This window comes from Miscanthus floridulus, chromosome 11 (assembly GCF_019320115.1).
Source record: "Miscanthus floridulus cultivar M001 chromosome 11, ASM1932011v1, whole genome shotgun sequence".
NCBI classification, from domain to species: Eukaryota; Viridiplantae; Streptophyta; class Magnoliopsida; order Poales; family Poaceae; genus Miscanthus; species Miscanthus floridulus.
Genome location: NC_089590.1, coordinates 34,166,797 through 34,310,975, shown reverse-complemented (window position 1 = coordinate 34,310,975; position 144,179 = coordinate 34,166,797). Strand labels below are relative to the sequence as shown.

Sequence of the window (144,179 nt, the reverse complement as noted above, 5' to 3'; positions counted from 1 at the left end):
TAGTGTTTGTAAATAAAACATGATTTGCTTTTTAAGTTAAATTATGTTTTGACTAATCTGGTCTTAATAACTTTTCACATGATTTTGCTCAATTAAAATAAATCAAGCATATAGGCCTTTTGTTTTACACAATATAAAAGTCTCGGTAGTAGTTTCTTTTCAACCGTAGCTTCGTTTTCGGCGTTTTTCTTGCGTTCTCGTGATCGTAGCAACGAGCCCTCTTTTTACCACGTTGTTTATAAAGCTTTTACTATGATTGGTGTAATGTGTTTAGCTATCCTTGATTTGCCTGTTTGTATGTGTGGTGCTTGCTACAAGTAGAATGAGAACCATACGTAAGCGCTGGAGGTCGAAAGCTACAGAAGAGAAGACAGAAGAATTTCTATGAGCAGTTTTCTTGAGTGGAAAACAAGCGTATAAGGCAAGTATAGCATGTGATCATTCTTGTTACCTATTTACCGTTAATTACTTAAATCATACTGCATGTGTACTACTAAGGATTTCCTAGCTTTGTACTCGTACCTTGTCACCTATGGGATCATGCATTGGGTAGTATTTCTACTAGTGCTCAATTAAATGACCATGATCTGTATATTGACTAATGGTATATGCAATAAACATTAAAATATGCTTTTTAACAACATGGAAAGAAAAGAGTGCTGGAGTATTTGGCTACTTTCCAAATGCTTCAGTTTCTCTCCCTAAGGACTTATCTTTTAGTTACAACTCAGGACTTACAGTATAACCATGAGTGCTATATGGCTTTGACTTTAGTCAAGTATGAGGACATTTTCTACCTTGTTAGTGGTTACCGAAAGACGCAAAAGGAGCATGACACGATGGGTATAGTGCAGTCTCTGTTTCTATGAGTATTTCTGCGTGAGTGTGCCATTCGAAAGGGGGGCTCCACATCTACTTGCCTCGGAAACCTAGCGGCTACTAGCTTGTTAGACGAACCTTTGAAAAGCTTCATAGTGAACCCTACTGGCCTTCCTTGATAGTGGGTCAAGAGGTTGGCCGCCTCGGGCGAAAGGGTAAATCACAGTTCATGATGAAAGTGTACAACCTCTACAGAGTATAAAATGGGTATATCGATCGTGCTCACGAACACGAGCAGCCTTGGGATCCTTATGGAATAGAAGAACACATGTGATTAATTTTTTTATGGTATGCATTATTCTTGTTTACATGATCATGTGGTCATATGGGCTTATGCTAAACTCATTGCTACTCAATTGCTAAAATTATGATTCACTAAAAGCTAACCACAGTAAACCAGTGTCAGCCTTTTGAGCCTCATGAACCCCATGTTATATTTGTTGACTACGTCATGTACTAATGCTTGTTTTATATTTAAATTTTGGAAAAAATCCTGGATGGGTAACAGAAGATGGAGCTTGGTTAAAGTTTTGAGGAGTGCTAGGCCTATGTACCCCTAGTCAACCGTCCCTGTGGTGTTTGAAGGCGCCTTGGTTTTTCCTTTGCTTTGCTTCTGAGCTTGTCGTCCTTCTTCCAGAACTAGGCGAAAGGATTGGATCTCTAGAGCGAGAGCTGCAGACAGCCAAGGCGGCGATTGGTTAGAGCGCGGAGGCACTAGCAAAATCCCTCGAAGAGCGACATGCTCTCGAGGGGGATCTCAACTAGATCCACAACGTTGCCCAGGTGGTCATCTCTGAGGTGTTCGGGTCGGCACCCAGCACTAGCACGCCCGCCATCCATCTCGCGGAGGTCCCGAACGAGGTTCTGGCACTCATCTTCAACGGGATGTTCTATGGGACGTCGGGGTTGCTAACTTCAGTGGCAATGCACCACCCGAACCTAGACTTTGCCGCCATCTATAGAGGGTACACTGACGGCTGGAGCACGGACGCCATCCAGGCGCTTGGGGAGAGCTTAGTGCCATGCGCACAGATGGTTGCCTAGCAAGTCTCTGCGTAGTGGGTGATGGAGGCTCACCATGCGAGCATGGTTGAAGGCGTGCGTCAAGAAGACGTCATCCAGCCTATGGATGGAGTGGAGGCCGGGTCGGAAGCGGGCGTCGTCTCGCCTCCGACCGAATCGAATGTCGCCTCGTCGAAAAGTCGGAGGCCCTTATTCTCATCGATCGAGCCATCAGCCGATGCCGCCGGGCGGCCACAATAGAGTTTAGGGTGGAAACAGTTAGTAAATGTAAAGGATAAGTTCATGGGGGAGTCCCCGTGTGAACAATTTTTTGTATTCATGAATACATTAGTTTTGTTTTGTGATGGAATCACTCCGTAAGGGGAAGCTTGTCCCATCCGTTCTTTGTTTTTACCCTAGCATAGCTTTGTTTTTTATCCTTTTTTCGCACCTGCCTATTTGACCCGTAGGCTGCAACCTTAAGAACCTGGGCATGGCCCGCGAGGCTCAGCTTCTCATAACCGTAGGTCATGGCGGGGTGTGATTGGTTGGGAGTTTTAAAACATAAGTCGTGTAGGGTAATCAAAGGAACGGGATGCTCTTTCACTCGAGCGACGCCCTTTCGTTTGGGCAAAAAGTATTACTATATGATAGCAAAAAAGAGAGGCGGTATTGCACCCTCATGGAGCCCCTTAGCGACCCAGGCCGAAAGTGTTCGAGCAAACGTTTGAATGGAAGAAAGCAGTAAGACCGAGTTTTAGGGGAAGAAATGACGTAACTGTTCGATGTTCCATGTGTTGGTGAGAACATTGTCGTTGTTGTCCTTCAGTCAGTAGGTGCCTAGTCGGATCATCTCTGTCACCGTATAAGGTCCTTCCCAAGGCGGAGAGAGTTTATGTTTCTCCTTGGTTGATTGGGTTCTTCGGAGCATGAGGTCTCTGACCTTGAGGATCCTCCCCCTGATTTTTCTTTCATGGTACCTACGGAGAGTTTGCTGGTAGCGAGCGAAGCGGATGACGGTCATCTCATGAGCCTCCTCGAGCAGGTCAACCGCGTCCTACTGAGCCTCCATGGCTTAGTCATGGTTGAAGGCCTTCACTCTTGGGGCACCATGGTCATGGTCAAAGGGCAGCACTGCTTTAGCTCCATAGGCCAGGAAGAAGGGTGTGAACCCTGTGGATCGGTTCGAGGTAATTCTTAGGCTCTAGAGGATCACTGGGACCTCTGAAACCCATCGCCCAGCGTACTTATCGAGTCAGTCAAAGATGTGTGGCTTGAGTCCTTGGAGGACCATGCCATTGGCTCGCTCGCCATGACCGTTAATACATGGATGTCCGACCGAGGCCAATCAATCCTGATGCCATATCCATCATAGAAGTCTAGGAACTTCTTTCAAGTGAAGTTAGTTCCGTTGTCCGTGATGATATAGTTAGGAACACCAAAATGGTAGATGATGTTAAGGAAGAATTTGACCGCCTGTTTAGAGTGAATGTTGGTGATGGGCTTCGCCTCTATCCACTTGGTGAATTTGTCCACTGCTACAAGTAGGTGAGTGAAATCGCCTGGGCCCTTTTTGAGGGGTCCTACCATGTCGAGGCCATAGACCACAAATGGCCAGGTGATGGGGATGATTTAGAGTTCCTATGATGGAAAAAGGGTTTGCCGAGCATAGAACTGGCATCCCTCACACCTACGGGCGACCTCCTATGTATCTCATAGCGTAGTGGGCCAGTAAAAATCTTGGCGAAAGGTTTTTCCGACCAGCAACCTCGGGGCCACGTGATGTCAATAGATTCTGGCATGGACCTCAAGGAGGAGTTGTTTCCCTTGGTCGGTAGGGACGCACTTCATGAGCACTCCCGATGGACTTTGCTTGTAAAGTTCGTTACCGAATGCGACGAACGTCTTGACGCATTGAGCGATTCATCATGCTTCAGTCCTTTCTGGTGGGAGAATTTCCTCGAGGAGGTAGGTGAGTAGCGGTGCTCTCTAGTCGGTTTGATTGAGTGCTACCACGATGATGTCATCATGGAGGCACCGAGGTCAGAGCCCTCGAGCGCCAAGTTGGCGTCGGGGTGTGTCGAGATCGAACCTTCTAGGATGCGGGCGGATGACTCATGAAAGTCGTTGATGAAGACCCCATCCGAAGACGGAACCCGCCTGGCAGCCAATTTTGTGAGAAAATCGGCGGCATCATTGTCCTTTCGGGGGACATGATGTAGCTCAATCCCCTAGAATTTGTCCTCAAGCATGCGCACCTCCTAGCAGTATGCTGTCATGAGGGGGCTTTTGTAAGAGGGCTCCTTCATGACTTGGTCGACGACCAACTCTGAGTCACCGTGGATGTACAGCCACATAGCGCCGAGCTCAATGGTGATGCACAGTCCGTTGATGAGGGCCTCATATTCTGCGGCGTTGTTTGAGGCCGAGAAGTGGAGACGGATTGTGTAGTGGAGCCTGCTCCCGTCTAGGGAGATCAAAACCACTCTAGCCCCCGAGCCGAGCGCCATTATGGACCTGTCGAAGTACATCGTCCAATACTCATGGGTGACGTCTGGGGTCAGGAGCTGGACCTTCGTCCATTCAGCGACAAAGTCCATGAGAGCTTGGGACTTAATAGCGGTGCGGGGGATATACCTAATGTCATGGTCCATTAGCTCGAGTGCCCACTTGGAGATTTGTCCCGTGGCATCACGGTTGCGGATGATGTCTCCCAGCAGGTATGAAGTGATGACCAAGACTTCACGGTCGGTGAAGTAGTGTAGGAGCTTCTGGGTCGCTATCAGCACGGCGTATAGAAGTTTCTGCACCTGGAGGTACAAAACCTTGGCATCGGTGAGTACCTCCTCAACGAAGTATACTAGTCGTTGTACCTTAAGGTGGTGTCCTAGCTCCTCCCTTCCGACAACTAGGGCGGCGCTCACCACGTGGTTGCTTGCCGTGACATAGAGGAGGAGGGCTTCTCCCCATTCAGGAGCGACGAGGATTGGGGCTAACGTCAGTGACGCTTTGAGGCTTTCTAGAGCCTGCTGTGCTTCCTCAGTCTAGACGAATACGTCTGTCTTTTTTAGAAGCTTGTAGAGAGGCATCCCCCGCTCGCTTAGCCGAGAGATGAACCGGCTCAGGGCAGCCAAACAACCAGTGAGCCTTTGTACGCCTTTGATGTTGTGTATAGGGCCCATGTTGGAGATGGCCGTGATTTTTTCAAGGTTGGCCTCGATGCCGCGTTCGGACATGATGTATCCAAGCAGCTTCCGCTTTGGAACGCCACAAATACATTTTTCGGAATTCAATTTGATGTTGAACCTTTGGAGGTTCGCGAACGTTGTGGCCAAGTTCGTGATCAGGTTGCAAGCTTGAGCTGTTTTGACCACTATGTCATCAACATAGACGGCAATTATTAGTTTTGACCGCTTGACTTGGTCAAGCGGGTCGATTTGGTCAGTGAAGAATTGCTGCATGCACCATTGATAGGTGGCGCCAGCGTTCTTCAGACGAAAAGGCATGGTTACGTAGCAATGTGAACCATACAGGGTGATGAATGAAGTCACGAGCTGGTCAGACTCTTTCATCGTGATCTGGTGATAGCCTGAGTAGGCATCCAGAAAAGAGAGGATTTCGCATCCTGTGATGGAGTTAACTATCTGGTCTATGTGTGGCAAAGGAAAATGGTCCTTCATGCATGCCTTGTTGAGGCCAGTATAATCAACGCACATTCTCCATTTCCTAGTCTTCTTTTTAACAAGAACAGGATTGGCAAGCCCGTCAGAGTGGTATACCTCCTTGATGAATCTGGTTGCTAGGAGTTTGGCGACTTCCTCGCCTATGGCCCTACGCCTCTTGTCGTCAAAGCGACGCAGGCATTGCTTGGCGGGTTTTGAGCCTGGGACAAGGCATAATGCGTGCTCGGTGACGTCCCGTGGTATGCCTGGCATGTCAGAAGGTTTCCATGTGAAGACATCGCGATTGGCATATAGAAACACTACAAGAAATCTTAGGATCTATGACGACCTGTTATCATCATAAATTCTAATATATTTGTCATAGCAGTTATATTTATGACGACTGCATGACGAAAAAACATTCGTCAAAGTTCATGCGTGGTAAATCATGTCTAATGACGACCGCATGTTTTTTCATCATAATTTTTAATGACGATCTAATTAAAGAGTCGTCACTAAATGTTCTATAGCCTAGCTAGGCCCATGTACTAAAAAGGCTATTACTAGGCCAAATATAATTACGGGCCTAATTTATTATATGCCAAGCCTATTTACAGAAATAAAATTGATACTAATTTCTAGGACAAAATCTATTTTGCAACCTGTATATTTAGTCGGCCAACAACCATCGAGCCCAAACATCAAAAAGGTCATATATTTAGTTACAATGCCGCCCATACACTTTTTTCAGCCCACACAATTGAGCCCATTATTTTCAACCCACATATTTCAATCCATATACACTTATAATAATATAGTTACAATATACCTGAAATAAATCATTTATAATAATAATACATATGCATATGTTACTCTCTCTTCTAAATTAAGAAGCACCAACAACTGTGCTTTTGCCATCAGCAAGCATTACATTAAAAAAAAGATCGCAATAAAAGAATGTTTTAATAGAAAATACAATCTTTGGTTATCCATCTTCCCCGTTTATGCAAGGTCTATACTGCAGCATCATGGACAAATCCAGCAGTCCTGTCATCATGAAATAAAAGCACTTATTCAGATGTAAATATGATCGAGGTACTGACTGCTTGCTAAAATCGATAGACATGTATGTAAAAGATTATCTAATCCACCATTTCAGAAATAATCCAAATGCAAACATGCTATCAACATAAGATCTATAGTATACAAAGCTACATCAAAAATCGAATGATAACTGAACAACTATCTTGAGATGTGAATCTCATTACAAGTTATACAAGCAGTACTAAAAAATCGCAAGTTAATCAAAGATTTTTTTTCCATCAACTCACCAAAAGTAGTATATACTATTTACTATATAATGCCCTTTATTTTCACATGGCAGGAATTGTACACGGGACGCCAATAATTATATATCAATGCGGCTAGAACTACACGGGAGGCCAACAACTATACCGATGCAGCTAGAACTATAGCAAGGACAGGTAGGAGTAGCAGGATAAGAGATTCTAAGGCAACATCTGTAGCATAAAAATGCATGAACCTGCATTATATAGCATGGATAGGAACCTGCAAGGCAAAAACGGTGTAAAGTTTGCAAGGGAAAAGGCAATGTAATCTTTAACTCCAGTACCAGGCTAACAATGACAAAGTAAAACTGTGGCAGTGCATAGACAAAATTTGAAGGTAAACAACGAAAGGGAACGGCCCATCAAGAAGGCAGGCTTCAATTCTCTAAACCTCGTTGCCTGAGCAACATGCTGATACAAAATCAGTTAGACATGGAGGAAATCTATCTGATAGCACATTGGAATCAGTAAATGAGTTTACGTGGCAAACATAGAACAATAGTCATAATGCTTGAATCGCTAATTCATGTGGAACTGTAGACCTAAGAAGCAACAAAAATCTCATGTAGGCAGACGGCCAGGCAATAAGAGACGTAGGGACTACTGAGACTGACACAATCTAAGGCATGCAATCAATTTGCATAGACATAAACACATGTTCAATCCGGTGGTCAAAGCTGTTGGTTGTTAGGTTTGAGGTTCAAGGTTCGATTCTTGATTGGTACGGTTTAATTTTGATTTTTTTGTGAATTTGTGTGCGCAGGCCTACTGGGGTCAATTTGTGTGTGCAGGCCTACTCTGCTGCCGCGTGGACACGAGCCTACCTGTTGGCTTGGGCTATCTTCACCTGGGCCATGTTTAGTTCCCCGCAATCGGCGGCGCTGAAATCACTGTAGTGCACTGTAGAATTTCATTTGTATTTAGTAATAATTGTCTAATCGTTGACTAATTAGGCTCAAAACGTTCGTCTCACAAAATACCACCAAACTGTGCAATTAGTTTTTGATTTCGTCAACATTTAGTACTCCATGCATGTACCGCAAGTTCGATATGACGGGGAATCTTCTTTTTGCATAGTGCCAAAGTTTGGATTTTGGTGGAACTAAACATGGCCCTGGTAGAAAATAGATATATACAATAACTTGCATAGAAAATAATTACACGCTGATATCCTGATTCAAATCTTGTCACTGTCTTGTTTTTATTTTATTTTTCTAGAGCTTTTAGCTCTACCTTATGAAAGTTATATCTTTTTTATATGACCTAAGAGGAAGATGATTTTTTGTTCTATTTTCCGAAAATAACTTTACATATAGAGCTTTTTTATATGACGTGAGATGAAGATGATTTTTTTGTTTTTTTTCGAAAATAGCTAGAGCCCATTAAAATACAAATGACTATGGGACCAAATATCTAATTTATAGGTAAATAAAATTACAAACTAATATTGTCAATAATTTATGACAACCGCAAGGTAGCATGTTATGACGGAACATAGATCATCATAAACAAACTACTTCTCTTGGTTATGACGATTTTTATTGTGTCTTAATGACGAACACAAAATTTTCGTCAGAAAGTTATTCTCCTCCTGAAAGTCGTCATAAAACAGAATGACTTATTGACGAATTGGCTCATCGTCACAAAAAAATTGTCATAGATCCTCAGATTTCTTGTAGTGAAAGTCAGCGAGCTCGCATCCCTATTTGGTCGGGAGCTAGGTCCCGATCCGCACTATCTTGGTTGGGTCGGTGGGATCGATCCCCACCGCCTTAGTTTCCTCGAGTGGGCAGAAGGAAGTCGAAGAGGTTGGATTGTTGCAGTCCGAGACTGCTGGGGTCGATGATTCTCCGAGCCGAGGGAGCTCAGCTAAGTTGATGACGATAGTGCCGAGCTCGTAATGCTCGCGATCGCACATGTAAGCGTGTGAGAAGGTGCTACCCACAGTGATGACGCCGTTCGGTCCTGGCATCTTCAACTTAAGGTAGGTGTAGTTGGGGATCGCTATGAACTTGGTGAAGCATGGCCGCCCCAAGATGGCGTGGTAGGACCCTGGGAAGTCCACCACCTCGAAGGTGAGGACCTTTGAGCAGAAGTTGGCTTGGTGTCGCGACACGGAGCTCTCCGCCTGTTGAACGGCAGCTGTTTCCACCAGCACCCGGAGGTTCTAGTGGATCGCTTGCTCCTAGGGGTCGATAGGCTCAGGAAGGCCATGCAGAAGCATCGGCGCAGCGGCGATATTGTGGCCAGCATAAGCGAACTGTGGGGGATCGTTTCCCCCATCCATGATGTTGCGCTGGATCTGACGGGCGTGACCTCGGGCGCCGCTCGTCGGGTTACGCACGCGTGGCGCGGTGTGCTGCGCCGAGCGCGCTGGCGCAAGTGGCAGCTGGCTCTATCGCCTTTGTCGTAGCTCCTCGCCGTGCTCCTGTGCAAGCATGAGGGCCTCCGCACGAGGGTCTAGAGGGGTGTGAGTCTACAGGGACTCTGCTACCACCGGCGGTTGTCCCAAAGCGTCCGCCATAGCGCACTCTCGGGACAGAGGGTGGCTAGGTGCCACGACGTCGCTAATGCTGGACCGTTGCTTTCAACCTTATCATCCATGAGGTCGTGGAAAGAGGCGGGAGCGTAGCCCGCCATCCCCACGAATTTGGATGTGAGAGGGGGCGGCGTTAGCATCTTTCGAAGCCCCCGTGCATACGCGTCCACGGGGGATGTGAGGCCGTAGGGGAACTAGTCATACGGCGGTTGTGGTGGGGACAACGGGGTCCCTCCGGAGAATTGGTGGAAGATATTAAATAGTGAGTAAAGAACAATATATACGTTACTCACAGTGGGGTTTGAGCCCAGTGTGGGCTCAGAGCGAAGCGCAAGCGTCTCGTCGTTGAGGTCACCGGGTGGCCCGGAGCCGACGGAGGGTACTTCTCCTCCGACAGGCACCGGGACAAGTGCCTCCTCGCAGAGGTGAAGTACGCCGAGCTGGTCGACGACGAAGTCCTAGCTTCCGAAGAGGAAGGTCTGGGATGGCTTGAAGACGAGAGAAACCCACACCCCAACAGGTGGGAGCGTGGGAAACTCCAGCGAGCCGAAGCGAGTCATATCGCTTGAGCCCATCATGTCAAAGATGGCGGAAAGATGGGTCATCCTATGACCAAAAGCGTAAACATACGGCGTCCTCCCCACGGACGGCGCCAACTGTCGGTGCGAAAAGTGACCAACAAGTAAATATTTATTGATTTGCTGTACGTGGTGATCGGATGTGGCCTAGTACTCAATGACATAGGATTTATACTGGTTTAGGCAATGTGCCCTATGTCCAGTTTTAATTGGTCGGTGACTTTATTCCTGAGCCCAAGTGCTCGAAGTTTGCTGTGGGGTTACAAACGAGTGGGAGTAAGATGGGGGGTGTTAGAGGTCCGGTCGGACTCTGGACTGAAGGGCCAAGAGTGACGGGAGCTCCTACATGCGCTAAGTATTGGAGCGTATGTTCTGTGTAGCTTTAGAATGTCTAAAGCTAGCAGAGAGTAAGTCGGAATAATCCTTCTGTCGTCTGTTTGTGTGTTTGTCGTCCGAATCAATTGTTCTTTGTTGGGAGAGAGCGCATCCCCTTTATAGATGAAGGGGATGGCCTTACAAGTGTGAGAGAGTGAGAGAAAGAGAGTGTGCGTGCTACCTAGTCTTGCTGTCCACGCCGTTGGGTATAAGACGGTTTGTCGGCGCCCACAATACTATTGACGCCCAGACGCATGTGGTAGGCTCCATCGTGTTCTTCTAGTATGGCAAATGTCGGCGCCTACCATACTGTATGACAAATGTCGACGCCTACCATACTGTTCATATTCTAACATGTCTAGAAGGTTGTAGAGCACCCTTCTGACATGGTCTGATAGTACTATCCTGTAGGTGTGCACGGTATGACCCTCGGTATTGCGGCTTGACTTGAGCGCCTTGCCTTATCTGCTCCGCCTGATCCTTGGGTCTTCACCGAGCAGGCGTCCCCGGTCGGATGTTCATAGTCGGCTCCGACCGCGCCGGTCGGAGAACAGCTGTAAGCGGAGGTTCGATGTATCCCCAGTCGGAGAAGCGGGTCGGAGTCGGAAGTGAGCGTCGTTCCCTCCTTGGCCAGGCCTTTCGGTCGGAGAAGCGGGTCGGAGTCAAAAGCGAGCGTCGTTCCCTCCTTGGCTAGGCCTTCCGGTCGTAGACTAGATTGCTCTTTTAGCCTGTCGCGGGTATCTGGGCCGGCCCAGGAGTCGCGCGTTGTCGTAGCGTCATCTGCTAGGCCGCGCTTTTTGCTGGGAAGCGGGCCCATTGGGGACCCCGAGTTTATGAACCTGACACTTTGAAAGGCTTTATAGTGAACCCTGCTGACTCCAGATGGCAACGGGTACGTACCCGCTGGGTACAACTAACCCATACCCGTGCCCACGAAGAAAAAATACGCCCGCTAAAAAACCCATGCCCGCTGACGGGTACATATTTGTGCCCATACCTGTGCCCGCGCGGGTAACGGGTACCCGCGGGTTGCCCGTGCCCAAGAAGATGCAGGCCTCATGCCTCAACAGACAACAGACAACAAACAACAGGCAAAGTCTTTCAGCGAACCATAGATGCACATTGATTATAAACAGTAACAGAAGTACCAACAAATAGTATCAAGACATTTGCATATACATACAACATAATTCATGAAATTATAGTTCATTTCAATAGCCGAATATCACAGGAATTGCATAAAAGGTCCTAAGTGATCAGCAGGTTAAGACCATACAAAAGGCAGCACTCAGCAGGGCTGCATGGGACATTACAAGTTCATAGACATTACAACCCTTCAAATGAACATGAAGGTGCTTAGTACCATTTGTACTTGTCGCAGAAAGTTGCTTGAAGCAATATATGCATTTTGCCCGGACTGTGCCATTGAACTTCACTCTCTTGAACTCTGTCCAAACAGCTGATGTGAGCTTCCTCTTAGAACCAGCTTCCACACCATCTTCCTCCTCTACTTCCATGTCATCATCATCTATATCAATTACCGGCATTACCGGCATTGACTCATTTTCTGATTCAGGTTGAGGGGATGCAGACAGAGGAAGTGACTCCGATAGTGCTTGTGAAGCTTGAGACAGTGGAGATTGACTGCCACTAGCAATAGACATTTTTTTGAAACTGTATGAAACATACATTCACATTATCAGATCGAAGAAAATGCTAAGAAAACCATACATTCACATGATAAGCCCATATACATTCACATAAAAATACAGAGTGCTAAGAAAACTATGAAAGTGTGATTTTTATTCTACAAGAACCTAAAAATAATAATCCATTCTGTGCATAGGATGCAATAAACAGATCCAAGCTAAACAAACCTAAAACTAACTAGCCAAGCCTCTGAATGCTAATAAACGAATGTGCAGAACGAAAATATGATTCCTTACCCCAGCGGACGCACAGTATTGCGACCGACAGCAGTTGTAGGAGGAGAAATAGGCGGTTTCCTCGCCGATCCAGCGACCGCAGGCTTGACAGGGCACCGGTTCGCTGCTGTCGTCGGCTTGACAGGGCGTTGGTTCCCTGCTGCCGTTGTAGGCTTGACGAGGCACCGATTTGGCACCGCCCGCTGTGGATCTGAGGGGTCGACGACGACAGCCTGCTGGGAATCAGAAGGCAGCAGAAGAGGAAGGGGTGCAGGAGCACCCGGCGGAGATGTAGTCGGTCCTTTGCCGGCATCCTTGTTCGCGACGGTGCTCTCGACCTTCGGATCCGCGGACGCCGGAGGGTCGGCGACGGCGTCCCTTTGGGACGATGGCAGGAGGGGTCAGTAGGTGCTAGAGCTGTAGAGTAGCTGCAAGTCTACGATAAGGTTACAAAGAAGAGGAAGAAGCATCACCGGCCGTCGTCGTTGGCGCCGCCGGTGGTCACCGCCATGGCCTACTTGCAGCTACTCTACAGGCTCCTTGACTAGTAGAGGCACGAAGCTTGGGGGAGGCAGCGTCGGCGTCAGGCTAGGGATTGGAGTTGGGGATGTCGCGATTTTGCTTGGGGATGGGGATGGCCGGAGGGGAGGGAGTGGCGATGGAGGTTGGAGGAAGCTGCCTGGCCCCTGGCGGAGCGCTCGCTCCGCTCCGTCGCTCGGCCTCGGTTGCGTGCGGCGTGCCTGCATGCGGCGCGGTCTGGAGTCGCGGGCTCGCGGGTCGCGCTTGTGCAGCGGCGGCCGCCTGGTGCAGTGCGGTAGTGGGAAAAGGGAAGGAGTGAGGTGATCTAGGGTTCCAAATTTCCAATCCTATTTATACTTCTTGTTATTGGGCTGGGCTGAATCGTATTACTTGGACTACATTACACATTGGAGCCGGGTAAAATAAACCCATGGGTTTGCGGGTATGGGTACAGTAGGAACGTACCCGTACCCGCAAACCCGATGGGTATGACTTAGTTCCCATTAACAAACCCATGGGCATGAACATTGACCCATGCCCGTGCCCTAATGGGGTAAAAATCTATCGGGTTTCGGGTCGCGGGTACCCATTGACATTTTGACTGCTGACCTTTCTTGGTATTGGGTCAAGAGGTTGGCCATCTCGGGCAAAAGGGTAAATCACGGCTCACGATGAATGTGTACAACATATACAGAATATAAAACTGATATATCAGCTGTGCTCACGGACACGAGCGGCTTTGGAATCCTTATGGAATAGAAGAACACATGTGATTAATTTGTTTATGCTATACATTATTCTTGTTTGCATAATCATGTGGTCATATAAGCTTATGCTATACTCGTTGCTACTCAATTGCAAAAATTATGATTCACTAAAAGCTAACCACAGTAAACTAGTTTCAGTCTTTAAAGCATCATGAACCCAATGTTATATTTGTTGAGTACGATATGTACGCTTGTTTTATATTTAAATTTTGGAAAAAAAATTTTGGATGGGTAACAGAAGATGAAGCTTGGTTAAAGTTTTGAGGAGTGCTAAGCGTATGTACCCTCAGTCAACCGTCGTTGTGGTGTTTGGAGGTTTCATTTGAAGATTAGATTGTTAAGTTTCAGCTACTCTGATAAATATCTTGTCTTGTTCGTTATATAATAAAGCATTGCCTCTCAATCCTATTATAATTTGTCGTAGAAGACCGAGACGCACAGCACGTGCACGCCCGAAGCAGTCCCCACGATCCGATCGAAGTACTCGAAGACTGCGGATGCCATCTGCTCGTTCTGCACGAGCTCGTTGCCTTCGACAGACGACAGACAGAGACTGGATGCACTTCTTGTGCCGCCGATGGCAGGCTTGCAAGTGGGAAAATTTGGTATTGGCGTCACCCGCACGAAGAAAGAGCAATCTGGACCTTTGCCTTGCAGTGGTGCGTGACAGAGAGGAGAGGCCGACACATTTCAGCTTGAGCTCGTTGCGCAGCTCAAGCTCTTCCGCAGCAAGGCCCTTAGATTCCTCACGATTCCTCACCGACATCAAAACGGTGGATGACCTCCCTAGCCACTGCCAACTGCAACCGTACACTGCCCACCTTGCTCATGCTCCACGACCGTAGGGTCTTGGCCATGCTCCTCAGCTTGTAGTCGAGGATTCTGAAGGGGTCGACATGAAACAATGTTGCGGACCAACCCAAGGCCAGAACTTCAAAGATTGAGGCTTCAACGATTAGAGACAAATAACTAGTAGCATGAAGCATCTAAGACATTATAGTACTTGATTTTCAATTCTTACAGCATAATAATAAATACTAGAGCCTATTAGTAGAAGGAAAGCGAGAGGAGCGCACGGTACAAGCACGATCCGAATTGTTTAATCCTTCCAGCCGTCTGGGTCTGGCAAGCAACCGCCCGACAAATCAGGATATCAGACAAGTAATCGGCGACGTATCAGACGAGTATCGGCGAAGTATCGAGATTTAATTTATTTATTTTTATTTTATTGGTGATATTGTCCGATGCTGTATCGGAGGGGGATACGATACGTATCGCGATACCGATACGATAAGTATTTGGGTATCCTAGCTAGATGTCCATTTCTTTTGACTTTTGAGTTGGCGAGGGGCGCACACCCGTTGTGGTTGGTTTTGCTGGAGCCCATCTCTTTAACAGTATGTAAGGAAGATGTATGCGCATGAATGCGACAGCCTCTCCTAATCCGGGCACCTGCAGCAACTCACTCTAATATAATAAAAAGAAAAGGAGACATACATGGAGGAGTCCCATGACATCGTCATCGTAGGTGGTGGCATCTGCGGCCTCGCCACCTCTCTTGCACTCCACCGGTAGCATTCATGGCTGCTTTCTTCTTCTTCTTCTTCTTCTTCTTCTTCTTCTTCTTCTTCTTCTTCTTCTTCTTCTGATGTTGCTGCCGTGCCAACAACAAAGCAATGTGCTGCTGATTTGCATCCAGGAAAGGGATTGCGAGCCTTGTGTTGGAGAAGTCGGAGACTTTGAGAGCAGAGGGCGGCTACATCGGTATCCATGTCAATGGATGGCGTGTTCTGGAGCAACTCGGGATTGCTGCAGAGCTCCGGGAGACTGCAAACCTTATCACCGCGTAAGTTTCTAGCCTTGCAAATTTTCCTCTCTGCACAGAAATTAATCTATTCTGAATACTAGTATAGAATGCTAAATCTTCGATCTCGCAACCAGCATTTACCATTGCCTTGATCCTGATGACTCCCATCCGAAATACTCCATATTTGGGATGAGTAATAAACTTTCATCAGACTGAAAAGTGCAATCGGCCGGGTAGGTAAAGTAGGAATGAGATTTTACTAAATAAAAAAAAGTACGAATGAGATGTCCAACGTAACAAATGCCATCAGATTCAGAATCAGTAGAGCTTGCTTTAATTTGTGACTGCCACTTATTTCCAGATTTCACGACGTGTGGCACCAAGAAAAGAAGAGCAGTCTGACACCCGTCAGGTAGTAACAACCTGTCACAAAGAGCCTTTGTAAGATGCAATCCTATACGGCCGGAGTGACGACTGTTATTAATTTTGATCTCTCTGTTTCACCTGGGCCTTTGGCTAGAGACGAGACCCGATTTTTAAAGAGGAAGGACCTGGTCGAGACGATGGCCAAGAACATTCCCGCAGGAGCAATCCGTTTTGGTTGCCACATTGCAGCGATTCATCCATCAGATCCCTGCGCGGTCCTTGCTACAAGGGGTGGCGGGGTCATCAGGGCCAAGGCATCATCGATCGACCTTGTTTTCTTAATAACTCTACAGACAGACATGAAAACATGATCCATTTTCATCCCTTAATTAACCTTGCACTGAATTATTTGTTGATATGTATAATATATATGTCTTGCAGGTGTTGATTGGTTGTGATGGCACCCACTCAGTGGTGGCAAAGTATTTAGGCATGTCTCCGGCAAGATCAACCCCTACCATGTATATGCGTGGATTCACAAGGTATCCGCACGGGCATCCCTTCGGAGACCATTTCCTACGCCTAAGGATCAATCCTTGCTTTGTTGGGCGAGCGCCCGTCAGCGACACTGTAGTCAGTTACTTCGTAGCCTGTCAAATCACTTCTGCAGGTATGTACTACTAGCCAGGCATGTTCAGATGGATCACCTAGCTGTTCCTTAGCCATGCCATCACTAAGGTGCATGCCACCATGTTGCATGCAGATGCAAGTGTCACCAGGGACGTGCGTGCCACGAGGGATTTCGTGCTACAGAAGCTGCAAGGCGTGCAGTGCCCCGCCGAGATCCTCGAGATGATCCAGAACTCCGACCCCGAGTCACTGGTCGTCACCACCAAGGTGTGGTACCGGCCGCCGTGGCAGGTCGCGTTCGCCGGCTTCCGGAAGGGCACCGTGACGGTTGCCGGCGACGCCATGCACACCATGGGGTCCTACATTGGCCAGGGAGGCGCGGTGGCGATGGAGGACGCCCTCGTGCTTGCCCGGTCGCTGGCGCGATCCATCGCCGGGAGTGGCGGCCGTGCTGATGAGCCGTGCGACAAGACGATGATCGTCGGTGCGGCGACGGCCATTGGGGAGTACGTCAGGGAGAGGAGGCTGAGGGTGGTGAGGCTGTCGTTGGAGGCCTTCGCCATGGGGAGAATGCTGCAAACCAAGTGGCTGGCTTTGAAGCTAGCACTAGTAGAGAACAGACCTTTAATCCTCGGCTAAAATGGGCTCTAGTCCCGGAATTTTTTGCCCCCGGGACTAGAAATACCTTTAGTCCCGGTTGGTGGCTCCAACCGGGACTAAAGGTCCCTGCCCAACGGCTACTGCGCCAGACAGAGGTGGCAGGGACCTTTAGTCCCGGTTGGAGCCACCAACCGGGACTAAAGGTATACTTTTACTCCCGGTTTGTGGCTCCAACCGGGAGTAAAGGTCTACTCCCGGGTCGTGGCTGCGCCCGGGGTTGGAAAGTTACCTTTAGTCCCGATTGGATCTATCAACCGGGACTAAATGTTCTCCCTTTATAAATCGGCCGTCTCCTCCTTCCTCCCCGAGCCCAAGCTCAGCACATTTTGAAGCTCACTGCAGTAGTGTTCTTGCTTCCTCCCTCCCTCCATTGTTCCTCCATCCATTCTTCGATTCCTCCGTCGATTCTTCAGTTGTAAAGGTTACCAATCTCATACTCTCATTTTTTACCATTTTCTTATGCCATTTTATTCACTATATATATTTATGGTTCTTTATTGTGGTTTTTTTCATTTGTAAGCAATTTGAGCTCAAAATCACTTTAAGCTTGCATATTTACATGAAAGAAGGTTAAAGTATATATAAATATAAAGTTAGAAAATAGTTAGAAAATTATAGCAAATCCTTACTAGTTGAACTTGCGGACCGTGTTCAGGTCGGCGAGGATGTTCTCTGCCGAGCGGTAACGGACGTCAAGGAGGAGCTTTGATTCTACGAGGGAGAGCGATAACGGTCGTGGAAGACCGTGTTCCCTTCCTCGTAGAATCGGAGCTCTTCCTTGACCAAGTACGGTGCCGTCCGGTGGAGAAATCCTCGCCGAGCTGATCATGTAAGCAAGGTCAACTAGTACGGATGGTTATTTATTCACATGTCCCGATATCGTCGTAGTAGTCTGTCAATCACCGTACCTAAACGTAGTATATATAAATAAAAACTTAGAAAATAGTTAGAAAATTATAGAAAATCCGTACTAGTTGAACTTGCGGACCGTGTTCAGCTCGGCAAGCATGTTCTCTGTCGAGCGGTAACGGACATCAAGGAGGAGCTTTGATTCTACGAGGGAGAGCGACAACGGTCGTGGGAGACCGTGTTCCCTTCCTCATAGAATCGGAGCTCTTCCTTGACCAAGTACGGTGCTGTCCGGTGGAGAAATGCTCGCCGAGATGATCACGTAAGCAAGGTCAACTAGTACGGATGGTTATTTATTCACACGTCCCGATATCGTCGTAGTAGTCTGTTATGTGTGTACATTCCCATTCTTCTGTTAATTTGCGGAAATATCATATGAATTACTTACCTGCCGCAGTAAAAGACGAGAACACAATGACCATTAAAAATATCATTGTTTAGAGATCTAGATAATTTTATAGTTTGTTAATTTTATTTGTTTATAAAAGAAGAAATTTATAGTGTATTAAAAAATGAGTATAGAGAGTAGATGGCAACTGCTTCCGGGTCCTCGGCCTCTCATGGGTTTCCAAAGCGACTTAGGCCGGGCCTTCCTCTCATTCCATGCGGCAAGTGTCGTGATGAGATGAAGATTGTGATGGAGTACCGAGTGAAGAAGGAGGGTCCCAACAAGGATCGTATCTTCTACAAGTGTCCGGATCGCAATGTGAGTTATTTTATCGTATTTAATGATTATGGTTAGTTTATACCTATTTTCATGATGGTTGTGATTAAAGTTCTAGTTTTTTGTTTTAATTTCAGTGGGATGGCAGTGGACGATGTTCAGGCTTCTACTGGGAGAAAGAGTATGTTGAACTCGTGCAAAAATATCTTGCACAACAGGCAGATACGGCGGCTAATGAGGCAGTGATCCAGCCGAAGAAGCCCAAAGATGTTGCACAATCGGGGGATCTGTCTGTTTTAGTTGAGATTGGTCGCGAAATCCTTGTGCTCCTGAAATGTATTTTAGCTTTAGTTCTTTTAGTGGTAGTTGGGATTGTCTACATTGTAGCGATGCTTTCATAAATTTATATCTTTTGTGGTGGCACGCATGTTGTATAAATAATTAATTATGATCTAGGTTTTAATATGATATTTATGTCATGTAATGCAGATGAGCCGTCATTAGATGTATAATGCTGATCGCCGCTCACAAGAGTTCATTGACGGCGTGCATTCTTTATTACGTGCGGCCGAGACAAACAAACGCGACGGTTTCATGTGCTGCCCATGTGCCATATGTAAGAATACGGTGGAATATCCTTGCTCAAGGACTCTTTATTCACACTTGTTCAAGTCGGGTTTCATGCCAAACTATATTTGTTGGACAAAGCACGGAGAAACCGGTGTTGTAATGGAAGAAGATGAAGAAGAACAATGGGACGACAATGATATTATTCCTGATGGTGCGTGCTTCAATGATACTGCAATGGGAGAAGCTGAAGAAGAGGTAGCCGCAGAAGATGAGCCGGCTGATGATCTTTGTCAGGTCATTCGTGATGCACAAAGAGAATGTGAAAGTGAAAAGGAGAAGATCAAGTTCGAGCGGATGCTAGAAGATCACAAGAAATTATTGTACCCAACTTGTGATGCAGGGCAGAAAAAGTTGGGAACCACACTAGAATTGCTGCAATGGAAGGCAAAGAATGGTGTATCTGACAAGGGATTTGGAGAGTTACTAAAAATCCAAAAGAAGATGCTTCCGAAGTACAATGAATTGCCCACCACTACCTTCGAAGCAAAACAAGTTGTCTGTCCTATGGAGCTAGAAATAGAGAAGATACATGCATGTCCTAATGACTGCATCCTATACCGTGGCAAAGAGTACGAGAAATTGGATGCATGCCCGGTATGCCATGCGTCGCGGTATAAGATCAGGCGAGATGACCCTGGTGATGTTGAGGGCGAACGTCCACGTAAGAAAATCCCTGCCAAGGTTATGTGGTATGCTCCTATAATACCACGCTTGAAACGTCTGTTCAGAAACAAAGAACATGCAAAATTGTTACGATGGCACAAAGAAGACCGTAAGGTAGACAATATGTTGAGACACCCTGCTGATGGGTCCCAGTGGAGAGCAATCGATAGAGAATTCCCGGAGTTTGCAAATGACGCAAGAAACTTAAGGTTTGCTTTAAGTACAGATGGTATCAATCCTTTTGGAGAGCAGAACAGTAGTCATAGCACTTGGCCTGTTACTCTAAGTATCTACAACATTCCTCCTTGGTTATGCATGAAGCGGAAGTTCATTATGATGCCTGTGCTCATCCAAGGCCCGAAGCAACCTGGCAATGACATCGATGTGTACCTGAGACCACTTATTGATGAACTTCTCATTTTGTGGAATAAAGAAGGTGTACGTGTGTGGGATGAGTACAAACAGGAACACTTTGATCTGCGAGCATTGTTGTTCGTAACAATCAATGATTGGCCTGCTCTAAGTAATCTTTCAGGACAGTCAAACAAGGGATATAATGCATGCACACACTGCTTCGGTGATATTAGAGGTGTATTCTTGAAAAAATGTCGAAAGGTCGTGTACCTTGGCCATCGTCGATTTCTTCCTGCAAATCACCCCGTAAGAAAGAAAGGTAAGCATTTTAAAGGGAAAGCAGACCACCTGACCAAGCCTCGCAACCGAACCGGTGAGGATGTACTCGATATGGTCAATGATGTGAAAGTCGTCTTTGGAAAAGGACATGGAAGCCAACCTATTCCGAAAGACGCTAACGGTCACGCACCCATGTGGAAGAAAAAGTCCATATTTTGGGACCTACCCTATTGGCAAGTCCTGGAGGTCCGTAGCTCGACCGACGTGATGCACCTGACGAAGAATCTTTGTGTGAACCTGCTAGGCTTTATGGGTGTGTATGGAAAGCCTAAGGACACATTTGAAGCACGACAGGACCTGCGTTGTTTGACAGAAAGAGACAACCTGCATCCAGAGAAGACAGATGATGGACGCCATTACTTACGTCCTGCTAGCTACACTCTAAGCAAAGAGGAGAAGGAAATCATGTTTGAATGCTTAAACAACATCAAGGTACCATCTGGATTCTCCTCGAATATAAAGGGTATTATAAATGTGACAGAGAAGAAATTCTGTAACTTAAAGTCCCATGACTGTCACGTTCTCATGACGCAATTACTTCCAGTTGCATTAAGAGGAATTCTACCTCCAAATGTTCGTCTAGCCACCGTAAAGCTATGTGCATTCCTCAATGCAATTTCTCAGAAGGCAATTGATCCAACTGATCTAGCTAAACTATAGAATGATGTGGTTCAATGTCTCGTCAGCTTTGAGTTAGTGTTCCCTCCTTCCTTCTTTGATATTATGACACACCTCCTAGTTCACCTAGTCAAGGAGATTTTCACTCTCGGTCCTGTGTTCCTACACAACATGTTCCCTTTAGAGAGATTCATGGGAGTCCTAAAGAAATATGTTCACAACCGTGCTCGCCCAGAAGGAAGCATCGCCAAGGGCTATGGAACAGAAGAGGTCATTGAGTTCTGTGTTGACTTTATTCCCGACCTTGACTCGATTGGTGTTCCTGAATCGAGACATGAGGGGAGACTAAGCGGAAAGGGGACACTAGGGAGGAAAACATATATTGGTACGGATGATGATTATTTCAATAAAGCGCACTACACAGTTCTACAGAACTCCTCTTTGGTAGATCCGTATATTGAGACACACAAGGATCTCTTACGATCCGAGTTTCCAGGGAAGACTGAAGCTTGGATTACGCATAAGCACATGGAAACTTTCGGCGGTTGGTTGCGAAAAAAATGTCAAGGTGATGAGAGCATCCATGAGCAACTGTATTTATTGGCTATGCAACCATCATGGCATATCGTCACATACAAAGGGTACGAGATAAATGGGAACATATTCTACACAGTAGCCCAAGATAAAAGGAGTACCAACCAAAACAGTGGTGTCCGCATAGATGCCACAGACCCGAATGGGAATAAGCAGACATATTATGGACGCATAGATGAAATATGGGAACTAGAATATGCACCTACTTTGAAGATCCCATTGTTCAAGTGCCAATGGGTCAAGGTGACCGGAGGCGGAGTAACAGTAGACAACGAGTATGGAATGACAACAGTAGACCTTAGTAATATTGGGTACAAAGACGAACCATTCGTCCTTGCCAAGGATGTGAATCAGGTGTTCTATGTCAATGATATGTCTACCAAACCAAAAAGAGGGAAAAACGATAATGACTCAACCAAAGAGCCAAAGCGCCACATAGTTCTTTCAGGGAAAAGAGTCATCGTGGGAATTGAGGACAAGTCGGACATGTCAGAAGAATATGAAAAGGATGACCGAATTCCGCCCTTCAAAGTGAACAAAGACCCTAGCATCTTGGTAAATGATGAGGACACTCCATGGTTACGAAGCGATCATAACCAAGGGACATACGTAAAGAAAAAGTTCACTGCTGTGCCCACTTGATGATATAGTGATTTAATATAGTGTGTGTTTGAGATATTATGTAATAATTGTGAATTCAGATGTTTATTATGTCATATTTCAAATTAAATCAATGTTTGATTTGGTGGGATTTCTCTCTCAAAAAGGTAAATTAGGATACTGAGTGATGAAAAATTAAAATATTAACGTTAAAATGATGTGAAAACAAATTTCCTGTCCAAAACCAATAATTTTAATAATTTTAATTAAACACTACATTTTTGCATTAACGAAATAATAAATATTAGTTACATTATGTTTTATAATTCTAACAAAAAATAAAAAAAGTTAGGTTATCGATTTTTCCTATGTGCAATAAACAAAAATAAAATTCATATTTTTAACAAAATAATTTTATGCCTTTTATTTAATTTACTATGTATTTAATAAAAACTATTGCATTTCTATTGTATTTAACAAGACTATTGCTTAAAACAGGCGGGAAACGAAACTGCAGGCCACCTTTACTCCCGGGTGGGAAGCCCACCCGGGAGTAAAGGTGGGCTGCAGTTTCGTGGCCCGCCAAAAAAAGCCTTTACTCCCGGTGCGTGTTACCAACCGGGAGTAAAGGTATACCTTTACTCCCGGTTGGTAACACGCACCGGGAGTAAAGGCACCTTTACTCCCGGTTGGTAATACGCACCGGGAGTAAAGGGTTTTTACTCCCGGTTGGTGGCTGGCACCGGGAGTAATTCTCCTCTGCTATATAACCTCCAGCGCCTGGCAGATCGATCTGCTCGTCTTCTTCCTCGTCGAACACCGCCGCCCTCTTCTTCGACCTCGCGCCGCGTCCGTTCGCCTTCCGTGACACCGGCGCCGCCGTCTTCTTCCTCCCATGTTGCATGCAGATGCAAGTGTCACCAGGGACGTGCGTGCCACGAGGGATTTCGTGCTACAGAAGCTGCAAGGCGTGCAGTGCCCCGCCGAGATCCTCGAGATGATCCAGAACTCCGACCCCGAGTCACTGGTCGTCACCACCAAGGTGTGGTACCGGCCGCCGTGGCAGGTCGCGTTCGCCGGCTTCCGGAAGGGCACCGTGACGGTTGCCGGCGACGCCATGCACACCATGGGGTCCTACATTGGCCAGGGAGGCGCGGTGGCGATGGAGGACGCCCTCGTGCTTGCCCGGTCGCTGGCGCGATCCATCGCCGGGAGTGGCGGCCGTGCTGATGAGCCGTGCGACAAGACGATGATCGTCGGTGCGGCGACGGCCATTGGGGAGTACGTCAGGGAGAGGAGGCTGAGGGTGGTGAGGCTGTCGTTGGAGGCCTTCGCCATGGGGAGAATGCTGCAAACCAAGTGGCTGGCTTTGAAGCTAGCACTAGTAGAGAACAGACCTTTAATCCTCGGCTAAAATGGGCTCTAGTCCCGGAATTTTTTGCCCCCGGGACTAGAAATACCTTTAGTCCCGGTTGGTGGCTCCAACCGGGACTAAAGGTCCCTGCCCAACGGCTACTGCGCCAGACAGAGGTGGCAGGGACCTTTAGTCCCGGTTGGAGCCACCAACCGGGACTAAAGGTATACTTTTACTCCCGGTTTGTGGCTCCAACCGGGAGTAAAGGTCTACTCCCGGGTCGTGGCTGCGCCCGGGGTTGGAAAGTTACCTTTAGTCCCGATTGGATCTATCAACCGGGACTAAATGTTCTCCCTTTATAAATCGGCCGTCTCCTCCTTCCTCCCCGAGCCCAAGCTCAGCACATTTTGAAGCTCACTGCAGTAGTGTTCTTGCTTCCTCCCTCCCTCCATTGTTCCTCCATCCATTCTTCGATTCCTCCGTCGATTCTTCAGTTGTAAAGGTTACCAATCTCATACTCTCATTTTTTACCATTTTCTTATGCCATTTTATTCACTATATATATTTATGGTTCTTTATTGTGGTTTTTTTCATTTGTAAGCAATTTGAGCTCAAAATCACTTTAAGCTTGCATATTTACATGAAAGAAGGTTAAAGTATATATAAATATAAAGTTAGAAAATAGTTAGAAAATTATAGCAAATCCTTACTAGTTGAACTTGCGGACCGTGTTCAGGTCGGCGAGGATGTTCTCTGCCGAGCGGTAACGGACGTCAAGGAGGAGCTTTGATTCTACGAGGGAGAGCGATAACGGTCGTGGAAGACCGTGTTCCCTTCCTCGTAGAATCGGAGCTCTTCCTTGACCAAGTACGGTGCCGTCCGGTGGAGAAATCCTCGCCGAGCTGATCATGTAAGCAAGGTCAACTAGTACGGATGGTTATTTATTCACATGTCCCGATATCGTCGTAGTAGTCTGTCAATCACCGTACCTAAACGTAGTATATATAAATAAAAACTTAGAAAATAGTTAGAAAATTATAGAAAATCCGTACTAGTTGAACTTGCGGACCGTGTTCAGCTCGGCAAGCATGTTCTCTGTCGAGCGGTAACGGACATCAAGGAGGAGCTTTGATTCTACGAGGGAGAGCGACAACGGTCGTGGGAGACCGTGTTCCCTTCCTCATAGAATCGGAGCTCTTCCTTGACCAAGTACGGTGCTGTCCGGTGGAGAAATGCTCGCCGAGATGATCACGTAAGCAAGGTCAACTAGTACGGATGGTTATTTATTCACACGTCCCGATATCGTCGTAGTAGTCTGTTATGTGTGTACATTCCCATTCTTCTGTTAATTTGCGGAAATATCATATGAATTACTTACCTGCCGCAGTAAAAGACGAGAACACAATGACCATTAAAAATATCATTGTTTAGAGATCTAGATAATTTTATAGTTTGTTAATTTTATTTGTTTATAAAAGAAGAAATTTATAGTGTATTAAAAAATGAGTATAGAGAGTAGATGGCAACTGCTTCCGGGTCCTCGGCCTCTCATGGGTTTCCAAAGCGACTTAGGCCGGGCCTTCCTCTCATTCCATGCGGCAAGTGTCGTGATGAGATGAAGATTGTGATGGAGTACCGAGTGAAGAAGGAGGGTCCCAACAAGGATCGTATCTTCTACAAGTGTCCGGATCGCAATGTGAGTTATTTTATCGTATTTAATGATTATGGTTAGTTTATACCTATTTTCATGATGGTTGTGATTAAAGTTCTAGTTTTTTGTTTTAATTTCAGTGGGATGGCAGTGGACGATGTTCAGGCTTCTACTGGGAGAAAGAGTATGTTGAACTCGTGCAAAAATATCTTGCACAACAGGCAGATACGGCGGCTAATGAGGCAGTGATCCAGCCGAAGAAGCCCAAAGATGTTGCACAATCGGGGGATCTGTCTGTTTTAGTTGAGATTGGTCGCGAAATCCTTGTGCTCCTGAAATGTATTTTAGCTTTAGTTCTTTTAGTGGTAGTTGGGATTGTCTACATTGTAGCGATGCTTTCATAAATTTATATCTTTTGTGGTGGCACGCATGTTGTATAAATAATTAATTATGATCTAGGTTTTAATATGATATTTATGTCATGTAATGCAGATGAGCCGTCATTAGATGTATAATGCTGATCGCCGCTCACAAGAGTTCATTGACGGCGTGCATTCTTTATTACGTGCGGCCGAGACAAACAAACGCGACGGTTTCATGTGCTGCCCATGTGCCATATGTAAGAATACGGTGGAATATCCTTGCTCAAGGACTCTTTATTCACACTTGTTCAAGTCGGGTTTCATGCCAAACTATATTTGTTGGACAAAGCACGGAGAAACCGGTGTTGTAATGGAAGAAGATGAAGAAGAACAATGGGACGACAATGATATTATTCCTGATGGTGCGTGCTTCAATGATACTGCAATGGGAGAAGCTGAAGAAGAGGTAGCCGCAGAAGATGAGCCGGCTGATGATCTTTGTCAGGTCATTCGTGATGCACAAAGAGAATGTGAAAGTGAAAAGGAGAAGATCAAGTTCGAGCGGATGCTAGAAGATCACAAGAAATTATTGTACCCAACTTGTGATGCAGGGCAGAAAAAGTTGGGAACCACACTAGAATTGCTGCAATGGAAGGCAAAGAATGGTGTATCTGACAAGGGATTTGGAGAGTTACTAAAAATCCAAAAGAAGATGCTTCCGAAGTACAATGAATTGCCCACCACTACCTTCGAAGCAAAACAAGTTGTCTGTCCTATGGAGCTAGAAATAGAGAAGATACATGCATGTCCTAATGACTGCATCCTATACCGTGGCAAAGAGTACGAGAAATTGGATGCATGCCCGGTATGCCATGCGTCGCGGTATAAGATCAGGCGAGATGACCCTGGTGATGTTGAGGGCGAACGTCCACGTAAGAAAATCCCTGCCAAGGTTATGTGGTATGCTCCTATAATACCACGCTTGAAACGTCTGTTCAGAAACAAAGAACATGCAAAATTGTTACGATGGCACAAAGAAGACCGTAAGGTAGACAATATGTTGAGACACCCTGCTGATGGGTCCCAGTGGAGAGCAATCGATAGAGAATTCCCGGAGTTTGCAAATGACGCAAGAAACTTAAGGTTTGCTTTAAGTACAGATGGTATCAATCCTTTTGGAGAGCAGAACAGTAGTCATAGCACTTGGCCTGTTACTCTAAGTATCTACAACATTCCTCCTTGGTTATGCATGAAGCGGAAGTTCATTATGATGCCTGTGCTCATCCAAGGCCCGAAGCAACCTGGCAATGACATCGATGTGTACCTGAGACCACTTATTGATGAACTTCTCATTTTGTGGAATAAAGAAGGTGTACGTGTGTGGGATGAGTACAAACAGGAACACTTTGATCTGCGAGCATTGTTGTTCGTAACAATCAATGATTGGCCTGCTCTAAGTAATCTTTCAGGACAGTCAAACAAGGGATATAATGCATGCACACACTGCTTCGGTGATATTAGAGGTGTATTCTTGAAAAAATGTCGAAAGGTCGTGTACCTTGGCCATCGTCGATTTCTTCCTGCAAATCACCCCGTAAGAAAGAAAGGTAAGCATTTTAAAGGGAAAGCAGACCACCTGACCAAGCCTCGCAACCGAACCGGTGAGGATGTACTCGATATGGTCAATGATGTGAAAGTCGTCTTTGGAAAAGGACATGGAAGCCAACCTATTCCGAAAGACGCTAACGGTCACGCACCCATGTGGAAGAAAAAGTCCATATTTTGGGACCTACCCTATTGGCAAGTCCTGGAGGTCCGTAGCTCGACCGACGTGATGCACCTGACGAAGAATCTTTGTGTGAACCTGCTAGGCTTTATGGGTGTGTATGGAAAGCCTAAGGACACATTTGAAGCACGACAGGACCTGCGTTGTTTGACAGAAAGAGACAACCTGCATCCAGAGAAGACAGATGATGGACGCCATTACTTACGTCCTGCTAGCTACACTCTAAGCAAAGAGGAGAAGGAAATCATGTTTGAATGCTTAAACAACATCAAGGTACCATCTGGATTCTCCTCGAATATAAAGGGTATTATAAATGTGACAGAGAAGAAATTCTGTAACTTAAAGTCCCATGACTGTCACGTTCTCATGACGCAATTACTTCCAGTTGCATTAAGAGGAATTCTACCTCCAAATGTTCGTCTAGCCACCGTAAAGCTATGTGCATTCCTCAATGCAATTTCTCAGAAGGCAATTGATCCAACTGATCTAGCTAAACTATAGAATGATGTGGTTCAATGTCTCGTCAGCTTTGAGTTAGTGTTCCCTCCTTCCTTCTTTGATATTATGACACACCTCCTAGTTCACCTAGTCAAGGAGATTTTCACTCTCGGTCCTGTGTTCCTACACAACATGTTCCCTTTAGAGAGATTCATGGGAGTCCTAAAGAAATATGTTCACAACCGTGCTCGCCCAGAAGGAAGCATCGCCAAGGGCTATGGAACAGAAGAGGTCATTGAGTTCTGTGTTGACTTTATTCCCGACCTTGACTCGATTGGTGTTCCTGAATCGAGACATGAGGGGAGACTAAGCGGAAAGGGGACACTAGGGAGGAAAACATATATTGGTACGGATGATGATTATTTCAATAAAGCGCACTACACAGTTCTACAGAACTCCTCTTTGGTAGATCCGTATATTGAGACACACAAGGATCTCTTACGATCCGAGTTTCCAGGGAAGACTGAAGCTTGGATTACGCATAAGCACATGGAAACTTTCGGCGGTTGGTTGCGAAAAAAATGTCAAGGTGATGAGAGCATCCATGAGCAACTGTATTTATTGGCTATGCAACCATCATGGCATATCGTCACATACAAAGGGTACGAGATAAATGGGAACATATTCTACACAGTAGCCCAAGATAAAAGGAGTACCAACCAAAACAGTGGTGTCCGCATAGATGCCACAGACCCGAATGGGAATAAGCAGACATATTATGGACGCATAGATGAAATATGGGAACTAGAATATGCACCTACTTTGAAGATCCCATTGTTCAAGTGCCAATGGGTCAAGGTGACCGGAGGCGGAGTAACAGTAGACAACGAGTATGGAATGACAACAGTAGACCTTAGTAATATTGGGTACAAAGACGAACCATTCGTCCTTGCCAAGGATGTGAATCAGGTGTTCTATGTCAATGATATGTCTACCAAACCAAAAAGAGGGAAAAACGATAATGACTCAACCAAAGAGCCAAAGCGCCACATAGTTCTTTCAGGGAAAAGAGTCATCGTGGGAATTGAGGACAAGTCGGACATGTCAGAAGAATATGAAAAGGATGACCGAATTCCGCCCTTCAAAGTGAACAAAGACCCTAGCATCTTGGTAAATGATGAGGACACTCCATGGTTACGAAGCGATCATAACCAAGGGACATACGTAAAGAAAAAGTTCACTGCTGTGCCCACTTGATGATATAGTGATTTAATATAGTGTGTGTTTGAGATATTATGTAATAATTGTGAATTCAGATGTTTATTATGTCATATTTCAAATTAAATCAATGTTTGATTTGGTGGGATTTCTCTCTCAAAAAGGTAAATTAGGATACTGAGTGATGAAAAATTAAAATATTAACGTTAAAATGATGTGAAAACAAATTTCCTGTCCAAAACCAATAATTTTAATAATTTTAATTAAACACTACATTTTTGCATTAACGAAATAATAAATATTAGTTACATTATGTTTTATAATTCTAACAAAAAATAAAAAAAGTTAGGTTATCGATTTTTCCTATGTGCAATAAACAAAAATAAAATTCATATTTTTAACAAAATAATTTTATGCCTTTTATTTAATTTACTATGTATTTAATAAAAACTATTGCATTTCTATTGTATTTAACAAGACTATTGCTTAAAACAGGCGGGAAACGAAACTGCAGGCCACCTTTACTCCCGGGTGGGAAGCCCACCCGGGAGTAAAGGTGGGCTGCAGTTTCGTGGCCCGCCAAAAAAAGCCTTTACTCCCGGTGCGTGTTACCAACCGGGAGTAAAGGTATACCTTTACTCCCGGTTGGTAACACGCACCGGGAGTAAAGGCACCTTTACTCCCGGTTGGTAATACGCACCGGGAGTAAAGGGTTTTTACTCCCGGTTGGTGGCTGGCACCGGGAGTAATTCTCCTCTGCTATATAACCTCCAGCGCCTGGCAGATCGATCTGCTCGTCTTCTTCCTCGTCGAACACCGCCGCCCTCTTCTTCGACCTCGCGCCGCGTCCGTTCGCCTTCCGTGACACCGGCGCCGCCGTCTTCTTCCTCGTGCGGCCTCCACCGCGCGCGCCCGTGCCCCTCCTCCGCGCTTGCCCGTGGCCCTCCACCGCGCCCTCCTCCGCGCCCGAGGCCCTCCACCGCGCGTTGCCCCACCGCGCCGGCCCGAGGCCCTCCAGTACGTATACTGCCGAGCTTCGAGGTGATATATTCGTCGATCTCTTTGTACATTCGTCCGAGCCCTCCACTGCCGAGTTATAGATCACGTCGAAAACTACAACTTTGGTGTAAGCCATGTGTCAACGGTCGAGGTCGATTGAAAATTCCAAATTTTGAATCACAAAATCTATAGAAACTAAAAATGAATATTTGGAACTCTAAATGATTTTAAATAAAAACATATCTTAAGGCAAGTTTTGAATATTTGGAACTCTAAATGACAAGTATAATTAAGGATCACCAATGAAATTACTTTAGAAATTAATTAGATCGATGTAAATCCATGGCTTGTATAATAAACACGCTATATATTATTTGGAAACAACGCTACGAACCATCCGCTAATGATCCAGCCCATCAACCGCCATATATTCATCACTATATGATATGCCATTATTTCAAGATGCAGTTTCAATAGAAGAATTTTTTCTATCTTCATAGATCAATGTTTGTTAACGAAATTTTATCCAAATATATTCATGTAGGGTCTTTTTTTTTGAAGGATTTGTTGTAGGATATATAATGGTCAAATAGGAACTCAATTTTGATACCCAGTTTATAAACTAAGCGTTTTTTAGTTTATCAAAAATATCACATGTTTCTTCATTTGTGAACTTTGAATATACAGATATAATATATTAATGTTGCTAAAGTAATATGAGCATTACATATTTTTTTCCGGGAAGACTATCTTCAAACTTTATATCATAGCATCAGAGATCGCCTGTAGAAGAAGAAAATAAATTCTTATCATTTCGGAAATAGTAATGGTTATATGAGCAATAAGACACATATACTTACATTTCATAATGGCTTATACTTATATTATTAACATAGAATTTTCTCATATGATGAATGACTACATGGTTGATCACATGGTACATAGGATCACAACATCACGCACCGACACCGCCCCGGCCCGCCTCACGTCGTCGTCGTCGTCAGCACGCCGGCCCGCCTCACGTCATCGTCGTCAGCACACCGGCCACCGCGCCGACACATATATATACGTCATTTGTATTCATATGCATTTCGTCCATGCGTTTCTATGTATACGGCGGAGCACCGCCGCCCTCGTTCACCCATGTGTACAGACATATATACGGCGGAGTGGAGCACCGCCACTCTTGTCACACCGCCCTTTCTCGTGCCCTAATTCGCCCTAGTACCGACGTAGTTCGTCCTAGTGTGGCGAATTGCGTCCGTGATCGAGGGGCAAGATTTAATAATGCATATTGTTTGTAGATTTTACGCATGTAATAAGCAAAGATTTGACGTACTATATATTGGTTTTGTTTTTTGAAGCTAGATGGCCGACCCGAGAAATATGGATGAGGAGGAGTTGATGATGAATTTGATCAACACTGGCACTCAAGTTGCCGGCGATGATGGTGCTAAAAATAACGTGCAAGAGGATGTAGATGACGGGAGTCAGTACTTAGCTCTTGAACAAAATGAGCAACAACATATTGGCCAAGTATATATTTTTTATTATTAGCTATATATATATATTATCATATGTCTTATGTGTGCTCATGACATTAAAAATAATGTTTATGTTTTGTAGCCCTCTGGATCGACATCAACAACTACAACGAAGAGTAAAAATGTTCGAGGTCCCAAAAAGCCATTGGAGGGTCGCTTCATCATCTCGGAGTTCAATGTGGATACAGGAGAACCGGGGGGCCGAATAAAATGAAATTTGTGCACCACTGTGGTTACCTTGTACGGGACCGGCTCCCGATTAGTACCCGTGAATGGAAGAAGAAGACCAATGCTCCTCATATCAGTTTTGTCTCCGATCGTGACAAGGCGTTAATTTGGAATGATGTCTTGGTACATTTCACGCCCCAAACAGATGATTATGATGATATAATAGATGGTGATGAATTGAAGGAGCGAGTTAGGGATTGGGCAATGAAGAAGATGGCCACCCAGTTTCAGACTTGGAAGAAACACCTATACACGACGTATGTCAAGAAGAACATAGCACCAGATTTTACTGTCCCAGGCCCGATCTCAAAGCAGAGGCCCTATTGGGATGAGTTTGTATAGTACAAGACTTCAGAAGAGGGTGTGAGTCGGGTGATAAAGAACCAACGTAATGCCCAACAGAAGACATACCACCATACCTTGGGATCAGGTGGCTACTCGACTGCCATTAAGAAGTGGAACAAAATGGAAGCAGACCTTCTTGCCAAGGGTATCAGACCAGAATCACTCGAGTGGGGAGAACATGCAAAGAATTGGTTTTTCGCTCATGGGGGAACACTAGACCAGGAGACAGGGAAGTGCGTTTATGGCGCAAGACTGCAAGAAGCAGCAGAAAGATTGTTTTATGCTCAGAGAGCTGCTGCTAGTGGTGCGTTCAGGCCCAACAGAGAGAAGGATGAGCTGACATACGCCATCGGGACTATTGAACATGGTGGCCGAACTAGAGGCAAAGGAAGTGTCTCGTGGGAGCATGGATTCCCTCAGGACAGACCTTCCTACAGAAGTCGCCAGAGAAAGAAGGAAGAAGAGGCACACCGGCTCCAGAGGTTGGAGGAAGCGGTGCGTGAAGCATAGGAGCGGGAAAAAAATCTTGAAGCGAGAATGCAGGAGGAAATCAAAAGGCAAGTGCAAATAGCAGTGAGTGCAAGCAAGCAGGCATCAGAGCCAGGAATCAACATTAGCCAATCTGTTCAGTTGAAAAGCAGCTGCGCTTCCACGGAGATACCAAATCAAGGGGACACAGGACTGCGCTTCCCTGTGGATGACGTCACTGAACCTTGTACAACGTGTGAGCTACACATTCCGAAGGAGAATTCCACAATCAAGGTGGCTATCGGTCTTGTTAATCCTATCGACCGAACCAAGACACCAAGGATTCATGGGAATATAATCCAAGAAGGATATGCCACCATCTCGGTAGATAAAGCTAAAAAAGGTTTTAGTGATTTGCCTCTTGACATTCCTGGAGGTGATGGCGAGAAGACTCTAGGAGAAGCGGAGAAGACATTCATTCTATGGCGCAAGCGCTACATCATCATTCCAGGGATGTCGGCTCCACCTCCTTCTGAACTACCTCACCATAGGTACGTGCGGATGAAAACACTACATCATTAATTTGTATTGGCTTAAATAATTAACAATCTGCTCATAATAATATGTCATTCCTTTTTTTGTAGCAGATCCTCCCCCAACCTAAATCCAATTGTTCAATCGCCAGATCATCATAGTGCTCTGTACGATGACATTGTGTTGGAAGACGAGGCTGCATCCACACCCTCTCCAAGGAGGTCTCCAACGCCACAGCCGCCACCTCCAAGGAGGTCTCCAACGCCGCTGCCAACACCTCCAAGGAGGTCTCCAACGCCACTGCCAACACCTCCAAGGAGGTCTCCAACGCCTCCCCCGCCCCGCCTACCAAGAAGCCTAGCAAGAGGCCAGCCCCTCAAACGAAGAATCAGTCCCCGCCTGCAAAGAAAGCCACCGTGAAACCAAGGGCTATTCCCAAAATAATATCTGAAGAGAAGGAAGAAGGAACTGATGCATATAAAAAAGACATGTCTAGATTCTATGACAAACTTAAAATGAATCAAGAAGCAAGGAGAAACCCAGAGAAACCGTACTTCTTCGTAGCTCCGGATATTTTAAGAAAAAAGGTGACTTCTTACCAGCATCAACAGCGGGAATCTCGTAAGCTGTCCAAATCAACATTATCAGACTATGACCGCACTCTCACCAAGTCAATTGAGGTGGCACAGAAAAAGAAGCGGGCAGGGAAAGGAGTTGCCCAACTCGGACAACAAGCGCACCAATCAATCCCCCCGCTAGTTGTTGGTAATGAATATGGTTCGAATTTAGGATTAATGCATCAGGCAAACATACCTCCGGATGTCGATTTGGATCACCTTGGTGAATTTCTTGATGAGACTGGTCTCGACCTTTACCAGATGTTTGGTGATGGAAACATTGAGAGTGCGGCGGAGGTTGATATTTGGAAGAAAAAATTTGTACTAGGCCAGAGTCTATACAACCCTCAAGCCTTATCTGATCTGGGGACGCAAATGTACCTGCTAAACAAGTGGTACATGCAGGCGTCTACCAGTGGAGACTTCTGCGTTGGTGTCAGAATTAGAGACGAACATTGGTTCCGTGGCGATGATGTTATGTATGTTGACTTTGCAGAATTTCATCAACTATGCCACCTTACCTCTCTGGACAAAGTTATCATTAGCTGCTATTGCCTGTAAGTAATAATTCTTTCGATCTATTATTAAACTCATCATATGTGTGTATATGCATATAAATTATCCTAACAAGTACTATATATATGCAGATTTACAATGACAGAGCTCAGAAAGGAAGGCTGCAATGAAATTGGTTTTGTTGATCCCCATATAGTATTCAAAGACCCAATTACTCCAATGACTAATTGGAAGTCTGAGTCAGAGAGTAACCTCATGAACTTCTTAGTGAACCAACGCCACAAGAAGGATATACTCTTTCCCTATAACTTCAAGTGAGTGTTAATCATGTCGATCATAGCCTTAATGGCTCATATGTTGATTCTAGTTAATTAATGAGTGTTATGCGTTATATCCTATAAACACATGCAGCAATCACTGGATATTGATGGACATCGATCTGGTGAAAAGTCACTTGATAATCTATGACTCGATGAGAAAACCACAACAAGACTACCAAGATATGATAGATATTATCCAGAGGTAATTTCGGGATCTCTAGCAACTATATATACACACAAACATGATGATTAACTATATCTGATGACGTGGCAAATTTTTTATTGGGCAGTGTTTGGAAAACCTTTATTGAGAAGCAACACATGGAAAAATACAAAGCGCCACTGAATGTAATCCCATTGAAAGTAAGTCCCCTGAATCGCATCATCTTTATTAATTAAACATATAGCTTTCACCGGATCACCAGATTGGATGACAAATCTTTTTCTCGTAAAGTGGTGTCTGAGGCAGGAACAGGGGAACAACTACTGTGGTTACTATGTTTGCAAGTTTATCAAGGTGCTCTCCCAAAGAACTCCTACAGAGAGACTCAAAGTACGTTAAAAATACACTATATATTCATTTAATTATTATTATTGATTGTGTTACTATGTCTTTATATATATATATGTACATATATTAATTTATTTTCCTTTAATTCAAACCTGTAGACTCGATGGTTGGAGGAAAAGGTCATACGGCAAGACCAAATCAAAGCAATTCAAGAGTCTATAGCCGGATTTTTTAATGAGCAGGTCATCGATTCCAAGGGCGAGTTCTACTTCGACCCAACACTGCCATTGAAGCCAAGCTAGAGGATGAGAAGAAACTTGTTATGTCACAACAACTATAATGCAATCTTTTGTAATATATGCACATGAAATAATATAATGTAAAATACACATATGCATGCATGCATGTAAATATATATATGATGCATGCATATATATATATATATATATATATATATATATATTTCTATGCTTGAATTGTGTGATTTAATACGTTCATTGTGCTTGAACCGAAACATACTATATGCGCATATAAATGTATAATTAGCAGCGTACAATACGACTTCGAAAACCTATTTTGAAAAGAAAACAAAAAAATGAAAAGAAAAGAAAAAAGAAAAAAACCTTTAGTCCCGGTTCGTATTACCAACCGGGACTAAAGGTGCCGGCCATCGTGGCATGTCAGGAGGCACCTTTAGTCCCGGTTGGTGTTACCCACCGGGACTAAAGGTCCTCCTTTAGTCCCGGTTCCTGACCCGGGACTAAAGGACCCCCCCCCCTTTAGTCCCGGATGCTTGCTCCCGGGTGGGGAACCGGGACTAGAGGGGGTTCCCCACCGGGAGTAAAGCTCGGTTCTCTACCAGTGTAGCCTGCTTGGCCATCCTGTTTCTTCTGGGCACCAAGGAACTCGGCCACACCAACTACCACTGCGGTCGCCTCTAACATTGCTTTGCTTATTGTATGTTTTATATCTAAAATAAAAACTCACTTTTATATTGTTATTGTGCTTTGCTTATTGTATCTTTTATCTAAAATAAAAACTCACTCTTTATATTTTTACTAGAATCGTGTCCGTGCCTTGCAGCAGGAAAAAAAATAATACCATGATTAATTTTGTTTTAAATGTGTGTTGTACTGTTCAAAAAAACAATACTCTCAGCAAGAAGTACGCAACATTTATGTTTCTAGCATCCGTCTTCACGATACATGAACAATTTAAATATATTTCAAGTTTTGATGTGAAATCAAAACAATCTAGTTTATAGTGTAACAACTGTATTCAACATCTTGTGTTTGATGTGTTTAAGACATAACTAATTTACAAAACAAATGGATCGTATATATGTTGTACGGGCACTACAAAAGGACTACCCAATATAAATAAACGTCGGAAGAGTATATACCAACGCATTTAATTGGCAGCCACTATTGGTCATTATTTGCAGCCGCAGCCGCTGCCGCTTCTTTGGATTTATGTTGTTTAAACACTAAAAAAAGCAGCCACAGCCGCTGGCAAAACGCCAGCCGAACAGGGCCGCATCTTATGCGTTGGTAATTCACGGGCTACAATTTTCTTATACACGACAAGCAGAACTGTTCCAAAAATATTTATGGTCCAGTGTTGTCTAGAACCACCGGACAATCGAACTAAGCGTAATCAACTCAAAAATTATAGAAAACTGAAAATGATCACTAAAACTAAATAATATTATATAGACAAGGATTGTGTGGACATAGTTGTTGATAACATATTTAGAAAAAAATCTGAAATTAAACATATGACTAATTTCTCATGGATTACGTTCACTCTGATCATCCGCTTTCCACATTCTCAGTAGTTCATCAAACATATGCATAATATGTCCTGAATTGCGCTTGCTGTTCTACTTCAGTTATTTTGTCAAATACGAGACATTGTTCATATCTCAAGCAAGACTGAATTCCCTATGTTCTAGCTAGGGATCAAAACAATCGGAAACGATCGATAGGAGGACAAATCACTTTTATTTTCACATGTTTTCTCGAATACGAAATCGATACGATATTTTGGGAAATGAATACATCACCGATATTCCGGTAATTTTAAAAATGATAGTAGCCAATCGGAAAATGCATCGATAACGATCGGAATCCATGAGAACGATATCCTCGAGATGGTAAACACGCCAAACCATAGAACATGAGAAGAGCCATATAACTCAACCTATCTCACTAGACAATAATAAATAAAGCCACAATTGACAAGACCAAAAGCTAAAACCACATAGTTCACACCATCTTAGATCTCTAAAATGGCAAACCAGAAGACTCCTTGGTGAGGAAGACAACACTTCACCTGAGTTTAATTAAGCTCAGCATTTCTGACCTCACTGGCTCACTCTAATTAATTTGTTTCAAATCCTGCATGGTACTAGCTACGTCATTCTCAACTGATTTTTATTTCTACTAGTGAAGGCCGCGCGCCTTCGCGCGCGCCAGTAAGAGAATAAGCTCAGGTTACAATACCAAGAGCAGAAGGTCAATTAGCATCTAACTACCTCTGGAGCTCCCTCTTGACACTCTCCAGCCAAGCAATATCCTCTCAAGAGGACTTGGACAACATAAATCCTGCGGGTTGGCAGACCAATGCTGTGCCGCCACTGTGCCACCACTGACGATGTCATCGAAGGTATTGCCAATGATAAAGACATTAAAAATTGCAGATGTATTAGGCAATTGCAGGCTATAACAGATATACAAGAAGGTGGGCAGCAGAGAGAGAGTATTTTCACCAAGATAAAAGTACTAAAGCAGTTCAATCATGACTATGTAAAAATAAAATGGTGCCAACCGAAATCTATTGCCAATGATGAAGACATTAAAAATTGTAGATGTATTAGGCAATTGCAGGGCTATAGTAGATATACAAGAAGGTGGGCAGTAGAGAGAGTATTTTTAACAAGATAAAAATACTAAAGCAGTTCAATCATGACTATATAAAAATAAAATTTCCAAAGCAAAGATGCCTAGATCACAGTACAAGGCATGTTACCTCTGTAATCCAATCTCACACAAGGTTTGTTCATAGAACATCAAAATTGGAGAACTCAAACAAAATTGCAGAGTTGTACCAACTGTGTACATGAAAACTGAATTTTCTAAAATTAGCAATTTTCACACTATGCACGGTAAAAATTCGTATCACAAATGAGGCAAGAAGCAAGTTACGAACCTGTAAATCAAGCACCTTGTGATTCTTACTCCTCACTCAGTTTTCTCCAGGCCATCAAATGGATTGTGTAGCTATATGGAGAAGTGGAACCACATATAGTTTTGTGCGAGAAAACATCACCAGTCCACCTCACATAGCAACAGTTCTTAAACCTACTTTGAAAATAGCTGCAAGAAAAGAACAAATGAACCTATCCATGAGCTAGTAATAAACTGAATGGTGCAAGAGAGACATGAAAAGGCATTAGCAGGGTGGAAATCCCAATGAAGCCCGTTGCAGACTGCATAATACCAGGCTGCAATAAGTTAAAAAGAGAACAATAATTTAAATTTGTGTAGCCAATCCAGAGATAAAATCAATTTCAATCCAAAGATAAAATAGAGAAGATGTATCCAGTTGAGGTCGCCATTCGTAAGGACAATGAACATTTGTATCAGTGAACAATATATGTAAAGGAAGAATATATTTTTTTTCTTATTTGAGACAGTAATGATAGACAGATGGAATACATCATGTCCAAGAGCACCCCAAAAGCGATCTTATAGTTTTCGTGTAGGGGCACATTAAGGGCCTGTTTAGATTCCAAAAAATTTTGTGCAGTACCCGTCACATCGAATCTTGCGGCACATACATGGAGTACTAAATGTAGACGAAAAAAACTAATTACACAGTTGGGTGAGAAATCGCGAGACGAAACTTTTGAACCTAATTAGTCCATAATTAGACACTAATTGCCAAATACAAACGAAAGTGCTACAGTAGCCAGAATCCAAAATTTTTTGGATCTAAACGGGGCTTAATTTTGAGGGTAATCTCTCTTCTGGTAATTTGTCCATAGCTGCAATCCCCTTATCTCTGAATCAAGAAAGGAAAAAACAACTTAAGAAAACAATAGATAAACAATGGACAATGAAAGGTAGGGAGATGAGGAAATATTGGCTCCTAACCCTTTGTTTGTCTTCCCCAAACTCACTAATCGGTATTGTTATGCATGTTGCCATGTGTAGCTGAAGTTGTTACCAACAATAAAAAGGAATGTTAGCCAAAAAAATCTGATAAGATATTTAATAATAGTTGGAGGATACTTTGGACATTTAGCTATAGATATAAATGAAGAGAGCAGAATACATGAGCATGGGGATAGGCTAAAAAGATACAAGGCATGGTGTGTAATTTATTTAGCCTAAGATATTTTAGACCTTTAGCTACCACCATAAAATGAAGGAAACATTATATATAGGTGTGTACATGAGTTAAGAGGCACCATAGAACCAGGATGCAGTGGTAGAGTGGTTTGATGTAGTTGCTCCAATAGATATTTAGCTAGCAGCATGAATAAAGAGAGTAGGAAATATGAGCACTAGGATAAATTAAAAAGGAACAAGGCATAGCGTGCCATCTAGTTAGCCTAAGATATTATAGACTTTTAACTGGCACCAGAGAAGAACAAAACATTATATATAGGAGTACACAATAGTGAAGTTTTTTTTATTGATGTGGCGATACGTGGATGTTATCCCAAAAAAATGAGAAACTAAAACCGTCGACTATCAATTTTATCTCAAATCTAAAAAAAAACATGAATATAAGACCAGAGACCAAAAGGGCATGGGACTCGTGGAGCATAATAGAGCACATCATATTTGAGCTAAGAGGAAAATATTTTTTCCAACGAGCCTCGACTATCAATTTTACCCCAAATTTCAAAGAACATGAATATAAGACCATAGACCAAAAGGGCATGAGACTCGTAGAGCATACCAGAGCATCATATTTGAGCTAAGAGAAAAATAATTTCTTCCAACTACATAGGACCTGCACATAAAGTAGTAAATAAGCATCACAGGTTGGGCATATGAATGAATCTATGAAATCTTTGCACATGCATGGTAAAATTGCAGGGAAACTACTCATACATAAAGGAGGGTAACCCTAGAACGAACTCTTCATACGAGCTGGGCTAAAATCCTAACCCTAGAATAGGCAACAGTGAAGGCAAAGAATACAATGAACACAAAACAACTATGAAAGAACACGTGAGTGTGGGGGAGGGAGCGGCGGAGACGCCGACGTGTCGCCTTGGGGCCGGCCGCATGCAGCGCGGGGAGTCGGCCGCACCGCCCGCTGCCGCATCAGGAGGAAAGAGGAGAGAGAGGAAGGGGAGGGAGAAACGGAGGGAGAGGCAGGCGAGGGAAGGAGGGAGGAGGAGGAGGAGGAGGGCAAGCGCCGCCGCCACGCCCCGCACGCACCTGGCGCCGTCGCTGCTGTCCGCGTCGGGAGAAAGAGCGAGAGCGAGCGAAGAAAGAGAGAGAGAGAGAGAGGAGGGGGCGAGAAGAAGAATTGGGAAGCAGAAGTGGGAGCTATTGTATATATTTGATTCTTTAGATTATGAGGAAAAGCGGAGGAGAAGCCAGAGAAGCTAACTAGAAGCAGAAGAAGCGGCTGCCGGCGAGAATCCGCTCTAGAACATCAGGGACCTTCAACAGCAGTTCAGACGATCAGGAGAAAACTTGCTTTGATAAGAGTAGATTTTATAGAATGTTACCATATGGTATGGAAACCGGAAAGTAGTACATCTCATAAATATAAATATATCTCCAAAAGGCTAGTGCATTGGAGCTTCCTTCGCAACAAAAGGTTGCATCGGAACTATCAGGATATAGTATATACTAAGCGATAGCACATCAGTGAAAACCACTAAGACATCTTGCAGGATTAATGGAACATCACTGAAAACCACTTAAGACATCTCGTAGGGTCGACATATAAGAATATTAAGGTACTGTTTTTCAATATTTTTTACATATTGTAGATGACCCATGCTATAATCTATGTATTATTGAAGAGTAGGAAGTGAGCCTAGCTCAACTATTTGGGTGGAAGGTGTAGTCGTGTATCCGACCACCTAGGTTTAAATTATGCCTTGGGCTGAATTTGGGTGCCTATATTTATCTTCTTAATGAAAAACCACCTAGTTGCTCTAAGGTCGGATCTCGTTTTTTTTTTTGTATATTACTCAAGAGTGAAGACCAATAACAACTTAAACGCAAGATGCTAATTCCCCTTCTGATCTTAAATACATGGAAGTATACGACTTAAATACTTAGTGAAAGATTATACATTGGGTCCACAATTCCAATGACTCATGGACTCTTAATGGTTGTATTCTCACGGAAATAGAATTTGATGTCTATTCCATAGATACAACCGAAATGGTTTTACAAATTGACAAAGATCCAACCAGGGCTTGTTGGCTCCAACCAGTGCGCACGAGGCAAAGCCGTGCCTGTGTTTCTAGTCCCTACACAATCTGCAGTTTTGATAAATTGTCTGGAAAAAAATAAAGGATTCAAACAAAAGTTAGAAAGGGAGAAAAATCAGTTCTTTTTCCAGACACATTTACTAGGATATATAACCATTAATGAAGAAGTATGTTTGTACGTACGGAGTATGTTGTATGCTCCTCCGATGCATAAGTACAAATTTGTTTTTAGTTTAACACTGCTGCTTTCAAATTGATTGCTATGACGAAAGAGCATTGTTGGAAATACATACATTGTTTATCATGGTGCAAGCAGCCCAGATAAAATTCCACCAAATATGAATCCTCCGAACCACTTATTTGATACAAACCTGCAAGGTGGGAATTCAACGAATAGTGTTTAAGCTCTTCAGTAGTACTACTATAACAACCAACAAAGGCATTCATTGTTTTGGATGTAACTAAACAGCAAGGATTCAGTCTGAAGGAACATATACTTCCTGTGGCAATCCGATCTTTTGGATAAGTCGACACTTGAAATCTGCCACGCTATATGTCCAGCTGCAGCTGCCAGAAAAGGATAATAGGGCCACGCTGTTCCACATATTTGGGGTAAGCAGTCAATCTAATGTGAACTTGTATATTGCAGTTAACAAATGTGATACTAAGCACCAACCAAGGTGAGCATTGTAGCCAGTGAGTGCTAAGCTGCCAATACATGCAGCACCAAAGCCACTAAGCCAATACTCGGTAGTATCTCCAAACGTTACGGCTGTGCTCTTAACTCCTGCTTTGAGGTCATCTTTTCTGTCCTGAAATGCAATGTACATAACAAAGACAAGATCACAATTCAAGGTGATTTCCAATTGGAAAAATACCCAAACAAGTATAAAATTAGCATAATCAATGAATACCTGATGTGCGTATATGGTGTCATAAACCAGTGTCCAACATATGACAGCAAAATACATTGGAAGGAGGACGGGATAATCCAAGCTTTGTTTAATAGCAGCCGATCCTAGGAAAACGCCCCAGCCCAAGGTGAAGCCAAGATAGGCTTGAGGCTGTTATATATATAATAAGTGTGGATTAAAGGAAATTTTGTGGAGTCTACGGAAAAAAGGATAATTTATTGCAAGCTTCATCTTGTGTTTCATGCATACCCAGTAGGTGAGCCTCTTCATCAGGGGATAAGAGAAAAATAGAGCAAGCCAAGAAGCTCCAAGAATAAAGCTATAAGAAGAAAATGACAAACAATTACAGATAAATATTGCTATATATATTAGCAAAGGAAAAACAACTCATATATATAATTTGAGCTACCACTAGAGAACTATTTAGGGATAAAGATGGGCTTAGTGAAACATAGACTAAGGTTTCCTACTCGTCCATAATGTTTGAATTGAATATGGATAAAATTGGGTAGCTGGGTCAATGTTTGTATAGCATCTATTTTTTTTGTCAATAGATCCACTTCTATTTGAAAAGCCATTAAGACTGGTAATTAGTACCCATCCTTGTTCCCATAGAGCTTTTAGTTATCCCAGTTACTTTCACCACAGACTTTTATTTTTGTCATCAATCTTGACTCTTTATTACTCTTAGTTCTCTTTACAACCACATTCTCTTTGTTACTCCATGCTTAAATCGGTGACCTAAACATTTCATTTTTCTGCCGATATTTACAATATCCTGTTTATCCATTGGTACCGAAAATATGTTTTTTATCGGCATTATGTTTAAATTTTGTTTGAATTTATTTACATTAAATTTTAATTTTGTTTGAATTTATCTGATATTTCCAAAATATCCAAATTATCTATTACATCTGAATTTATCGATTTCTTAAACCTTTCAATTTTTTAGTGTTTAGTTTTCTATATTTATATCTCCTTCCATAGTTACTTCGCATTCTTTTCCATTGTAGATCATACGCTAAAACTGAGTATTTAGTTTGTATCATAGAATTTATGTTTAGTGTGCCAATGAATTACATAACTACATACAACATAGAGTCTCTGTTCGTAGATCACTGCTGGGCCCAAACTCGGCATCAGTGCCTAAATCAAACCTAGGAGCGGGCTATCGACAGTGATGAGGAGGCTTGCCGTTTGTTCCTAGACCTAGTAGTGACATCAAGATATCACCATCGGGTCTAGCCTTGACGCAGCATTAATAGCATGAGGGTCACTGTCGGTCTGTCCTCTACCTAGCACTAGTAGTGTCAGCCCTTGATTAGTTCTCCAAAAATGCACTATGCAAAAAGAAGATTCTTCATCACATCAAACTTGCAGTACATGCATGAAGTACTAAATGTAGACGAAATCAAAAGCTAATTGCACAGTTTGCTTTAACTTTGCGAGACGAATCTTTTGAGCCTAATTAGTCAATGTTTGGACAATAATTCACAAATACAAACAAAATGCTATAGTGGAGAATCGTGCACTATGCAAAGTTTTGCTAGGTCAGTGGCTTCAAAGGTAGTTATCTTTATTTTCCATTTTTTATATACTTATTATTACATTTCAATGGAGGTTACTATATAATATTTTACATTGGATATTATTAATCCATCACATAAACCTCACTCCCATCACATACCTCACATTATTTAATAATGATTACATCATAATTAGAAAACCACACCTAATACGTAGAGCATAAAACAAGTGGAGCATAGCCACTACTCTAGGTTATTTTGTTGCATGAGATACTTTGTGCAGTGAATATCTCCTATTGTGTAATTGAGCACATCATTTAAATAAAGGAAAAGGTTTATTTTTAGATCTGTTGAAGTATGGATTTAGTCCTTCTAAAACCAGATATGCGCAGCCCTCCAACTAGTAAAACTAGACAACTTTAGCCCTCGCTGTTTTCAAAGGTGGTTTTAACTATACATACATTTTTTTCTAAAAATAATAGAATAATAGGTAAATTGCTAAAATTCATAAATAATTCTTTTTAAATCAGAAAAATATGCAATTAGTAGAAACTTTTTTATAAAAATATACTCTGTCTTATTGAGATCTACAACTTTGGCTTTAATAATTTCATCATCCGAGTTCATTCGAACAATTCAAAAATTTATTCAAAATATGAGAACTTCGAGCAGAACTTTGAGACCATAAATGATTTCAAATGAAACAATCATCAACTACAAAGCTATAAATCGTTGTCATTTCTGCATCTGAGTTTGTTCAAACAATTCAAAACACTGAAATTCAAAAGATGAGAACTTCAAACAAAATTTTGGGACTGTAGATTTCAAATGAAACCGTCATCAGCTACAAAGTTGTGATGTCAACAAGATCTACTACTTTGGTTTTGGTCATTTTTCTATCCGAGTTTGTTCAAGTAAATTAAAAATCTAAATTTCAAAATATGAGAACTTCAAATAGATATATTATATTTTAAATAGAAGAACATTGAGATTTATAAAAATTCATAACTAATTTATTTAATAGATAGATTATATTTTTTTACAAAAATTTTGGTACCAATTTTATTTTCTAATATAAAAAGAATTATTTATGAGTTTTAGCGGTTTACCTATTATTTATTATTTTAGAAAATACATATATGCTCAAAACCCCGATTGAAACCATCCAAAGGCCAAAGTTGTTGGATTTAATAGTTGAAGGGCTGCACAAGTCTGGTTTTAGAGTTCGTGGCCTAAATCTAAACTTTAAAAGTTTGTGGACTGAAAAATAGACATTTTCCTTTAAACAAATTAATGCATGTAGCGGCAGGGCAACGAGGGTGACGAAATGAAATTCAAGATATATAGTGAGGGGCTTCACTGCCAGGTGAACACAAAACCTAACGGTGATGCTCCTGTATCATTGCCAATTTATCCTTAACCCAACTGTGATTTTAGGGCATCATTGTGAGGTTGTCCTTGTTACAGCAGTGATCCATTTGCCATCACTATTAGGTTATCCTTGAGCCCACAGTGACCATGACGGATTCTAGAATATTTGTTTTAGTCATTGCATCTATTCAGATCTTGGTGCACCTACCTAGAATACATACACGAGCTGAGCCATCAACCGTTGGATCCAACTACCATCCACCACGACCATATAAGGAATTAGCCACACTATCTATGGTGAAGCATAAGGTGGAGAGTAGCATGGCCATTTTTATAGGTATCCTCCTCAAGATTCCTAGGGAGGAGCCCTTCTCTAGCATAGGAGCAACTGCTTTTCAAAGGCACCAAAGAATGTTTGCGACGGTGAGGCCACGCTAAGGCCATGTTGCACTTTGCATAGGCTATCTAGTTGGGGCCTGTTTGGCAGAGCTTCCATAGTTGATTCTCCGGTGAATCTAGCAGTAGTTCTGTCAAACAGTTTATTAGAGAGAAGTGATTCTCCACTGATTTTATGAAGTGATTCTCTGAAATGAACTAAGAGACTGGGAGCTGAAAAAGTAGCTTCTTCTGATTCTGGGAAGTGATTCTCAATCATGATTTTGAGAATTTATGCTAAAGAATCAAAGAGAGTCACTTTCAGCCACAGAATCACTTCTCTTAGAGAACCAGCTTCCATAGAGCCTTGGAATAAGATGGAGCTCTACAAAACATGCCCTTGGTTGTTAGTCTACTCCTGAGTTTTGGGTTGCTAACGTGTGGCCCTTGATCTGACATAAAAATTGTTTTAATTCCTTATATATGTCCAATAAATACTGGCAAAAATATTATAAATTTTTTTCATACATGTTTTTCTTGGTTGCACGTTATATACCTATGTTTATGTCCATTCGTTATTTACTTTTGAAACCTCATGTTTCCTTTATTAACTTGTGCAAATGTAAAGTTGTGTCAGAATTTAAGGCGCCTATGAGTTCAAAACTGACCCGAGGTATGTATATTTTAAAGTTTGACTTGAGTTACATTAGGTTTATCCATTTTGTCAAAGATGTATATAACTCCTTTATTAAAATTGTTTGAAAATTTTGTGGCAAACATGTACACCCATAATATGTTTCCATGTAAAGTTATAGATTTTCATGAACACTTTTAGATATTATTATAAATATTTTGTGGTAATCTAGAGATAGAAGGTCATATTTTTCGGATTGATGGATAATCCCCCCAGCAGAGGACGGTTCCATTTTGAAGACTTCTGGCCTTCTCTTGATGGTTTTCTGGATACAGTGGAATCTGCATGGGGATCTGTCCCACCTTGCAGCTGCCCTGTGGAGACACTCTCATTGAAATTGAAGGCAACAACAAGAAAACTATAGAGCTGGAGTCAAAAGAAGGTGGGGCATATTAGATCTCAGCTTGCTCTGGCAAAGGAAATCATTCACCAACTTGAAATTGCACAGGACAACTGAGTGCTTCAACCCAACGAACTCTGGTTGCGCAACAACCTCAAGAAGCATGCGCTTGCCCTTTCTTCCTTACTGAGAACAGTGGCCAGGCTGAGATCGAGAATGGGCTGGCTTCGAGATGGGGATGCAAATACAAAGCTTTTCCATATGCATGCACGTTACCGAAAGAGAAAAAATTTCATTGCAAAGTTGAGGGAGGGGGACAGGACCATCACAGCCCATGAGGAGAAAGCTTCTGCAATTTTTGAGTTTTACTCTAATCTAATTGGGTCTAATAATGACTGAGTCAGAACCATCAATCTGGATGCCCTGAACATCCCTAGACATGATCTCGAGGCCCTAGACATTCCTTTCATGGAGGAGGAAGTTTGGAACACCATTAAAAATTTGTCGTCAGATAAGGCCCCTGGCCCAGATGGATTCACAGGGAGATTCTACAAAACCTGCTGGCCAATCATTAAGGAAGATATAATGGTTGTCCTGCATTCTATATGGGGAAAAAACTTTAGAAACTTGTGCATGCTAAACTCTGCTTATATTTCTTTGATTCCAAAAAAAAGCAGAGGCTGATCAGGTAAAGGATTTCAGGCCCATTAGCCTTGTGCACAGCTTTGCCAAACTTGCGACCAAAATCTTGGCCAACAGATTGGCTGGCCACTTGGATGCAATGGTCTCCCCCAACCAGAGTGCCTTTGTCAAGAGAAGGTTTATCCAGGATAATTTCATGTTGGTGCAACAGACTGTAAGATTCTTGCATTCTCAAAAACAGCCTAGCATTCTCCTCAAGTTGGATATCACAAAGGCATTTGATTCCGTCTCTTGGCCATTCCTAATGGAGGTGCTTAGCCAACTGGGGTTTGGCTCAAGATGGAGGGATCTTTTATGTAGGCTGTTGACTTCATCATCCACTCAAGTCCTCCTTAATGGAACCCCTAGAAAGGTGATACATCACAGGAGAGGACTTCGGTAGGGAGATCCCCTATCTCCAATGCTCTTTATACTTGTCATGGATGTCTTGAACTAGATGATTACTAGAGCATCAAAGGCTAAATTATTTCAACCATTATCCCGAAGACCTCTCCAACATAGAATCTCACTATATGCTGATGATGTAGCACTCTTTCTCAGGCCGACAGCAGCAGATATTTCATTATCTTTGAGAATCCTTGACTTATTTGGAGATGCTTTGGGGCTTAAGACCAATGTGCAGAAAAGCAATGTTCTGCCAATTCACTGCTCTGAAGAGAATATGAGCCTAGTACAGAACCTGCTATCGTGTGAAATGCTAGAGTTCCCATGTAGGTACCTTGGATTGCCTCTCTCAACAAGGAAGTTAACCAGGGGTCAATTCCAGCCCATTATTGATAGAATTGCGGATCAACTACCTGGTTGGAAAGCTGACTTGATGACTCGGGCTAGAAGGGTTGTGATGGTACAACATGTCCTCACTACTATGATGGTTTACTTGGCCATGGCAATGGACCTACCCCCATGGGCAATTAAAGCTATTGACAAGATTAGAAGAGCCTTTATATGGTGTGGTCGTATAGAAGCAAATGGTGGGCACTGTCTTATTGCTTGGCCTAAGGTGTGCCGTTCAAAGGAGCTTGAGGATTGGGAATCTCTGATCTGAAAGCACTTGGAGTTGCACTACGGGTAAGATGGCCTTGGCTTAGGAAAACTGAACCTCAAAAACCTTGGGCCAGTTTGGCTCTCCAGACTAGAAAAGAAGTTGAATGTCTCCTGATGATGGTTGTGGTCACTGAGGTAGGAGATGGGGCCAATACCTTATTCTAGAAGGATAACTGGTTGGATGGCAAAAGCATCCAGAGCCTTGCCCCCAGTTTATCTGCCTCTATGTCAAGGGGAAGAGCAAACATAAGATCTATTAAAGATGCCCTGGACAATGATCTTTGGTTGGAGGATATTCAGGGAGAAATAACCATTGACGTGCTATGGGAATATCTAGAGTTGTGGGATATTATTAATGCGGTGGAACTTTAGCAAGGAATCCCTGATAAACACATCTGGAGACTATCCTCATCAGGACAGTACACAGCGCAATCGGCCTATGAGGCTCAATTTTAGGGGGCTATCCATTTTGAGCCATATGCACGCATTTGGAAAACTTGGGCACCTCCCAAATGTCGATTCTTTATGTGGCTGGTTGCCCACAATCGATGTTGGACTGCAGATAGGTTGGCTCGGAGAGGTCTCCCGCATCCTGCTAGATGCCCGCTTTGCGACCAAGAAGAAGAGAACATTCAGCACCTCCTCATTAGGTGTGTCTTCGCTAGGTAGGTCTGGTACTCCATCTTGCATTATGCAGGCCTCTCAGTCCTCACCCCATAGCCATCTGATATAGCCCTGAATGACTGGTGGAGGAAAGTGGAGAATTGTGTGGACAGTGAGGTGCGCAAAGGACTGAACTCGTTTATCATCCTGGGAGCCTAGACTATCTAGAGACATTGAAATGATTGTGTGTTCAACGGAGCTTCACCCAGGTTGGGTACAACCCTGGTTTTGGCCAAGGAGGAGGCCCTTTTGGGGAGCTTGGCACGAGCCAAGGGTCTCCCCCCGTGAAAGGTCCTTGTGTGGTTTTGGTAATTGAGTGACAACCTAGGTGGACTAATTGTGTTTATGTGAGATACACAGGTGATTAGTCCACAGGTACATGTGTGTGAGCAACATATGCCATGAAGGTGAAAATGGCTTGGAGATGTTGCAAAGCTCACACATGTGATGATGAAGGAGCTCATTGCACATGAGACATGACATTGAGTCATGTGATCAAGGTGGAGAAGATCAAGACAAGACTTGGCTTGATGGACCGGTTGCAAGCATGAAGGGCAAGTCGGAGGCTTTGGAGCGATGGACCGTGTGGTGGTGAAGCTTGAGCAAGACTTGGCGCCGATGGACGAAGGCAACGGTGAAAAGCAAGTGAAGTCAAGATCGATGAACCAATATGATCACGTGATGATATGAAGTGGATCATATTATTGTTGATCATGTTGGTGCATGTGTTGCATCGAATTGGAGGCGATGGAATGGAATGCGCAAGGCAAAGGTATAACCTAGGGCATTTTATTTCACCGGTCATAGGTGTGTAGAGAAGTTGATGATCGGGTTTAGGATAGATGGCCGTATTATCAAGAGGGTCAAACTTGTTTGCATATCAGTCATCTAGTGCCACTTGAGTGATCTAACTTTGCATCATCGCTAGGATCAAGTGGCGTGGCAAGTTGAGTGGTTAACACCCTTGAAAATATTTGTGAAAATATGCTAACACATGTGCACAAGGTGATACACTTGGTGGTTGGCACATTTGAGCAAGGGTGAAGAAGTTGGAGGTGAAAACGAGTTAGTTGCGCTGGTCACAGTATGACCGGACGTGTCCGGTATGGAGACCGGACACGTCCGGTATGTGGCTCAGGACTGGACTGCACAGTGTGACCGGACGCGTTCGGTTTGAATTAGCAAAATCGGTGTTCAGTGGTACAGTCGATCGGACGCTGGCAGCGTCCGGTCCGGTGTGACCGGACATGTCTGGTCATCCATGGGTGCTTACTATACTCGACCGGACACTGAGGCTCAGCGTCTGGTCAGTTTCTAACAGACGCATCCGGTCAGCCCTGGAGGCTTACTGGACTCGACCGAACACAGCGGTAGAGCATCCGGTCGTTTCGGACTGTGCGTCCTGTCATCTTGTCAGAGAGCCATTGGAGGCAACAGTAGGACATGTGGCGATCAGACAGCTACCGAACATGTCTGGTATAGCGATCGAACACGTCCGGTATTCACGATCGGTGCGTCTGGTGCAGCGTCCGGTGCTGCGTCCGGTCGACTCGAAAAACGCCCAGTGAAGGGGTAATGGCTCTATTTGTTTGTGGGGTTATAAATAGAAGCCATGGTCAGCCTTTGGCCAAGAGCTTAGACAAGGGGAGCACACTAGAGCCTTGGTGGCTTATGTAGTAGTGCTTGGGTGCCCTCCATCTCACACATACTTGATAGTGATCATCCGATTGTGTGAGTGAGCGATTCTAGTGCGATTGCATCGTGGGGTTGCATCGAGTGGCACTAGGTGATCGAGTTGCAAGCCGGTGGTGGTTGTTACTCTTGGAGGTTGCCACCTCCTAGATGGCTTGGTGGTGGTCTCCGTCAAAGCCCACAAGAAGCTTGTGCGGCGCTCCAGAGAAGTGCTTTGTGAGGGGCATTGTGCTCGCCCCGTGGAAGCCATGAAGAGCAACTTTAGTAAAGCGTGTCATTGAGCTACCCTCACTTCCGGGGTAGGTTCTTGCGGCGCCCGACATGCGGGCTTGGTGGGTGATGCCAATTAGCCACCGAACCACCAAGTGAGCGGTCGACACAACGGGGTCTAGCGTGTTGGCAAACACGTGAACCTTGGGAGAAAAATCATCGTGTCAACCTTGTTCTTCTCGTTGGTTTGCATCCTCATTACACAAGCTTGTATTTACTTTCATATACATTGTGCTTGTGTAGTTGCTCTTGTAATTAGTTAGCTTGTGTAGCCACTAGTTACCTTCTTGCTTATGTAGCATAGAAGTAGCTCCCTTGCATGGCTAATTTGGTTTGTGTAACCTTGTTAGTCACATTGCTTAGTTTGTGTAGCTAAGTAATTGCGCTCTCTAATTTGGCATTGGTTGCCTTATTATTGAGCATTGCTAGTGAGCTTAGTTGGCTTTGTGCTTTTGCTTACTAGCATGTGTAGGAGCTCCCTTGTTGCTTAAAGTACTAGTGGCATAGGTTTGTGTGACCTTGCTCCTAGAATTGGTTAGGCGAGCTCTAGCTAGCCCGGCACCTTTGTTGCTTAGTTAGTATCTTTGGAAGGTGCTAGAGAATATAGATAGAGGGGTGTAGTCTAGGCTAGACCGATAGTTTTAATTCCGCACTTATTTCGGTTAGCCGATACGATTAATTTTAAAAAGGACTATTCACCCCCCCCCCCTCTAGTCGCCATCTCGACCCTTTAAATTGGTATCAGAGACCGGTTTCTCATTTGTGGTCTTCACTGACCTAAGTGGATGGCGGCTTATGGGCTAGATGTTGATTGTCCACACATTTTTTATGGCACACACTTTACACAATGGAAAAATTGGATGATATGCAATTTTAAATTTATTTGCCCTCAAATGTGGTGGATGGTAGATGTAGGCTTTTCTTATGTGTTGGATGAAGATAATCTAACTCAAGCACAAGAGAAATGCCTAGAACTCGACATCCTAGCTACTAACATCATGTATAGATCTTTGCATGATTGCATATTTGGTGAGATCATCAACATGAAGACCGCCCATGAGATTTGGAGTTATCTCAATGAGAAATATGGGACGGTCTCCGATGATGGTGATGAGCCCAAGATGGAGGCACATGAGTGTGTTGAGCATAACCACAATTTGGTGATTGAGGAAGATTGCTCCACCTCATGGTCAAGTGAAGATGATAATAATCATGTCACAAGATCACTTGACAAGATTGATGATGATGCCACAAGTGATGCCAATGATGATGCTACTCCATGCACACTTGATGGTGATAATGATGGATCATGCTCAGGCTATGAGAGTGGTGTTTCTTCAAGCTCTCCAACTACATCACATTGCTTCATGTCACAAGGTGACACTAAGGTATCTAATGCAAATATGATTGATCTTGATTCATATGAGGAGCTTCTAGATAGATATGGTTGCATAATCAAAACTTTAGAAAAAGAGATAGCTAAAACCAAGAAATTGAAAAATGAAAACTCTTTTCTAAAGAACGCATGCGAACAACAAAAGCATCTACTTTATGTTACTACTTGTTCACATGAGGAGCTAAAAGTGGCTCATGAGGAACTTAGTGTTGCTCATAATAACTTGGTACACGACCATGCTTTTTTCACTATGAAGATTTCTAATGGAAAAACTAAAACTAGTGAGAGCTCATCACATGGGTCAATTGATCAATCACATATTGTTACTAACCCTTGTGATGTAGGCAAGAAGCATGTATCCACCTCTTGTGATGATTTATTAGAAATGCCATGTTCTTCACATATAGATGCTTGTTCTACTTCTATGTCTTGTGAGACTAACCTTTTGAAGGAGAATAATGAGCTAAATGAACAAGTGGAGAAATTGAGCAACAAGTTAGAGAGGTGCTACAACTCTCAAGTCACCTTTGAGCATATGTTAAAGACTCAAAGAAACTTTGGTGACAAGAGTGGAGTTGACTTCAAGACTAGCAAAGTCAATCATCAAGAAAGCCGCAATGACATAAGTGGCATTGGCTTCAACAAGAGCAAGATCAAGGGCAAAAGATGGGGCAAGAGAAGATATGAAAGAGAGATAAAGAAGCAAGAACAAGAGAAGCTCTCTCATTTCATGTGCTTCAAGTGCCATGAAGTGGGACATCTTGCAAATGGTTGCCCCAATAAAGAAAAGCTCAAGTTGAAGAAAGAAGATGAGAGGCTCAAGCATGCCAAGTGCTTCAAGTGCCGCACTTGGAGTCATCTTACCTCAATGTGTCCAACCAAGCAATTGGTAAAGCAACAAGTGAAGCCTCAACCAAAGCCACAAGTTGAGCAAGAGAAGACACCCAAGAGCAAATCAAGATCAACCATGAAGATGGTAGTGATTTAATGATGATGAAGAAGAAAACAAGAAGGGGTGGAAAGGCAAGGCATCCAATGCAAACTCAAGATGCCAAGATGATGAGCAAGAATGAAGATGAGAAGAAAGATCATGCTCACATCAAGTGTTTCAAGTGTGGAAGTGTGGGACACTTTGCCTCTAAGTGTCCTACCAAGCTTGAGAAGAAGGCTCAAGCAATCCATGAGAGGCAAGGCAATGAGAACCATCATATGAGCAAAGAAGAGAAGGCTCAAGCAAAGAGAAAGTGCTACTCATGCCGAGAAAGGGGACACATGGCACATTCATGTCCCCTAGGTGATATTTCTAAGCCTATTTCAATTGTTGATAATAATATGCTTAGAAAGGATGGCAATGGTACCTCATTAGTTGCAATTGCAAAACATCCCGCTATTCATACTAAGGCTATGCCTAAGTATGTTGCTCCTAACTTGAGAGGACCCAAACTAGTTTGGGTACCATCAAAAAGTGGATGATTGTTTGTAGGTATCATTGGCATTGGAGGCTTGGTTCAAATGATATTCATCTTGTTGATCATGTAGTTGAGCCAAGTATTGCTAAGTGATGATCATTATCCCAATGCCATGATAAATTGAGTGAAGTCCAAATGTGCTACAACATACAAGTGCTATAATTCAAGTTGTTGGTGATTCATTGGATATATTTGATGACTTAAAAATAATTGAAGTTGAAGCTTGCTAGTTGGATGATCATGAGCTAACCAAGGTATATCTCTTGTTGATCATTTTATTTGGGTGCATATGAGTTGATTGAATTGTATAAATATGCAAAGTTGCTTGCTATAAGTTGATTGAATGGATAATTGCTTAGTAATCAAGTTTGGATTGATTTGCGTTGGATAAGTTCATGAGATGACTTTTAGTAAGTGGTTTGAATGGATATATGTCTTATGGAAGTATTCAAACAAGTTAGTTTCAAGTTTGATTCACATTTGATGAAGTATAGCTCAATTGTTGAAATCTGTCCTATAATTGAGAATCTGAGCTAGCTGTGATCTTAGCCATGTTTGAGTAATCAACACTTATTGGATTGGCATAAAAATTGGTGTACATGCTCTAGACTTATGTTATAAGATGCTGTACAATTTTCATGAGAATTGGATAAGAAATGCTTCGGTTTTGGAGTGGATCTTGTCAGCTATAGTGCAGCAGTTTTCAGCATGTAGCAGTGGTAGAAGAATTGATATATGGCAGCAATCTAGAAGTCAAATAAAGCTCAAATTTTTACAGCTACTAGATAACTTAGTTAGTCACATCTCCACCAAATTTCGTGGTATTTGGATTTGTACTTTGGAAGATATGCTTATTTCTTTGAAGGGTACAAAATCTGTCAGAAAAGTGACAAATGTTGGATTGATCTAGAGTCACTTTGATTGAAAGGTCCTCAAGTTGGAAACATGTTTACAAGTGTTTGAGGTACCTAAGTTTGGTTTTGAGATGATCTAGAAGCATGGCAAGATATGAGTACAAGGCCATTTGATTGTGGAGTGTACTTTGCACACCTTTGGTACTCAAGATGAAGATCAAGATCAAACTCAAGTTGAAGATGAAATTTAAGTTCTAGATATGATTTGAGATCATTTGGTAGAAAGAAAAGGACTTAAACAAGAAGAAAGAAAATGACTTAAAGAAGGAATCAAGGTTACTCACCAAGTTAAGTCCATCACTTGGATCAATCAATCAAGTCATTTTAAGTGAGTATCAAGAATAATTCTTGGAGAGAGGTCACTTCTCCCTAGTGTAGGGGCTTGCCGCCTATGTGTAGATGAACCAAGTGTGGTACTTGGAAGACTAACATAGAAGTGGTGATCTGAAGAACATTTGAGATGCTTAGTTGAAGCAACCAAAAGGGTTGATCAAGAAAAGCAAGCAGCACCCAAAAGAGAGCTAGTCATAATATTTCAAGTGGTATTCTCACGTTGATGCTCTCATGCAAGCATTGATCAAAAGATAAAGCAAGCCAACCACAACAAGAAAGTGCACTTGATCATAAGTGGTATTCATTTCATATGGGTGAAGAATAAAATTCAACATGGTATCTATTGGTCTTCACCAAGCTTATAATTAGATTTCACATTGCTATTGGAGTAATAAATTGGAGTAATGTTCATGATCATTTCATCCCTTACTAGTATGCGATTAGTACATATAGTACATGCTTCATAGGATCATGCATAACAAATGAAATGTTTAAATTCATAGCCTACCACTATTGTTTGAATGATTACTTGATCTAGTGGTTAGTATATGAATTTGTTCATGAGAAAAACCCAAGTACTTGACTCAATTTGGATTTCTAACAAGTGACAAGTACAACATTGGCAAAATAACCCTTGCAAGAGGTGTGAAGAAGCTTGTCATTGGTTCAAACCGGACTTGGAAGCTTAGGCAAATCAATTTAGTTCAAGTCAATCATAGAAGCTCATGATAGTGATAAGAGTACAAGCATAAGACAACAATGCAAATGGATATCTAGTTTGTTTGTTTCAAGTGGTATCTAGACACAAGTATTTCATCAAGATTTTATAAGTGATGTCTAGATCAACTCACAAGTGATATCCTATAAGTGGTACTCATAAAGATAGCAAATGTTCAAGAAATGGTCTTTATTGATAAATCAAACAAGTGGTTCCATACTAGAAGATTCTTTCAAATGGTATCTACTTCATACAAGTGGTATTACATCTATATATGATATCAACCATGAAAGATGATGGTTCCACAAGTGATCCTCAACTTTAAGTGATCATCAAATGAAGAATGCATCCCTCAACTACAAGAGCTCAAGTGTATCAAATGGATGACCCATGCTATCACATAGGGGGAGGTGTCCCACAAATTGATATCAAGATCAAAGATCCTATGTGTGGTATCTCAAGAAGTCCTACACAAGATACAAGGGGTACGAGTTACAAGTGGTATCTACAAGTGGTGTCATTCCAACAAACAAGTGATGTCCATAAAAAATGCAAGATTCAAGCCTCAGCCATCTACCCCAAACGTATACCTTTGCATCAATGAGAAGCTCACTTTTTATGGAAATTGATGACAAAGGGGGAGAGATTGTACAAAGATATGAAAGCTTTGAGATTGAGATTGTACAAAGGGGAGAGATAAGATATAAAAGCTCAAAGAAGTAGAGGTTGGACATAGACATGGACAAAGAGGGAGCAACATTGAAGAAAAGAGATGGATCAAAATTCTTGGACAAGAGAAGCACACAAGTAGGGGGAGCAAGCTCATGAACTTTGATTGATTGCATTTGATATGTGCATATTCATGTGCTTGCTTGCATTGCATAAGCTTTCAAATTCAATATTCATGCTTGTGTGGTGTATGCTAGTTGTAGAACTTGAATGATGATTTGATATCTAGCATGCATAGGATGATAGCTAGACACTTGCTATGCATTTCAAGTAATGCTAGTACCTTGCTTTTAATGTTAATCTCACAAGGTATCTAGTGCTTTTTATTTCCAAGTGTTATCTAGCTAACCATGGTGCTAAGGATGAACTTAAAGGTGCAACTCTGATTGGTACACGCTTCAAAGGTTTATTCTATATATCTTTGCATCATTTTGTAGTAATTACTCTCCCACAATTTTAATCTATGCATATGTGCGAGCTTCAAATCAAACACTTTAGCACATATGTAGGGGGAGCTAATACTACCATCTCGGGTTTATGGTACTTGTCCAAAATCATTTTCACATGGTAAAATTGCTTGGGCAAGCAACATGAATCCAAAAGAGCTTAATTTCCATATCTTTGTAGAGTTGTCATCAATTACCAAAAAGGGGGAGATTGAAAGGTCCTTGTGTGGTTTTGGTAATTGAGTGACAACCTAGGTGGACTAATTGTGTTTATGTGAGATACATAGGTGATTAGTCCATAGGTACATGTGTGTGAGCAACATATGCCATGAAGGTGAAAATGGCTTGGAGATGTTGCAAAGCTCACACATGTGATGATGAAGGAGCTCATTTTACATGAGACATGACATTGAGTCATGTGATCAAGGTGGAGAAGATCAAGACAAGACTTGGCTTGATGGACCGGTTGCAAGCGTGAAGGGCAAGTCAGAGGCTTTGGAGCGATGGACCGCATGGCGGTGAAGCTTGAGCAAGACTTGGCGCCGATGGACGAAGGCAATGGTGAAAAGAAAGTGAAGTCAAGATCGATGAACCAATATGATCACGTGATGATATGAAGTGGATCATATCATTGTTGATCGTGTTGGTGCATGTGTTGCATCGACATTGGAGGAGATGGAATGGAATGCACAAGGCAAAGGTATAACCTAGGGCATTTCATTTCACCGGTCATAGGTGTGTAGAGAAGTTGATGGCCGGGTTTAGGATAGATGGCCGTACTATCAAGAGGGGCAAACTTGTTTGCATATCGGTCATCTAGTGCCACTCGAGTGATCTAACTTTGCATCATCGCTAGGATTGAGTGGCGTGGCAAGTTGAGTGGCTAACACCCTTGAAAATATTTGTGAAAATATGCTAACACATGTGCACAAGATAATACACTTGGTGGTTGGCACATTTGAGCAAGGGTGAAGAAGTTAGAGGTGAAAATGAGTTAGTCACGCTGGTCACAGTGTGACCGGACGCATCCGGTATGGAGACCGGACATGTCCGGTATGTGGCTCAGGACTGGACTGCACAGTGCGACCGGACGCGTCCGGTCACCACACCGGACGCGTCCGGTGTGAATCAGCAAAATAGGTGTTCGGTGGTACAGTCGATCGGACGCTGGTAGCATCCGGTCCGGTGTGACTGGACACGTCCGGTCGTCCGTGGGTGCTTACTGTACTCGACCGGACGCTGAGGCTCAGCGTTCGGTCAGTTTCTAACAGACGCATCCGGTCGGCCTTGGAGGCTTACTGGACTCGACCGGACACAGCAGCTGAGCGTCCGGTCGTTTCGGACTGTGCGTCCGGTCATCTTGTCAGAGAGCCATTGGAGGCAATGGTAGGACACGTGGCGATCAGACAGCTACCGCACACGTCCGGTATAGCGACCGGACACATCCGGTATTCACGATCGGTGCGTCCGGTGCAGCGTCCGGTGCTGCGTCCGATCGACCCGAAAAACGCCCAGTGAAGGGGTAACGGCTCTATTTGTTCGTGGGGTTATAAATAGAAGCCGTGGTCGGACTTTGGTCGAGAGCTTAGATGAGGGGAGCACAGTAGAGCCTTGGTGGCTTGTGTAGTAGTGGTTGGGAGCCCTCCATCTCACACATACTTGATAGTGATCATCCGATTATGTGAGTGAGCGATTCTAGTGCGATTGCATCGTGAGGTTGCATCGAGTGGCATTAGGTGATCGAGTTGCAAGCCGGTGGTGCTTATTACTCTTAGAGGTTGCCACCTCCTAGACGGCTTGGTGGTGGTCTCCATCGAAGCCCCAAGAAGCTTGTGCGGCGCTCTAGAGAAGTGCTTTGTGGGGGGCATTGTGCTCGCCCTGCGGGAGCCACGAAGAGCAACTTTAGTAAAACGTGTCGTTGAGCTACCCTCACTTCCGGGGTAGGTTCTTGCGGCGCCCGACGTGCGGGTTTGGCGGGTGATGCTAGAGAATATAGATAGAGGGGTGTAGTCTAGGCTAGACCGATAGTTTTAATTCCGCACTTATTTCGGTTAGCCGATACGATTAATTTTAAAAAGAACTATTCAACCCCCCCTCTAGTCGCCATCTCAACCCTTTCAGCCCGCCAGATATCAGAGGGGTGGGTTAGGCTTAGTTTTTGGACTCCTATAATGGTCGCCTTTCTATCTATAAAGAGTGATTAGATTCCAGAGGATCTAGTGTGTGTGTTAGTCTATGTATGTCTCTTTCTTCTACTATTAATACAATGATACGTAGCTCTCCTGCGTGGTTTGAGAAAAAAAATATTACCACTGTAAAATAATTAATTTTTCATCTATCTTCATAACAAATGCTTGAGTGGACAAATATAATTTTATTTCATTTTTTGAATTTTATTGCAGTACACATAGTTTGATTTCATATTTGTTTTTTATGGGCTTTCAAAAATCATTTAAATTGTAAAAAATAGTGAGTCAGTTCTAAAATTTATGAAACTCTTGGATATTATATATATCAATTTTTTATGTTCTATATATAAAAACAACAATTTTACATGATAACCGACCACTTCAAAAAAATTACATAATGCTAACAAATACCTTTTTGGGAAAGATGTACAACATTTACCCAACTAGACTAATATTAGCATCGAAGCCAACAAACGTGTTATAACTAGTCGTAAAGTATGGGTTATGTATGGTTGATGTGGCATTGAAATGACCACCTCAAGAACCTTATTCTGATAGCACAGGTGAGGTCTTGAAGGTGCCAAAGCCTTGCGGAGGGTCACTACTACTGCCGGGAGAAGAGAGTGGGTCAAAGCGTCTCCCTTGTCCACGACCCTAAGAATCAATTGGATCATGCTAGTTTCAGCAACACTTTTTGGATCCGACGTGGTTCCGTCTTCATGACAAAGGTGTATGCGGAGGGCAAAGAGGATTTCTCCGACAAAGCTCATTTTCAGACTATAAACGGTGAAACAATGGGTGTATTGTAACATCCTAAAATTTGCTACTTTGGAAATGTAGTTAAATTGATTTAATTTTGAATTTTTGTGCTCATGAAATGTAGGAAAAAGAATAATTTTCATTATATTAAAATTCATCATAAGGAGTAGCAACATGGATGTGCATACATGCCGGTGCATTTGATTTTTTTGGTCGAGTAGTTTTGATTAAAATTTAAAATGATTTAAATTGCTTTTGGAAAAGAGTTTGAAAATGGCTTTGAAGTAAAAGAAAAGAAAATTAGAAAATAAAAGAATTTAAAAAATTGTAAAATTTATTTTTGGAAGCCTACCAAAATTGCCCATTTTATTTGCGTTGAAAAGTATATTTGAAACTCTATTTGAATTTGCATTTGGTTCATAATTGAATTTAGTTTTAAAAATAAAATAGAAAAGGATTTGTAAAATGGAAAATCCTCTCTCCTCTCAATTTGGCCCGAAGGCCCACTCACTCTCTTCCTCATTTTTTCCCGCAGCCCACTTCTTTTTTTCCTTCTCCCCTCTCTTCTGGCCTGGAAGCCCTGCAAGGCCAGGCCCCGCTCCCTCAATTCCTCTCTGTAGGCCGGCCCAGCTAGAGTCAGGCCCGTGCGCAACCATCCCTCCCTCTCTCGCTGTGACTGGCGGAGTGGCCCCGCTTGTCAGGGCCATCTTCAACCCGTCGTGGCACCGGACTCCATGGAGGAGTCCGTGTCAATGCCGACAGGTCGTTTTGGCTTGTCTCGCAAGCTCCCCCACCTTATAAGTAGTAGCGATACCCCGTGCTGCCCTACCCTAAGCCCAATCGCAAGCCGCCACATTGCTCGAGCCCTAGCCACGCTGTCAAACCCTAGCTCGTCGCCGCCACATGCGACTCCACCGTTGTCGTGCCCCATCGTTGATTAGAGCCGCCTTCAAGTCTTCGTCACGAGGTAATGAAGCCAAGGTGCCGCTTTTGCCCTCTCTCTCGCCGTCTCTGTCTCTCACGCCGCCGCCATTGCTTCGCTAGAAGGTCCGAGCTGCTAGAGCGAGCCTCGCGCCGCCCCTGTGCCATCTCAACTCTCCCAAAGCCCTAGATCGAGTTCGCCTCGCTTCCCTTGTTCTCCCCGTGCTCTCGCTTCACGCAACCCTAGCCTCTAAGGCCGTTTTCCTTTTACGCCGATGAGCTCGGTCGTCGCCGCCCATGGCGCCGCCACAGGAGCGCCACTCCAGCGACCCCTATCCCTCTTCTTTCTATCTTGTCCGTCTGATCTGTGGTTTACGGTCCAGATTAGAAGATACCTCTTCGATCCACGGCATAGTGCTGGACTTGGTCCACTGTCCCACGTCAGCTGGTCCATGGCCGGCACACCACCCCGGTCCACTCCTACATTGCCACATGGCGCCCACGTGGACAACGACCCAGTCAACCCCACCAGAGCCAGCATTTTTGCTAAAGAGACCTCGAGTTTTTATGAAATCAACTCGTAGTCTACCCTCTGTTGAAAGTAATTCAACATATGCCCCTAGATTTTCTGTTTCAGCCCCTGTAGTTTTCCCAAAATGACGCTCGGTCCATAGGACTATTTTAATTCGGTTTTTAATTACTTTTAATACGAAAATTGATTTCAAAATATTTACAAAAGTGCCACTATCTTCATTAGGCCATATCTTCCCCGTTTTAACTCTGATTTGACCCATTCAAGTTGCGTTAGATTCATAATTGCGTAATCTACATGTTTATACTATTGTTAAATATATTTTCAACTTTTGAAATTTAAGGTTAGATTTAATCTATTATTTTATTAAAAGAAATCTTGTTTAATTCATAACTTTTTTGTTATAGCGCTGATTAGAGTGTTTTTCACGTCTGTGTGTTCATAGTAACGTGTAGAACATCTTTAAAACCTTTTTACTTGCTATTTTATATGTTTGTTGTATTGTTCTAATTTAGATCTATTGTTTACTTCGTGTATGATTGTATGGATGCTTGTGTGGTGCTTTGTGATTATGTCCAGTCAGTGAGCTATACATGGTGAATCTAGAAGCAGATCTTTGAAGTTTTGTACTTTAAGAAGGATTTGAGTTTAAGGCAAGTATAGCATGAGATCTTTCTTATTGTCCTATTCACCTTAATATCATTTAATTCATACTGCATGTGTCTACCTTAATTACCACTAAGGATTTCCTAGCTATTTGTATCTTGAATTCCTTGATTCCTATGGGTTATTGTATTGGGTAGTATGATGCTATGCTCAAACTAAAGCCATGATCTTGTAACTTGATTAATGGAATATGCAATAAACATTAAAATATGCTTTTTAGCAATATGGAACAAGGGGGGCTAGAGCATTGGGCTATTTTATGGTGCTCTAGATTCCTCTCCCTAAGGACTTATATGTAAGCGAACATCCAGGACTTATAGTATAGCTGTGAGGGCTATATGGCTCTAGCTTTAGCTCAGTACAAGGACCTTTTCTAGCTTGTTAGAGGTTACCTTTATGACGTAAGAGGGTGTGTTTCGGATTGAATATAGTGCGGCCTCTGCCCGTCAGTGTATAGGCTACATGTCATTGTGCCTGTCGGAAGGGGAGCTCTACATTCACAAGGCACAGAAACCTAGCGGCCTTAACTTGTTAGACGAACCATTGAAAGGCTTCATAGTGGATCCTGCTGACCTTCGTTGGTAGTGGGTCAAGAGGTTGATCACCTCGGGCGAAAGGGTAAATCACGACTCACAGTGAAAGTGTATAACCTCTGTAGAGTGTAAAACTGGTATATCAGCCATGCTCACGGTCACGAGCGGCCTTGGACCCTTATGGAATAGATGATGAACACAGATGATACTGATGATAAAGTTGCTCACTAATGATTACTGTTTATGCTATTCATTATTCATGTTTACCTAATCATGTGTTTTTATGGGCTTATGATAAACTTGTCGCTACTTAGTTGCTAAAATCATGACTCATTAAAATCTAATCGCAGTTGCCTCATGAACCCTATGTTATAGTTGCTGAGTACGATATGTACTTATGCTTACTTTATTTTTCACATATTTTGAAAAAAGTCTCGGATGGGTACCAGATTGCTAAAGTTTGAAGAAATTAGGCTTGTGATCAACCAGTCAAGTTGTCCACCACTGCAGACGCCCTCTTTGGCGAGTGCTGGGGGCACTCGGCAAAGCCAGCCAAGCACTCGTCAAAGGCTTTGCTGAGTGCCGTACTCGGCAAAGGTCTCTCGGCAAAGATTTTATCAGCAAAAATTTCTTTGCCGAGTGCCAAAAATCGACACTCGGCAAAGTCTTTGCCGAGTGCCAAGCCCGCACTCGGCAAAAAAATAACTGCCGTCAACATTTGACGCCGGCTTTGCCGAGTGCCTAGGGACTGGCACTCGGCAAAATTTAAATTTTTGCCGAGAGCCAGGGCTCAGCACTCGGCAAAGAAACCATTTTTTTAAAAAAATCTTTTTAAAAATAGTCTTTGCCGAGTGGTACCACCTGGCACTCGGCAAAATTGACCTCTTTGCCGAGTGCCAGGCTGTGGCACTCGGCAAAACTGGGGAAGTGGCTGTTTTTGCAGTATTTTTTTCCAGCTTTGCCGAGTGCCACACCCCTGGCACTCGGCAAAGACTTCTTTGCCCAGTGTTGGCACTCAACAAAGCTGGGAAATTTGCTATTTTTTTTGTTTATTGCTTTCCTTCGAAAGCAAACATGCAAAACTCATATATAATATATGAGACAGCACACAGGCATTTAGCATCACACAAAACGCATACATAATCCATCACATACATCCATAATACATCACAAGCACATCCAACATCCATCACAAGCACATCCTCCTGCATAATCCATCACACGCACATCCAATGTGCAAATCCATGACAACATCTAAGAAGTCTTCATCCAACACAAGTCCTAGATCAAGAAAAGTCAATGAAACATGAAGGGGCACCACCTACTGCCACTAATCCCAATGGGAGCCTGAAGGGGCACCTCCATGTGGTGGTGGACCTATCCAGTCGGGGTGTGTGTGCTAAGGCGAAGGAGTCAGGTTCAAACCCGACGACTGTTGCTGCACAAAGGAGAATTGAATTCATTAGTATCTACACAAGCTAAAGGACTTGATCAACCATATATATATATACTCACCAGAGTGCCTAGAGCCAGAGGAGTAGGAGGCACAACTAGAGCGAGCAGCGACTGGGGCACCACCACACCCAGGAGAGTGGTGCCGAGGCTCGACATGAATGAGAACATGTCCTGCATCCTCTACACCTCGGCCGCCCTCTAGGTCCTCAGGACCTCCCACTTGGCCCTCTCGACCTCCCTCTGGGCCCTCTCCCTCTCCCTCTCGACCCTCTTGGCCTCCCTCTCAGCCTCCATCCTCTCCATAGTGGCCTGCAATATTCAATCACCAACGTTTAAACAATGCAAATGCAAGGTACATGTGTAAAAGTAATGAACGGTGAATGAAATAGAACTAACCTAGAGTGCCACCATCTGCTGCAGTGTGCTCGCCTACCAAGGTCGAATGGGGATGGAGGAGCTCATGCTCTATGCTCGGATCTAGGCGAGGTTGGGCACAGAGGTCGAGTCGACCATGTTGGAGGCCATCTAGTACCGGCCGTGCTGCTTCCCTCCTCCGAGCCTCATCACGAGGTCGGTATCAAGGGGCTGGGTGGCGGGGTCGAAGTCCTCCCCATGCCGCTCGTGGGCCGCCGAGGCGTAGTCGGTGAGCATGCTATGGACGCTCGTGTTGCTGTATGCCTCGGGCCCGTCCTCCGGGTTGTAGACGGTGTCCGGGGCTGTCGCCTTGCCCTTGTGTGCCATGGCGTACGCCATGAACTCGTTGCATTCCTGGCCATCATGCGACTGGGACTGCGAGGAAAACACAAAGACGATTAGAAGTAATGAGAATTGAGTGTTAGAACAAATAAATAAATAAGTGCGTAGCGTGTACCCAGGCTTGGGCGTACGAACTGAGGGGCCAGTTGCCTTGGTGGTGCGTCGGCCCACCCATCTGTAGGCGGCACTCCCGACGGAGGGTGTGCCTCTCCCTCCACTCATTGGAGACCCACTTATCCATGATGGCCGCCCAACAGTCTCTGTGGGTGGCGCACCAAGAAGGACACATCTGCATGCCATCAAGTATTAGAAATGTTAGAATATAAAATGAAGGCTACCTATTCTTCATGGAATGAGTCAGTAACAATGTTTTATAACTTACTGCGAGGTACTGCTCCTTGGTGAGTGTCATGGTCCTGGCCTCGTGTTGACACCGTTTTTTTGCACACGTCAAAATGATCGGAGTGGACTAATCGGCAAGAGGAAAGTTACTGTATACGCTGACAGCCGATGAAAGTCAGCTTGTAAAGTTGGTTGCCGATGACTGGTGGTGGTCGATGGAAAGGTTGATTTAGACTCGGGCGTTGCCGATGAGGTTGGGGGTGTTATTGTCGATGCCGATGAGGGAAGGCTTGAAGACTACTGCCGATGAAACAGGAAGTATGACGATGGAAAGGAGGTCGGTGGGATTTCCATCGTAATTGAGGCGGACAGGGAAATAGATAGGAGTTGATTTCCTTTTCTGTATTTATTAGAACATGATTCATGTAAGAGTCACGTATTTCCTTAGGTATGGATTTGGTGTCCTAGTTATGTTTGGTTATGTCTCTTTAGATTAGGGTATAAATATAGATTGAAGGGCAATGTAAAAGATATATCAATCAATATCAAAACCAATTTTTACTCCTATTTGCATCTACTTACTTTTCGGCGACTTCGTCAATTTGCACATTTTTTCTTTTTACGAGTTCTCATTGATTCGGCGAGTTGCATCGCAGTGCAACCTTCGGCGATTCTTGAGTTCCGCGTGAGTACCTCTTGGCCGTGACTTCCGGGCGTATCGCTGTTGTCAGGACCAAAGTGCTCGTATCTTCATCCTTGTCGATTAACAAGTCAAATCGACTGGCACGCTTTGGATATCGATTCGGGTATTAGCCCTTTGTGTTTGCAGATCCACTTTTGCATCAACACATCTTTTTGCACGCCCAGTGGGACTAATCAATCCGATCAATATGTTCAATTCCGAGATCAATTCAGAGAACATTATCGTGGTATCAGAAGAAGATCTTAAGGAAGAGCAGAGGCAGGCTATGGAAAAAGCTATAGAAGAATACAGGCAGCTTTGTCTGAAATCGTTTAGCCTGAACAAGAGTGGACAAGTCATCCAGAAGCAAGATTTACCGTTGCCTCGGCAGGTTACCTTTGACTCTAATCCTGGTAAACTTCAAGAGATGGTTAATTCTGCAGTAAATCATGCTTTGATTAATCATTCCAATGTACTGTCCAATACTATTCATAATGCTGTGGTTCGAACTCTCAAAGAAGGACAAGTGTCACCGCATTACGTTGGGCCTGCCTATCACCAACTAGAGCCGGCATCTGTTAATACTCCATCGGCTCCCTTGGCCGTTGTGGGTACAGAAGTTACTTCTCCCCCAGTATCGACAGGCTTACCTAATATTCAATCTACACCGATACGATAAGATCCGGTAGGACGAGTTCAGCTTAATACAGATCTAGCGGCATCAGCTATGTCAGGCCCTATATCTCAGAATAGCCAGATTCCTGCTAATTGGTGGGGATATGGTATGCCTCTGGAGTCATCTGCTTTCAATCCTGGGTTACCTCAAGTATTTGACGCAGTAGGAAAAGCTCCTATACCATCGGCTGTTTCGCCAATGGCCCAAGTGCCTCAATATGCCACAGCAACTACTGTGCAACCAACTCTAGGAGGTTTCCAAATGCCTTTGGTTCAAACACCCAGTTCAAATCCATTGGCAAGCTTACTGCCGATGCAGCAGAAAGCCCCTGTTATGAGTCAAATTGGGGTTCAGTTCATGCCTCAAGCTGGTTATAATTATCCAACAATGTCAGCAAATTACCAGCCATCGATAAGTTTTATACCGATGAGTTCTAGTAATGGTTGGTCAGGACAGTTACCTGTTCAACATACAATTTAGCAAAATCAACATGTTGCAGGGATTCAACAAGGTCATATGCAAGCTGGTTTCCAGAATCAAGCATCGGCAGCACAGCCGATGAATCCTTTCCAACAGGTTAATGGACCACAAGTAACGGCAAATATGCCGATTGCTGGAGATCGTGGGCCACAAAGATATGTGGAGGGATATCAGCAGGCACCTCCTGTAGAAATTCAGCCAGTTCGTCATCAGGAGGCTGATGCTTTTTGGGCCGATAGGATAGCAGAAATTATGAAGGATCAGTTTGGGATAAAGCCCAAGGTCAATACTTATTCTTATTGGACTCCATATCCTCCTGCATATGATTTAATTCCTCTCCCAAATCGGTACAAGGTACCAGATTTCACTAAATTCTCTGGGCAAGATGACACATCAACAATGGAACACGTCAATCGCTTCATTATTCAATGTGGAGAGGCAGCTAGCAGAGATGAATTAAGAGTTCGATTATTTTCATCATCTTTGTCTGGATCGGCATTTACGTGGTTCATTTCATTACCACCAAATTCTATTATTACCTGGGCTGATCTAGAAAAACAATTTCATAAGTATTTCTTTGTTAGAATCCATGAAAAGAAGCTTACCGATTTAGTAAAATTAAGACAGCGCAATGATGAATCGGTAGAAAGCTTTGTGCAAAGGCTACGAGATGTAAAAAATAAGTGCTACAGTCTGGTGCTGGATGATCGGCAGCTTGCTGATATGGCTTTCCAAGGGTTATTGCCACATCTTAAAGATAGATATGCTTCTCAGGAGTTTGAAAGCCTTAGTCATCTTGTGCAAAGGATCTCTGATCAAGATACTAGGGTTTTTGAACCTAAAAAGAATTGGAGTAAAAAGGTATCATTTGTTAAAGAAGTGGGAGATTCTGATTCTGATGAAGAACCAGTTATCGGCTTAGCTGAGTGGGTTAGGAATAAAAAGCCGATATCTTGTCCCTTTGGTCAAAAAGAGCCAAAAAAGTTTACCTTTGATATCACCAAGGCCGACAAAATATTTGATCTTCTGCTTCAAGAGGGCCAAATTAAGCTGTCACCTAATCATGTGATCCCATCGGCAGAAGAGTTGAAGAAGATCTTATACTGCAAATGGCACAATGCAAATTCACACAGTACAAATGAGTGCAAGGTGTTCAGGCAATAGTTACAATCGGCTATTGAATCTGGGAGAATTAAGTTTGGTACTTCCAAGGCCCAGAAGCCGATGAAAATTGATCAACACCCTTTTCCAGCAAATATGTTGGAGGCCAAAGGGAAGACTAAGGTATTAACATCAGAGGCTGCTGAGAAAAACGCGTCAGTGGATCCCCAACATCGGATAACTACCGATGATGCAAAAAGTAAGGGTTTGCTGGGAGAAAGCAGTAGTTCCAAAAATCCTCCTCGACCTGGCATTACTCATCGAAGGCAGCAGGAGAGTTGGCGTCAGCGAAATGACCGATATCGACAACAGCAAGAAGAGAGACGTCGGGAAGAATGGCATCGGCATAAAGATCATTGGAGGTGCCCGTTTTTCATCCATTGTTGGGAAGAAGGTATTAAATTGCCAACTGTTGAAAATTGCCCTGAGTGCAATGGTTATTACGGGGTCAATCGGTCAGAGAAGAGGTTTCAACCTAGTAATCAGGGTTTATCTATCAATGAGCCGATCAGAGGCAGAGCATCAGTGCATGATCGGCTGGGGGGTAGACTAAGTGTACATGAGAGGCTTGGTAAACGCGCTGGATATTTTCCAAGGAATCAAGAGGAGCTTGAGGAGATGGCAAACACAAGAGTTCTTGATGAGAAAATATTCTACAGGGACCCTAATATACGCCGTGTAGAATCAACTAGGACCTGTTATCAGCCGGTTTGGAAAACCAAGTTTCCTCGATGGTGCTCGGAGGGTCTGACAAAGACACAGAGAAGGAGGATGCAACGTGAGCATCAGGAGGATTTATACCGAGAGGAAAATCCCTCCAATGAGAGGTCTGGTCATCAGCAGTGGTAGGTAAAACACAAAAATAAGGGTCCATCGGCAGATGTTAATATGGTATTCATGTTGCCGATGGAGTTTTTGGCACTATCTGATAATGAGGAAGAAGTTGTTCTCTCTGATCAAATAGCTCAGTTGACACTAGATCCAATGATGGCTGTTTTTGAGAAACCTACCAATGACAAGAGGCAACATCTTAAAACTTTGTTTGTGAAAGGCAGAGTTGATGGGCAGCCTGTATCTAAGATACTCATTGACGGAGGGGCTGCGATTAATATTATGCCTTATGTGATGTATCGGAAACTTGGCAAGGGAGATCAAGACTTGACCAAAACCGATATGATGCTAAAGGATTTTGAAGGCAATGTGTCACCGGCTAAAGGGGCAGTCTGTGTTGAATTGACCATTGGCAGCAAAACCTTGCCAACGACGTTCTTTGTTATTAATGGCAAGGGTGCATATAATCTGCTTCTTGGGAGGGATTGGATTCATGCTAATTGTTGTGTTCCTTCTACAATGCATCAATGCCTCGTACAGTGGATTGGGGATAAGATTGAGGTTGTTCCTGGTGATTCCTCTTATATCATCGCATCGGCAGAATCAGATACTTATGAGTGAACCAGATGCATATCAGGAGAAGTTTGGGAAAGAGAGTTCCTTAGAGTTGCTGACTATGAAATTCCACCGATCCAAGCAGTCGGTTCTGAAGAAGAATTTTAATGGATAGGTTTGCCGATGATGGAAAATTAAGTCAAGGGTTCACATCGGCGGATGATTTAGTAGAAGTAGATATTGGTGATGGCGATAGGCCAAGACCTACTTTTATTAGTGCTAAGTTAGATTCCAAGTGTAAGTAGCAAATGACTGATTTGTTAAAAGAGTATAAAGATTGTTTTGCTTGGGATTATACTGAGATGCCTGGATTAGACCGATCGATAGTTGAACATCGGTTACCTATCAAATCTGGATTTCGGCCACATTAGCAGCCAGCGCACCGATGCAATCCTAATATACTTCCTGACATTAAGGCCGAAATAACTAAATTAATTGAGGCAAAGTTTATTCGACAGTGTCGATATGCAGAGTGGATCTCTAATATGGTTCCTGTTTATAAGAAAAATGGAAAACTTCGTGTTTGTATTGATTTCAGGAATCTCAACAAAGCCACACCGATGGATGGCTATCTAATGCCGATTGCTGATTTGTTGATTGATGCTGCATCCGGACATCAAATTATCAGCTTCATGGATGGTAATGCAGGCTACAATCAAATATTCATGGCTGAAGAAGATATTCCCAAGACTGCTTTTAGATGTCCAGGTCATGTAGGGCTATTTGAGTGGATAGTCATGACGTTTGGTTTGAAAAATGCCGGTGCTACTTATCAAAGAGCTATGAACTTTATTTTTCATGAATACATCGGCACATTAGTGGAGATCTACATTGATGACGTAGTGATTAAGTCTAGAGATATCACAAAACATCTAGCCGATCTATGAAAGATATTGGAGTGCACAAGGAAGCATGGATTGAAGATGAATCCTAATAAATGTGCATTTGGTGTATCGGCAGGACAATTCTTGGGTTTTATGGTGCATCAGCGGGGCATCAAAATCAGTAGGAGGTCTATTGATGCAATTAACAAGGTGGCTGCTCCTGCCAATAAAACTGAATTGCAATCTTTGATTGGTAAGATTAATTTCATCAGAAGATTCATATCTAATCTGTCGGGTAAGATCAAGGCTTTCAGTCCATTACTTAAATTGAAAGCCGATCAGGAATTTGTATGGGGAGCTGAGCAGCAGTTAGCCCTGGATGAAATTAAGAAATATTTAACAAATCCTCCGGTGCTAGTTCCACCTCAACACAGGAAACCTTTCAGGTTGTATTTGTCAACTGATGATACCGTTATCGGTTCAGCTCTTATTCAAGAATTTGAAGGGAAAGAACGTGTTATTTATTATTTGAGCAGAAGATTAGTGGATGCTGAAACAAGGTATTCGGCCATCGAAAAATTATGTCTGTGCTTATACTTTTCTTGCATCAAATTAAGACATTATTTGTTATCTGCCGAATGTACGGTCATATGCAAAGACGACGTGGTCAAGTATATGCTGTCGATGCCGATATTAAGTGGTAGAATTGGCAAGTGGATTTTAGCATTATCAGAGTTCAAACTACGTTATGAATCGACTAAGGCAGTTAAAGGGCAGGTTATGGCTGATTTTGTCACTCAGCATTGTAATGCAGTGGACTCTCTGGAGGTTGCTCCTTGGACACTTTTCTTCGATGGGTCCACATGTGGTGAAGGAGCAGGTATCGGCATTGTGTTGATTTCACCTCAAGGAAGGAAGTATGAGTTTTCATCGCCGATTGTTGCTGCATCGACAAACAATCAGGCTGAATACCAAGCCTTGATAAAAGGGTTAGAATTGCTGAAGGAAATACGTGCTGATGCTGTTGAAATCTTTGGTGATTCTATGCTAGTTATAAATCAATTGGCTGGGATTTATGAATGCTGAAGTGAAGTTTTAATTTCGTATTATGAAAGATGTTTGCAATTGTTGAAAGGGTTTAGAGATTTTCGTCTTGAACACATTCCTCGATTGCATAATGAGGAGGCTAATCGACTAGCTCAGCATGCCTCAGGGTATCAGCCTATTCAGGAAGTGCTAACATCGGCAGTCGATACCAATGACTGGAGAAAGGAGATTGTCGATTATTTAAAGGATCCATGTAAAAAGGTTGAAAGGCGTATAAGGTTCCAAGCTACCAAGTATGTGCTCCTCGATGACAAATTATATTATCGAACTATAGATGGAGTTTTACTCAGATGTGTTAGCAATGATGAATCGAAAAGTTTGATGGGTGAAATTCATGAAGGAGTGTGTGGAGCGCATCAATCGGCTTTCAAGATGAAGTGGATGATCAGAAGGAATGGATACTATTGGCCGACTATTCTTGAAGATTGTTTTAAATATTTTAAAGGATGTCAGGGATGTCAAAAGTTTGGTAATATTCAAAGAGCGCCTGCGTCGGCTATGAACCCTATAATTAAACCTTGGCCGTTTCGGGGATGGGCTATTGATCTCATTGGTCAGATTTATCCGCCATCAAGCAAAGGACATAAATTTATTCTGGTTGCTACCGATTATTTCACAAAAATGGGTTGAGGCAATTCCTTTAAAAAAGGTGACATCAGCTAACATGATCGATTTTGTGAAAGAGCATATTGTTTACCGATTTGGTATTCCTCAAACTATCACTACCGATCAGGGTACTATGTTTACATCGAGAGAATTTGATGAGTTTGCTGTGGGTATGGGAATTAAAGTTTTAAATTCTTCTCCATATTATGCTCAAGCTAATGGTCAAGCTGAGGCTTCTAACAAAGGGATCATCAAACTCATTAAGCGGAAAATTGAAGAAAATCCTAGGAGGTGGCATACAGTATTAAATGAAGCTTTGTGGTCATATCGGATGTCATGTCATGGTGCAACCAAAGTAACGCCTTATCAGTTAGTATATGGACATGACGCAGTATTGCCTTGGGAAATTAAAATTGGCTCTAGACGAATACGTTCTCAAAATCAGCTGACAGCCGATGATTATGATACTCTTATGAAGGATGAGTTGGAAGATGTGGCGGGTCATCGGTTAAGGGCTTTAGTTAGCATTGAAGAAAATAAGAAAAGAGTAGCCAGATGGTATGACAAGAAGGTAAAGGTAAAAGAGTTTGCCGATGGAGATCTGGTCTGGAAATTGATTTTACCGATTGGGACTAAAAGTTCAAAGTTTGGAAAGTGGTCTCCTAATTGGGAAGGTCCATATCAGATAAATCGGTCTGTTCCTGGTAACGCATATATTCTAGAAACCCTCGAAGGGGTCGTGTTTCCCAAAGCGTTAAATGGAAAATATTTAAAGAAATATTACCCTAGTATCTGGATGGATGCATAAAAGTATAAGTGCCGATAACAGTCCTATCGGCTAGAATTATACAAGGATGTCAATGTCTCATAAAGTGCCGATGCAATAGACAAGATTTACAAATTTAACAAGGATTGGATAGCTAATATCGCACGCAGGCAAATTTGGTCGGCTTCCTTCATTTCTTTGATGTCTTCATCGGCAGCACCTTCCACAGGCTTGAGTTTTTTCTTCATGGCCAAGACTTTGCAAGCCTGGGTGTCTCTTTCTTGCTGAAGGGCCTTGATGGCATTGGGTAGCTGGCTTTCTTCTTGTTGAGCATGAGTTAAGGCTGCCTTGACTTCTTTCAATTCAGCCAATAGAGCCATCTTCTTTGCCGATAAATCTAAGATTTTCTGCTTAAGTTCAGCGCCCGAAGTCTGCAAGTTACCGATGCCCTTGTGCTTCTCATTGGCAATTTGTTTCAGTTGTAGCATCTCCTCTTTGAGTTGAGCCTGAGCTGCTCTATTGGCAATACGTTGAGCAGCCCGTTGATATTGCAGTTGGCGGCTTTCTAAATGGGCTGCTGGGAAGAGTACTTCTTCAACGTCGGCAGGGACCTGGCCACGGATTGTTTTGAAAATTGCCTTTGCAGGGTCCAAGTCATCTACCAGTTGGGTGGCATCCTGCTGTAACAAGCTCAGGAGAGCTTCCAACCTGGACTTAGTTTCTGCCGATATTGTTCCCAGTGCAAGGGAAGAACTTGTTTCCTCTCCATCATCGTCAGAGACGTCAATGGCAAAGGAGAATAGGTTGTTTGGGGAGTCTTGTTCCTGAGGAAAAGAAAAGGAGGTCAGTTAAGGATAAGTATGGGTATTGTAAATCAGCTAGGTTAATCGGTTTACCTATTTCAAGGCAATTTCCTGTGCTTGACTGGAGGAAGCAACCTGGAGTGTGCCGTGTGGGGGATCGGCTGAGCTTGCCGATGGGATATCCTCTGCAACCTCATCGGTGGTTGGCTCTTGGGTTATGATGACCGATGACATTGGGGCAGATGTGGGGGTTGGCATGGACTTCTGTCGTTTTGGCTGTGCCTCGACATCTGTCAAGGCTTTGCGCTTTGCTTGGGCATCGGCAACGGTTGGCTGGGGGGCATCGGCACTTGTTGGTTGTGAAGCTTGGACATCTGGTACGCTTGTCGATGTACCCATTTGTTGCTGCAAAACAAGTGTAAGGTATGATATTTAACAGATGAAATGTGAAATCAAGGGGATACCTCTGAAGGTTTGTCAGAAGAAGTGGTGCTTGATATCGGAGGAATTGCCGATGACGATCCAGCAGCGGCTCTTACCCCCTGATGATTAATGTTAATACAGTTTGTGATCGGCATAAGTAGAAATAAACAAGGTTGTTACCTTGAATGCCTTGACCAAGGTTATAGCAGCAGCCGATGGAGTGGCCCTAGATGTAGCCAATTTGGACTTGGAGGTGATGGTCTTGGTACGGATCTTCTGGTGAGTCAAAGCGGCTAAGGTGGGGGCGTTGTAGCCGATCGGTGATATCAGGGAAACAGGCCGAAGATCAAAGGGTTTCCCACTTTTGCTCATAGTTGGTGCTGGGTTGTTAACTTGTCACGAGAAAGTTTGTTACCGATATATGAAAGGAAAAAGCGAAAGGGAGCTAAAGGGAACTTACTGCGTCATCAGGAATGGCGTATTCAGGGTCGATCATGTGCCGATATGTGTGAGCCGATGTTGCAAGCAGTTGTTCCCTCCACTCTCGCCACCATTGCTTATATGATTCGGTGATGAAAGATACTAGCGTCCAGACGGATATATCGACATTTGTAGTATCGGCATCGGGGGAGAGTTGCACTACCCTGTTCCAATCTGTTCCGCAGGTGATTGTTTCTTTGGGTTTGATCACATCAGCAAAATAAAGTTTGATTGGCAGTTGCCCAAAAGCCAATTGACGGGATACTGCCGATGGGTTGTAAAACTCATATGTGATATTGGTGTTTTTCTCGCTACCGAATGTGTTTACTGGAATTGCCCTGGGAGTAATGATAGCCATCATGAGCTCATTATCTTGATTCAGAGTGTCATTGGCAAAGTTGAAAAGAAGGGGGAATCTATTTTCTTCGTCAATATAAGGCACCCAGGCCCTATGATCACGAGAGAGACCATTGTAGAAGCTTTGAAAGAATCTGCCGATCCGATCTTCATTGGCTTCTGTTCCAGGGAGGACAATTATAGCTTCACCAAAATTGAGAGGTGAGCGTGTTGCCGATTCCTCATCCCCAAGCACATGGTCTTCAGCAATTTCTCGTGGGAATTGTTGGGCAAAGAAGTCCCATTGCAACCGTTTGTGCATATGGGTATTCAGCCACATGTTGATGAACCACCATGGGCCTCCTAAGTTGCCGATGGGTTCGTCAAGCAGAAGTTTCTGAGATACTTGATGAAGAAGATGATAAGTGGAGCTCAGAAGGTATCGGCCGAGAGGGAATCTTACACCATTGGCCAGGAGTTCAGCAGTGGGGAGGAAAGCGTTGGTTGGTCCTACTGATCGACCACAGAAGATAAATTTTTCAAACCACATATTCAAGAATGTGGCATGTTCCCTTTGATTAACTGTTCCAGTCTTCTGGCATTCTTGGATGTATCCTGTCCAACCGCCGATGTTGCGGGTATTCACCCTATGTTCAGATTTTCTACCATAGATAGAGCCTTCATCGGCAGTTGAAATATCCAAACCAGTGAGCATGTATACATCGGCAAGTGTGGGAGTAGCTGGGCCATGTCCAAACATAAAAGTATTTGTTGTGTCTGACCAGAAGTAAGCAGCTACAATCATCATTGATTCATTCTTCTACATATCGGCAATAGATAGCCTAATGCATTGGTCTAGCTTCCGTTCTGCCCAATATACTTGCATCGATCTATTAACCCTTAAGTACCAATCTTTCCACCCTTTGGTGGTTTTGGGCCAAGATCGGAATGTGTCTTTCCATAAATTCAGAGAGAAATTTTGGGCTCTAAAGGGGATTCTGTTAACCTCTGCATTAATCAGATCAGTTGGATCTGGGTTGCCCATTGGTCCTAGGCATTGGACATGCGGCTGATCGGTTGGAATAACTAATTTGTTGCGCAGTTCCTAAGTTTAAAGGATCCGGAGAACAAAAGAAAAGAAAAATCACCAACTGTATGAACTTGCAAAAACTAGGGGAATCGAGGTAAAAGGTAATGGAAGTGGAACGAACCGTAGGGACGTCGAAGTTGATTGCCATTATCTTGAGGAAGATGGGAGCACGAGCCGGAGACTTGAGGTTAACGCTGGAGAAGAGTTCTTGTTGGTTGAGGTCGCGTAGTTGTTCGTCGGAGTCGCCGCTGGAAAGAGAAGATGTCAAAGATTGGAGTCTGAGGGTAGAAGACGAGCGTTCTGGAGGAATCTATTTATAAGCCGCTTGGAGTAGGGGTATTTTGGACTTATCTCTATACCGCGTGCATGTAGGTCGAGGTGGTTCGGATGGATATGGCAACTGTTCGCACGATAATCAGGGGATTGTACAGGATCTTGCCAATGGATTATTGTTTCGGTATCTTAACCATAATCAAGGCAAGAGTGGTTGGCGATTGTGCGATATTTACTGAGGTGCGTGAATCAGGATTAGATTTGATTAGATTTGATAACAGATCAAGTTTTGGCTTGGAGGATGAGTTACGGTAATCGGGCGAAGGCAAGCGTTATCTGGAGTAAATTTCGGAGCATTAATGGTTTTATACTCCGAAATTGGGGGGCATGTGTTGACACCGTTTTTTGCACGCGTCAAAATGATCGGAGTGGACTAATCGGCAGGAGGAAAGTTACTGTATATGCTGACAGCCGATGAAAGTCAGCTTGTAAAGTTGGTTGCCGATGACTGGTGGTGGTCGATGGAAAGGTTGATTTAGACTTGGGCGTTGCCGATGAGGTTGGGGGTGTTATTGTCGATGCCGATGAGGGAAGGCTTGAAGACTACTGCCGATGAAACAGGAAGTATGCCGATGGAAAGGAGGTCGGTGGGATTTCCATCGTAATTGAGGTGGACAGGGAAATAGATAGGAGTTGATTTCCTTTTCTGTATTTATTAGAACATGATTCATGTAAGAGTCACGTATTTCCTTAGGTATGGATTTGGTGTCCTAGTTATGTTTGGTTATGTCTCTTTAGATAAGGGTATAAATATAGATTGAAGGGCAATGTAAAAGATATATCAATCAATATCAAAACTAATTTTTACTCCTATTTGCATCTAGTTACTTTTCGGCGACTTCGTCAATTCGCACATTTTTTCTTTTTACGAGTTCTCATTGATTCGGCGAGTTGCATCACAGTGCAACCTTCGGCAATTCTCGAGTTCCGTGTAAGTACCTCTTGGCCGTGACTTCCGGGCGTATCGCTGTTGTCAGGACCAAAGTGCTCGTATCTTCATCCTTGTCGATTAACAGGTCAAATCGATTGGCACGCTTTGGATATCGATTTGGGTATTAGCCCTTTGTGTTTGCAGATCCACTTTTGCATCAACACCTCGCTCTTCCCCAGGTACTGACCAAGGACGTCGCACGAGTGGTTGATGTGGCACTGCAGCCTTGCCTCGTAGTACAGGTCTGTGACTCGGCCCCTGCATGCCCTGTCCTGCACCTTCGTCACCCAGGCGGGGTCATGCCCCTCCTCCAACATGAAGAAGTCCTGCATACAGACATCATGTGTCCTTTCATTATTTCAAGAACGTCTAATGAATTCATAGTATTGAGCAATGTAGTGTGATGTAGACTCACCCAGAACTCACGCCTGATCCGCTCCTCTATGGTGCCGTACACGGCATCCACGGCGGAGTTGAAGTGGTCCCACGTCCAGGGAGGTGACTCAACCTAGGCGTGGGTGACCAAACCAGGGTAGTGCAGGCGGATCAGGCCACCGAGGATCCCATTGCACTGCCGATGATCGCCCTCGGACATAAGTTCCTATTTCCTACAGGAGTCAGTAAGAAGAATTGTTAGTCCGTGGCTCGGTTTTCAGCATATGAACAAGAAGAGATGCAAAATGAATGGATACTTACTTGTCGCCCTTGGGATGAATCACCGGCCTCCTCTGAAACAGGATCGGCCACGCCGGGAGCTGCAAGGACCCACGCAAGTATGGTACCGATGAGGTGCTCGAAGTGGAACCCCCTGCCACCCCCACAGAGGAAGTGTCACCCCCCGCCACCCCCCTAGAGGAAGTGTCACCCCCTCCTATCTAGGGGGCCAGCTGCTGGTCCTCATCGTTAGTGGTCGTCGTCCGGTCCTCCTCGAGCGGGGGGACGGCAGACGACTGCACCGCCCTCCTCGGACGGCCGTGGGGGCGGCGGGCCAAACGGCTCCTCACCGACGCCTCCGCCTCTGCCTCCTGAGTCGTCCTCGCATAGAGCGAGTTGCAGGTCTGGGTCCGCCTTCTGCCCGGCATTTTGTCGAGTGCCTGCAAATACAAAGAGTAAACCAGTTAGCACAATATAGACAAATATAGAGATGCAAAATGAACAAAACATAACTAGAAAATAATAATAATAATATAGTATTACATGAATTAGAAATAATCTTCAGGATCGGCAGCGGTCGGATCATAAGTGTCATCATCACTATCAATATTGTCTAACATTTCCGCCTCATCTCCATCGTTGTCATCAATGGCAATGCCAAACCGTAATCGCTCAAGTAGTGCTAAGTCTTTGGCATTTTGCACCTCTTCTCCATCGTCCTCATCTCCATCGTCCTCATCAATGTCATTGTCTACTTCCATGCCCATTAGCGAAAACATGTCTATGTCAAACGTGCCATCTAGCCCCTCGGGTTGATAGAACTCCCCTGTATATGTGTTTGGGTCAAAGTTGTAATCCTCATCGTTTGGGATAGGCACTTTGCCATGCGGTGATACCAACTGCGCAAGGTACCAACCCTCAAGGGTGGGATCTTTTTGGCACGCCCATGGAAGATAATAAACTTGCGTGGCCTATTGAGCCACAATATAGACATCGTCTCCTTGACAGAGGGAATCTTGTCGAATTTCAACTTGTCCAATCTCAGGGGCTCTTCTCATGACATTGGGATCGAACCAATGGCATTTGAATACGACTGGCTTATGACCTCCACGAAGCTCAAAGTTGAGCTCGTATATTTCTTCGACTATGCCATAGTAGTCACGGTCATTGGTGCCGGGCATACGAACTCCAGTATTCATGGTTTTTTGATTGGGCCAACTGAGCTCGTGGCTTCTTGTGTGGAAGCAATAGCCATTCACATCATATACGGTGAATGACTTGACCCTATAGGGGAAGCCTTTGACAACCTGTTTCAACTCTTCATCCATTTCTGCATCCGTGCGTGCCTGTAAGGTGAGGGCGGATAGATCATTACTCGCTCGTAGGAGCAAAGTGGGATGTCACAGATGGAATGATGTAAATTGGATGGTACCTTCTTTTTGAACCATGAAATGAAATTGGGCACACCATCTTTGAGAAGACTATCTTGTTCTTGAGGGGAAGGATCCCTATTTCCTGTCTAGTATGTATTCAGAAATTCCCTGAAAAAGCAAGAGACAAGGGGGTTGGATAGATAGACGATAGTGACGGCGTATGTAACAAGCTCATTGAGAACTTACTACACATAAGGGTTCACTTCGTCAAGGTTCAACAATACATACAACATGATAGTGTGCCACTCATCATTCCGCAAGGTCTTGGTGCTCGAAACACTTGCCCTGCCAAGTTGACCTTTGAAAAGGCTGAGATTTGATGACCTCTCGTCGGTGTTGTAACGAGGGATTGGATTGTGCACACTGGGAAGGCTATCCTTATAGTATGATGTTGTGAAGTTTGACACCTCCTCAAGAATGAATACCTCTGCCATGGATGCCTCAATTCTGGCTTTATTTCTACACTTTTTCTGAAGAACCTTTAGACATCTCTCGATTGGATAGCACCAACGGGCTTGCATGCCCCCCCCCCCCCATTCGTGCCTCGTGAGGCAGGTGCAAAATCAGATGCTGCATTGAGAGGAAGAAGCCGGGTGGGAAGATCTTCTCCATCTTACAGAGCAACACAGGTGCCACTTTCTCTAAGTCATCAATCACGGCCCGAGATAGCTCCTTGGCACAAAGCTAGCGGAAGAAATAGCTCAACTCTACCAGGACGCGCCACACATGCTTGGGGACGAAACCTCTAGTCATCGCTGGAAGGAGCCACTCAATCTATATGTGGAAGTCATGATTCTTCATCCCTAACACTCGGCAAGTGGACACGTTCACTCCCCTCCTCAGATTCGCTGCATACCCATCAGGGAACATTAACGACTGAACCCACTGACATACTTCCCTCCTTTGGTCCTTCTTCAAAACAAAATCGACCGAAGTCCTTTTCCATTTCTTGCCAGGCGCGGGAGTCTTCATCACTTGCTTTGGTCTATCGCACAGTGCTGCCAGGTCCACTCTTGCCTTAACATTATCCTTTGACTTTTCTGTGTCCATGAGTGTTCCCCAAAGTGCCTCGGCAATATTCTTCTCTATGTGCATTAAATCAATGTTGTGTGGAAAAAGAAGATCATTGAAATAGGGAAGCCTAGTCAAGCCCGATTTATGAGTCCACATGTGGTACTGACCATATCCATCAAAACGACCTTTCTCTTTATCAACTTTGAGAGCCTCTATCTCAGCACGGATCTTGGCAGCGGTCATCATCTGAGGTGCAGGATCGGTGACTTCAACACCTTTCGTGAAGTTCTTGATGTCTCGTCTGAATGGATGGTCAAGGGGGAGGAACTGACGATGTTGGTCGAATGAAGAAAACTTGCCACCACTCTTCAACCAAGTGAACCTCACACCTGCCTTGCATATTGGGCATGGGAACTTCCCGTGAACACACCACCCGCAGAATAGGCCATATGCCAGGAAGTCATGTAGGGAGTAGTGGTACCACACATGCATTGTGAAGTTTCTCTTTGTAGCTCGGTCGTATGTCAGTACCCCCTTTTCCCAAGCATCGATCAAATCATCGAACACAGGCTCCATGAACACACCCATATTGTTCCCCAGATGTCCAGGAATTATCAGCGACAAAAATACGTTCTTAGGTTGAAAGATGACACTGGGGGGGAGATTCAGGGGTATCACAAACATGGGCCAACAAGTGTATGGGGCCGCGGACAATCCATACGGGTTGAACCCATCTGTTGCCAACGCTACACGTACATTGCGAGCCTCCTCAGCTTTAACACGATGTATGCCATCGAAATGGGTCCAGGCATCGCCATCTGATGGGTGTACCATCTTGTTCGGATTGTACCTTTTGCCATTTTTGTGCCATGTCATCTGTTTCGCGGACTCCTCTGTCATGTACAGCTGTTGGATCCTCGGTATGAAAGGAAGGTACCATAGGACCTTCGTAGGGATACTCAGCTGTTCCTTCTTGCCATCACTAGTGTCGACCTCCAGGTACCTAGAGGATTTGAACTTTGGATAGTGCATTGCTCCCTCGTGATCTTTCCTAAAAAGGATGCATCCATTCGGACAAGCATGGATCTGCTCATACGGCATCTTAAGTGCACGAAGAAGTTTCTGTGACTCGTACAAGTTCTTTGATAGGATGTGATCCTCTAGAAGCAGGGATCCAAAAACTGCCAACATACCATCGAAGTTGTCCCGACTCATGCTAAACTGCGACTTCAACCCCATGATGCGTCCAATTGCATCCAGCTGCGATACTGTTGTCTTTTTGTGCAAGGGCTTCTGCACTAAAGACAGCATATCATAGAACGCCTTTGCGCTTTCCTCTGGCTTCTCCTCCAATCCTTCACCGAACCGTGCCTGCTGAATGTCATCCATCCAGTCTGCTACCCCGCCATCTCCATCATAATCCTCGAGACGCTGTCTCACCACCTCCTCTCTAATACGATTGGCTTCACCATGGTGGATCCAGCGGGTATAGTTTGCCGTGAATCCATACTTGATAAGATCTTCCCCCATGAGCCTCTTAATTTTTCTTTTCTTGTTGCCACATCTGCTGCACGGACACGGCATCCGGGCTGACCCTTTAGTAGCCTCGCCAAATGCATGCTTCAGGAAAGCATTGGTCTTGGTCATCCATTTTGGGGTCATACTTGCGTGGCCCATGTACATCCACTCACGATTATCCATCCTCTGGCACATGCATATGTAAGCGAGTAATAAAAACTACAGGTAAATCCACAAGGCGTTCCTACTATACATCTAATAGGTGAAGGATAGGTCCTAATCCCACCCAAGGATGCGTAGATGAGGTTGGCTTCCATGGTCCGCTCCTATCCAAGACAGAATTTTAGCAGCACCTCCCCGCTGTTCTCCCGATACACGTCCTGGTAGGGAGATTGTGTATTAGGAGAACAACGAGGAGGTGGTGCCAAAACTCTATCTCGGATAGGAGCGGGCCACGGAAACCAACCCATCTACGCATCCGTGGGCTGTCCAAAAAACGTGGACAATCCAAAACAGGTACGGAATTTGGTATGCAAAGATCTGCATACCAACGACCGTATCTCTTTCGGACGGGAGACGCCTAACTGGGGTTACATGAGATACAAGTATGGAAGATGGGTTATACCTAGGGTGTCAGTGAGGTCAGGCTAGTGGGGCGGTGGCGAGTCGCTGCAGTGGCGAGGCGACGCGGTGCAGGCAGAACCGCAACGCCGACGAAGACGATTGGGGTCGCCGAGTGCCTCCCAACGGTCCTCGTCCTACAAAGAAAAGGCAAATGGTTAGACTCCATTGAAAATTTTGGCAGCACCTCCCCTGCACGGAGAGGTTTCCAAAACCTGCAGAAAACATTGGCACAAAGGCCAACAACCACATGTATACCAAACATAGGCACGAAGGCCATCAACCACATACATACAACAATAACTACTACTAACACTAAAACTATGAACAACAACTACAACTACTACTGTCACTACGACTTACTAACTAATACTAACACTACTAATTAACTACTACTACTAACACTACTACTTACTAACTAATACTAACATTAGGGCATACCTTGCCAGCAAGAATGCGAAGACCGAGGGCCGGCGACGACAACGGGGACGACTGCTACAGCGTGAGGGTCGACGAACCGAGGCGGCACCTTTCTTCTCCTCTCTTCTCCCCTTCTCCTTCTCTCCTCCCCTCCTCCTCTCTTCTCCCCTGCCTCCTTCTCCTCCCTTCTCCTTCCTCTCCTCCTCCTCCTCCCTTCTCTTTCTTCTTCTTCCTCCTCCCCTTCTTCTCCTTCCTCCTTTCCTTCCTCCACTTCCTCCTACCTCCTCCTCCTTCCTACTGCGGGCGCGCGGGCACGGCGAGCGCGGGGCCAAGGCGTGCGGGCGTGGGGCCGAGGCGCGCGGGGAGCCGGCAGCGGCGGCGCGGCAGCTCCGGCGGCGACGGCTACGGCGCGGCGGCGGGGCAGGCGCGCGCGCGTGTGTGTGCGTGTGTGGTGTGTGCGTGGTGTGTGCGTGGTGTGTGTGCGTGTGTCCGGTTTTTTTTATATTTCAAACCTCTTTGCCGAGTGCCAGATCCGGGGCACTCGGCAAAGAAAGTATTTTGCCGAATGCCCCCGATCTGGCACTCGGCGAAATAAAAAATTAAAAAAAAATCTTGTCCTGGCTTTGCCGAGTGCCTAGGGCTAGCACTCGGCAAAATATTCACTTTACCGAGTGCCAAACCTTGGCACTCGGCAAAATAATTTTTTTTTTGTTTTTTGCCACCAACTTTTTTTCTTAGATTTGTATTTGTACCATGAACAGCATGTTCAAATTTGGCACAATTTCATTGCTGTTTGCTATATTTCTTCACTTTATTTCGTTTTCTTGTATTTTTTCGGAAAATGTAGGTTTGAACGACAGGTGCATCGAATAATAGTTTTGATCCATTCCAAAAATGTTATTCTTGTTTGTTAGTGTCACTTTATGCTAAATCTAGGAACCATCTCCAAATTTCGATCAACGTGCTCACGGGACAACGTCGCGAACTTGCGTGCGAGTGGTTATTTAATTCTATAAAATTCAAACGAATCCCGAAAATCATGAAATTTGGCGAGATGTCGTGATATCACATGCATATGCGGTGGTAAAAATTTGAAAACGTTTGGAGGACGTCATCACATATGGTGTTTACAAACAAGGACATTATCACATGTGATATCAGATGTGATGATGTCCTGGTTTGTGAACACCATACATGATGACGTCCTCCAAACGTTTTCAAATTTTTACCACCGCATATGCATGTGATATCACGACATCTCGCCAAGTCTCATGATTTTCGGGATTCGTTTGAATTTTATAGAATTAAATAACCACTCGCACGCAAGTTCGCGATGTTGCCCCGTGAGCACGTTGATCGAAATTTGGAGACAGTTCCTAGATTTAGCATAAAGTGACACTAACAAACAAGAATAAAATTTTTGGAATGGATCAAAACTATTATTCGATGCACCTGCAGTTCAAACCTACATTTTCCGGAAAATTGCAAGAAAACGAAATAAAGTGAAGAAATATAGCAAACAGCAATGAAATTGTGCCAAATTTGAACATGTTGTTCATGGTACAAATACAAATCTAAGAAAAAAAGTTGGTGGCAAAAAATAAAAAAAAAATTATTTTGCCGAGTGCTAAGGTTTGGCACTCGGCAAAGTGAATATTTTGCCGAGTGCTAACCCTAGGCACTCGGCAAAGCCAATATTTTGCCGAGTGCCAAACAGAAGGCACTCGGCAAAGAGGACGGCGTTGGGTACCGTTATCCCCGGGCGTCTCTTTGCCGAGTGTCTGGCACTGGGCAAAGTTTGGCTTTGCCGAGTGCCTTATTTTGACGAGTGCCAAGTTTCGCCGAGTGCGGCACTCGGCAAAGGTGGCCTTTGCCGAGTGCCCAATATTTGGCACTTGGCAAAGATTTGAGCACTGGGCAAAGTCCCGGTTTCTTGTAGTGGTCCCTGTGGAAGTGGAGTTTTCACCTCAAGATCGGAGCTGTCTTTCCGCTGTCTATACTCTGAGGTTGTATTCTTTATACTAATACGCTATGTAATAAGCATTGTCTTATGATATTACCCTTATTTATAGCTATATGTGAGATTTGACTTCCTGGGCTCACATATGATATGTATCTGGTTTTGTTCTTAAAACCGGTGTTACATGTATGGTAATAGATCCAGGTGAGACTACAAGAAGGTGGTCTCAGCTATACGTGTGGGACGAATTGCATGCCTGGACACATAATTTATAACCAAAATCAATGGTGCTAGCTAGATCAGACGCTGGAAAATGTTGTAAGGTGGATCCAACGGCGTCAGGACACTGTCGTCGAGTCAATCAACAACCCTGACAATGACTCGTTGCCGCTATGATGTCAGTAGTTGTAATAATTAAGGTGTAAGAGACAATTCATCAATTGGGAGGCTAAACACCAGAATTTTCCTTACCTTATATACTCATCATCAATTCATTATTTAGCACACATATTTTAGTCTCACCATCATTGCTACATCATATCTATACTTTGACGATAAGATTTTATTTGATTGTAGTTTTTGTGATGCATTAACACGTTACTTTCAGGTCAGGTCCTATTTGGTTCCCAGAAATTGAGAGGAATTAAAAAGTAACCTAATAATAAAAAATAAGAAACACTTTCTAGATATATATTGGTCCACTAATTTAATTAAATTTATCTTATTTTTTGCTCCACTAATTTGACATTGTGGTATTCATTCTCTGCCTCATAATAAATTAGTTTTCTGAAAATTTTAACACAGATTAAGGACATTGCGTTCGCAAAAGACGCATATATCCTCGTCTCCTTTCCTTTTCCGAAGGATATCTCTTTGATTTGGCAGTTATTGTTTCCATGCACCATGATCAGCGCATTAGGAAACAATGTGTCCTATGTTTGTGTTGAATGTTATTTATTTTAAGATAAATTTTAAACCTTAGAAAGTTATTTATTTTGGGATGAAGGAAGTGTCTAGATAGTTCAAATGACTCCAAAACATAGTAAAATTGTGTTTATAACACTCACAATGAAGATTATGTCCAACTTACCTATTGTTATTTAGTTGACTAAGAAAGGCGAGCCAAAGTAGAACCTGAACTACAAGGAAGTAGAATCCTTGAGCAGGTGTTAGAGCACCTGATGCAAGAGGCCTGGTTTTTGTCCGCTCAACCTACAAGGAGAACGTACATGTGCTCGTTAGATCCCATGCAACTGCTGTAGAAAATTCGTAAGCAGTAGTGGCCAGCGGTAATAATGAAGGAATCGGTACCCGCCGGTGGCTTTAGTCTGGCAGTAGGCCAGGGGTGTATAGGAAATAGGAACTGCTACTACTACTTAGGAAGGCCAGTGGAGAGCACGGGTTTTTTTTCCGACTTATTTCTTCACCTTGCTATAGACAAAAAGAATAAGAGAGAAACAGGTTTGATTCCGCTGCCGGATTTGCTACACCTCTTGCTTCCAAGCGCAGTGTTACTTGACTGGCAAAACCATATAACTTTTTTATTTGCACAAGAACATCGTTGTAACAAAAGTTTTGTTCTGCAACTTGGTTCCCTTATTAAAAAAAAACAAAATCTTAGTTTGGTTCGACGATTATGACAGCCTTAGCTTGGAGGCTCGATCTTCTGATTAGAAGTTTGGACTAGTGTGTAAAATAAAACCTTTCACAGTGACGACAACTAGAATCTTCACACTGACAGTAAAAAAGAGAAGTCACCTTCTTATCAATGTCTCGGTCGAGAAGATCATTCACTGTGCAAGCAACACCCCTTAAGACGATCGAACCAAATCCAAAGAGTGCCAGCATTTTTATGTCTGGGATTTCTCCTTTGTTTGATGCTATTGTAATTAACCTGTGATAAAGCAAAGGTAGGTTAATTGCAGCCTCTATTGGACACAACAATATGTTGTGCTATACTCTCTTCGTCCCAAAAACAATGACGTTATGTGATATGTGTTGGTCAAACTTTATTAAGTTTTATTAGATTTATAGAAAAAAATTAGCAATATTTTTATCTTCAAATAAGTTTATTATAAAAATATGTTCAATGTTTCATCCAATGATAGTAGTTATGCACTATAAATATTAGCAACTTAATGGGGCCTGTTCTGATTTTTTTTTGAAAGATCCGAGAACATATGTTCCAGCTTTTATATAATATAAGAATAGGAGAATTGACTCAGTTTATAAGGGAGACCGGGTCCAAAAACCATACAAACACTACTTATGTCAGCCACACAACTTGTATCACTATCTACTACAAGCTCAACCACGAGCTTTAGTCCAGAAGTGGCTAGAGAGAACGAGTTCTACAAAGTTCTCATTGACACTACCACGAACCACACTAGTAGAAAACAGACCTTTGATCCTCGGTCAAAAGGGGCTCTAGTCCCAGAATTTTTTGCCCCCGGGACTAGAAATACCTTTAGTCCCGATTGGTCTCCAACCGGGACTAAAGGTCCCTGCCCAATGGCTACTGCGCCAGACAGAGGTGGCAGGGACCTTTAGTCCCGGTTGGGGCCACCAACCGGGACTAAAGGTATATGTTTACTCCTGGTTGGTGGCTTCAACCGGGAGTAAAGGTCTACTCCAGGGCCGTGGCTGCGCCCGGGGTTGGAAAGTTACCTTTAGTCCCGGTTGGAGCCACCAACCGGGACTAAATGTTCTCCCTTTATATATCGGCTGTCTCCTTCTTCCTTCCCGAGCCCGAGCTCAGCACATTTTGAAGCTCACTGCACTAGTGTTCTTGCTTCCTCCCTCCCTTCATTGTTCCTCCATCCATTCTTCGATTCCTCCGTCGATTTCTTCGATTCCTCCGTCGATTCTTCAGTTGTAAAGGTTACCAATCTCATACTCTCATTTTTCACCATTGTCTTATGTCATTTTGTTCACTATATATATATATGGTTCTTTATTGTGGTTTTTTTTATTTGTAAGCAATTTGAGTTCAAAATCACTTCAAGCTTGCATATTTACATGAAAGAAGGTTAAAGTATATATAAATATAAACTTAGAAAATAGTTAGAAAATTATAGCAAATCCGTACTAGTTGAACTTGCGGACCGTGTTCAGCTCGGCGAGCATGTTCTCTGCCGAGCGGTAACGGACGTCAAGGAGGAGCTTTGATTCTACGAGGGAGAGCGGCAACGGTCGTGGAAGACCGTGTTCCCTTCCTCGTAGAATCGGAGCTCTTCCGTGGCCAAGTACGGTGCCGTCTGGTGGAGAAATGCTCGCCGAGATGATCACATAAGCAAGTTCAACTAGTACGGATGATTATTTATTCACATGTCCCGATATCGTCGCAGTAGTCTGTCAATCACCGTACCCAAACGTAGTATATATATAAATATAAACTTAGAAAATAGTTAGAAAATTATAGAAAATCCGTACTAGTTGAACTTGCGGACCGTGTTCATCTCGGCGAGCATGTTCTCTGCCGAGCGGTAACGGACGTCAAGGAGGAGCTTTGATTCTATGAGGGAGAGCGACAACGGTCGTGGAAGACCGTGTTTCCTTCCTCGTAGAATCGGAGCTCTTCCTTGACCAAGTACGGTGCCGTCCGGTGGAGAAATGCTCGCCGAGATGATCATGTAAGCAAGGTCAACTAGTATGGATGGTTATTTATTCACATGTCCCAATATCGTCGCAGTAGTCTGTCAATCACCGTACCTAAACGTAGTATATATAAATATAAACTTAGAAAATAGTTAGAAAATTATAGAAAATTCGTACTAGTTGAACTTGCGGACCGTGTTCATCTCAGCGAGCATGTTCTCTGCCGAGTGGTAACGGATATCAAGGAGGAGCTTTGATTCTATGAGGGAGAGCGACAACGGTCGTGGAAGACCGTGTTCCCTTCCTCGTAGAATCAGAGCTCTTCCTTGACCAAGTACGGTGCCGTCCGGTGGAGAAATGCTCGCTGAGATGATCACGTAAGCAAGGTCAACTAGTACGGATGGTTATTTATTAAAACATGTTTTTGAGCTATAATGTATTAAAAAATGAGTATAGAGATCTAGATAATTTTATAGTTTCTTAATTTTATTTGTTTATAAAAGGAGAAATTTATAGTGTATTAAAAAATGAGTATAGAGAGTAGATGGCAACTGCTTCCGGGTCCTCGGCCTCTCATGGGTTTCCAAAACGACTTAGGCCGGGCCTCCCTCTCATTCCATGCGGCAAGTGTCGTGATGAGATGAAGATTGTGATGGAGTACCGAGTGAAGAAGGAGGGTCCCAACAAGGATCGTATCTTCTACAAGTGTCCGGATCGCAATGAGTTATTTTATCGTATTTAATGATTATGGTTAGTTTATACCTATTTTCATGATGGTTGTGATTAAAGTTCTAATTTTTTGTTTTAATTTCAGTGGGATGGCAGTGGACGATGTTCAGGCTTCTACTGGGAGGAAGAGTATGTTGAACTCATGCAAAAATATCTTGCACAACAGGCAGATATGGCGGCTAATGAGGCAGTGATCTAGCCGAAGAAGCCCAAAGATGTTGCACAATCGGGGGATCTGTCTGTTTTAGTTGAGATTGGTCGCAAAATCCTTATGCTCCTGAAATGTATTTTAGCTTTAGTTCTTTTAGTGGTAGTTGGGATTGTCTACATTGTAGCGATGCTTTCATAAATTTGTATCTTTTGTGGTGGCACGCATGTTGTATAAATAATTAATTATGATCTAGGTTTTAATATGGTATTTATGTCATGTAATGCAGATGAGCCGGCATTGGATGTATAATGCTGATCGCCGCTCCCAAGAGTTCATTGACGGCGTGCATTCTTTGTTACGTGCGGGCGAGGCAAACAAACGCGACGGTTTCATGTGCTGCCCATGTGCCATATGTAAGAATATGGTGGAATATCCTTGCTTAAGGACTCTTCATTCACACTTGTTCAAGTCGGGTTTCATGCCAAACTATATTTGTTGGACGAAGCACGGAGAAACCGGTGTTGTAATGGAAGAAGGTGAAGAAGAACAATGGGACGACAATGATATTATTCCCGATGGTGCGTGCTTCAATGATACTGTAATGGGAGAAGCTGAAGAAGAGGTAGCCGCAGAAGATGAGCTGGCTGATGATCTTTCTCAGGTCATTCGTGACGCACAAAGAGAATGTGAAAGTGAAAAGGAAAAGATCAAGTTCGAGCGGATGCTAGAAGATCACAAGAAATTGTTGTACCCAACTTGTGATGCAGGGCAGAAAAAGTTGGGAACCACACTAGAATTGCTGTAATGGAAGGCAAAGAATAGTGTATCTAACAAGGGATTTGGAGAGTTACTAAAAATCCAAAAGAAGATGCTTCCGAAGGACAATGAATTGCCCGCCACTACTTACGAAGCAAAACAAGTTGTCTGTCCTATGGGGCTAGAAATCGAGAAGATACATGCATGTCCTAATGACTGCATCCTGTACTGTGGCAAAGAGTATGAGAAATTGGATGCATGCCCGGTATGCCATGCGTCGCGGTATAAGATCAGGCGAGATGACCCTGGTGATGTTGAGGGCAAACGTCCACGGAAGAAAATCCCTGCCAAGGTTATGTGGTATGCTCCTATAATACGACGCTTGAAACGTCTGTTCAGAAACAAAGAACATGCAAAATTGTTGCGATGGCACAAAGAAGACTGTAAGGTAGACAATATGTTGAGACACCCTGCTGATGGGTCCCAGTGGAGAGCAATCGACAGAGAATTCCCGAAGTTTACAAATGACGCAAGAAACTTAAGGTTTGCTTTAAGTACAGATGGTATCAATCCTTTTGGAGAGCAGAACAGTAGTCAGAGCACTTGGCCTGTTACTCTAAGTATCTACAACATTCCTCCTTGGTTATGCATGAAGCGGAAGTTCATTATGATGCCTGTGCTCATCCAAGGCACGAAGCAACCTGGCAATGACATCGATGTGTACCTGAGGCCACTTATTGACGAACTTCTCATTTTGTGGAATAAAGAAGGTGTACGTGAGTGGGATGAGTACAAACAGGAACACTTTGATCTGCGAGCATTGTTGTTCATAACAATCAATGATTGGCCTGCTCTAAGTAATCTTTCAGGATAGTCAAACAAGGGATATAATGCATGCACACACTGCTTCGGTGATATTGGAGGTGTATTCTTGAAAAAATGTCGAAAGGTCATGTACCTTGGCCATCGTCGATTTCTTCCTGCAAATCACCCCGTAAGAAAGAAAGGCAAGCATTTTAAAGGGAAGGCAGACCACCTGACCAAGCCTCGCAACCGAATCGGTGAGGATGTACTCGATATGGTCAATGATGTGAAAGTCGTCTTTGGAAAAGGACATGGAAGCCAACCTGTTTCGAACGACGCTAACGGTCACGCACCCATGTGGAAGAAGAAGTCCATATTTTGGGACCTATCCTATTGGCAAGTCCTAGAGGTCCGCAGCTCGATCGACATGATGCACCTGACGCAGAATCTTTGTGTGAACCTGCTAGGCTTTATGGGTGTGTATGGAAAGCCTAAGGACACATTTGAAGCACGATAGGACCTGCGTTGTTTGAGAAAAAGAGACAACCTGCATCCAGAGAAGACAGATGATGGATGCCATTACTTACGTCCTGCTAGCTACACTCTAAGCAAAGAGGAGAAGGAAATCATGTTTGAATGCTTAAACAACATCAAGGTACCATCTGGATTCTCCTTGAATATAAAGGGTATTATAAATGTGCCAGAGAAGAAATTCTATAACTTAAAGTCCCATGACTGTCACGTTCTCAAGACGCAATTACTTCCAGTTGCATTAAGAGGAATTCTACCTCCAAATGTATCTCTAGCCACCGTGAAGCTATGTGCATTCCTCAATGCAATTTCTCAGAAGGCAATTGATCCAACTGATCTAGCTAAACTACAGAATGATGTGGTTCAATGTCTCGTCAGCTTTGAGTTGGTGTTCCCTCCTTCCTTCTTTGATATTATGACACACCTCCTAGTTCACCTAGTCAAGGAGATTTTCACTCTTGGTCCTATGTTCCTACACAACATGTTCCCCTTAGAGAGATTCATGGGAGTCCTGAAGAAATATGTTCACAACCGTGCTCGCCTAGAAGGAAGCATCGCCAAGGGCTATGGAACAGAAGAGGTCATTGAGTTCTGTGTTGACTTTATTCCCGACCTTGACTCGATTGGTGTTCCTGAATCGAGACATGAGGGGAGACTAAGCGGAAAGGGGACACTAGGGAGGAAAACATATATTGGTACGGATGATGATTATTTCAATAAAGCGCATTACACGGTTCTACAGAACTCCTCTTTGGTAGATCCATATATTGAGACACACAAGGATCTCTTACGATCCGAGTTTCCAGGGAAGACTGAAGCTTGGATTACGCGTAAGCACATGGAAATTTTCGGCGGTTGGTTGCGAAAAAAATGTCAAGGTGATGAGAGCATCCATGAGCAACTGTATTTATTGGCTATGCAACCATCATGGCATATCGTCACATACAAAGGGTACGAGATAAATGGGAACATATTCTACACAGTAGCCCAAGATAAAAGGAGTACCAACCAAAATAGTGGTGTCCGCATAGATGCCACAGACCCAAATGGGAATAAGCAGACATATTATGGACACATAGATGAAATATGGGAACTAGAATATGCACCTACTTTGAAGATCCCATTGTTCAAGTGCCAATGGGTCAAGGTGACCGGAGGCGGGGTAATAGTAGACAACAAGTATGGAATGACAACAGTAGACCTTAGTAATATTGGGTACAAAGACGAACCATTCGTCCTTGCCAAGGATGTGAATCAGGTGTTCTATGTCAATGATATGTCTACTAAACCAAAAAGAGGGAAAAACGATAATGACTCAACCAAAGAGCCAAAGCGCCACATAGTTCTTTCAGGGAAAAGAGTCATCGTGGGAATTGAGAACAAGTCAGACACGTCAGAAGATTATGAAAAGGATGACCGAATTCCGCCCTTGAAAGTGAACAAAGACCCTAGCATCTTGGTAAATAATGAGGACACTCCATGGTTATGACGTGATCATAACCAAGGGACATACGTAAAGAAGAAGTTCACTGCTGTGCCCACTTGATGATATAGTGATTTAATGTAGTGTGTGTTTGAGATATTATGTAATAATTATGAATTCAGATGTTTATTATGTCATGTTTCAAATTAAATCGATGTTTGATTTGGTGGGATTTCTCTCTCAAAAAGGTAAATTAGGATATTGAGTGATGAAAAATTAAAATATTAAAGTTAAAATGATGTGAAAACAAATTTCCTGTCCAAAACCAATAGTTTTAATAATTTTAATTAAACACTACATTTTTGCATTAACAAAATAATAAATATTAGTTACATTATGTTTTATAATTGTAACAAAAAATAAAAAAAGTTAGGTTATAGATTTTTCCTATGTGCAATAAAGAAAAAGAAAATCTATATTTTTAACAAAATAATTTTATGCCTTTTATTTAATTTACTATGTATTTAATAAAAACTATTGCATTTCTATTGTATTTAACAAGACTGATGCTTAAAACAGGCGGGAAACAAAACTGCAGACCACCTTTACTCCCGGGTGGGAAGCCCACCCGGGAGTAAAGGTGGGTTGTAGTTTCGTGGCCCGCCAAAAAAAACCCTTTACTCCCGGTGCGTGTTACCAACCGGGAGTAAAGGTATACCTTTGCTCCCGGTTGGTAACACGCACCGGGAGTAAAGGTACCTTTACTCCCGGTTGGTAACTCGCACCGGGAGTAAAGACCCATTACTCCTGGCTGGTGGCTGGCATCGGGAGTAATTCTCTCTGGTATATAACCGCCAGCGCCTGGCGCAGATCGATCTGCTCGTCTTCTTCCTCGTCGAACACCGCTGCCCTCTTCTTCCTCGCGCCGCCGTCCGTTCGCCTTCCATGACACCGCCGCCCTCTTCTTCCTCGTGCAGCCTCCACCGCGCGCGCCCATGCCCCTCCTCCGCTCGTGCCCGTGTCCCTCCTCCGCGCGCGCCCGTGGCCCTCCACCGCGCCCTCCTCCGCGCACGTCCGAGGCCCTCCACTGCCGAGCTCGAGGTGATCAATTCGTCTCTCTGTACATTCTCAGACTGTGGCCGGAAAACTTCAAAAAATGTTATATTTTGCTGTGATACCGAATATAGATGTTCTAAAGTAAATTACAAATGTCCTAGATTTTATATACGCAAATATCATATAAAAATAAAGGAAAACTTCAACGTTTCTTCATTTGTGAACTTTGAATATACAGATATAATATATTAATGTTGCTAAAGTAATATGAGCATTACATATTTTTTCCGGGAAGACTATCTTCAAACTTTATATCATAGCATCAGAGACGAAGTACTGTGCCTGTAGAAGAAGAAAATAAATTCTTATCATTTCGGAAATAGTAATGGTTATATTAGCAATAAGACACATATACTTACATTTCATAATGACTTATACTTACATTATCAGCATAGAATTTTCTCATATGATGAATGACTACATGGTTCACATGGTACATAGGATCACAACAACACGCACCGACAACGCCTCGGCCCGCCTCACGTCGTCATCGTCAGCACGCTGGCCCGCCTCACGTCGTCGTCGTCAGCACACCGGCCACCGCGCCGACATGTATATATACGTCATTTGTATTCATATGCATGTATATATACATCGCGGAGCACCGCCACCCTCGTTCGCCCATGCGTTTCTATGTATACGGCGGAGCACCACCGCCCTCGTTCACCCATGTGTACAGACATATATACGGCGGAGTGGAGCACTGCCACTCTTGTCACACCACCCTCTCTCGCGGCCTAGTCGATCAACATTCGTATTATCGTTATCGTTAACGCTAAACAATCACACCAGGGCGAACCGTGCTGTTGATGTCACCGACGTGGTTCGCCCTAGTCACCAACGCAATTCGCCCTCGGCCATTTATGTATAGCCCTAATTCACCCTAGTACCGACGTAGTTCGCCCTAGTGTGGCGAATTGCGTCCGTGACCGAGGGGCAAGATTTAATAATGCATATTGTTCATAGATTTTACGTATGTAAGCAAAGATTTGACGTACTATATATTGGTTTTGTTTTTTGAAGCTAGATGACCGACCTGAGAAACATGGATGAGGAAGAGTTGATGATGAATTTGATCAACACTAGCACTCAAGTTGCCGGCGATGATGGTGCTAAAAATAACGTGCAAGAGGATGCAGATGACGGGAGTCAGTACTTAGCTCTTGAACAAAATGAGCAACAACATATTGGCCAAGTATATATTTTTTATTATTAGCTATATATATTATCATATGTCTTATGTGTGCTCATGACATTAAAAATAATGTTTATGTTTTGTAGCCCTCTGGATCGACATCAACAACTACAACGAAGAGTAAAAATGTTTGAGGTCCCAAAAAGCCATTGGAGGGCCGCTTCATCATCTCAAAGTTCAATGTGGATACAGGAGAACCGGGGGGCCTTATAAAATGAAATTTGTGCACCACTGTGGTTATCTTGTATGGGACCGGCTCCTGATCAGTACCCGTGAATGGAAGAAGAAGACCAATGCTCCTCATATCAGTTTTGTCTCCGATCGTGACAAGACGTTAATTTGGAAAGATGTCTTGGCACATTTCATGCTCTAAACAGATGGTTATGATGATATAATAGATGGTGATGAATTGAAGGAGCGAGTTAGGGATTGGGCAATGAAGAAGATGGCCACCCAGTTTCAGACTTGGAAGAAACACCTATACACGACATATGTCAAGAAGAACATAGCACCAGATTTTACTGTCCCAGGCCCGATCTCAAAGCAGAGGCCCTATTGGGATGAGTTTGTACAGTACAAGACTTCGGAAGAGGGTGTGAGTCGGGTGATAAAGAACGAATGTAATTGTAACACCCTAGGTGTTTGGCTTCTACGAATTGCATGTCATTTCATAAACATGTGCATTATCCATGTCATCATGCCATTATCATTGAAACATACGTATGCAACATTTTAAATTGTATGTGTTTCATGCTTGATTGCTTAGAGTGGTAGTAGTGCAACATGGGAATGCAACATGAAACTCGCATACCTTGAAACATGGCAACATGGTAGTAATGTGGCAATTATAAAATGACAACAAGGTCTTGAAACAGGTGAGACATTTCATTGCAACATATGAATGAATTGCTTGTTTTACTTTCTGTATCACATGTGATCATTAGAAGTGGTATAACGATTTTGTAAATTGGTTGATCATGGTCTATTACACCTTAACTACACTTAGGTTACTTGTTGGGACATTGTTCATGTAGATCAAAATGACCAAAATGCCCTCAAGTGCAAGTTTGACTTAAATTGACCCATGGAGTGTCATCGTTTGACTGATTCAAAAGTCCAGCTTAGAAGCTTTGCATGGCTGTGCACTCTTTACAAAAGTTGTAGCCAATTTATCAAGGAACAAAAGTTGTTTTATGACCAACTCATGAAAATGGCTAGAACATGCTCAAACATGGCCCACAAGTCAAATGTACATGCTGATTTCATACTTAGCAAATTTTTCTAAGTCCCAAGCAGATTTTAGTTTCATGAGCTGATGTTTGGAGCACTATATCTCACTAACCAAGCCAAACTAGTTCAAGCTCCAATTAGCAAACTTATAGTACTCATGTAGGTCTCCAACTTTGCTAACTACGCCTTAACCTAGATCGCCACGGATTAGGAGTTAATGATCGTCAAACATGCTCTATCAGTCGGTTCGGTTAGTTACTGAAACGAAGAATTCAGACTCTACAGTGCCTTGCCGTTTCAGAAGTCGACGGCCGCGTGGCGCCGCGCGTCGACGGCCGACTGACCGCCCAGGCCACGCGTCGTGGCTGGCCTGAACCCGCTGCCGATGTTTTCCACTTGAAGCCGCATCCTCCTGCCTCTCCATTCACTCTTCGCCTACTCCATTCAGCCGAAGCGCAGTAGCAGCGGAGCTACCGCTCCGCCATTGCTCGCCGTTGCGCAGCCCCTCTGCCGGTCCGTCCCGGAGAAATTGCTTGCGCGCATTGGAGCGTCCCCCACTGCTCTACTCGCTCGAGCTCTCCGCAGTTGTGTCCGTGGCTAGGTGAGGGTCCTATGGCCATTTCTGCGACGCTGCCATGCCCGGCGCCTCATCGGAGCGCGAGCTCGCCGTGGCCCGAGCTGATCAGCGGCCCTCCGTGCCCCCTTTGTTCTGCATTGTCTTCCCCGCGCCTCGTAGTGTCTCTAGTCCTACCCCATCTAACCGTTACAGCCCGGAGGTCGCCTGCGGGTGAGCCTCGCCGGAGTAAACTCCGCCGTCGCACGAACCTCTCCGTGGCTAGGCTTCCCGAGCACCCCCCCTAACCCTATCTTAGCACTAGTACTGTCGCCTGAGCTTCGAGGTGCCGTAGAACCGTTCGCCTGGGCCAGCCGTGGCCGGAGCCGGCCGGCGCACCGTCGTGTTGCGCCACCGAGCCGCCATGGCCGGCGATCAACCATTTCCAGTGCACCTCTACCCTAACCATGAACCTCTGTCGATGCGGGATGGTGTGGTGAACCCCCCGGTGGGGTTAGTTTTGCCGGCAGCTTCGCCGTCGGCGAGCTATCACCATCTCACGTCAACCCTCGCCGTGCTCTGTTTTTGTGTCATTGACACGTGGGCCCTGCTTGTCAGTCGTTGACGTGCGCAGCGGGAAGCCAGCTTGGGCTGAGCCGCGTTCTGGGCCGCGCCTGTGCGCTCGTGGGCCGCCGTTCTTGGGCCAGCCCACCTGTAGCTTTTAGGTTTTCTTATTTGTTTTGTTTATTGTTTTCACAGATTTATGTGCATGATTCTAAAATATGTATTTCCTAGTATATAGATCCAAATGATGTGGTTCTAATTTTGTTAAGTTTGTGGTCATGTCTAGTATTTAATAAAAATATAATATGAGCACATGTTTTAGAAAATTTGGATGAATTAAATAGGAGTTTGAAATGTGTTTTTAGAAGCATGCAAACTTGTTTGAATTTTATCTTGAGTTTCTGTGGTCCAAAAAATTATGAAATTTTGTGGGTCCTCTATTTTGGTTTATTTGAAGCTCTGGTAAAAATTTCAGAGCTAGTGCATGTGTAGTTTTTAAGTTATAGAATTTCCTTTTATTAATAGGTGGATCTTGTGTGAATTTTCATAATTTTTCTATAGAGCCAGTAAAGGTGAAATTTGATGGGTGCTATTCTTATGCTAGAAGGATGCTAGGAAAAATGGGAAATCTGTTGCTTGACACTTTTCATTAGGATTTCTTAATTATGCCATTTTAAGCCAGCATGCCTTATCATTTTTGTGTAGACTGTTATACTTACTCAATGGCTTTGAAATTTTTATGGTAGTCTATGTGAAGCATGAGATAGCTACTGTAATTTTTGTAGATTTTTCTAAACAGTTTTACTATATATTGCTTTAATCACCTAATTAACTAGATAAATTAGAAAAGGGTATTAAATAATTATTTAGAAGTTGACACTATACTTTCTGATGTTTATTAGGTATGAAAAACAAGTTGGTAAACTTGGTTTGGTCAAATTAGGCTTTTGCACCATCATTAAATAATTAAGTTACTACTTTTTGCATATGAAGCTTTAACTGTTATTTTAAGTATGTCTTTACTATTCTAAGTTCATGGTACTGTTCCTAGGTGTTAGACCTTTAACTGAAGATGAGCATCTTTATCTTAGGTTATGCAAGTTAGGTAAGTTGCTCTTGTTATATAAGTTAAGTTGGATACATGCTTAAAGTGATTTGAATAGAGCTAATTACTCAGTAAACGAGTGTCCAGTGATGTTTTCATAAACACCCATTGTGATTCATTCATCATGAGCATCATGTCATTCCTTATGCATCCATGATACTTATCTTGTGCATCAGCATGCAATAGGTGTACCAGAAGGAGTAACCCTGCTGGAATTCGAGGAGCCGAGCGAGCAACAGCAGCCGACACCGGAGATTCAGGAGGAGCAGCCTTCAGGAGAAGTGCCAGACGAGGTCGCCGTTGAGTGCCCTGACCACCGTCCTTGCAACTTTGTGAAAGGCAAGCCCCGAAGCATGTTAAGCCTCCTATTTTCCGAACTGCAGTTACAGTATTATTAGTACATATATTGTTGCATTAAGTTTAGGTGTTGGATGCAAACATTTGCTGCATTGGTTACCCATTCCTTGTCCAGATATTGTTACCCTAAATCCTATGTAGCTCAGGCTCGAGTAGTGCTTATCCCTGCTTAAACGCGGTAGAAGTCGGGTGATTTCCTGTCACCTGCGAGATATAGGAATATACATGTGGCACGGTTGGCTATATTTGCTATCGTGGAAAAGAACCAGTCTTAATTTGAAATGAAGACCGGACGGAGGCTTGCCGGTTTGCAGTGACTCCGTCTGTGTCGCTTAAGGACTGATTCTTGGAGCCTTTCCTGTTCATGTTGAACGCATGCCTCTCTCTTAGTTGGCCGGGTCTGGAGACCGACCGCGAAGCCGAGTAGCTCAACTCAGGCCGGGAGTCGATAAGTATAAAGTACGCCTCGGAGGGGAGCCGTAGGCGTGAGTCCAAGGGCAGGTGATTTAAAAGTCCTGATCGTCCTGGCAGAAGGGTAATCCCTGAGAGCGCTGGCGCTGATCGAACCCGCGAATTTGGTTCTTGAGTTGTACCAAAGGTAACCCACGGCTACCCTTGCTAAGTATGCCAAGGTGAGAGTTAGGAATACCCCCTCAGCTGAGTTGTAATTCGATTCGAATCGCCGTCTCTCCCGGTTAGTGAGAACTTGACGGGCTTATCTCCAATGTAGATACACTTAATAACATAATGGTTCGGAAATGATGATATGATGATGACAGCCTTATTATACCTGCTACGGTGAATATTGTTTGCTCCTAATAAGTGAGTGCTCTAGTACAGGTGCTAATCTAGTGGACAGGTAAATAATGATAAGCTTGATGCTAAGTTTAAATTGGTTACCATAATCTTAAGCTCTTTTCTGCAAATGTGTCAAGCTAGCCCACCTGAAAAGCCTTGCATGATCCTTGGTGTCTTTATTTCTGTTTTTGTCGGGTAAGTCTAGCTGAGTACCTTCTCGTACTCAGGGTTTATCTCCCACCTGTTGCAGATGACCAGTTCTACTTTGGTTGCTGCAAGTACTGCCTTCTCCCAGCTGGGGATGAAGACTAGACCGTTGGGCGTGGTCTCTACTAGTTCTCGTACCTGATAATGCTTTTGTGGGACATGACTCAGACTTGGCAATGTATTTGAAAACCTTGATGTTTTGTACTAAACTATGTTGCTTCCGCACACTCAAACTTGGTTTGTAATATTCTAATTCAACTCTGATGGATGTAATCCGAATGCTACTTGTGAAATGTTGTAACAGATGATGTGTTGTGTTGAATCATTACGATCTTGGTTTGTATGTCGAGAGTTGGTTGAAATCCTTCGTGATTTCCGGACTACCAGGATTATGGGAGCTTAAGTACAGGAATTTGATCGCTTCGGTGATTGTTTTTGTACTTACGTTCTTATGATTTGGTCGGTTCTGTTACAGCTGGCATCAGAGCAAGATTTGACACTAAACACGTCATTTGTGTATTTAAAACAAAAGTATTTATGAAAATCCTAAATTAAATACTAAGTATTGCCAGTGGTCATATCCCTTATGCCCAAATAAGGACTCTTAGGTGGCTTATTAAAGTACTAACTTGGGGGTTCCTGCTTGTTGCTGTTTCGTCGTCCATACGGCATGCTATTGTATGGATGCCATCCGCTTGGGTGGTAATGTATGGATCAAAATACCTCTACGCTCTGGTAAGTGTGAGTTGTGAGAGCATGACCGTCCAACCGTCGGTCTAGGGGAGAGTAGTTGTGGTTGCTCGCATACTTACATGTTTAATCATGTATCTATGAGAGTACTTAATTATGGGTATCTCTGACGGGTAGCTGTGATACTAGAGTATATGCATCAGGGGATGTATGTATGAAAGTATTTAGTTTACTGCTTGTTTTCTATGCTTTTTGGGAAATTATTGGGCTGAAATGAAATTTTCTGCAGGTACACTAACAACGTATCGTTGTAGATCGACTAGCTACCGTATACGAGAGAACGTATGTATGCCACCGTATATTTCGCTAGCCTTTAAATTTTTCTAGGTTTGTGAGGACGTACGGATCGTGCATGCATCATGTTCAAGCATACATGGCATTTCTTGCATTACTCCCTCCTTTAAAATTGATGGTCCCGAATAATTAAATTTTGTATCCCTTAAATGATTCTCCTCTTACGTTGTAACTTTTTGCTACAGATGGCGCACACAAAATGCACTACTCGTAAGTCCGCTGGAGGTAGGGCGCCTCGTCACCGTTTAGCTCCTCGTGAGCCCCGTCCTGAGCCTACTGAGGCTGAAAGGCTGAGGGCAGAGCTGGCTCAGGTGACTGCTGAAAGGACTGCAGTTCAGCTGCGTTTGGAGCAAGTCACGTAGGAATGGGATCAAGAGAACCTGGAGGTTCAGAGGTTGACAGTTGCTCACCGCAACTGTGAGCGTATGTTGGTTCACATGCTGAACCAACGGAATGAAGCCTGGCACGAGGAGAATGTGTTGAGAGCGAGGCAGATTGAGCTAGAGCAGCAGTTGGCAGCTGCAGAAGAGTACAATGACAATCTCCATGAGGAGGTTCACCTACTGCACAATCAACTTCACCCTATCCTGCCACCTGATGAGGATGAGATGGGTTCTGGTGTCATCATGGCTGAAGGTGATGATGACATGGAAGTCAATGGACCTGAGGACGCTCCACCTAATGAGGAGTTAGAGCCTCCTAGTGACGAAGATGGAGGAGAGATCCTCGACACTGACTCCGAGGACGATGCGTAGTTTAGCTTACTACTGAGCTAATGCGCTAGATCTAGTCTTTTGTTGCTCCTCATGTATGAACGAGTAACTTTGTAGCAAGTTAATCATTGGGATGTAATATCGAACCCTATGTTACCTTTGATGTAATTTGGAACCACTATGGCTTGGATGTAACCTATCGAACGTATTATGCTCCACGTATGTGAGCATTTGATGAATTTCGCCTTTTGCGGTCTATGGATCTTGTTGTTGGTTAAGTTCATCGCATTTATATGTCAATTGATGCACTTGATGAGTTGGGTGATTGTGATGAATGATTGTGCCTCTGTTGATTATTAAATGCATTCCCTCTAATGGACTCAGTTTGGCATAATCATACAGTTCATCTACAAAAATTTCCACATCGTCAGTGCTCATTGGCTATACCTTTTGCAGATGGCTCATAACCTTCGTCGCGGTCGTGGCATGGGAAATGAGGAACAACCACCTCCGCCACCGCCCACACTAGCTGAGCTAATGTAGATAGTTGTGGAAAGTCAGCGCATGCTAGCTGAGGCTATGCACCAGATGGCTAACCGTGAGGATCGGCATGTCCGCTAGGGACCTGAGCCGAACTAGTATAGCAGTTTTAAGGACTTCATGGACACGAAGCCTCCTATCTTTCGTGAGGCAGAAGAACCCTTACAAGCGGATGAATGGTTGAGCATGATAGAGCAAAGATTTGGATTGCTCCGTTTGACTGAAGGCATGAAGGCTACGTATGCAGGACACCAGCTCCAAGGCCCTGCAGGCATCTGGTGGACCCATCACAGGACCACCTTCCCTGCTAACATTGAGATCGTTTGGAACCAATTCCAGGCAGCCTTCCGGGGACACTTTATCCCTCCTGGTCTCATGGCCATTAAGCATACTGAGTTTATGAAGCTCACCCAAGGCAATAAGAGTCTTAATGAGTACCTCTAGGCGTTCAACAACTTGGCAAGATATGCTCCTGAGTTTGTCGATACTGACGCCAAGAGAATAGCTAGCTTCAAGAGGGGACTTTCCCCAAAACTGATGAAGTCAATGGGCAACTGCAAGTGTGTCACCTTCAATGAGTTTATCAGTGACACTCTGACTCAGGAGAACAATGACAAGATATATGCTGCTTCCAAGAACCGTAAAAGGAACTTTGAGGCTGGTGCTTCCTAGTCCAAGGCTCCAATGGTATCTAAGCCCCGTACCGTCCACCCAATGCTAATGTCTGGTACCGCCCACCTCAGAAGAAGAACCAAGCTAAAACCGGTTTCTGCAAGGGGTATATGATTTCCTTGCCAAAGAATACATATGGGCAGAGTAGCTCCAATGTTCCACCAGCAAACAGGCCGTGCTGGAACTGTAACTAGCCTGGTCATTGGGCAAATAGATGTCCCCATCCTCCCAAGAATGCTCAAGGAAACGTCCGTCAGGGGCGTGTTCACTATACTACAGTGGAGGAAATTCCTGCTGGTGAAGTGGTCACCGCTGGTAAGTTCCTTGTTAATGATCACCCTGCAGTTGTGCTCTTTGATTCTGGTGCTTCGCATTCCTTTGTGAGTTCAACTTTTGCATCTAAGCATCAGATGAATGTGATTACAATTGTCAAGGGGGGTTATTGTATTAGTGCTGCTGGGAATAATATCATGACTAACCAAGTAGTTAAAGATGTAAAGATTGAGATCAGGGATCGAGAGTTCCTCGTGGATCTTGTAGTTCTACCGGGGGTAGGAATCGATGTAATCCTAGGAATGAAGTGGATGAGCGGGAATGGAGTGTTGATCGATACCTCAACCCGTGTGGTTATGTTGAGGGATCCTGTGGATAAGAAAGGTTTTCTAGTGCAGTTACCTCATGATATTGCTATCCACAATACAGCCAATGCTACCTTAGCCAAAGCCATTAAGGATCTACCGGTTGTCTGTGAGTTTCCAAATGTCTTTCCTGATGACTTGCCTGGATTACCTCCGGACCGCGATGTAGAATTCAAGATAGAACTCATTCCGGGTATGGCTCCCATTTCTCGAAGGCCCTATAGAATGCCACCCAATGAGTTGGCTGAGCTGAAGAGTCAGTTGAATGAGCTATTGAAGAAAGGGTTGATTCGACCTAGTTCTTCTCCTTGGGGTTGTCCGGCTATATTTGTGAAGAAGAAGGACGAGTCTCTACGCATGTGCGTGGATTATCGTCCCCTAAACGCTGTTACTATCAAGAACAAATACCCTCTTCCTCGCATTGATATTCTGTTTGATCAGCTCTCCAAGGCTAAGGTATTCTCCAAGATCGATTTGAGGTCTGGCTACCATCAGATCAAAATTCGTCCTGAAGATATACCTAAGACAGCTTTCTCTACTCGTTATGGCTTGTTCGAATACCTCATCATGTCATTCGGGTTGACAAATGCTCCGGCACACTTTATGTACCTGATGAATTCTGTATTCATGCCGGAATTGGACAAATTTGTCGTCGTGTTCATTGATGATATCCTAGTATATTCTTAGAATGAAGAAGAGCATGCTGGACACTTGAGAATTGTCTCAACTCGGTTACGTGATAACCAGCTTTATGCCAAGTTCAGCAAGTGCGAGTTCTGGTTGAACAAGATACCTTTTCTTGGTCATATATTATCTGGTGATGGAATTTCGGTTGACCCTACTAAGGTGCAAGAAGTCCTGGAGTGGAAGGCACCTACTACGATCACAGAAGTCCGAAGTTTTCTGGGTCTGGCTGGCTATTATCGTCGCTTTATCCCGGATTTCTCAAAGGTCGCCAAGCCCATGACTCGGCTACTGCAAAAGGATGAGAAGTTTGTGTGGACTCCAAAGTGTGAAGAGGCTTTCCACACTTTGCGGACCTTACTAACCTCTGCTCCTATATTGGCACAACCTGACATCGAGAAGCCTTTTGATGTCTACTGTGACGCATGTGGCACCAGTTTGGGGTGTGTTCTTATGCAGGAGGGTCGAGTAATTGCTTATGCTTCGCGCCAGCTCCGAAAGCATGAAGTCAACTATCCTACCCATGACTTAGAGCTAGCCGCAGTCGTTCATGCCCTGAAGATCTGGAGACATTACTTGCTTGGTAATGTGTGCAACATCTATACTGACCATAAGAGTCTCAAGTACATCTTTACGCAGCCTGAGTTGAACATGCGTCAACGACGATGGTTAGAATTGATCAAAGACTACAACCTTCAAGTGCACTACCACCCTGGTAAGGCAAATGTGGTTGCTGATGCCCTAAGCAGAAAGGCCCATTGCAATTCCTTAGTTAGTGAAGACTTTCATCTGGCACACCTCCTTCATCCTGTAGTACTCCACAATATCACTGTGGATTGCTCTCTTAGAAGTCGAATTATCGAACTCCAGAAGACGGATGTGGGTGTATTTCACATCAAGCGGAAAATGAAAGAGAAAGAGACCAAGCACTTTAAAGTCGATGACAAGGGAATTCTCTGGTTTAATGATAGGCTTGTGGTACCCAAAGATAAAGAACTTAGAAATCAAATTATGGATGAAGCCCATTCTTCAAAATTGTCCATCCATCCTGGTAGCAGTAAAATGTATCAAGATCTCAAGCTGTATTATTGGTGGACCAAGATGAAGAAAGAAATCGCAGCTTATGTGGCAAGGTGTGATAACTGTTGCAGAGTCAAGGCTATTCACATAAGGCCCAGACTATTGCAGCCACTATCTATTCCTGGCTAGAAGTGGGAAGAAATTAGCATGGATTTTATTGTTGGATTACCCACTACCAAAAAGGGTTGTGATTCCATCTGGGTTATCGTAGATCGTCTAACTAAATCTGCTCACTTTATTCCGGTCAAGTCTACCTATCACCCTCACAATTATGCTGAGATTTATTTTCAACAAGTGGTACGTCTCCATGGTGTACCCAAATCCATTGTTTCGGATAGAGGACCTTAGTTCACAGCTCGCTTTTGGGAGTGCTTACATCAGAATCTTGGCACTCATCTAATCCGCAGTTCTGCCTATCATCCACAAACATCAGGACAGACCGAGCGTGTTAATCAAATTCTTGAAGACATGCTTAGAGCTTGTCTTATCTCTTGCAAAGGCTCTTGGGAAGACTGGTTACCTCTCGCTGAATTCTCTTATAACAACAGTTATCAAGAAAGTATCAAAATGGCTCCTTTTGAAGCCCTTTATGGCCGCAAGTGTAGAACTCCTTTGAACTGGGTGGAACCCGGAGAAAGAAGATTCTATGGTATTGATTTTGTAAAAGAAGCCGAAGAGCAAGTCCGAACTATACAGAAGAATATGACTGCCGCACAGGCTAGACAAAAGAGCTATGCTGACAAGAGAAGAAAACCTATTGAGTTTGAAGTAGGTGATCATGTTTATTTGAAGGTATCCCCTATGAAAGGAGTCAAGCGCTTTGGAATTAAAAGGAAGCTTGAGCCCCGATATGTTGGACCTTACCGCATTATCGAGAAAAGTGGAAGAGTAGCCTATAAACTCGATTTACCCCGTGAAATGGGAGCTATATTCCCGGTATTCCATGTGTCCCAGCTTAAGAAGTGTCTTCATATTCCTGAGGAGAGAATAGCAACAAGGAAAGTCAACTTGAAATCTGATCTTTCTTATGAAGAAAAGCCCGTGCAAGTCCTGGATACTCAAGAAAGAGTGACTCGTACATGAGTAGTTAAATTATACAAGGTAGTTTGGAGTAATCATAGTGAACGGGATGCAACCTGGGAGCGGGAAGATTATTTAAAGGAAAATCATCCAACTTTCTATACTAAATGGTACGCTTTCCAAATCTCGGGACGAGATTTTTCTAAGGGGGGAAGGCTGTAACACCCTAGGTGTTTGGCTTCTACAAATTGCATGTCATTTCATAAACATGTGCATTATCCATGTCATCATGCCATTATCATTGAAACATACGTATGCAACATTTTAAATTGTATGTGTTTCATGCTTGATTGCTTAGAGTGGTAGTAGTGCAACATGGGAATGCAACATGAAACTCTCATACCTTGAAACATGGCAACATGGTAGTAATGTGGCAATTATAAAATGACAACAAGGTCTTGAAACAGGTGAGACATTTCATTGCAACATATGAATGAATTGCTTGTTTTACTTTCTGTATCACATGTGATCATTAGAAGTGGTATAACGATTTTGTAAATTGGTTGATCATGGTCTATTACACCTTAACTACACTTAGGTTACTTGTTGGGACATTGTTCATGTAGATCAAAATGACCAAAATGCCCTCAAGTGCAAGTTTGACTTAAATTGACCCATGGAGTGTCATCGTTTGACTGATTCGAAAGTCCAGCTTAGAAGCTTTGCATGGCTGTGCACTCTTTACAAAAGTTGTAGCTAATTTATCAAGGAACAAAAGTTGTTTTATGACCAACTCATGAAAATGGCTAGAACATGCTCAAACATGGCCCACAAGTCAAATGTACATGCTGATTTCATACTTAGCAAATTTTTCTAAGTCCCAAGCAGATTTCAGTTTCATGAGCTGACGTTTGGAGCACTGTATCTCACTAACCAAGCCAAACTAGTTCAAGCTCCAATTAGCAAACTTATAGTACTCATGTAGGTCTCCAACTTTGCTAACTACGCCTTAACCTGGATCGCCACGGATTAGGAGTTAATGATCGTCAAACATGCTCTGTCGGTTCGGTTAGTTACTAAAACGAAGAATTCAGACTCTACAGTGCCTTGCCGTTTCAGAAGTCGACGGCCGCGTGGCGCCGCGCGTCGACGGCCGACTGACCGCCCAGGCCATGCGCCGTGGCTGGCCTGAACCCGCTGCCGATGTTTTCCACTTGAAGCCGCATCCTCCTGCCTCTCCATTCACTCTTGTTCCCTCCTCCTTCGCCTACTCCATTCAGCCGAAGCGCAGTAGCAGCGGAGCTACCGCTCCGCCATTGCTCGCCATCGCGCAGCCCCTCCGCCGGTCCGTCCCGGAGAAATTGCTCGCGTGCATTGGAGCGTCCCCCACTGCTCTACTCGCTCGAGCTCTCCGCAGTTGTGTCCATGGCTAGGTGAGGGTCCTATGGCCATTTCTGCGATGCCGCCATGTCCGGCGCCTCGTCGGAGCGTGAGCTCACCGTGGCCCGAGCTGATCAGCGGCCCTCCGTGCCCCCTTTGTTCTGCATTGTCTTCCCCGCGCCTCGTAGTGTCTCTAGTCCTACCCCATCTAACCGTTACAGCCCGGAGGTCACCTGCGGGTGAGCCTCGCCGGAAGTAAACTCCGCCGTCGCATGGACCTCTCCGTGGCTAGGCTTCCCGAGCACCCCCCCCCCTAACCCTATCTTAGCACTAGTACTGTCGCCTGAGCTCCGGGGTGCCGTAGAACCATTCGCCTAGGCCAGCCATGGCCAGAGCCGCCCGGCGCACCGTCGTGTTGCGCCACCGAGCCGCCATGGCCGGCGATCAACCATTTCCAGTGCACCTCTACCCTAACCATGAACCTCTGTCGATGCGGGATGGTGTGGTGAACCCCCCGGTGGGGTTAGTTTTGCCGGCAGCTTCGCCGTCGGCGAGCTATCGCCATCTCACGTCAACCCTCGCCGTGCTCTGTTTTTGTGTCATTGACACGTGGGCCCTGCTTGTCAGTCGCTGACGTGCGCAGCGGGAAGCCAGCTTGGGCTGAGCCGCGTTCTGGGCCACGCCTGTGCGCTCGTGGGCCGCCGTTCTTGGGCCAGCCCACCTGTAGCTTTTAGGTTTTCTTATTTGTTTTGTTTATTGTTTTCACAGATTTATGTGCATGATTCTAAAATATGTATTTCCTAGTATATAGATCCAAATGATGTGGTTCTAATTTTGTTAAGTTCCTGGTCATGTCTAGTATTTAATAAAAATATAATATGAGCACATGTTTTAGAAAATTTGGATGAATTAAATAGGAGTTTGAAATGTGTTTTTAGAAGCATGCAAACTTGTTTGAATTTTATCTTGAGTTTCTGTGGTCTAAAAAATTATGAAATTTTGTGGGTCCTCTATTTTGGTTTATTTGAAGCTCTGGTAAAAATTTCAGAGCTAGTGCATGTGTAGTTTTTAAGTTATAGAATTTCCTTTTATTAATAGGTGGATCTTGTGTGAATTTTCATAATTTTTCTATAGAGCCAGTAAAGGTGAAATTTGATGGGTTCTATTCTTATGCTAGAAGGATGCTAGGAAAAATGAGAAATCTGTTGCTTGACACTTTTCATTAGGATTTCTTAATTATGCCATTTTAAGCCAGTATACCTTATCATTTTTGTGTAGACTGTTATACTTACTCAATGGCTTTGAAATTTTTATGGTAGTCTATGTGAAGCATGAGATAGCTACTGTAATTTTTGTAGATTTTTCTGAACAGTTTTACTATATATTGCTTTAATCACCTAATTAACTAGATAAATTAGAAAAGGGTATTAAATAATTATTTAGAAGTTGACACTATACTTTCTGATGTTTATTAGGTATGAAAAACAAGTTGGTAAACTTGGTTTGGTCAAATTAGGCTTTTGCACCATCATTAAATAATTAAGTTACTACTTGTTGCATATGAAGCTTTAACTGTTATTTTAAGTATGTCTTTACTATTCTAAGTTCATGGTACTGTTCCTAGGTGTTAGGCCTTTAACTGAAGATGAGCATCTTTATCTTAGGTTATGCAAGTTAGGTAAGTTGCTCTTGTTATATAAGTTAAGTTGGATACATGCTTAAAGTGATTTGAATAGAGCTAATTACTCGGTAAACGAGTGTCCAGTGATGTTTTCATAAACACCCATTGTGATTCATTCATCATGAGCATCATGTCATTCCTTATGCATCCATGATACTTATCTTGTGCATCGGCATGCAATAGGTGTACCGGAAGGAGTAACCCTGCTAGAATTCGAGGAGCCGAGCGAGCAGCAGCAGCCGACACCGGAGATTCAGGAGGAGCAGCCTTCAGGAGAAGTGCCAGACGAGGTCGCCGTTGAGTGCCCTGACCACCGTCCTTGCAACTTTGTGAAAGGCAAGCCCCGAAGCATATTAAGCCTCCTATTTTCTGAACTGCAGTTACAGTATTATTAGTACATATATTGTTGCATTAAGTTTAGGTGTTGGATGCAAACATTTGCTGCATTGGTTACCCATTCCTTGTCCAGATATTGTTACCCTAAATCCTATGTAGCTCAGGCTCGAGTAGTGCTTATCCCTGCTTAAACGCGGTAGAAGTCGGGTGATTTCCTGTCACCCGCGAGATATAGGAATATACATGTGGCACGGTTGGCTATATTTGCTATCATGGAAAAGAACCAGTCTTAATTTGAAATGAAGACCGGACGGAGGCTTGCCGGTTTGCAGTGACTCCGTCTGCATCGCTTAAGGACTGATTCTTGGAGCCTTTCCTGTTCATGTTGAACGCATGCCTCTCTCTTAGTTGGCCGGGTCTGGAGACCGACCGCGAAGCCGAGTAGCTCAACTCAGGCCGGGAGTCGATAAGTATAAAGTATGCCTCGGAGGGGAGCCGTAGGCATGAGTCCAAGGGCAGGTGATTTAAAAGTCCTGATCATCCTGGTAGAAGGGTAATCCCTGAGAGCGCTGGCGCTGATCGAACCCGCGAATTTGGTTCCTGAGTTGTACCAAAGGTAACCCACGGCTACCCTTGCTAAGTATGCCAGGGTGAGAGTTAGGAATACCCCCTCAGCTGAGTTGTAATTCGATTCGAATCGCCGTCTCTCCCGGTTAGTGAGAACTTGACGGGCTTATCTCCAATGTAGATACACTTAATAACATAATTGTTCGGAAATGATGATATGATGATGACAGCCTTATTATACCTGCTACGGTTAATATTGTTTGCTCCTAATAAGTGAGTGCTCTAGTACAGGTGCTAATCTAGTAGACAGGTAAATAATGATAAGCTTGATGCTAAGTTTAAATTGGTTACCATAATCTTAAGCTCTTTTCTGCAAATGTGTCAAGCTAGCCCACCTGAAAAGCCTTGCATGATCCTTGGTGTCTTTATTTCTGTTTTTGTCGGGTAAGTCTAGCTGAGTACCTTCTCGTACTCAGGGTTTATCTCCCACCTGTTGCAGATGACCAGTTCTACTTTGGTTGCTGCAAGTACTGCCTTCTCCCAGCTGGGGATGAAGACTAGACCGTTGGGCGCGGTCTCTACTAGTTCTCGTACCTGATAATGCTTTTGTGGGACATGACTCAGACTTGGCAATGTATTTGAAAACCTTGATGTTTTGTACTAAACTATGTTGCTTCCGCACACTCAAACTTGGTTTGTAATATTCTAATTCAACTCTGATGAATGTAATCCGAATGCTACTTGTGAAATGTTGTAACAGATGATGTGTTGTGTTGAATCATTACGATCTTGGTTTGTATGTCGAGAGTTGGTTGAAATCCTTCGTGATTTCCGGACTACCGGGATTATGGGAGCTTAAGTACAGGAATTTGATCGCTTCGGTGATTGTTTTTGTACTTACGTTCTTATGATTTGGTCGGTTCTGTTACAGTAATGCCCAACAGAAGACATACCACCATAACTTGGGATCAGGTGGCTACCCGACTGCCATTAAGAAGTGGAACAAAATGGAAGCAGACCTTCTTGCCAAGGGTATCAGACCAGAATCACTCGAGTGGGGAGAACATGCAAAGAATTGGTTTTTCGCTCATGGGGGAACACTAGACCAGGAGACAGGGAAGTGCGTTTATGGCGCAAGACTGCAAGAAGTAGCAGAAAGATTGTTTTATGCTCAGAGAGATACTACTAGTGGTGCGTTCAGACCCAACAGAGAGAAGGATGAGCTCACATATGCCATCGGGACTATTGAACATGGTGGCCGAACTAGAGGCAAAGGAAGTGTCTCGTGGGAGCATGGATTCCCTCAGGACAGACCTTCCTACAGAAGCCGCCAGAGAAAGAAGGAAGAAGAGGCATAGTGGCTCCAGAGGTTGGATGAAGCGGTGCGTGAAGCACAGGAGCGGGAAAAAAACCTTGAAGCGAGAATGCAGGAGGAAATCAGAAGGCAAGTGCAAATAGCAGTGAGTGCAAGCAAGCAGGCATCAAAGCCAGGAATCAACATTAGCCAATCTATTCAGTTGAAAAGCAGCTGCGCTTCCACAGAGATACCAAATCAAGGGGACACAGGACTACGCTTCCCTGTGGATGACGTCACTGAACCTTGTACAACGTGTGAGCTACACATTCTGATGGGGAATTCCACAATCAAGGTGGCTATCGGTCTTGTTAATCCTATCGACCGAACCAAGACACCAATGATTCATGGGAATATAATCTAAGAAGGATATGCTACCATCTTGGTAGAGAAAGCTGAAAAAGGTTTTAGTGATTTGCCTCTTGACATTCCTGGAGGTGATGGCGAGAAGACTCTAGGAGAAGCGGAGAAGACATTCATTCTATGGCGCAAGAGCTACATCATCATTCCAGGGATGTCGGCTCCACCTCCTCCTGAACTACCTCACCATAGGTACGTGCGGATGAAAACACTACATCATTAATTTGTATTGGCTTAAATAATTAACAATCTGCTCATAATAATATGTCATTCCTTTTTTTGTAGCAGATCCTCCCCCAACCTAAATCCAATTGTTCAATCGCCAGATCATCATAGTGCTCTGTACGATGACATTGTGTTGGAAGGCGAGGCTGCATCCACACCATCTCCAAGGAGGTCTCCAACGCCGCAGCCGCCACCTCCAAGGAGGTCTCCAACGCCACTGCCAACACCTCCAAGGAGGTCTCCAACGCCTCCCCCACCCCCGCCTACCAAGAAGCCTAGCAAGAGGCCAGCCCCGCAAACGAAGAACCAGTCCCCGCCTGCAAAGAAAACCACCGTGAAACCAAGGGATATTCTGAAAATAATATCTGAAGAGAAGGAAGAAGGAACTGATGCATATAAAAAAGATATGTCTAGATTCTATGACAAACTTAAAAAGAATCAAGAAGCTAGGAGAAACCCAGAGAAACCGTACTTCTTCGTAGCTCTAGATATTCTAAGAAAAAGAGTGGCTTCTTACCAGCAACAACAGTGGGAATCTCGTAAGCCGTCCAAATCAACGTTATCGGACTATGACCGCACTCTCACCAAGTCAATTGAGGCGGCACAGAAAAAGAAGCAGGCAGGGAAAGGAGTTGCCCAACTCAGACAACAAGCGCACCAATCAGTCCCCCCGCTAGTTGTTGGTAATGAATGTGGTTCGAATTTAGGATTAATGCATCAGGCAAACATACCTCCAGATGTCGATTTGGATCACCTTGGTGAAGTTATTGATGAGACTGGTCTCGACCTTTACCAGATGTTTGGTGATGGAAACATTGAGAGTGCGGCGGAGGTTGATATTTGAAAGAAAAAATTTATACTAGGCCAGAGTCTATACAACCCTCAAGCTTTATCTGATCTGAGGACGCAAATGTACCTGCTAAACAAGTGGTACATGCAGGCGTCTACCGGTGGAGACTTCTGCGTTGGTGTCAGAATTAGAGACGAACATTGGTTCCGTGGCGATGATGTTATGTATGTTGACTTTGCAGAATTTCATCAACTATGCCACCTGACCTCTCTGGACAAAGTTATCATTAGCTGCTATTGCCTGTAAGTAATAATTCTTTCGATCTATTATTAAACTCATCATATGTGTGTATATGCATATAAATTATCCTAACAAGTACTATATATATGTAGATTTACAATGACAGAGCTCAGAATGGAAGGCTGCAATGAAATTAGTTTTGTTGATCCCTATATAGTATTCAAAGACCTAGTTACTCCAAAGACTAATTGGAAGTCTGAGTCAGAGAGTAACCTCATGAACTTCTTAGTGAACCAACGCCACAAGAAGGATATACTCTTTCCCGTGAGTGTTAATAATGTCGATCATCCTTAATGGCTCATATGTTGATTCTAGTTAATTAATGAGTGTTATGCGTTATATCCTATAAACACATGCAGCAATCACTGGATATTGATGGACATCGATCTGGTGAAAAGTCACTTGATAATCTATGACTCGATGAGAAAACCACAACAAGACTATCAAGATATGATAGATATTATCCAGAGGTAATTTCGGGATCTCTAGCAACTATATATACACACAAACATGATGATTAACTATATCTGATGACGTGGCAAATTTTTTATTGGGCAGTGTTTGGAAAACCTTTATTGAGAAGCAACACATGGAAAAATGCAAAGCGCCACTGAATGTAATCCCTTTGAAAGTAAGTCCCCTGAATCGCATCATCTTTATTAATTAAACATATAGCTTTCACCGGATCACCAGATTGGATGATAAATCTTTTTCTCGTAAAGTGGTGTCTGAGGCAGGAACAGGGGAACAACTACTGTGGTTACTATGTTTGCAAGTTTATCAAGGTGGTCTCCCAAAAAACTCCTACAGAGAGACTCAATGTACGTTAAAAATACACTATATATTCATTTAATTAATATTATTTATTGTGTTACTATGTCTTTATATATATATGTACATATATTAATTTATTTTTCTTTAATTCAAACATGTAGACTCGATGGTTGGAGGAAAAGGTCATACGGCAAGACCAAATCAAAGCAATTCAAGAGTCAATAGCCGGATTTTTTAATGAGCAGGTCATCGATTCCAAGGGCGAGTTCTACTTCGACCCAACACTGCCATGGAAGCCAAGCTAGAGAATTAGAGGAAACTTGTTATATCACAACAACTGTAATGCAATCTTTTGTAATATATGCACATGAAATAATATAATGTAAAATACACATATGTATGCATGCATGCATATATATATATATATATATATATATATATATATATATATATATATATATATATATATATATATATATTCTATGCTTGAATTGTGTGATTTAATACGTTCATTGTGCTTGAACCGAAACATACTATACGCGCGTATAAATGTATAATTAGCAGCGTACAATATGAATTCGAAAACCTATTTTAAAAAGAAAACAATAAAATGAAAAGAAAAGAAAAAAGGAATAAAACCTTTAGTCCCGGTTCGTATTACCAACCGGGACTAAAGGTGTCGGCCATCGTGGCATGTCAGGAGGCACCTTTAGTCCCGGTTGGTAATACGAACCGGGACTAAAGGTCCTCCTTTAGTCCCGGTTCCTGACCTGGGACTAAAGGACCCCCTTTAGTCCCGGATGCTTGCTCCCGGATGGGGAACCGGGACTAGAGGGGATTCCCCACCGGGAGTAAAGCTCTGTTTTCTACCAGTGCCAGATACGTCATCATGCCATCATTGCCAAGCACATCAATGAACGACAACTCCGACTTGCCAAATGACGCAAATGATTGCCAACACTGAGCGAGGGGTGCTAGACGCAACGCCAGTTGCCTATGATAATGCCTTCAGGAAGGTCAGATGCCAAAGGCGCCGTCATCGCCGGCCCACAATAGGAAGGGTCTTCACCCAAAGGGAAACCTAGCAGGATGGGGTGGACGCCTCCAGGGAGGAAAGCGACGCCCGCTGGCGTCGCCATCCACGCTTTTGCCCTGACCTCAATGCAAAGATAGCACTGGAGAACCTATAGAAAACGCGCATCTAGCCACAATGGACCAACACCACTAACTATCACTAGTAGAAAACAGACCTTTGATCCTCGGCCAAAATGGGCTCTAGTCCCGGAATTTTTTGCGCCCGGGACTAGAGATACCTTTAGTCCCGGTTGGTGGCTCCAACCGGGACTAAAGGTCCCTACCCAATGGCTACTGCGCCAGACAGAGGTGGCAGGGACCTTTAGTCCCGGTTGGAGCCACCAACCGGGACTAAAGGTATACTTTTACTCCCAGTTGGTGGCTCCAACTGGGAGTAAAGGTCTACTCCCGGGCCGTGGCTGCGCCTGGGGTTGGAAAGTTACCTTTAGTCCCGGTTGGATCCATCAACCGGGACTAAATGCTCTCCCTTTATAAATCGGCCGTCTCCTCCTTCCTCCCCGAGCCCGAGCTCAGCACATTTTGAAGCTCACTGCAGTAGTGTTTTTGCTTCCTCCCTCCCTCCATTGTTCCTCCATCCATTCTTCGATTCCTCCATCGATTTCTTCGATTCCTCCATCGATTCTTCAGTTGTAAAGGTTACCAATCTCATACTCTCATTTTTTTACCATTTTCTTATGCCATTTTGTTCACTATATATATTTATGGTTCTTTATTGTGGTTTTTTTCATTTGTAAGCAATTTGAGCTCAAAATCACTTCAAGCTTGCATATTTACATGAAAGAAGGTTAAAGTATATATAAATATAAACTTAGAAAATAGTTAGAAAATTATAGCAAATCCGTACTAGTTGAACTTGCGGACCGTGTTCAGGTCGGCGAGCATGTTCTCTGCCGAGCGGTAACGGACGTCAAGGAGGAACTTTGATTCTACGAGGGAGAGCGACAACGGTCGTGGAAGACCATGTTCCCTTCCTCGTAGAATCGGAGCTCTTCCTTGACCAAGTACGGTGCCGTCCGGTGGAGAAATGCTCGCCGAGCTGATCACGTAAGCAAGGTCAACTAGTACGGACGGTTATTTATTCATATGTCCCGATATCGTCGCAGTAGTCTGTCATTCACCGTACTTTTTATTTTAACTTTTTATGAAATGAAAAACTTAGAAAATAGTTAGAAAATTATAGAAAATTCGTACTAGTTGAACTAGCGGACCGTGTTCATTTCGGCGAGCATGTTCTCTGCCGAGCGGTAACGGACGTCAAGGAGGAGCTTTGATTCTACGAGGGAGAGCGGCAACGGTCGTGGAAGACCGTGTTCCCTTCCTCGTAGAATTGGAGCTCTTCCGTGGCCAAGTACGGTGCCGTCCGGTGGAGAAATGCTCGCCGAGATGATCACGTAAGCAAGGTCAACTAGTACAGATGGTTATTTATTCACACGTCCCGATATCGTCGCAGTAGTCTGTTATGTGTGTACACTCCCATTCTTCTGTTAATTTGCGGAAATATCATGTGAATTACTTACCTGCCGCAGTAAAAGACGAGAACACAATGACCATTAAAAATATCATTGTTTAGAGATCTAGATAATTTTATAGTTTGTTAATTTTATTTGTTTATAAAAGGAGAAATTTATAGTGTATTAAAAAATGAGTATAGAGAGTAGATGGCAACTGCTTCCGGGTCCTCGGCCTCTCATGGGTTTCCAAAGCGACTTAGGCCGGGCCTTTCTCTCATTCCATGCGGCAAGTGTCGTGATGAGACGAAGATTGTGATGGAGTACCGAGTGAAGAAGGAGGGTCCCAACAAGGATCGTATCTTCTACAAGTGTCCGGATCGCAATGTGAGTTATTTTATCGTATTTAATGATTATGGTTAGTTTATACCTATTTTCATGATGGTTGTGATTAAAGTTCTAATTTTTTGTTTTAATTTCAGTAGGATGGCAGTGGACGATGTTCAGGCTTCTACTGGGAGGAAGAGTATGTTGAACTCGTGCAAAAATATCTTGCACAACAGGCAGATACGGCGGCTAATGAGGCAGTGATCCAGCCGAAGAAGCCCAAAGATGTTGCACAATCGGGGGATCTGTCTGTTTTAGTTGAGATTGGTCGCGAAATCCTTGTGCTCCTGAAATGTATTTTAGCTTTAGTTCTTTTAGTGGTAGTTGGGATTGTCTACATTGTAGCGATGCTTTCATAAATTTGTATCTTTTGTGGTGGCACGCATGTTGTATAAATAATTAATTATGATCTAGGTTTTAATATGGTATTTATGTCATGTAATGCAGATGAGCCGGCATTGGATGTATAATGCTGATCGCCGCTCCCAAGAGTTCATTGACGGCGTGCATTCTTTGTTACGTGCGGGCGAGGCAAACAAACGCGACGGTTTCATGTGCTGCCCATGTGCCATATGTAAGAATACGGTGGAATATCCTTGCTCAAGGACTCTTCATTCACACTTGTTCAAGTCGGGTTTCATGCCAAACTATATTTGTTGGACGAAGCATGGAGAAACTGGTGTTGTAATGGAAGAAGGTGAAGAAGAACAATGGGACGACAATGATATTATTCCCGATGGTGCGTGCTTCAATGATACTGTAATGGGAGAAGCTGAAGAAGAGGTAGCCACAGAAGATGAGCCGGCTGATGATCTTTCTCAGGTCATTCGTGACGCACAAAGAGAATATGAAAGTGAAAAGGAGAAGATCAAGTTCGAGCGGATGCTAGAAGATCACAAGAAATTATTGTACCCAACTTGTGATGCAGGGCAGAAAAAGTTGGGAACCACACTAGAATTGCTGCAATGGAAGGCAAAGAATGGTGTATCTGACAAGGGATTTGGAGAGTTACTAAAAATCCAAAAGAAGATGCTTTCGAAGTACAATGAATTGCCCGCCACTACCTACGAAGCAAAACAAGTTGTCTGCCCTATGGGGATAGAAATAGAGAAGATACATGCATGTCCTAATGACTGCATCCTATACCGTGGCAAAGAGTACGAGAAATTGGATGCATGCCCGGTATGCCATGCGTCGCGGTATAAGATCAGGCGAGATGACCCTGGTGATGTTGAGGGCGAACGTCCGCGTAAGAAAATCCCTACCAAGGTTATGTGGTATGCTCCTATAATACCACGCTTGAAATGTCTGTTCAGAAACAAAGAACATGCAAAATTGTTACGATGGCACAAAGAAGACCGTAAGGTAGACAATATGTTGAGACACCCTACTGATGGGTCCCAGTGGAGAGCAATCGACAGAGAATTCCCGAAGTTTGCAAATGACGCAAGAAACTTAAGGTTTGCTTTAAGTACAGATGGTATCAATCCTTTTGGAGAGCAGAACAGTAGTCATAGCACTTGGCCTGTTACTCTAAGTATCTACAACATTCCTCCTTGGTTATGCATGAAGCGGAAGTTCATTATGATGCCTGTGCTCATCTAAGGCCTGAAGCAACCTGGCAATGACATCGATGTGTACCTGAGACCACTTATTGACGAACTTCTCATTTTGTGGAATAAAGAAGGTGTACGTGTGTGGGATGAGTACAAACAGGAACACTTTGATCTGCGAGCATTGTTGTTCGTAACAATCAATGATTGGCCTACTCTAAGTAATCTTTCAGGACAGTCAAACAAGGGATATAATGCATGCACACACTACTTCGGTGATATTAGAGGTGTATTCTTGAAAAAATGTCGAAAGGTCGTGTACCTTGGCCATCGTCGATTTCTTCCTGCAAATCACCCCATAAGAAAGAAAGGCAAGCATTTTAAAGGGATGGCAGACCACCTGACCAAGCCTCACAACTGAACCGGTGAGGATGTACTCGATATGGTCAATGATGTGAAAGTCGTCTTTGGAAAAGGACATGGAAGCCAACCTATTCCGAAAGACGCTAACGGTCACGCACCCATGTGGAAGAAAAAGTCCATATTTTGGGACCTACCCTATTGGCAAGTCCTGGAGGTCCGTAGCTCGATCGACATGATGCACCGGACGAAGAATCTTTGTATGAACCTGCTAGGCTTTATGGGTGTGTATGGAAAGCCTAAGGACACATTTGAAGCACGACAGGACCTACGTTGTTTGAGAGAAAGAGACAACCTGCATCCAGAGAAGACAGATGATGGACGCCATTACTTATGTCCTGCTAGCTACACTCTAAGCAAAGAGGAGAAGGAAATCATGTTTGAATGCTTAAACAACATCAAGGTACCATCTGGATTCTCCTCGAATATAAAGGGTATTATAAATGTGCCAGAGAAGAAATTCTATAACTTAAAGTCCCATGACTGTCACGTTCTCAATGCATGTCTAGCCACCAGTGAAGCTATGTGCATTCCTCAATGCAATTTCTCAGAAGGCAATTGATCCAACTAATCTAGCTAAACTACAGAATGATGTGGTTCAATGTCTCGTCAGCTTTGAGTTAGTGTTCCCTCCTTCCTTCTTTGATATTATGACACACCTCCTAGTTCACCTAGTCAAGGAGATTTTCACTCTCGGTCCTGTGTTCCTACACAACATGTTCCCCTTAGAGAGATTCATGGGAGTCCTGAAGAAATATGTTCACAACCATGCTCGCCCAGAAGGAAGCATCGCCAAGGGCTATGGAACAGAAGAGGTCATTGAGTTCTGTGTTGACTTTATTCCCTGACCTTGACTCGATTGGTGTTCCTGAATCAAGACATGAGGGGAGACTAAGCGGAAAGGGGACACTAGGGAGGAAAACAAATATTGGTACGGATGATGATTATTTCAATAAAGCGCACTACACAGTTCTACAGAACTCCTCTTTGGTAGATCCGTATATTGAGACACACAAGGATCTCTTACGATCCGAGTTTCCAGGGAAGACTGAAGCTTGGATTACGCATAAGCACATGGAAACTTTCGGTGGTTGGTTGTGAAAAAAATGTCAAGGTGATGAGAGCATCCATGAGCAACTGTATTTATTGGCTATGCAACCATCATGGCATATCGTCACATACAAAGGGTACGAGATAAATGGGAACATATTCTACACAGTAGCCCAAGATAAAAGGAGTACCAACCAAAACAGTGGTGTCCGCATAGATGCCACAGACCCGAATGGGAATAAGCAGACATATTATGGACGCATAGATGAAATATGGGAACTAGAATATGCACCTACTTTGAAGATCCCATTGTTCAAGTGCCAATGGGTCAAGGTGACCGGAGGCGGGGTAACAGTAGACAACGAGTATGGAATGACAACAGTAGACCTTAGTAATATTGGGTACAAAGATGAACCATTCGTCCTTGCCAAGGATGTGAATCAGGTGTTCTATGTCAATGATATGTCTACCAAACCAAAAAGAGGGAAAAACGATAATGACTCAACCAAAGAGCCAAAGCGCCACATAGTTCTTTCAGGGAAAAGAGTCATCGTGGGAATTGAGGACAAGTTGGACATGTCAGAAGAATATGAAAAGGATGACCGAATTCCGCCCTTCAAAGTGAACAAAGACCCTAGCATCTTGGTAAATGATGAGGACACTCCATGGTTACGAAGCGATCATAACCAAGGGACATACGTAAAGAAGAAGTTCACTACTGTGCCCACTTGATGATATAGTGATTTAATATAGTGTGTGTTTGAGATATTATGTAATAATTGTGAATTCAGATGTTTATTATGTCATGTTTCAAATTAAATCAATGTTTGATTTGGTGGGATTTCTCTCTCAAAAAGGTAAATTAGGATACTGAGTGATGAAAAATTAAAATATTAACGTTAAAATGATGTGAAAACAAATTTCCTGTCCAAAACCAATAGTTTTAATAATTTTAATTAAACACTACATTTTTGCATTAACAAAATAATAAATATTAGTTACATTATATTTTATAATTCTAACAAAAAATAAAAAAAGTTAGGTTATAGACTTTTCCTATGTGCAATAAACAAAAAGAAAATTCATATTTTTAACAAAATAATTTTATGCCTTTTATTTAATTTACTATGTATTTAACAAAAACTATTGCATTTCTATTGTATTTAACAAGACTATTGCTTAAAACAGGCGGGAAACGAAACTGCAGGCCACCTTTACTCCCGGGTGGGAAGCCCACCCGGGAGTAAAGGTGGGCTGCAGTTTCGTGGCCCGCCAAAAAACTCCTTTACTCCCGGTGCATGTTACCAACCGGTACCTTTACTCCCGGTTGGTAACACGCACCGGGAGTAAAGGTACCTTTACTCCCGGTTGGTAATACGCACCGGGAGTAAAGGGTTTTTACTCCCAGTTGGTGGCTGGCACCGGGAGTAATTCTCTCTGATATATAACCTCCAGCGCCTGGCGCAGATCGATCCGCTCGTCTTCTTCCTCGTCGAACAACACCGCCCTCTTCTTCCTCGCGCCGCGTCCGTTCGCCTTCCGTGACACCGGCGCCGCCCTCTTCTTCCTCGTGCGGCCTCCACCGCGTGCGCCCGTGCCCCTCCTCCGCGCGCGCCCGTGGCCCTCCACCGCGCCCTCCTCCACGCCCGAGGCCCTCCACCGCGCGTAGTTGCCCCACCGCGCCCGAGGCCCTCCACTACCGAGCTCAATCGAGGTGATATATTCGTCGATCTCTTTGTACATTCGTCCGAGCCCTCCACTGCCGAGTTATAGATCACGTCGAAAACTACAACTTTGGTGTAAGCCATGTCAACGCTCGAGGTCGATTGAAAATTCTAAATTTTGAATCACAAAATCTAGGAACTGAAAATGAATATTTGGAACTCTAAATGATTTTAAATAAAAAACATATCTTAACGCAAGTTTTGAATATTTGGATATTATATGGATAAATTAGCAAGTTTAATTAGAGTGTCAAAAACTGCATTTTATGGTACAAAAATACATTTTAAGATCACTGGGACCTGAACTCATGACAAGTTTAATTAAGGACCACCAATGAAATTACTTTAGAAATTAATTAGATCGATGTAAATCCATGGCTTATATAATAAACACGCTATATATTATTTGGAAACAACGCTATGAACCATCCGCTAATGAACTTTCGTACAAACTCCTCAGGATGGCAACCATTGTCGTTGTCACTAAAGTTGAAAATGATCCAGCCCATCAACCGCCATATATTCATCACTATATGATATGCCATTATTCCAAGATGCAGTTTCAATAGAAGAATTTTTTCTATCTTCATAGATCAATGTTTGTTAACGAAATTTTATCCAAATATATTCATGTAGGGTCTTTTTTTTTGAAGGATTTGTTGTAGGATATATAATGGTCAAATAGGAACTCAATTTTGATACCCAGTTTGTATACTAAGCGTTTTTTAGTTTATCAAAAATATTACATGTGATGATGTAAGCAGTTTTGGATGGACTTGCATGCATGGCTACAGACAAATGAAGGAAAACTTCAACATTTCTTCATTTGTGAACTTTGAATATACAGATATAATATATTAATGTTGCTAAAGTAATATGAGCATTACATATTTTTTCCAGGAAGACTATCTTCAAACTTTATATCATAGCATCAGAGATCGCCTGTAGAAGAAGAAAATAAATTCTTATCATTTGTATTCATATGCATATATATATACGTCGTTTGTATTCATATGTATTCATATGCATGTATATATACGTCGCGGAGCACCGCCGCCATCGTTCGTCCATGCGTTTCTATGTATACGGCGGAGCACCGCCACCCTCGTTCACCCATGTGTACAGACATATATACGGCGGAGTGGAGCACCGCCACTCTTGTCACACCGCCCTTTTCTCGTGGCCTAGTTGATCAACATTCGTATTATCGTTATCGTTAATGCTAAACAATCACACCAGGATGAACTGCGCCGTTGATGTCACCGACGTGGTTCGCCCTAGTCACCGATGCAATTTGCCCTCGGCCGTTTATGTATAGCCCTAATTCGCCCTAGTACCGACGTAGTTCGTCCTAGTGTGGCGAATTGCGTCCGTGACCGAGGGGCAAGATTTAATAATGCATATTGTTCGTAGATTTTACGCATGTAATAAGCAAAGATTTGACGTACTATATATTGGTTTTGTTTTTTGAAGCTAGATGGCCGACCCAAGAAACATGGATGAGGAGGAGTTGATGATGAATTTGATCAACACTGGCACTCAAGTTGCCGATGATGATGGTGCTAAAAATAACGTGCAAGAGGATGCAGATGACGGGAGTCAGTACTTAGCTCTTGAACAAAATGAGCAACAACATATTGGCCAAGTATATATTTTTTATTATTAGCTATATATATTATCATATGTCTTATGTGTGCTCATGACATTAAAAATAATGTTTATGTTTTGTAGCCCTCTGGATCGACATCAACAACTACAACGAAGAGTAAAAATGTTCGAGGTCCCAAAAAGCCATTGGAGGGTCGCTTCATCATCTCGGAGTTCAATGTGGATACAGGAGAACCGGGGGGCCGAATAAAATGAAATTTGTGCACCACTGTGGTTACCTTGTACGGGACCGGCTCCCGATTAGTACCCGTGAATGGAAGAAGAAGACCAATGCTCCTCATATCAGTTTTGTCTCCGATCGTGACAAGGCGTTAATTTGGAATGATGTCTTGGTACATTTCACGCTCCAAACAGATGGTTATGATGATATAATAGATGGTGATGAATTGAAGGAGCGAGTTAGGGATTGGGCAATGAAGAAGATGGCCACCCAGTTTCAGACTTGGAAGAAACACCTATACACGACGTATGTCAAGAAGAACATAGCACCAGATTTTACTGTCCCAGGCCCGATCTCAAAGCAGAGGCCCTATTGGGATGAGTTTGTACAGTACAAGACTTCGGAAGAGGGTGTGAGTTGGGTGATAAAGAACCAACGTAATGCCCAACAGAAGACATACCATCATACCTTGGGATCAGGTGGCTACCCGACTGCCATTAAGAAGTGGAACAAAATGGAAGCAGACCTTCTTGCCAAGGGTATCAGACCAGAATCACTCGAGTGGGGAGAACGTGCAAAGAATTGGTTTTTCGGTCATAGGGGAACACTAGACCAGGAGACAGGGAAGTGCGTTTATGGCGCAAGACTGCAAGAAGCAGCAGAAAGATTATTTTATGCTCAGAGAGCTACTGCTAGTGGTGCGTTCAGGCCCAACAGAGAGAAGGATAAGCTGACATACGCCATCGGGACTATTGAACATGGTGGCCGAACTAGAGGCAAAGGAAGTGTCTCGTGGGAGCATGGATTCCCTCAGGACAGACCTTCCTACAGAAGTCGCCAGAGAAAGAAGGAAGAAGAGGCATAGCGGCTCCAGAGGTTAGAGGAAGCGGTGCGTGAAGCACAGGAGCGGGAAAAAAACCTTGAAGCGAGAATGCAGGAGGAAATCAGAAGGCAAGTGCAAATAGCAATGAGTGCAAGCAAGCAGGCATCAGAGCCAGGAATCAACATTAGCCAATCTGTTCAGTTGAAAAGCAGCTGCGCTTCCACGGTGATACCAAATCCAGGGGACACAGGACTGCGCTTCCCTGTGGATGACGTCACTGAACCTTGTACAACGTGTGAGCTACACATTCCGAAGGAGAATTCCACAATCAAGGTGGCTATCGGTCTTGTTAATCCTATCGCCCGAACCAAGACACCAAGGATTCATGGGAATATAATCCAAGAAGGATATGCTACCATCTCGGTAGATAAAGCTGAAAAAGGTTTTAGTGATTTGCCTCTTGACATTCCTGGAGGTGATGGCGAGAAGACTCTAGGAGAAGCAGAGAAGACATTCATTCTTTGGCGCAAGCGCTACATCATCATTCCAGGGATGTCGGCTCCACCTCCTCCTGGACTACCTCACCATAGGTACGTGCGGATGAAAACACTACATCATTAATTTGTATTGGCTTAAATAATTAACAATCTGCTCATAATAATATGTCATTCCTTTTTTTGTAGCAGATCCTCCCCCAACCTAAATCCAATTGTTCAATCGCCAGATCATCATAGTGCTCTGTACGATGACATTGTGTTGGAAGACGAGGCTGCATCCACACCATCTCCAAGGAGGTCTCCAACGCCGCAGCCGCCACCTCTAAGGAGGTCTCCAACGCCGCTGCCAACACCTCCAAGGAGGTCTCCAACGCCTCCGCTGCCCTCGCCTACCAAGAAGCCTAGCAAGAGGCCAGCCCCTCAAACGAAGAACCAGTCCCCGCCTGCAAAGAAAGCCACCGTGAAACCAAGGGCTATTCCTAAAATAATATCTAAAGAGAAGAAAGAAGGAACTGATGCATATAAAAAAGACATGTCTAGATTCTATGACAAACTTAAAATGAATCAAGAAGCAAAGAGAAACCTGGAGAAACCGTACTTCTTCGTAGCTCCAGATATTCTAAGAAAAAAGGTGACTTCTTACCAGCAACAACAGCGGGAATCTCGTAAGCTGTCCAAATCAACGTTATCAGACTATGACCGCACTGTCACCAAGTCAATTGAGGCGGCACAGAAAAAGAAGCGGGCAGGGAAAGGAGTTGCCCAACTCGGACAACAAGCGCACCAATCAATCCCCCCGTTAGTTGTTGGTAATGAATATGGTTCGAATTTAGGATTAATGCATCAGGCAAACATACCTCCGGATGTCAATTTGGATCACCTTGGTGAATTTCTTGATGAGACTGGTCTCGACCTTTACTAGATGTTTGGTGATGGAAACATTGAGAGTGCGGCAGAGGTTGATATTTGAAAGAAAAAATTTGTACTAGGCCAGAGTCTATACAACCCTCAAGCCTTATCTGATCTGGGGACGCAAATGTACCCGCTAAACAAGTGGTACATGCAGGCGTCTACCAGTGGAGACTTCTGCGTTGGTGTCAGAATTAGAGACGAACATTGGTTCCGTGGTGATGATGTTGTGTATGTTGACTTTGCAGAATTTCATCAACTATGCCACCTGACCTCTCTGGACAAAGTTATCATTAGCTGCTATTGCCTGTAAGTAATAATTCTTTCGATCTATTATTAAACTCATCATATGTGTGTATATGCATATAAATTATCCTAACAAGTACTATATATATGCAGATTTACAATGACAGAGCTCAGAAAGGAAGGCTGCAATGAAATTGGTTTTGTTGATCCCCATATAGTATTCAAAGACCCAATTACTCCAAAGACTAATTGGAAGTCTGAGTCAGAGAGTAACCTCATGAACTTCTTAGTGAACCAACGCCACAAGAAGGATATACTCTTTCCCTATAACTTCAAGTGAGTGTTAATCATGTCGATCATATCCTTATTGGCTCATATGTTGATTCTAGTTAATTAATGAGTGTTATGCGTTATATCCTATAAACACATACAGCAATCACTGGATATTGATGGACATCGATCTGGTGAAAAGTCACTTGATAATCTATGACTCGATGAGAAAACCACAACAAGACTACCAAGATATGATAGATATTATCCAGAGGTAATTTCGGGATCTCTAGCAACTATATATACACACAAACATGATGATTAACTATATCTGATGACGTGGCAAATTTTTTATTGGGCAGTGTTTGGAAAACCTTTATTGAGAAGCAACACATGGAAAAATGCAAAGCGCCACTGAATGTAATCCCTTTGAAAGTAAGTCCCCTGAATCGCATCATCTTTATTAATTAAACATATAGCTTTCACCGGATCACCAGATTGGATGACAAATCTTTTTCTCGTAAAGTGGTGTCTGAGGCAGGAACAGGGGAACAACTACTGTGGTTACTATGTTTGCAAGTTTATCAAGGTGCTCTCCCAAAGAACTCCTACAGAGAGACTCAAAGTACGTTAAAAATATACTATATATTCATTTAATTATTATTATTGATTGTGTTACTATGTCTATATATATATATATGTACATATATTAATTTATTTTCCTTTAATTCAAACCTGTAGACTCGATGGTTGGAGGAAAAGGTCATACGGCAAGACCAAATCAAAGCAATTCAAGAGTCTATAGCCGGATTCTTTAATGAGCAGGTCATCGATTCCAAGGGCGAGTTCTACTTTGACCCAACACTGCCATTGAAGCCAAGCTAGAGGATGAGAGGAAACTTGTTATATTACAACAACTATAATGCAATCTTTTGTAATATATGCACATGAAATAATATAATGTAAAATACACATATGCATGCATGCATGTAAATATATATATGATGCATGCATGCATATATATATATATATATATATATATATATTTCTATGCTTGAATTGTGTGATTTAATACGTTCATTGTGCTTGAACCAAAACATACTATATGCGCGTATAAATGTATAATTAGCAGCGTACAATACGACTTCGAAAACCTATTTTGAAAAGAAAACAAAAAAATAAAAAGAAAAGAAAAAAGAAAAAAACATGTAGTCCCAGTTCGTATTACCAACCGGGACTAAAGGTGCCGGTCATCGTGACATGTCAGGAGGCACCTTTAGTCTCGGTTGGTGTTACCCACCGGGACTAAAGGTCCTCCTTTAGTCCCGGTTCCTGACCCGGGACTAAATGACCTCCTTTAGTCCCGGATGCTTGCTTCCGAGTGAGGAATCGGGACTAGAGGAGGTTCCCCACCGAGAGTAAAGCTCGGTTCTCTACCGGTGTATGCCACACCACGTCAAAACCTTCGTGCCTTAATGTCTGCGGCCACCTGCACACGGCAACTTCCATGCCGACGAGCCGAGCATAGATCCGGATGGAGGATCCAGCCTCCTCACGCGCCGGATCTACCACCGTCACTGCACCGTCACAGCCCCACGGCATTCTGTCCGCCATGCCACCGCATGCCCGCATCTCAGACATACCGCCGCATCTCACGTCCTCCAGGCCGCCAGCACTCCTCGCTCAATCCTCGAGCTCCACCGTACAGCTTCCCAGGCCGGTAGGGCCAGGAACGGGCTCCAACCCACCGGATCCGCGTCCTTCGCAGATCAGGCTGGAGGAAGTGGATCCGTCTGCCATAGCCGAGGGAGCCATCGCCATGCGGTCGAGCCGCCCTCGCGCAGCGCGCCACGCCGCCATGGCACGACCCGCGGCGGCCACTGCTGGACACCTTTCTTGTTTGGTGCCCAGCAATTTGACAACAGCAAAGCTAACAGAATCAGGCAATCAGCATCTCGGGAATTCTTCTCAGTCAGTCATCTGGACAGGAGCAACACGTTCAGTACGTGCAGCAACATTCCATCTTTTGCATGCATGCTTAGCCAATAGTACTCTGCTCAGATTTTTTTTGTTTTTTCCAGCACTATAGACCATTGCTTCCTTAAGCTTCAAATATTACTTCAATGAACGCCACGCGTCCCTAGGCACAGACGACGAGGATCACCAGCAATGCGGATATTTCCTGCTGGGTTGGTCCCACGGTTCTATCTCCAAACCAAAAAGCTAGGAATTTAGGTCAACCCACTTCAACTTAGGCCCCGTTTAGATGCAAGCCAAAAACCAAAAATTTTCAAGATTCTCCGTCACATCAAATCTTGCGGCACATGCATGGAGTACTAAATGTAGACGAAAAAAAACTAATTACACAGTTAGCCGAGAAATCGTAAGACGAATCTTTTAAGCCTAAATAGTCCATAATTGGACAATTTTTGCCAAATAAAAATGAAAGTGCTATAGTAGCCAAAAGCCAAAAATTTTCGAAACTAAACGGGGCCTTAGTAAAACCCGCAATCCAAATAAAGTCTAACTATACTACTTCAAACATCCACCCAATTATACTACTCAAAATATTATTCTTCTATTATAGATTTACTATTTTACCCTTGATTACGCTAAAATTTTTTGAAAAAGGAATTATCATGCCTTTTTTTTGGTGCTGATCCCACCATTTTAGTAGGCATATGGTGTCTATCGTCCCACCATTTAATAGGCATCTGCTGCCTCACGGTGCGTCCCCAAACGGTGCCTCTGCCTTTCTAGCTATCAGATCGATCATCGTGAGCCGTCCAATTTCCCCCCGACCATTATTAAAAATTTATTAGGATGTATACTATAAGTCCTGTTAAAGATTGTACATACCAAGTCCTATTAGGACAAATATACTTTTTAAAGATTGAGTATAGAATATACTTTCATATAATATACTTATTTGGAGATACAAATATTATACATATATACCAAGTCCTACTAGAGCATCTCCAAGAGTTCCCAAGAATTTATTTCCAAAACTATGAAGTTTTCCAACTCGACAAAAAGTATTGAGAGAAAAAAAATAAGACGATCTCCAATAATTCACCCATAAAATATAGAAGATATTTTTACATCAAGACTATACTATTTCTAAATTATCCTAACCAATTTTATATACTCTTTCTCTCTTGTAAATTTACATCAGGAACCATTTCATACTCTTTATTCTTTCTCACGCCTTTCCATGCTAGATTGGCAGACACGAGCATGGAAGAGGCGCCCATATATCCGCACGTTCGGTGATTTTTTTTTTTCAAGTACCAAAAGATTGGGGTGTGAGATTGACAACCATTGGAGATGTGTTTGTTATATTCTTGCCAAAAAATCTAGATTGGAAGGTTTTATTGGGAACTCTTGGAGATGCTCTTAGGACATGTATCAATAACTATAAATAATTAACATAGCAACAGCTTAAAGGTAAGTCAAATCGTTTTTATTATTATTTCCTACGCTTGCAACATAATAATAATAATAATAATAATAATAATAATAATAATAATAATAATAATAATAATAATAATAATAATAATAATAATAATAAATAAATGATTAAATGAATCATAGAAAGTACGGGAGAGCGACCCCGGTAGGTGAATTCCAGTAAGTATACGCAAATGTAGAGACATAGTACCAGATGCAGGGCCATGCGTAGAGCCAAATGGCGTCAGGCTTGTCGAGACGGGCAAGCATCGCATAGGGCTTCGCCGCCGTCGGGAGCCAGCGGTCTACCCACGACGCCGGCGCATGCTGCCTTGGTGGTGGAGGCTCTACCATGCAAGAAAAATCATCGGCAGTCCACCGAGGGGTATCCCGTGATGGTAGATTGATCGGCAGAGGAGCGTGTAATCAAGAACAAGAAGGCAACAGAGACACACGAGTTATACAGGTTCAGGCCGTCAGTATGACGTAATACCTTACTCCTGTAGTCTGTTGGTTCGTATTAGCTATCGTATAATTTGCCGTGATTTCGTAGGGGGTCCCTGCCCGCCTTATATAGTCTGGGGGCAAGGTTACAAGTCGGTTAGATCTGAGAGATAACCGAAAAGTAATAACAGATTACAAGAAACAAGGGATCGTACGTATCCTATCAGATCTCGTAACATCTTCAGGATATCCTCTCTGTGCCTTGCGGGGTCGCCGAGCAGAATCGTGCCCCGCAAGGCTCCTTCTTGCGGGCTGGGCCGCCTCTGGAGGTATAGCCCATGTGACCTGCCGTGGGTATCCGGGGTCGTACCCCCCATAGCTAGTCCCCGAGCGTCTTGTACCCGTTGTGCAACACCGTCTTGAGACTTTCCGAGCAGGTGCGAACCAAAACCGAGCTGTCCAAATCGTGGTCCGACCACCATAAGGAGTCGCCGAGCAGTTGTGAGCAGCTGCCGAGCAGCGTACAACATCGCCGAGCAGTGTGTTCTGAGCACGACTTGTCATAAGGGTGCAAGGAGCTCAAGTCCAAAATTAAAAATTCCTGCATGGTAGAGTGAAGTGTGCCCACTTAGAATCCGAAAACGAGGGTAAAGATACCTTGTTTAATCTTTTAGAGGCTCGGAGTCTTTCAGAAAAACAAACACATTCACCGCAAGGTGAAGTGTGCCCACTTAGTCCCCGAGCCTGACAGTAGGTGACGTAGTCACGTGGTGCCAGACTCAGAAATTAGTAAACCGTCTGAGCAGGTAGCCAGTCCCCGAGCGTAGCCTCGAGATAAAAAACAAACACATTCATCGCAAGGTGAAGTGTGCCCACTTAGTCCCCGAGCCTGACAGGAGCTGACGTAGTCACGTGGTGCTAGGCTCAAAAATTAGTAAATCGTCCGAGCAGGTAGTCAGTCCCCGTGTTTCTGACGTAGATATCGGATAAATCAAACCGCGGCGAGAAATTCGGAGTAATGGTTGTACAGTATCAGTTACTAAGCCTCAATAAAATACGGAGAATTCGGAGAATAAGTGGCGGCGATAAATGAGCGGCGTGGGCTACTGTGACGTGATAGCCCAAGTTGCGTCCCATTAAACCATTTTGGAGGAGTCGAAGTAGCGCTGATCGCGGGAACGGTTTCCCAAAAACCCTCAGATTCAAGGGAGAGTGGGGAAAGTGCTTTATAACCGCGCTGCCACATACATCGCCTCCTACCTCTGTCAAGCCGCCCTGCTTCCTGCCTTCGCACTCCCTGCGCTCCACATTCCTCACCAATCGTGAGCATTCGCCTCCAACCCTAGGACCAATCCATAGGAAATGGCACTGAAAAAAGGAGCCGCAAAGCCGAAGAAAGTGGCCACCGGAGCCAGCCGCGACGAGGAGTGGGTGCCATCGAAGACGTCAGCGGCGAATCTCGATAGGATGGTGGCGGCGGGCATTCTCCCAGGCCGCCTCACTACTGGATGGCGGTCGGCTAGTGGTGAGCCCTTCCCGACACCACATACTGATGAGGCTGTTGTATTTGAAGATTATTTCTGGCGAGGATTAGGGTTTCCTGTCCACCCCTTTCTTAGGGATCTTATGGAGTTTTGGGCGATTAGCCTCTGCAACCTGCACCCCAACACCATACTGCATGTGTCCATCTTTATCCATTTCTACGAGGCGTTTCTTGGTGTTCTTCCACACTTCAACCTCTTCAGGCATCTGTTTTGTCTGAAGAAGAAGGGGGGCAGCGGTTCAAAGGTGGTCGGCAGCGTGTACCTGTAGCTCAGGGATGGGATGGCCAGCGAATACATCAACGTTCCGCTGAATACCTCCCTGAAAGGTTGGAACTCCAGATGGTTCTATATCAAACAAAGTCACCCAATGATTCGATGCGACGTCCATCACATCCCGGTTAACCATAGTAACTGGTCGGAGAGACCCAACAACGCTGACATGGAGCAAGTAATGGAACTTCTGGAATTGATTAAGGGCGTGGAGCTTAGGGGTGAATTGGTTGCAGCTAGCTTCATAGTGCGGTGCGTCCAACCCTGCAAAGAGAGGGCCCACCCGGCGTTCGACTTTAAAGGTGATAACGACGGTACCCATGAAAGCATGGACCGCCTGACGAAGAAAGAAGTAATAGATCGTGCCATGGATCTATTTACTTCCAATGTCTCATTCAGCTGGCCAAAAGGAACGAAGGCTTTCAACTGCGGCAATCCACCTCCTCAGGTAACCCTTTCACTCCGCATCGACCAGGCATCGATTGCCGAGCATAGGACTGACTTACTTATAAAAAGATCCATTCGCAGGATAGGGCAATATACTTTTCAAACGTGCCGAGAGCCGATTGGCCGAAAGGAGTAGACATTCGGCGGCCGCTGTAGCCCGAAGAGGGTGAGCCGAGCTCCTCGTCGGATGGTCCATCCCCAGTGTCAGAGAAGGTCCATGGGAAAAGACCGGCAGTAGACGAGCCGGTCCAAAAAAGGAGAAAAACCGCAAGCTCTCATGCACACAAACCAGGCGGCATCTCTCTTGGAGAGGACCGAGCAGTTCGGCCACGATGAACGGCTATGCTGGAGTGGTTGGACGATGACGAGGACCAGTCAGCGCTTCCGCCGAGCACGACGGAGGCACCGGCGGATGCTGACGCTCCCAAGCAGCGAGCACGGGAAAGTTATGGTCGGGCAACGGCGGACGTCCCGGTGATGCATACCGAAGTCCCCGAACAACACACAGAAGGGGGGCCCCCGGGCACCAAGAAGAGTGGCAGCCCGCTGTAGAGGCGCAGGAGTCCTCCCATAAAGCCGACCAAGCAGCCGCGCCTGGGGGGTCAGGCAGGCATCGCCGATTCAAGAAAATCAATCGAAAGACCAAACCGTAAGTATATTTGCCTTGGAGTAATAATATTGTTCCTTGATTTCTCCTTGTCACTGAGAAGCCGATATTACGCAGTGCGACGCCGAGGCCCGTGACCTCAGAAGAAAAAACGACGACTGCTCCCGTCCAGGAGTCCCCGAGTGCTCGACGAACAGAGGACGGGCCAGCCACCGCTCCCAGTAGACCTGGCGATGGTGAATCGTTGGCGCACATGACGGGCGCATCGGCGACCGCAACCGTGGCTACGACCGAAAAAGTCGTTACCTTGGAAATAGAAACTGCGGCTGTTGTTGATGCGCCGGAGGTTACAGATGCAACTCCGTCAACGGCCAAGGAGCAAACGTCGTCACCCGCAGGGATGCCAGGAGTGGTCGGAGCAGCGGTCCGACCACAGAGCCCCCCGGTGGTGCCTCAAGCGACGGCGGAGGAGGACGAGGTCATGGAGATCGAGTGTGCCGCACCTGAACCCCAGTCCGTCTGGATTCTCCGGAAACACGGGGAAGAGGTGGTACTCGTCGAGGAAGAAAACACCACCAGGGAGATAAAGAGGTCGAAATCCGCCGTCGCTAGAGTTATGACTCAAATCGAGGTGAGTACCACGCCAGTAACACCGATATATGTTGTCGGAAGATCAAGGTTTATCTCTTGCATTGTTAATCCGCACGGGATAGCTCGGACAGCCGATCAACGGCACCAACTGATAAAGAGAATGGAGCCCCTCGCCGAGGAAAATAAGATACTCCGGGAGGCGTTAAGTCTTTCGGAGAAAAGTATTCAGAGGGCCCAGCGCGAGCGGGACCTTGCGGAGTCGAACTCGTGGGACCTTGAACATCAGAATGGGGTTCTGTCCGAGCGACTAACGGCTTCGTCTGAGCAGCTGAAGAAGACATCTGAGCAGCTGGCGATTGTATCCGAGGAACTTAAAAATATGTCCGAGCAGTTGAGCAAGAAAAACGGAGAACTCGATAGTAAAACTGAGCAGCTCGACCGGAAGTGCCAGCAGTTGGAGGATGTATCCAAGCTGAAATCCGGTATTCTTTTTCACATAATGTGCTTTGCAGTAATTGGCCATATATTTTTTTCCTTTTCTTATCTTTTGTGCTTGCAGAGCAAGATGCAGAACTCAACCAGCTTCGCCAGACCATCGAACGAATCCGACAAGAGAAAACGAAGGAGTCGGAGCGAGTAGATAAACTGGCCGAAGAATTGAAAGGTAGGTTTCCCCTGATCGGAAGTGACGTCGTAATACTTTTTTGTCGTGATGAACCATTGTAATTCTTGCAGATTATTGACATAAAACCATGGCACAGTTCGATGTGCTGGTGCAGGAAGCCAAAGTCCAAAAGGACAACTTCAACACTATAACTGCTGCAATAAAACCAGTGCTTGACTGCATCGACGTTGAACCGGCGCCCTGTCCTGATGGTAGGCAGCAAGGGCCAGACACCACCGTTCAGAGATGCGAGGTAGCGTGGGAGAACTTCAAAAACTTCAACCGCGACGCCGTTTTGACCACCTCTACTCATGCCCTTGCAGTGGTTCGGTCCCATTATCCGTCCGTCGACATCCAGTCGATAGGTGGTGGGTTCGCCCATGGGCTGAGCGATGCGCAAACCCAGCAGCTGGAGGATGACGTTAAGGATGTGGCGAAAGTGCTTATCGGGGATATAGACCTGTTTGGCAAAACAGAAACTGTTGGCGAAGCTTAACGAACTGTCGGGATATTACCGCCTGTAACACTTGATTTATCTGGTCTATGAAGAATCGTCGTATTATCAACCCGATGCAGTTATGCATAATATAAGCGGTGTTCGATCAGTTAGTTTTCACTAAACTTGATGCCTTAGTTAGGTCGTGATTCGTAACGCATAACGTGGAGCCCATGCATATGTTGGAGAAACATGCGTTATCATAAGACCGTGGCCTAGGGCCCCACATGCAGAGCACGGAGCTCATAGCACGTTAGGTGGGGTGTTAGAGCCTTGGCGTCCTCTGGAGTTATCAGTGTGAAAAATCGTGCTGCCCAGCAGCCAACTTGAGTAACTTGGCAGGAGAAATGGCTAAAGTGGCGTTCGAGCAATTAGTTCATGTCTGAAATCTAGGCCTTGACTAGCCCATAGTCGATAACGTCGAGCGCAGGGACCCTGACACGTGTAGGACGAACAGGCATGGTCAAGGGACCACAGCCGACCAACCGTAACGCAGAGCGCGGAGCAGCTAAGCACGTGTAGGATGTAGTCGGAGACTGGGTGTTCTTCATAGAAAACAGAAGAAAAAAAAACGTGTGCTGCTTGACGATCGGCGGGCTATGTTTCGAAACTTGGAAAGCATGATCGCCATTGTTTTAGTAGAATAACCTTTGTGGCCCAAAGAAAACATAGTAGGCAATTTTTGAAAAAATCGTGTTTGGTGATTGGGAGTTAACGTGCTCGGCGATTTGGAGAAATCGCGCTCGGCGATTTGGAGAAATCATGCTCAGCGATTTGGGCGTACTTGTCGAGCGTATTGGAGGCCGTCACGGAGTGGCGTATAGCCCGCTAATGGTAAGTGAAGCTTATGATGAAGGAAAAAATGTAGAGAAATTATGGAGACCAGAACTTTATTAATTTTAAAGTAAAGAATACATATCTATGTTATTTCAGGGGTAGAAACGTATAAGGTGCTCTATGTGTCAGGAGTTGGGAACATCAAGTCCATCTAAGTCGCATAAGCGATAAGACCCTGGTCGAGTAACACCTTTTACGACATAAGGGCCCTCCCATGGTGAAGACAGCTTGTGAAGCCCTTCGGGTTTTTGTTTCCGACGTAAGACGAGGTCGCCGATCGCGAACGAACGACCTTTGATGTTATGGTTGTAATACCTCCGCAGACCTTCGAGGTACTTGGATGTGCGAACGCAAGTAATCAGACGTTCTTCCTCGGCCCGATCAATATGTCTTCTGTCCGAGCAGCTGCGGCTTGGTCTTCATCATAGTTTTCTACTCTAGGTGCTCGGAATGCAATATCCGCTGGAAGTATGACCTCTGAGCCGTAGACCATAAAATATGGAGATACGCCGGTACTGCGACTAGCTTGAGTGCGCAGTCCCCAGACCACAGCTGATAGTTCTTTGAGCCATCTGCCCGGATGCTTTTCTTCTTTCTGATAGAGCCTTTTTTTGAGGGCGTCGAGGATCATACCATTGGCTCGTTCGACCTGGCCGTTAGCTCTAGGATGAGCAACAGAAACGTATTTAACAGAGATGCACCGTTCTTCGCAGAAGTCCCAAAAATGATGGCCGGTAAAAGTTGTCCCGAGGTCGGTGATGATGCTGTTCGGGAGACCAAATCTGTGTACGATGTCTTCAAAGAGCTCGACTGCTTTTTTAGCAGTAGCTGCGACGAGTGGTTTGTACTCAATCCACTTGGGGAACTTATCAATGGCGCCGTAGACATACCGGAAACCTCCTGGCGCTGGTTTGAAAGGCCCGATCATATCCAGTCCCCAGCATGAGAATGGCTAGGAAGCTGGGATGGTCTATAGTTCCTGTGCCGGTACATGTATTTGCTTGGCAAAAAACTGACAACCCTCGCATCGTCGAACGAGATTTTCCGCATCGGAGATGGCCGTGGGCCAGTAAAAACCTGCTCGGAAAGCTTTGCCAACCAGTGTTCTCGAAGCCGCATGATTGCCACAGGAGCCAGAGTGAATTTCGGAGAGTAGCTTCACACCGTCGTCTTGGATGATGCACTTCTGCAGTATCCCTTCCTTGGCACTTTTCCTCATTAGGTTGCCGTCTACCAACACGTAGTGCTTACTTCGGTGAATTAGTCGTTCGGTTTCGATTTTGTCGGTGGGTACTTCGCCGTTGGAGAGGTATTTGATGAACTGTTCCCTCCAATCGGTGACCTATGAAGGTATCGTGAGTACCAACTGCTCGGTAGGGGGTACTTCTACAACTTCCTTATCTTCTTTAATGGATGGTGTCAAGAGGTCCTAAACGAAAACCCCCGGCGGAGCCACGGTGCGAGAAGATCCTATCTTTGATAGCTGGTCGGCTATTTGGTTTTGATCCCGCACCACGTGGTGGTACTCGATGCCGTAGAATTTCCCTTCAAGCTTCCTGATTTCGGCACAGTAAGCGTCCATCTTCTCACTGGAACAGGACCAATCTTTATTAAGCTGATTGATAACTAGCGCGGAATCCCCATATACCATGAGGCGTTTGACGCTGAGCTCAATGGCTATACGGAGGCTGTGGAGACATGCTTCGTATTCCGCGACGTTGTTGGAGACCGAGAAATGTATGCGAAGAACATATCGGAGTTTATCCTTTGTTGGTGTGATGAACAGAATGCCCACACCGGCACCATTGATATTAAGGGCGCTGTCGAAGTACATCACCCAGTGCTCGGGGCAAGTGGCGGCGATGGGTTCTTGGATTTCGGTCCACTCAGCGATGAAATCGGCGAGCGCCTGCGACTTTACGGTCAGTCTGCTTCTAAAGTCAATGGAGTAGGTGCCGAGCTCAACAGCCCACTTGATGATACGACCATTGGCCTCTTTATTGCGGAGAATATCTCCCAGAGGAAACTCAGTGACCACGGCGATCTTGTAGTATTCGAAGTAATGTCGGAGCTTGCGTGAGGTGATCAAGATTGCATATAACAGCTTTTGCACCTGAGGATAACGAGTTTTGGACTCATTAAGTACCTCGCTGATGAAATAGACCGGACGCTGTACCTTGTAGGCGTGTCCAGTTTCCTCACGTTCGACGACAATAGCCGTACTAACAACTCGAGAAGTGGCGGCGATGTAAACCAGTAGAGTTTCATCTGGTCGTGGCGCTGTCATGATTGGAGGTTTTGTTAAAAATAATTTGAGCTGCTTGAAAGCTGTGTCTGCCTCCTCCGACCAAGAAAAATGCTCGGAGGCCTTGAGGAGCTTGAAGAAAGGTAGCCCTTTTTCACCGAGGCGCGAGATAAATCGGCTTAACGTAGCCATGCAGCCTGTAAGCTTTTGTATATCCTTGACACACGTCGGTCGTTTCATGTTGGTGATGGTGGAGACCTTATCAGGGTTCGGTTCAATGCCTCGAGCGCTGACGATGTAGCCTAGCAGGATACCGGATGGAACTCCAAAGATGCACTTTAAAGGGTTCAGCTTCCATCGGTATTTGCTCAAGTTTGTGAAAGTTTCTTCAAGGTCGACGATGAGTTTGTCGGCGGTTTTAGTCTTGACGACCACTTCGTTGATGTAGGCCTCGACGTTATGGCCGATCTATTGGTCGAGGCACGTCTGGATAGCCCTTTGGTAGGTGGCTCCAGCGTTCTTTAGTCTGAAGGACATGGTGGTGTAGCAGTATGCACCGAAAGGCATAATGAAAGATGTTTTGACCTGGTCTTCCTTCTTAAGGGAGATTTGATGGTAGCCGGAGTAACAGTCAAGAAAGGAGAGCAATTCACAGCCGGCGGTGGAGTCTACAACCTCGTCTATCCGAGGCAGGCCAAAGGGGTCTTTAGGGCAGTGTTTGTTAAGATCAGTATAATCAACACACATTCTCCATTCTTTATTCTTTTTCTTAACAAGAACAGGATTAGCTAACCAATCTAGGTGATACACTTCTTTTATAAATCCGGCAGCTAAGAGCCATTTTATTTCTACCCTAATAGCCTCCTTTTTGTCCAACGCGAATCGGCGAAGTTTCTGCTTGATCGGTTTAGCGGTCGGTGAGACATTCAAGGAGTGCTCAATCTTCTCCCGCGGTACCCCCGGCATGTCTACAGGTTTCCAAGCAAACACATCGGTGTTGGCACAAAAGAAGGAGACGAGCATGCTTTCCTATTTGGGGTCAAGGTGAGCCCCAATTTTCACCGTCTTGGAAGGGTCGTCGAGGCCGAGGCCAATCTCCTTGACTTCCTTGGACTTGGCGGAGGCCCAGGGAGGCTCTAGGATCTCCATGTCGTCAGCAGATGCGGTCTTGGCTTCGGCGACCACGTTGGCCATCTAGATGGAGAGGTCGGTGGCTTTGGCGAGGGCGAGACTTTCCATCTCGTAGGCGTAGGCGACGAAGAGGTTGGCCCATAGAGACAGGACTCCTGCAGGCGAAGGCATCTTCAACACCAAATACGCATAGTGTGGAACAGCCATGAACTTGGCCAGAGCCGGACGCCCTAGTATGGCGTGGTAGGCGGTGTCGAAGTCGGCGACATAAAAGTTAATATGCTCCACTTGGTAGTTGGTTGCCGTGCTGAACTATACTGGTAGGGTAATTTCCCCAAGTGGTCTGGATGCCCTGCCAGGTACCACGCCCCAGAAGGAGGAGTCTGAGGGCATAAGGTCTATTGTCCTGAGGCCGAGCTCCCTTAGGGCCCCGGCGAAGAGTAGATTCAAAGCGCTCCCACCGTCGACGAGGACTTTTCTAAAGAGCACCTTCTGGACAGTCGCATCAAGGACGAGGGGAAAACGCCCTGTGTAGGGTATGTCCGCCCACTGGTCAGCCCTGCTGAAGGTGATGGAGATTTCGAACCACGGGCGATAGCTGGGGTTGGCGGTAGTTTCTTCCGAAATGACGTTGGGCGGCGAGCTTCCGTTCCCTTCTGCCCTCGTTGGAGGCGAAACCCCCGAAGATGGTGGCGACCACCTTGTCATGGTCCTGGAAGGCATTATTATTATCACCAGGTGGTCGGCGTCCTCCGTTCCCACCATTGTCGTCGTTGTACTTTTTCTCCTAGAACTCCTTAGCCAAACCAAGGCAATCTTTCATCTTGTGTTTGGCGTTCTTGTGCAGGGGGCACGGACCGTCGAGGATCTTCTTGTACTGCTCATCATAGTTACGTTTTGCGCACGGCTCATTGACGTTGGCAACAAAGTGACCTGGTCGGCGCCGGCAATTCTGACCAGGCTTGAATCCATCTGACCGATCATGTCCGCTGTCCTGATGGAAACTACGGTCATCGTAGCGGCGATCGTTGTACTGTCGGTTGTCGTTGTGGTCGTCGTGGTGGCGAACGTTGTGCTGTCGGTCGTCGTTGCGGTCGTCGTGGCGGTGAGGTGGGCGATTAGTGCCCGTATCTTCATTAAAATGCACCTCTGCTTCCTCGGCGTCGGCATACTGGTTGGCGGTTGTGATCATCTCGCCGATGCCGGTAGGTGGCTTTCTGTTGAACTTAGAACGGAGTTCTCGGTGATGAAGTCCTCGGACGAAGGCGGTGATGACTTCGGCCTCCATGATGTTGGGAATAGAATTCCTCATCTCGAAGAAGCGTCTGATGTAGCTGCAGAGTAGTTCGGACGGCTTTTGGTTGATGCGGTTGAGATTGTGCTTGGTGCCCGGCCGCCTGCATGTGGCCATGTAGTTGTCGGTGAAGACTCTCTTCAGATCTTCCCAAGAACCGATAGAGTCCAGGGCGAGGCTTGTGAACCAGCTCATGGCGGCTGGCGTGAGCATGACAGGGAGATAGTTCGCCATGACGTTGGTGTCTCCTCCGGTGGCGCGGACGGCGGTGGCGTAAGCCTGCAGCCACTGAGTTGGGTTCATCCTTCCTTCGTAGGGCTCGACTCCAGTGATTTTGAAACCACGGGGCCACTGGAGCGTTCGGAGTGCCCTGGTGAATGCAGGGGGCCCTTCTGGGCTGTCGGGGCCGACATCGGCAGTATTGCCGGCGACGATCAGCTCCAGAGCTGAGTCCGGGTTGCCGTACTCTTGCTCGTACTCCTGGCGACGTCGTACTTCATCTTCATGGCGCCCGAAACATCATTGATCGATACGCTGTCGTGCATCCCGAAGGTTACTGAGGTGCACTCGGGCGTCCTGTTCGACCTCTTGGTCATGCTGGCGATGATGCTCGGCGTGGTGGCCTCCAACTCCCCCCTAGGGAGGTAGTGACTGGTCGACGAAGCGGCTTTGACTGGGGCGGTGATTAGATCTAGGATCGGCTGATCGGCGGATCACGCTTGTGGAGCATGAAGGTCTCTAAACTTCTCGGATCTCGTTAACTTGACAGTGTGCCGCTTTAAGCATAGAGGCGACCTTGGCGATCTCGGGCGTCTGCGGGAGGTGAGCAAGTTCGTTGGCGGCCACGGCCAGATTGGCGCTCGGAGTCTTGAAAACGTCATGGCCGTCAATGCGGAGGAATTCTTCGTTGAGGTTGCGATGGAGGGGCCTTCCTTGTGAATCGAACTGGTTATCACGAGCGGCCTCGGCCATCGCAATGGCGCGTTTGTTATCACACCGTTGTGCGCGGTTAGCGTTCCTGTTTTCACGGGCGGCGCGTTCCTCATCTGTTTCGCCGTTCCGAGGGGGGCTGTCGATACTGACGTTGAAGATTGCGCCACCCCGGAAAGGCAGGAGAGGAGGTTGCTTGGTGAAGGTCTCGGCGAGGGGCACGGTGGATCCTTGAGACTCGGAGTCTGGATTTTCCTCAAGGATAGTTTGGAGAGATGCTCCGAGACCCTGGCTGGCGTGCAGCATGTTGACGGTTGGTGGAAGCTGGTCGGCGAGCTGGTCGGCGAATTTGCCCCTCAGGGCGTCCTGATATGTAGCTGCGGTGTTGGTGAGCCTGAAGGGCAGGGCGGCGAGCCCTGGAGTTTGCCGAGCATTGGACATCGATAGATCGGGGTCGGAGGGTGCTCGGTGCTGAACAAGGGTGTCTAGAGCCGACTCAGCAATGGAGAGGCAATCGGCGAGTTTCAGGCTGACCCGATCGATAGATTCGACCAGATCGTCATTGTTGACATGCCTCCTCTGGTAGCAAGGAAGCGAGCGGCGGGTGGCTGATGGAGTCGACCCTGGAAGTGGTTCCGAGATTGGATCTGTGGTTGTAGGTGCGAGGGTGGTCGGTGCAGAACAGATCTGCACCGGCTCGAGAAGCTCTCCAACTCCGTCGGCATTGATGACCCACGTGATAGCGCCGCCCCCTACAGCGGCGCGCACGGGACGACGGCGACGGCTGCGCCCTCCTCCTCCCCCACGGATCCTCCATGAACAACGACGGCGTGGGGCTAGGGTTTCAAATCCAGTGAGTTCATCTCCCTCTTCCTCTCCATCTCCCTCTTCCTCTCTCCATCTCCCTCACTCCTCCCTCTTCCTCTCTCTAGATCCGGCGACGGCGACCTCTTCCTCCACGGATCCGGTGGCGGCGACCTCCTCCCCCACGGATCTGGCGGCTGCACCCTCCTCCTCCATGGATCTGGCGGTGGAGCGACCGGATCCGACGGTGGATCTCCACCACGGCCACGATGCCGGGATCCACCACGGCCACGACGCTAGGACCTCCACCACGGCGGGCGAGGACGCGTCGGCGCGGCGGGATCTGCGAGGAGGCATAGGGATCCGCGAGGAGGCGTCAGCGTGGTCCCCTGCGAGCGACTGGCGAGGTGGTGGCGGCCGTGGGAAGCCCGGATCCGTCGCCGGTGGGCTTGCCAGTGGGCTCGAGAACGGGCTCGCCGACGGGCTCCTAGTTTTTTTTGTTTTTTTAAAAATGATTAACCGCAGCGGGCATCCTAACGTGCCCGCCGTGGTAAAAGTATATTTACCGCGGCGGGCACGTTACACCGCCCGCCGCGGTAAATCGATTAACCGCGGCGGGCAAGGCCGCCCGCCGCGGTTAAGCCACGATTTACCGTGGCCTCTAGGCCGCGGCGGACGGCTTTATCCGCCGCGGAAAACCGAAAATGTCCGTCTCCAGTAAAGTTTGTGTAGTAGTGACGGTAAATATTATTTCCACAAAACACTCCGGACCGTTTGGTGGCACCAGCTGCGAGCATTCGAGACGATTGTAGTAGCCATAGGGCAGAACCCCGGTAGGAAGCCATGGATGCAATCACTAATCAGAGGAGAACAAAGTACTAGAGCTCGATCGATCGCGCAGGTGTACAGCTAGTCTTTGATCGGAGCTACCCTGGGACAAAGGTTTTCTGCCCGAAGAATCAATTAATAGTCCCGTCTCATTTATAGTACTCCAGAGCAGCTAGCAATAGTTGACGTTGTTCCAATACCACTGCAGCAAGTGCAACTCCGTGGCTAACTTTTAGCAGTCTGGGAACGGGAACATGGCCACGTTCCACGTTCCCCGGGACGTCCACGATCGGTGTCTGACTCTTAGCAGCCGCTGACTAGTTCACCACTGCAACAAGTAAGCGCATATATATATATATATATATATATATATATATATATATATATATATATATATATATATATATATATATGGAGAGGCTATTCAGTAGCCAGCTACAGAATAAGTTATTCTGTAGCCACCTCCATTTACCATAATTTTATATACTAATTTATGATAATGTCAATATATATTTACTATAGTTGGGTTACTATAACACACGGGGATATTTACCATAACGTTATAGTAAACCACTTAGTAAGGAGTTACTATAATCTCATAAATTAACATAGTAATTATCGTAACTCAAAGTGTCTACAGAATAAGTTATTTTGTAGCCAGCTACAGAGTAGTAGTTCTATATATATATATATATATATATATATATATATATATATATATATATATATATATATATATATATATATATATATATATATATATATATA

The 144,179-nt window shown here is 44.3% G+C and overlaps 3 protein-coding genes and 1 long non-coding RNA gene across 4 annotated transcripts in view; 3 read left to right on the top strand and 1 right to left on the bottom strand.

Moving 5' to 3' along the window:
* The window catches only part of LOC136491164 (uncharacterized), an 8,947-nt gene extending 878 nt beyond the window's left edge, over nt 1-8,069 (top strand). Inside the window, exons 2-3 of the long non-coding RNA XR_010767961.1 lie at nt 322-421; nt 6,928-8,069. This is a non-coding gene — a long non-coding RNA (uncharacterized lncRNA). The remainder of the gene's footprint in view (nt 1-321; nt 422-6,927) is intronic.
* Nucleotides 8,070-13,571: 5,502 nt separating this feature from the next.
* Nucleotides 13,572-17,037, top strand: LOC136491780 (monooxygenase 1-like). The gene is made up of 6 exons (XM_066488016.1): nt 13,572-15,166; nt 15,295-15,441; nt 15,764-15,814; nt 15,923-16,082; nt 16,210-16,438; nt 16,532-17,037. Exons 1-6 carry the CDS (start codon nt 15,093-15,095, stop codon nt 17,035-17,037), a joined length of 1,167 nt encoding a protein of 388 aa, XP_066344113.1. The 5' UTR covers nt 13,572-15,092.
* Nucleotides 17,038-23,324: 6,287 nt separating this feature from the next.
* Nucleotides 23,325-23,843, top strand: LOC136491779 (monooxygenase 1-like). Its single transcript, XM_066488014.1, has one exon. The coding sequence runs from the start codon at nt 23,325-23,327 to the stop codon at nt 23,841-23,843; it is 519 nt and encodes a 172-aa protein (XP_066344111.1).
* An 18,250-nt stretch (nt 23,844-42,093) lies between these two features.
* Nucleotides 42,094-130,633, bottom strand: LOC136491778 (4-hydroxybenzoate polyprenyltransferase, mitochondrial-like). The gene is made up of 8 exons (XM_066488013.1): nt 130,491-130,633; nt 87,064-87,199; nt 86,396-86,517; nt 42,956-43,025; nt 42,707-42,856; nt 42,469-42,604; nt 42,290-42,386; nt 42,094-42,163 (listed from the first exon to the last, which is right to left on the bottom strand). The coding sequence occupies exons 1-8, from the start codon at nt 130,631-130,633 to the stop codon at nt 42,094-42,096; spliced, it is 924 nt and encodes a 307-aa protein (XP_066344110.1).
* Between the last annotated feature and the right edge of the window lie 13,546 nt (nt 130,634-144,179).

Bases quoted from the DNA above. Each gene is read 5' to 3' on its own strand.
- LOC136491780 (XM_066488016.1), top strand. From the start codon at position 15,093: ATGGAGGAGTCCCATGACATCGTCATCGTAGGTGGTGGCATCTGCGGC. The intron at 15,442-15,763 runs GTAAGTTTCTAG...ACTTATTTCCAG, and splicing joins ACTGCAAACCTTATCACCGC to ATTTCACGACGTGTGGCACC. The intron at 16,083-16,209 runs GCATCATCGATC...TATGTCTTGCAG, and splicing joins GCGGGGTCATCAGGGCCAAG to GTGTTGATTGGTTGTGATGG.
- LOC136491779 (XM_066488014.1), top strand. From the start codon at position 23,325: ATGTTGCATGCAGATGCAAGTGTCACCAGGGACGTGCGTGCCACGAGG.
- LOC136491778 (XM_066488013.1), bottom strand. From the start codon at position 130,633: ATGGTAGAGCCTCCACCACCAAGGCAGCATGCGCCGGCGTCGTGGGTA. The intron at 87,200-130,490 runs GTACTATGTCTC...GCTTTATCACAG, and splicing joins TACGCATGGCCCTGCATCTG to GTTAATTACAATAGCATCAA. The intron at 42,857-42,955 runs GTATGCATGAAA...TATATATAACAG, and splicing joins TGAAGAGGCTCACCTACTGG to CCTCAAGCCTATCTTGGCTT.